The sequence below is a fragment of the Scyliorhinus canicula genome, chromosome 19 (assembly GCF_902713615.1).
Source record: "Scyliorhinus canicula chromosome 19, sScyCan1.1, whole genome shotgun sequence".
In the NCBI taxonomy this organism is placed as follows: domain Eukaryota; kingdom Metazoa; phylum Chordata; class Chondrichthyes; order Carcharhiniformes; family Scyliorhinidae; genus Scyliorhinus; species Scyliorhinus canicula.
Genome location: NC_052164.1, coordinates 105,360,173 through 105,503,409, shown reverse-complemented (window position 1 = coordinate 105,503,409; position 143,237 = coordinate 105,360,173). Strand labels below are relative to the sequence as shown.

Here is a 143,237-nt window from a genome sequence, read left to right as displayed (position 1 = left end):
ACCTTCCAGGTGATGTGATTTTATAATCATATTATGGTTAGTGAAATATACTGCTTTGGGTTGAATTAAATCCAAGAGGTTTTAGATCTGTGTTCATTGAGTTTGACATTTTTTCACTTTTTTTGTGTTCAGCTGGCAATGCCAACACTTTAAATTCCCTCAGCCTAGTGGAGGGAGGTGATGTTCCCTCAGCCTGGTGGAGGGAGAGGTGATGTCCCCTCAGCCTGGTGTAGAGGTCTGGATGTACAGGTCCACAGGTCACTGAGGGGCAACATAGGTGGAGAAGGTAGTCAAGAATGTATACGGCATGCTTGCCTTCATTGGCTGGGGCATTGAGTATAAGAATTGGCAAGTCATGTTGCAGCTGTATAGAACCTTAGTTAGGCCACACTTGGAGTATAGTGTTCAATTCTGGTCGCCGCACTACCAGAAGGATGTGGAGGCTTTAGAGAGGGTGCAGAAGAGATTTACCAGGATGTTGCCTGGTATGGAGGGCATTAGCTATGAGGAGCGGTTGAATAAACTTGGTTTGTTCTCACTGGAATGACGGAGGTTGTGGGGCGACCTGATAGAGGTCTACAAAATTATCAGGGCATAGACAGGGTGGATAGTCAGAGGCTTTTCCCCAGGGTAGAGGGGTCAATTACTAGGGGGCATAGGTTTAAGGTGCGAGGGGCGAGGTTTAGAGGAGATATACGAGGCAAGTTTTTTACACAGAGGGTAGTGGGTGCCTGGAACTCGCTGCCGGAGGAGGTGGTGGAAGCAGGGACGATAGTGACATTTAAGGGGCATCTTGACAAAGGATGGGAATAGAGGGATACGGACCCCGGAAGTGCAGAAGGTTTTAGTTTAGACGGGCAGCATGGTTGGCGCAGGCTTGGAGGGCCGAAGGGCCTGGTCCTGTGCTGTACTTTTCTTTGTTCTTTTGTGTAGTGCGGGGTGTTCTGCCCGATTATCTGTTTGGAAATGGACATTAGGAAAGGTCACTCTGTCACCATTTCAAATCCAAATACCTCAGCCATAAAGAAACAAAAACCCGCATTTATTTATCACCTTTCACAAACTCAGGTTGACCTGAGGTGCTTGTCAGTCACCAACCTTATTTGCCATACTTGGGTGGAATTGTAACTGTGCCATGTCATTCTTGAAGGTGGAACAGGAAGTGGCCGCTACTTTCACTCTCTACCTTTCTGCTGGTTCCTATCTGATTACAATTAAAATTTAAAGTGCTGCCGATGTGCACGAGACACACGTGTGATCATCCGGTGGTAGAAGCCTCTCAGTGATGAAAGACCTGAACCTAAGGACCTGGCAGCAGTGCAGCAGCTACGGGCGAGCGAGAAAATAACTTCTTGTACAAACCGTGTGGTTTTCGATCACAGCCTCAACTTTGCTGCCCAACACCATTGCTATCAACTTAAGATTTATTGAGAACACAAAGGTGGCATAAATATCTTTCAAACTTAAATTCCACTGTAAATATTTCATACTACATTGATTTCACTTTGTTAATGTGTGCATTATTATTTGTTGAGCCGACCTTAGTCAGAGTGCTGGATGTACTGGCACAAGAATTAGGAACAGGCCATTCAGCCCCTCAAGTCTGCTCTGTCATGAAATACGATCATGACTGATTTGATTGTGCTCTCCATTTTCCTGTCTGCACTATGAATGCATTGATAATCACAGGGGACTGAGGGAGATTCTTTATTGGGGAAGAAATAAGGTTGTGTTTTTGCATTCATTGTGTATTATTGTTCATCTTGGTGACAAGTGCTGTACTCGCCATTCTGTGGAATACAGCTGAACTTACAGGCTTGGCTATCCCTCACTTGTAAAGGACAATGCACAACAGCACTCTCAGTGGGCAAGCCCTGTATAGACTCTGCCAGCCAACATGCTGAGATGGACCCACATGTCGACTATTCTTATCTTCATTGTCTCGTCCCATCAAACCCAACATGCCTGGTCTTCCCTCTTTCACTACCCCTTGCCCCCAGCCTTGGTCCCCCCTTCGATTCCTCTTCCACTCCGACCCCACACTCCCCCTCACCCCAACCTCCCCTCGCCACTGACTCACCATAGCTGGTCCAAGTCTCCATGCGAGCAGCCATTCTCCTGTTACCCTACCATGTGCCAGAGTTAGGGCAGCACGGTAGCATTGTGGATAGCATAATTGCTTCACAGCTCCAGGGTCCCAGGTTCGATTCTGGCTTGGGTCACTGTCTGTGCGGAGTCTGCACATCCTCCCCGTGTGTGCGTGGGTTTCCACCGGGTGCTCTGGTTTCCTCCCACAGTCCAAAGATGTGCAGGTTAGGTGGATTGGCCATGATAAATTGCCCTTAGTGTCCAAAATTGCCCTTAGTGTTGGGTGGGTTTACTGGGTTATGGGGATAGGGTGGAGGTGTTGACCTTGGGTAGGGTGCTCCTTCCAAGAGGCGGCGCAGACTCGATGGGCTGAATGGCCTCCTTCTGCACTGTAAATTATATGAATCTATGAGTTCAACAATGAAAACTGCTCTCAGACACTACACACAGCCTTGAGCAAATGGGAACCGGGCGCAATGAGACTCAGACACCCCTGACTTTATCTTGAAGTTAGGACATAATTAAAATAAATTTTGCACTAATGAATATTCAATGTTTTACAAGTAGGAAGCTGCAAAGGTTGCTGTGGGACCTGAACACCCCTGACTTTATCTGCGAATCTCAACCCGCCATTTGGAAATTGAAGTTTCGGCTCCCACTGACTTCAGTTACGCAGCACGTGTTTCTACTCTGTGGGCTCCATAAAATTGTGCCCTTTGTGTGTATACATAAACCGGTCCTTGTATTCCTCTTAGTGATTCCTGGACCATTCCTTTCCAATATGGTACAGCATCCTTCCCCAGTACTGCCCAACACCCACTGTGCACATCTTCTTCTTCTTTTCTACTTCTAAATACCGATGTCCGCACCATCCCATCCCGTCAGCCAATTTAGCTCAAACCCTTCCCAATACAACAGTGAACTGCCTGAGGACATTGTTAGGTGCAATTCAGCCCTTCTGAATAGGTGCCAGAACTGGTCCCAATGCCCCAAACATTTGAATTCCTCCCTCCTGCACCATGCCTCAAACCACACATTGATCCTCCCTATCTTCCTATTTCTACTCTCACGAGTAGAGTACTACTGTGAAGGTGCTGCTTCTAACTTCTTCCTGGAAGACTTTTCAAAAAATAAGTTTAGTTTTTTTCCAATTAAGGGGCAATTTAGCGTGGCCAATCCACCTACCCTGCACATCTTTGGGTTGTGGGGGTGAAACCCATGCAAACACGGGGAGAATGTGCAAACTCCACACGGACAGTGACCCAGAGCCGGGATCGAACCTGGGACCGTGCTGCCCTGTTTAAACTATTAAATTAAATTAAATTAATGTCTTTAAATCTGCTCTGTGTCAATGCTCTCATTAATTGGCAGCACAGTAACACAAGTGACTAGCACTGTGGCTTCACAGCATCAGGGTCCCAGGTTCGATTCCCCGCTGGGTCACTGTCTGTGCGGAGTCTGCACATTCTCCCCGTGTCTGTGTGGGTTTCCACCGGGTACTCCGGTTTCCTCCCACAGTCCAAAGATGTGCAAGTTAGGTGGATTGGCCATGATAAATTGCCCTTAGTGTCCCAAAAGGTTAGAGGGGTTATTGGGTTACGGGGATAGGTGGAAGTGAGGGCTTAAGTGGGTCGGTGCAGACTCGATGGGCCGAATGGCCTCCTTCTGCACTGTATGTTCTATGTTCTAAAGTTAAACTATCAACTTTCCCTGGTTGAAATAATTAATTTTACAGCTGCTGGTTTGGATGAATGGCATACTGCTAAGTAAAAAATAGAAACATTTCAATAACTAATCACTTAGTTGTTCTCTTTTGACATCACACTTTGTTTGTGAAAAGTCCGTTCTGAACATTACCCCACTTCCCCACCTAATCCCCCAAACAGCCCCCATATCCTCCCACTCACTCTCGGCGTGACTCTTTTATCGTCTCCACAGGTTTCACCGTGCACACACTCAGAGGGTGAAGAGAGGGTGCTGGGGAGGGAGGGGAAGAGAGATTAGGACATGAGGAACATGATGAGAGAAGAGTGAGGCAGAGAGATGTGGGATAAACAACCACACAAGCACCAATCTATTCCAGAAACAAATAGAACCATAAATCAGAGGCACAGCAATCAGTGAAGACAGACTGTGTCAGAGCAATGCAGAAACAGCAAGAGATGATGAGACAAAGAAAGATTTTCAACATTTTTCAGAATGCTATGTGTAAATTGGTGACTGAACATGGAACATGGTCCATTGACTCTCTCAGTCCGGGGCCGGGCTCGAGAATCATGAGACCGGCGTGAATTGTGAATTGCACCACGTCCCCTGACACCGGCACGCGAGTCTCCGCTCTGCGGAGAATTGGTGGCATTGGTGCTGGCGAGGTTGGTGCGGCGCTGGTCGCGGACCGCTCTACGTGGCCTCCCCCCCCCCCCCCCTCAAATTCTTGGCCCGAAAAACGCCGAATCCCGCTGGGGGGGCGGCCTGTTGGGGGGGTCCCGACCACAGGGGGTGGGGTGGGGGCCTCCGATGTGGCCTGGCCCTCAGTCAGGGCCCTCCAATCGGCGGGCCAGTGTCTCTGGCTCCTTTCTTCCGCGCCGGCCCCTGTAGTCGTGCTATGGTGCATCGGGGCCAGCAAGGAGAAAGGAGCCACTGCGCATGTGCGTGTTGGCGCCAGTGCCACTGCGCATGCGCGGATCCCGCGGCGCCCAATTCACGGCAGGATCAGCAGCTGGAGCGGCGTGGGTCACTCCACTGCCCTGCTGGCCCCCTGTAGGGGCCACACTTCGTTATCCTGAGGCCGTGTTGACGCCGTCCAGAAACGTGACGGCGTTTCCGACGGCGTCAACATTTTGCCACAGGATCACAGAATCCCGCCCATTATTGGTACACAGTGTGCACATGACTGATCAACCAGCAACTAAGGCTGATAGCAAGAAGGGGAGGGGTCACAGGGAAGTAGGGGGGAGTTGGGGTGAGAATGCTGTGTACGTGGAACTTGGAAACTGTGGCAGAGATATAGTGATTTGTGTAGAAATAGTGAAACTCTAATGAAAACATTTTCGGAAATAATATTGGCACTTATCTATTAACACAATGCTGAGGTTCTTAACCTATGACCTTTCCTCTGATTCAAGGCAACAAAGAGAGAAAAGAAAAGTCAAAATGAAGATTCCAGTCCTTGCTTTGACCGTTCTTGTCTTCAGCGCGATGCTTGCTGGTAAGTGGCAAACACTTTATAGTTAAACAATTCAAACTATGACATTTTTTCTGAAGGTACAAACTTGCTCCAAAGGAAAGTGAGTCAAGAATTGGGAATTAAATATTGCTCACTATTTATGCCGAGTGACATTCCTGTAACTCCCGATGTTCAAATTAATGACAAAATTCCTTTGACACTGTCCCCATCAAACACTCCCAGGACAGGTACAGCACGGGGTTAGATACAGAGTAAAGCTCCCTCTACACTGTCCCCATCAAACACGCCCAGGACAGGTACAGCACAGCGTTAGATACAGAGTAAAGCTCCCTCTACACTGTCCCCATCAAACACTCCCAGGACAGGTACAGCACGGGGTTAGATACAGAGTAAAGCTCCCTCTACACTGTCCCTATCATACACTCCCAGTACAGGGACAGAACGGGGTTAGATACAGAGTAAAGCTCCCTCTACACTGTCCCCATCAAACATTTCCAGGACAGGTACAGCACGGGATTAGATACAGAGTAAAGCTCCCTCTACACTGTCCCCATCAAACACTCCCAGGACAGGTACAGCACGGGGTTAGATACAGAGTAAAGCTCCCTCTACACTGTCCCCATCAAACACTCCCAGGATAGGTACAGCACGGGGTTAGATACAGAGTAAAGCTCCCTCTACACTGTCCCCATCAAACACTCCCAGGACAGGTACAGCACGGGGTTAGATACAGAGTAAAGCTCCCTCTACACTGTCCCCATCAAACACTCCCAGGACAGGTACAGCACGGGGTTAGATACAGAGTAAAGCTCCCTCTATACTGTCCCCATCAAACACTCCCAGGACAGGTACAGCACGGGGTTAGATACAGGGTAAAGCTCCCTCTACACTGTCCCCATCAAACACTCCCAGGACAGTTACAGCACGGGGTTAGATACAGAGTAAAGCTCCCTCTACACTGTCCCCATCAAACACTCCCAGGACAGGTCCAGCACGGGGTTAGGTACAGAGTAAAGCTCCCTCTACACTGTCCCCATCAAACACTCCCAGGACAGGTACAGCACGGGGTTAGATACAGAGTAAAGCTCCCTCTACACTGTCTCCATCAAACACTCCCAGGACAGGTACAGCACGGGGTTAGATACAGAGTAAAGCTCCCTCTACACTGTCCCCATCAAGCACTCCCAGGACAGACCAGCACGGGTTAGATACAGAGTAAAGCTCCATCTACACTGTTCCCATCAAACACTCCCAGGACAGGTACTGCTGAAGTTGGATGGATCGCCACCATCTTAACTTCATCCAGTGCAATGATGTGTGGGAGGGTTAAACATGTCCAATTCCTTTCCCTGATCTTGTTCTGGCGACATTTCATCGTCATTCATTTTGTATTTGGTGAGGTTCCTGCTGTAGGCTAATTTAATGCGGTGTTGCTGCATCCAGCTCCCAAATACTGTCAGTCACCACACCTCCCAATTCTTCCCTCGCATTAAAATTCTGGATCCATCACACTCGAGGGTGCTAAATCGCCACGGTGCCATATCTCTCCCACCCCAGGGTGCCATATCTCTCCCACCCCAGGTGATGCACCATCGATTGCACGCGAGGCGAGTGATTTACCAATGTCAGGCTTTAATTAACTAGAACACAGCCTGGCGATCGTCTACAGTGGAAAGGAATGATCGTCAGGCTTCTGAGCATTTATACCTCGTTGATAGAGGCGTGGTTAACTCAGCCTCTCGGCCAATCGGTCGAGAGGCACATGACCGACCAGGGCCAATGGTAAGCCGACGTTCTGGCCCAATGGCAGACGAGTATGCAGATCATATCATCACACCAGGGTGCCATATCCATCTCATACCGCTTCGCACTCTCCACAATTCTATTCCAGCCCAAGTTAAAGCTGTTTCCTACATAACAATGAAATAATTGACTGGGACAAATAGTTCACTGAATTCGGGCTGGATTATTGCGTTTATGAACCGTTGTGTCTTTGTAAAGTCTCAGCCAATCTTGGGCTCAATTTTACAGCATCTGAAGCAAGGCCCCAGGAAGGTGTCGAGACTTCAACTGAACCGGCACAAAGTTATTCAGACATGATTGTACGACGTGGGCAAGAGATTCTGGACAACATCAGTCAGTTGAGTGTAATTCAGAAGACCAAGTGAGTAGCTGCAACATTCCATTTGATGCCGCGCTGCCGGTGATGCCGCGCTGCCCGTGATGCCGCGCTGCCCGTGATGCCGCGCTGCCCGTGATGCCGCGCTGCCCGTGATGCCGCGCTGCCGGTGATGCCGCGCTGCCGGTGATGCCGCGCTGCCGGTGATGCCGCGCTGCCCGTGATGCCGCGCTGCCCGTGATGCCGCGCTGCCCGTGATGCCGCGCTGCCCGTGATGCCGCGCTGCCGGTGATGCCGCGCTGCCGGTGATGCCGCGCTGCCCGTGATGCCGCGCTGCCCGTGATGCCGCGCTGCCCGTGATGCCGCGCTGCCCGTGATGCCGCGCTGCCCGTGATGCCGCGCTGCCCGTGATGCCGCGCTGCCCGTGATGCCGCGCTGCCCGTGATGCCGCGCTGCCCGTGATGCCGCGCTGCCCGTGATGCCGCGCTGCCCGTGATGCCGCGCTGCCGGTGATGCCGCGTTGCCCGTGATGCCGCGCTGCCCGTGATGCCGCGCTGCCGGTGATGCCGCGCTGCCCGTGATGCTGCGCTGCCCGTGATGCCGCGCTGCCCATTACTGTTCCCCAAACCTCGCGGCACAAATGTTATTCAAAGTTCAGGCAGCAAGAAACAGAAATCTTCCTTTGTACAGCTTCTTCCCGACTGCCATCAGGCTTTTCAATGGACCTACCTCGTATTAAGTTTTTTTAAAATTTAGGATACCCAATTATTATTCTTTTCCCCCCCAAGTAATGGGTAATTTAGCAAGGCCAATCCGCCTGACCTGCGCATCTTTGATTTGTGGGGGTGAAACCGACGCAGACACGGGGAAAATGTGGAAACTCCAGATGGACGGTGACCCGGGGCCGGGATCGAACCCGGGTCCTCAGCACCGTAGTCCCAGTGCTAACCACTGCGCCTTGTGCCGTCCTCTACCTCGTATTAATTTGATCTTTTCTCTACACCTTGCTATAACTGTAACATTATACTCTGCAGACTCTCCTTCCTTCCCTATGTACGGTATGCGTTGTTTGTACAGTGTGCAAGAAACAATGCTTTTCACTGGATACTGATACATGTGACAATAATTAATCAAATCAAACACATTTGAAAATTCTGTGCTTACCTACTAATAGGTAGAAATAGATAGATTTTGAATAGAGTTCCATCCACGATTCTCAAACAAACAGTCCCAGGACAGGTACAGCACGGGGTTAGATACAGAGTAAAGCTCCCTCTACACTGTCCCCATCAAACACTCCCAGGACAGGTACAGCACGGGGTTAGATACAGAGTAAAGCTCCCTCTACACTGTCCCCATCAAACACTCCCAGGACAGGTACAGCACGGGGTTAGATACAGAGTAAAGCTCCCTCTACACTGTCCCCATCAAACACTCCCAGGACAGGTACAGCACGGGGTTAGATACAGAGTAAAGCTCCCTCTACACTGTCCCCATCAAACACTCCCAGGACAGGTACAGCACGGGGTTAGATACAGAGTAAAGCTCCCTCTACACTGTCCCCATCAAACACTCCCAGGACATGTACAGCACGGGGTTAGATACAGAGTAAAGCTCCCTCTACACTGTCCCCATCAAACACTCCCAGGACAGGTACAGCACGGGGTTAGATACAGACTAAAGCTCCCTCTACACTGTCCCCATCAAACACTCCCAGGATAGGTACAGCACGGGGTTAGATACAGAGTAAAGCTCCCTCTACACTGTCCCCATCAAACACTCCCAGGACAGGTACAGCACGGGGTTAGATACAGAGTAAAGCTCCCTCTACACTGTCCCCATCAAACACTCCCAGGACAGGTACAGCACGGGGTTAGATACAGAGTAAAGCTCCCTCTACACTGTCCCCATCAAACACTCCCAGGACAGGTACAGCACGGGGTTAGATACAGAGTAAAGCTCCCTCTACACTGTCCCCATCAAACACCCCCAGGACAGGTACAGCACGGGGTTAGATACAGAGTAAAGCTCCCTCTACACTGTCCCTATCAAACACTCCCAGGACAGGGACAGAACGGGGTTAGATACAGAGTAAAGCTCCCTCTACACTGTCCCCATCAAACACCCCCAGGACAGGTACAGCACGGGGTTAGATACAGAGTAAAGCTCCCTCTACACTGTCCCCATCAAACACTCCCAGGCCAGGGACAGCACAGGGTTAGATACAGAGTAAAGCTCCCTCTATATTTGTACATTGTAATAATAACTGCCTCTTACTTTTCAGAGTTCTGGTGACCGACGGCCTAAGTATGGTGCCTGACCTCCTCAAGAATCTTCAGCAGCAGCTGTCTGGCGCCTTCCAACCTTCAGAGGGACAATAAAATAAGTGATTCCGTTATTTGTGTTTCTTGTGACGTTTGATTCAAGCGAAAGAAAAAAATAAATGAATTTCCCTTGATTTGAGGATTTGAAATCTGTCTTCATTTTGCAAAACCTCTCTCAGCTAAATGAATTCAGGACAGGGACAGCACGGGGTGAGATATAGAGTTGCCCATTCTACCTACAAAACAAGAACAAAGAAAATTACAGCACAGGAACAGGCCCTTCGGCCCTCCCAGCCTGCGCCGATCCAGATCCTTTATCTAAACCTGTCTCCTATTTTCCAAGGATCTACTTCCCTCTGTTCCCCACCCGTTCATATACCTGTCTAGATGCCTCTTAAATGATGCTATCGTGCCCACCTCTACCATCTCCGCTGGCAAAGCGTTCCAGGCACCCACCACCCTCTGCGTAAAAAACTTTCCACGCACATCTCCCTTAAACTTTCCCCCTCTCACCTTGAAATCGTGACCCCCATGTAACTGACACCCCCACTCTTGGGAAAAGCTTGTTGCTATCCACCCTGTCCATACCTCTCATAATTTTGTAGACCTCAATCAGGTCTCCCCTCAACCTCCTTCTTTCCAATGAAAACAATCCTAATTTACTCAACCTTTCTTCATAGCTAGCACCCTCCATACCAGGCAACATCCTGGTGAACCTCCTCTCCACCCTCTCTAAAGCATCCACATCCTTCTGGTAATGTGGCGACCAGAACTGCACGCAGTATTCCAAATGTGGCCTAACCAAAGTCATATACAACTGTAACATGACCTGCCGACTCTTGTACTCAATACCCCGTCCAATGAAGGCAAGCATGCTGTATGCCTTTTTGACCACTCTATCAACCTACGTTGCCACCTTCAGGGTACAATGGACCTGAACTCCCAGATCTCTCTGTACATCAATTTTCCCCAGGACCCTTCCATTGACCATATAGTCCGCTCTTGAATTTGATCTTCGAAAATGCATCACCTCGCATTTGCCTGGATTGAACTCCATCTGCCATTTCTCTGCTCAACTCTCCAATCTATCTATATTTTGTTGTATTCTCTGACAGTCCTCCTCGCTATCTGCAACTCCACCAATCTTAGTATCATCTGCAAACTTGCTAATCAGACCACCTATATCTTCCTCCAGATTATTTATGTATATCACAAACAATAGTGGTCCGAGCACGGATCCCTGGGGAACACCACTAGTCACCCTTCTCCATTTTGAGACACTCCCTTCCACCACTACTCTCTGTCTCCTGTTGCCCAGCCAGTTCTTTATCCATCTAGCTAGTACACCCTGAACCCCATACGACTTCACTTTTGCCATCAACCTGCCATGGGAAACCTTATCAAACGCCTTACTAAAGTCCATGTATATGACATCTACAGCCCTTCCCTCATCAATTAACTTTGTCACTTCCTCAAAGAATTCTATTAGGTTTGTAAGACAGGTTCCCTGCACAAAACCATGCTGCCTATCACTGATAAGTCTATTTTCTGCCAGATGTGAATAGATCCTTTCCCTCAGTATCTTCTCCAACAGTTTGCCTACCACTGACATCAAGCTCACAGGTCTGTAATTCCCTGGATTTTCCCTGTTACCCTTCTTAAACAAAGGGACAACATTAGCAATTCTCCAGTCCTCCGGGACCTCACCCGTGCTCAAGGATGCTGCAAAGATGTCTGTTAAAGCCCCAGCTATTTCAACCCTCGCTTCCCTCAGTAACCTGGGATAGATACCATCCGGTCCTGGGGACCTGTCCACCTTAATGTCTTTTAGAATACCCAAAACTTCCCCTTTCCATATGACAACTTGACCTAGAGTATTTAAACATCCATCCCTAGCCTCAACATCTGTCTTGTCCCTCTCCTTTGTGAATACCGATGCAAAGTACTCATTAAGAATCTCACCCATTTCCTCTGAGTCCACACATAAATTCCCTCTCTTGTCTTTGAGTGGGCCAATCCTTTCCCTAGTTACCCTCTTGCTCCTTACATACGAATAAAAGGCTTTGGGATTTTCCTTAACCCTGTTAGCCAAAGGTATTTCATGACCCCTTTTAGCCCTTTTTATTGCGCGTTTGAGATTCGTCCTACTTTCCCGATATTCTTCCAAAGCTTCATCAGTTTTGAGTCGCCTTGATCTTACATATGCTTCCTTTTTCATCTTAGCTAGTCTCACAATTTCACCCGTCATCCATGGTTCCCTAATCTTGCCATTTCTATCTTTCATTTTCACAGGAACATGTCTGTCCTGCACTCTAATCAACCTTTCCTTAAAAGACTCCCACATTTCAAATGTGGATTTACCCTTAAACAGCTGCTCCCAATCCACATTCCCTAGCTCCTGCCGAATTTTGGTATACTCTGCCTTTCCCCAATTTAGCACTCTTCCTTTCGGACCCCTCTTGTCCTTGTCCATGTCCATGAGTATTCTAAAACTTACGGAATTGTGATCGCTATTCCCAAATTAATCACCGACTGAAACATCAACCACCTGGCCGGGATCATTCCCCAATACCAGGTCCCTTCCCGAGTTGGACTATTTACATACTGCTCTAAAAAACTCTCCTAGATGCTCCTTACAAACTCTGCTCCATCTACGCCTCCAACACTACACGAATCCCATTCGATGTTGGGGAAGTTAAAATCTCCCATCACAACAACCCTATTGTTCCTACATTTTTCTATAATCTGTCTGCATATTTGTACCTCTACTTCATGCTCACTTTTGGGAGGCCTGTAGTAAAGTCCCAACAATGTTACTGCACCCTTCCTATTTCTTACCTCTACCCATATTGCCTCAGTGCTCGAATCCTCCTTAGTACCCTCCTTAATCACAGCTGTGATATCATCTCTGACGAGTAATGCAACTCCTCCACCCTGTTGCACGTTTTACTTGAGTGTAATTCGCGTTTATTGGAGTGTATTAACACGCCTCCGTTTAAAGGCCGTGTGCTTAACACTGCTAGGCTCTGAATGTGTATTGTCAGCTCGGGAGTCGCCAGGTGTCGTATAAACACCTCACAAATATTCCAAGGTCAGGTTCAAAGTAATAAAACTATACACCGATTAGTAAGTTCCAAACGATTAGTATTTATTATTACAAATATAATAAATACACATGCACACGCTAAGGGACTAAGCTACAACTAAACTAAGCGATCAGAATACTTTTTTTTTTTTAATAAATTTAGATTACCCAATTATTTTTTCTATTAAGGGGCAATTTAGCGTGGCCAATCCACCTACTCTGCACATTTTTGGGTTGTGGGGGCGAAACCCACGCAGACACGGGGAGAATGTACAAACTCCACACGGACAGTGACCCAGAGCCGGGATCGAACCTGGGACCTCAGCGCCGTGAGGCGGTTGTGCTAACCACTAGGCCACCGTGCTGCCCGCGATCAGAATACTTAACTAAACAGGAACAGGCAAGGTCAGGGAGCGAAGCCTTCGTTTCGATCTTGGTCTGTAACCTTCAGAGAGTGTGCTGGTCGCTGGGGGTCTAGTGGGGCTGGTTCGCGTAGCGAGCGTCGTATTGTCACTTACGGTTCGGCGGCTGGTGCTCAACGGCTGGAGTCAGGATACAAGTCGAAGTTCTGGGTCGAAGTCAAAGCCGGAGCACGAAAACAACAGACAGGACCATGTGTGGGGGTCTATCTTTATAGGGCCCCAATGTCCGTGCCTTTTTTGGGGCGGGCTTTCACCTTCAGGTATCGATTGGATCAGATCCTAATCGATATCTTTTGAATTCCCCCAATGTGAGGGTCTCTCCTCGATGGAGGGGGCGGTCTCTATGGTGGATACTTCTGGTGCCGCTCTGTCTGGACATCCACTTAAAGTATCTATTCAAACCCAAATGTTGCCATTGTGTGTGCCCAGATCTGGATTGCCTCATTAATATGCAAAGCGTTTTGCTATTAACACCTTTGGTTTGAGATCTTCCACCTGGCCAGAAACTAGTTTTGCTGCTTGCAAAATGCTAATCAGTCTTTGCAGACTGTCTGTCTTGGCTAAACTGCTTTTTCCCTGCAGTCTTAGCAGTTCTCCATCTTGTTAGCCCAGTGTCCATCTTAGGTGGCTACAACCCCTTCTACCTCCCTCTCTATCCCTCCTGAAGCATCTATACCCTGGGATATTTAGTTGCCAGTCCTGCCCTTCCCTCAACCAAGTCTCAGTAATACCAATAACATCATATTCCCAGGTACTGATCCAAGCCCCAAGTTGATCTGCCTTATCTGCTACACTTCTCGCATTAAAACAAATGCACCTCAGACCACCTGTCCCTTTGCGTTCATCATCTCTTCCCTGTCTACTCTTCCCCTTAGTCACATGGAGTCTATTATCTCATACCTTACCGGCTTTAGTTGCTACTTTTTTACTGACCTCTAACTTCCTAATCTGGTTCCCATCCCCTTGCCACATTAGTTTAAAACCTCCCCAACAGTGTTAGCAAAAGCATCCCCGTGGACATTGGTTCCAGTCCTGCCCAGATGTAGACCATCCGGTTTGTAATGGTCCCACCGCCCCCAGAACCGGTTCCAATGTCCCAAACATCTGAACCCCTCCCTCCTGCACCATCTCTCAAGCCACGTATTCATACTGACTATTCTTGAATTTCTACTCTGACTGTCCCGTGGCACGGGTAGCAATCCTGAGATTACTACCTTTGAGGTCCTACCTTTTAACTTATCTCCTAACTCTCTAAATTCCGATTGTAGGACCTCATCCTTTTTTTAACCTATATCGTTGGTGCCTATATGCACCACGACAACTGGCTGTTCACCCTCCCCCTTTAGTATGTCCTGCAGCTGATCTGAGACATCCCTGACCTGAACACCCGGGAGGCAACATACCATTCGGGAGTCTTGTTTTCGACCACAGCAACGCCTGTCTACTCCCCTTACAATTGAATCCCCTATGACTATAGCCCTGCCAGTCTTTTTCCCGTCCTTCTGTGCAGCAGAGCCAGCCACGGTGCCATGAGCCTGGCTAATACTGCCTTCCCCTGGTGAGTAATCTCCCCCAACAGTATCCAAAACGGTATACCTGTTTTGGAGGGAGATGACCGCAGGGGATACCTGCACTGCCTTCCTGCTCTTTCTCTGCCTTTTGGTCACCCATTCCCTGTCTCCCTCACCAATCCTAATCTGTGGTGTGACCAACTCACTGAACGTGCTATCCACGACCTCCTCAGCATCGCGGATGCTCCAAAGTGAGTCCACCCGCAGCTCCAGAGCCGTCATGCGGTCAAACAGGAGCTGCAGCTGGACACACTTCCCGCACGTGAAGGAGTCAGGGACATCGGCCTCGTCCCAAACTCCCACATTGAGCACGAGGTACATAACACGGGTCTGGGATCTCCTGCCATTTTTACCCTTTACCTTAACTGACTACAGATATAATATCAAATAATTAATAAGTGAAAGGAATAAAGATTTTACTTACCAATCACAATACTTACCAACACACGAAGAGTTACATTTTTCCTAGCTGCTGCTAATTGGAGCACTTTCCTTACCAGCCAATCAGATCTCGGCTTTGCTGTGATGTCGCTCTTCCAGGTAAGTTTTTAAAGTTTTAAAGCGGTAAACTTACCTTCCCAAAGACCCCTCACCACTGCTCCCGCCGAGAATCTGATGCCCGCTGCTCCTTTTCAACACAGTCTTTTTTTTTGGTTAGAGGAGGAGGGCGGGTGGGAGACACTACACGTGTAGTGTCTCGGGTTTAGCCGCTGCCCAAATATATCAATTCACACACCTTCCCAGCACGCAATTCGGCTCCTCTCACTCACTGCAAACTGCAAGTTAAGTTTTTTTAAAAGTAGGGAATCTTACCTGGAGGATAATGATTCGCTGCTTGGAAAGTGTGGCCACTAAGAGAGTGGATTGGGCAGTACTGCTGCTTACCTGGTGTGACAAGTCATTAAAATTGTAATGAGTGAATGTGGATTAAAGTCTGGTTGATTGCTGGAGTATAACTACTCACATGTCATTTTTGATGCATATCCAATTGAGTAAAAAACACTGAGAGCAACAAAGAACAAAGAAAATTACAGCACAGAAACAGGCTCTTCAGCCATCCAGATCCTTTATCTAAACCTGTTGCCTATTTTCCAAGGATCTACTTCCCTCTGTTCCCCGCCCGTTCATATATCTGTCCAGATGCATCTTAAATGATGCTATCGTGCCCGCCTCTACCACCTCCGCTGGCAAAGCATTCCAGGCACCCACCACCCTCTGCGTAAAAAACTTTCCACGCACATCTCCCTTAAACTTTTCCCCTCTCACCTTGAAATTGTGACCCCTTGTAATTGACACCTCCACTCTTGGGAATAGCTTGTTGCTGTCCACCCTGTCCATACCTCTCATAATTTTGTAGACCTCAATCAGGTCTCCCCCCAACCTCCGGCTTTCCAACGAAAACAATCCTAAACTACTCAATCTTTCTTCATAGCTAGCACCCTCCATACCAGGCAACATCCTGGTGAACCTCCTTTGCATCCTCTCTAAAGCATCCACATCCTTCTGGTAATGTGGCGACCAGAACTGCACGCAGTATTCCAAATGCAGCATTGGAGGAGTTTAATCAGAATTTCTAACTCAGTTCACTGGAGACAGAGCTTTTCGGCTATGACAGAACAAGAGGCCCAGATAGGCTGCTGGGTTAAAGAACTGGCCAGGGTCATGTCAAACCACAGTGCAGAAGAAACCCAGTTTTCCTGGGTCTGGGAATTACGAAGAGAAAGTCAGTAATCTTTTTGACAAGGGCCGAGTTATTGGTTTGAAGACTGCCTCTGACCCAGTGAAGCCATCACCCTGCCACCCAGCATTTCAATGTGAATGGCACCGGAGTGGAGACAGTACTCATGCACATCAATCTTGCAGCAAGTCTGGATACTGATCCTCCTGGGGCAGCACAGTGGCACAGTGGTTAGTGCTGCTGCCCCACGATGCCGAGGACCCAGGTTTGATACCGGCCCTGGGTCGCTGTACGTGTGGAGATTGCACATTCTCCCCGTGTTGTTCGCGTGGGTTTCACATACACAACCCAAAGATGTGCAGGCTCGGTGGATTGGCCACGCTAAATTGCCCCTTAACTGGAAAAAATGATTGGGTCCTCTAAATTTATTTTAAAAATAGAATAGATATCCTACTTGATTTTCCATCCCAGTGACGCCGAGGTTTTAGAGTCAGAACTATCTGCAGTCTAAAACAGAACCAGGATCCACTATCTGCTCATACTGCCACTGTCTCTGCGATCTCAGCAACTAAACTTCAGATAACAAATCGATTCTGTCAAAACTTTACCAAACACTTTCCAAAGCCCATGAACGTAACATTAACCACACTTCCCACATCAAACCTGTTACTTCACCAAAGAAATTTGAACATAGAACATAGAACGATACAGCGCAGTACAGGCCCTTCGGCCCTCAATGTTGCACCGACATGGAAAAAAAACTAACCTACACTATGCCCTTATCATCCATATGCTTATCCAATAAACTTTTAAATGCCCTCAATGTTGGCGAGTTCACTGCTGTTGCAGGTAGGGCATTCCACGGCCTCACCACTCTTTGCGTAAAAAACCCACCTCTGACCTCTGTCCTATATCTATTACCCCTCAATTTAAGGCTATGTCCCCTCGTGCTAGCCACCTCCATCCGTGGGAGAAGGCTCTCGCTGTCCACCCTATCTAACCCTCTGATCATTTTGTATGCCTCTATTAAGTCACCTCTTAACCTTCTTCTCTCTAACGAAAACAACCTCAAGTCCATCAGCCTTTCCTCATAAGATTTTCCCTCCATACCAGGCAACATCCTGGTAAATCTCCTCTGCACCCGTTCCAAAGCTTCCACGTCCTTCCTATAATGAGGCGACCAGAACTGTACGCAATACTCCAAATGCGGCCGTACTAGAGTTTTGTACAACTGCAACATGACCTCATGGCTCCGGAACTCAATCCCTCTACCAATAAAGGCCAACACACCATAGGCCTTCTTCACAACCCTATCAACCTGGGTGGCAACTTTCAGGGATCTATGTACATGGACACCGAGATCCCTCTGCTCATCCACACTACCAAGAATTTTACCATTAGCCAAATATTCCGCTTTCCTGTTATTCATTCCAAAGTGAATCACCTCACACTTCTCCACATTAAACTCCATTTGCCACCTCTCAGCCCAGCTCTGCAGCTTATCTATGTCCCTCTGTAACCTGCAACATCCTTCCGCACTGTCTACAACTCCACCGACTTTAGTGTCGTCTGCAAATTTACTCACCCATCCTTCTGCGCCCTCCTCTAGGTCATTTATAAAAATGACAAACAGCAACGGCCCCAGTACAGATCCTTGTGGTACGCCACTCGTAACTGAACTCCATTCTGAACTTTTCCCATCAACTACCACTCTCTGTCTTCTTTCAACTAGCCAATTTCTGATCCACATCTCTAAATCACCCTCAATCCCCAGCCTCCGTATTTTCTGCAATAGCCGACCATGGGGAACCTTATCAAACGCTTTACTGAAATCCATATACACCACATCAACTGCTCTACCCTCGTCTACCTGTTCAGTCACCTTCTCAAAGAACTCGATAAGGTTTGTGAGGCATGACCTACCCTTCACAAAACCATGCTGACTATCCCTAATCATATTATTCCTATCTAGATGATTATAAATCGTATCTTTTATAATCCTCTCCAAGACTTTACCCACCACAGACGTTAGGCTCACCGACCTATAGTTACCGGGGTTATCTCTACTCCCCTTCTTGAACAAAGGGACCACATTTGCTATCCTCCAGTCCTCTGGCACTATTCCTGTAGACAATGATGACCTAAAAATCAAAGCCAAAGGCTCAGCAATCTCTTCCCTGGCTTCCCAGAGAATCCTAGGATAAATCCCATCAGGCCCCGGGGACTTATCTATTTTCACCTTGTCCTGAATTGCCATTACTTCTTCCCTACGCACCTCAATGCCATCTATTCCAATAGCCTGGGTCTCAGCATTCTCCTCCACAATATTATCTTTTTCCTGAGTGAATACTGACGAAAAGTATTCATTTAGTATCTCGCTTATCTCCTCAGCCTCCACACACAACTTCCCACCACTGTCCTTGACTGACCCTACTCTTACCCTAGTCATTCTTTTATTCCTGACATACCTATAGAAAGCTTTTGGGTTTTCCTTGATCCTACCTGCCAAAGACTTCTCATGTCCCCTCCTTGCTCGTCTTAGCTCTCTCTTTAGATCCTTCCTCGCTTCCTTGTAACTATCAAGCGCCCCAACTGAAACTTCACGCCTCATCTTCACATAGGCCTCCTTCTTCCTCTTAACAAGAGATTCCACTTCTTTGGTAAACCACGGTTCCCTCGCTCGACCCCTTCCTCCCTGCCTGACTGGTACGTACTTATCAAGAACATGCAATAGCTGTTCCTTGAACAAGCTCCACATATCCAGTGTGCCCAACCCTTGCAGCCTACTTCTCCAGCCTACACATCCTAAGTCATGTCTAATGGCATCATAATTGCCCTTCCCCCAGCTATAACTCTTGCCCTGCGGGGTATACTTATCCCTTTCCATCACTAACGTAAAGGTCACCGAATTGTGGTCACTGTTTCCAAAGTGCTCACCTACCTCCAGATCTAACACCTGGCCTGGTTCATTACCCAAAACCAAATCCAATGTGGCCTCGCCTCTTGTTGGCCTGTCAACATATTGTGTCAGGAAACCCTCCTGCACACATTGTACAAAGAATGACCCATCTAATGTACTCGAACTATATCTTTTCCAGTCAATATTTGGAAAGTTAAAGTCTCCCATAACAACTACCCTGTTACTTTCGCTCTTTTCCAGAATCATCTTCGCCATCCTTTCCTCTACATCCCTAGAACTATTAGGTGGCCTATAGAAAACTCCCAACAGGGTGACCTCTCCTTTTCTGTTTCTAACCTCAGACCATACTACCTCGGAAGAAGGGTCCCCATCTAGCATCCTTTCCGCCACCGTAATACTGTCCTTGACTAGCAGCGCCACACCTCCCCCTCTTTTGCCCCCTTCTCTGAGCTTACTAAAACACCTAAACCCCGGAACCTGCAACAACCATTCCTGTCCCTGCTCTATCCATGTCTCTGAAATGGCCACAACATCGAAGTCCCAGGTACCAACCCATGCTGCCAGTTCCCCTACCTTATTTCGTATACTCCTGGCATTGAAGTAGACACACTTCAAACCACCTACCTGAACACTGGCACCCTCCTGCGAAGTCAAATCTGTGCTCCTGACCTCTATACTCTCAATCTCCCGTACCCCAAAACTACAATCCAGGTTCCCATGCCCCTGCTGAATTAGTTTAAACCCCCCCAAAGAGCACTAACAAATCTCCCCCCCAGGATATTGGTGCCCCTCAGGTTCAGATGTAGACCATCCTGTCTATAGAGGTCCAACCTTCCCCAGAAAGAGCCCCAGTTATCCAGAAATCTGAATCCCTCCCGCCTGCACCATCCCTGTAGCCACGTGTTTAATTGCTCTCTCTCCCTATTCCTCATCTCACTATCAAGTGGCACGGGCAACAACCCAGAGATAACAACTCCGTTTGTTCTCGCTCTGAGCTTTCATCCTAGCTCCCTAAAGGCCTGCCTGACATCCTTGTCCCCTTTCCTACCTATGTCGTTAGTGCCAATGTGGACTACGACTTGGGGCTGCTCCCCCTCCCCCTTAAGGACCCGGAAAACACGATCCGAGACATCACGTACCCTTGCACCTGGGAGGCAACATACCAAACGCGAGTCTCTCTCGCTCCCACAAAATCTCCTATCTGTGCCCCTGACCATTGAGTCCCCAATTACTAATGTTCTACTCCTTTCCCCCCTTCCCTTCTGAGCAACAGGCACAGACTCCGTACCAGAGGCCCGTACCCCATGGCTTACCCCTGGTAAGTCCCCTCCCCCACAAGTATCCAAAACGGTATACTTGTTACTCAGGGGAACGACCGCAGGGGGTCCCTGCACTGACTGCTTCTTCCCAGTCCCTCTTACAGTTACCCATCTATCTCCAGTCTTTGGTGTAACTACTTCCCTGAAGCTCCTATCTATGACCCCCTCTGCCTCCCGAATGATCCGAAGTTCATCCAGCTCAAGCTCCAGGTCCCTAACACGGTTTTTGAGGAGCTGGAGTTGGGTGCACTTCCCACAGATGAAATCAGCAGGGACACTGAGGGCGTCCCTCACCTCAAACATTCTGCAGGAGGAGCATTGTACTGCCTTCCCTGACATCACCTCTAGATTTAAAAAAAAAAACAAGAAAAAGAAAAAGAAAGGAAGAGCTTACCTGATATTCCCTCAAATCCTGCTGCCGCTGAAAGGTAAGCAAATTTAAAGGCACTCACTCACCTTCACGACAGGCCCCTGCTCCCGCTTCCCAACCACCGTGGTTTTTTTTTTTGGTTAGAGGAGGAGGTAGGGTGAGAAACACTGACGAAGTGTTTCGGGTTTAACTGTCACTTGACAACAGCCCTTCCACAAACCACCTTCAAATTAGGCTGACTGCACTGCACGTATGCAAATTTCCCCAGAACAGCTGATCAGTAGCTCTGCTCTGCTGCCCTCTGCTGGATGCTTGCCTTCACTCAAACTCCTTGGGTCTCCTTCGCAGGTTCACCTTCAAATTAGGCTGACTGCACTGCACGTATGCAAATTTCCCCAGAACAGCTGATCAGTAGCTCTGCTCTGCTGCCCTCTGCTCAATATAGTCAAACAAGGTTTGCATTGAACAAATCGTTGCCGGGATTTAAATTAAATAATTCACATTTTTCCCTGTACCAAAGATTTTTGCTCAATACTGTCTCTTGGAAATTTTCTCTCTCACAGTATTACTGTAACACAGCCTCTCTCACAGTATTACTGTAACACAGCCTCTCTCACAGTATTACGGCAACACAGCCTCTCTCACAGTATTACTGTAACACAGCCTCTCTCACAGTATTACTGCAGCACAGCCTCTCTCACAGTATTACTGTAACACAGTCTCTCTCACAGTATTACTGTAACACAGTCTCTCTCACAGTATTACTGTAACACAGCCTCTCTCACAGTATTACTGTAACACAGCCTCTCTCACAGTATTACGGCAACACAGCCTCTCTCACAGTATTACTGTAACACAGCCTCTCTCACAGTATTACCGTAACAGCCTCTCACAGTATTACTGCAACACAGTCTCTCTCACAGTATTACTGTAACACAGTCTCTCTCACAGTATTACTGTAACACAGCCTCTCTCAGTATTACTGTAACACAGCCTCGCTCACAGTATTACAGTAACACAGCCTCTCTCACAGTATTACTGCAGCACAGCCTCTCTCACAGTATTACTGTAACACAGCCTCTCTCACAGTATTACTGTAACACAGCCTCTCTCACAGTATTACTGTAACACAGCCTCTCTCACAGTATTACTGTAACACAGTCTCTCTCACAGTATTACTGTAACACAGCCTCTCTCACAGTATTACTGTAACACAGCCTCTCTCACAGTATTACTGTAACACAGCCTCTCTCACAGTTTACTGTAACACAGCCTCTCTCACAGTATTACTGTAACACAGCCTCTCTCACAGTATTACTGTAACACAGTCTCTCTCACAGTATTACTGTAACACAGCCTCTCTCACAGTATTACTGCAACACAGCCTCTCTCACAGTATTACTGTAACACAGCCTCTCTCACAGTATTACTGTAACACAGCCTCTCTCACAGTATTATTGTAACACAGCCTCTCTCACAGTATTACTGTAACACAGCCTCTCTCACAGTATTACTGTAACACAGCCTCTCTCACAGTATTACTGTAACAGCCTCTCTCACAGTATTACTGTAACACAGTCTCTCTCACAGTATTACTCTAACACAGCCTCTCTCACAGTATTACGGCAAAACAGCCTCTCTCACAGTATTACTGTAACACAGCCTCTCTCACAGTATTACGGCAAAACAGCCTCTCTCACAGTATTATTGTAACACAGCCTCTCTCACAGTATTACTGTAACACAGCCTCTCTCACAATCTTACTGTAACACAGCCTCTCTCACAGTATTACTGTAACACAGCCTCTCACAGTATTACTGTAACACAGCCTCTCTCTCACAGTATTACTCTAACACAGCCTCTCTCACAGTATTACGGCAACACAGCCTCTCTCTCACAGTATTACTCTAACACAGCCTCTCTCACAGTATTACTGTAACACAGTCTCTCTCACAGTATTACGGCAACACAGCCTCTCTCACAGTATTACAGTAACACAGCCTCTCTCACAGTATTACTGTAACACAGCCTCTCTCACAGTATTACTGTAACACAGCCTCTCACAGTATTACTGTAACACAGCCTCTCACAGTATTACTGTAACACAGCCTCTCTCACAGTATTACCGTAACACAGCCTCTCTCACAGTATTACTGTAACACAGTCTCTCTCACAGTATTACTGTAACACAGCCTCTCTCACAGTATTACTGTAACACAGCCTCTCTCACAGTATTACTGTAACACAGCCTCTCTCACAGTATTACGGCAAAACAGCCTCTCTCACAGTGTTACTGTAACACAGCCTCTCTCACAGTATTACAGTAACACAGTCTCTCTCACAGTATTACGGCAAAACAGCCTCTCTCACAGTGTTACTGTAACACAGTCTCTCTCGCAGTATTACTGTAACACAGCCTCTCTCACAGTATTACAGTAACACAGTCTCTCTCACGGTATTACTGTAACACAGCCTCTCTCACAGTATTACGGCAACACAGCCTCTCTCACAGTATTACTGTAACACAGCCTCTCTCACAGTATTATTGTAACACAGCCTCTCTCACGGTATTACTGTAACACAGCCTCTTTCACAGTATTACTGTAACACAGCCTCTCTCACAGTATTACTGTAACACAGCCTCTCTCACAGTATTACAGTACAGTAAGAAGTCTTACAACACCAGGTTAAAGTCCAACAGGTTTGTTTCAAACACGAGCTTTCGGAGCACGGCTCCTTCTTCAGGTGAATGGAAAGGCTTGTTCCAGAAATGTTTATATAGACACAGTCAGAGATGCCCCGGAATGCGAGCACCTGCAGGCAATCAAATCATCAAAGATGCAGAGAGAGAGGTAACTCCAGGTTAAAGAGGTGTGAATTGTCCCAAGCCAGTTCAGTCGGTAGGCCTCTGCAAGTCCAGGCTTGTTGGTGGGGGCCGAATGTAATGCGACATGAATCCCAGATCCCGGTTGAGTCCGCATTCATGCGTGCGGAACTTAGCTATAAGTTTTTGCTCAGCAATTTTGCGTTGTCGCGTCTCCTGAAGGCCTCCTTGTAGAATGCTGACCCGGAGATCAGAGGCTGAATGTCCTTGACTGCTGAAGTGTTCCCCAACTGGAAGGGAACAGTCCTGCCTGTTGATAGTCGCACGATGCCCGTTTATTCGTTGTCGCAGTGTCTGCATGGTCTCGCCAATGTACCACGCTTCGGGACATCCTTTCCTGCAGCGTATGAGGTAGACTACAGTATTACAGTAACACAGTCTCTCTCACGGTATTACTGTAACACAGCCTCTTTCACAGTATTACTGTAACACAGCCTCTCTCACAGTATTAGTGTAACACAGTCTCTCTCACAGTATTACTGCAACACGGCCTCTCTCACAGTATTACTGTAACACAGCCTCTCTCACAGTATTACTGTAACACAGCCTCTCTCACAGTATTACTGTAACAGCCTCGCTCACAGTATTACAGTAACACAGCCTCTCTCACAGTATTACTGTAACACAGCCTCTCTCACAGTATTACTGTAACACGGCCTCTCTCACAGTATTACTGTAACACAGCCTCTCTCACAGTATTACTGTAACACAGCCTCTCTCAGTATTACTGTAACACAGTCTCTCTCACGGTATTACTGTAACACAGCCTCTCACACAGTATTACTGTGACACAGTCTCTCTCACAGTATTACTGTAACACAGCCTCGCTCACAGTATTACAGTAACACAGCCTCTCTCACAGTATTACTGCAGCACAGCCTCTCTCACAGTATTACTGTAACACGGCCTCTCTCACAGTATTACTGTAACAGCCTCTCTCACAGTATTACTGTAACACAGCCTCTCTCACAGTATTACTGTAACAACCTCTCTCACAGTATTACTGTAACACGGCCTCTCTCACAGTATTACAGTAACACAGCCTCTCTCACAGTATTACTGCAGCACAGCCTCTCTCACAGTATTATTGTAACACAGCCTCTCTCACAGTATTACTGTAACACAGCCTCTCTCACAGTATTACTGTAACACAGCCTCTCTCACAGTATTACTCTAACACAGCCTCTCTCACAGTATTACGGCAACACAGCCTCTCTCTCACAGTATTACTCTAACACAGCCTCTCTCACAGTATTACGGCAAAACAGCCTCTCTCACAGTATTACTGTAACACAGCCTCTCACAGTATTACTGTAACACAGCCTCTCTCACAGTATTACGGCAACACAGCCTCTCTCACAGTATTACTGTAACACAGCCTCTCTCACAGTATTACTGTAACACAGCCTCTCTCACAGTATTACTGTAACACAGTCTCTCTCACAGTATTACGGCAACACAGCCTCTCTCACAGTATTACTGTAACACAGCCTCTCTCACAGTATTACTGTAACACAGCCTCTCTCACAGTATTACTGTAACACAGTCTCTCTCACAGTATTACGGCAACACAGCCTCTCTCACAGTATTACTGTAACACAGCCTCTCTCACAGTATTATTGTAACACAGCCTCTCTCACAGTATTACTGTAACACAGCCTCTCTCACAGTATTACTGTAACACAGTCTCTCTCACAGTGTTACTGTAACACAGCCTCTCTCACAGTATTACTGTAACACAGCCTCTCTCACAGTATTACTGTAACACAGTCTCTCTCACAGTATTACTGCACACAGCCTCTCTCACAGTATTATTGTAACACAGCCTCTCTCACAGTATTACTGTAACACAGCCTCTCTCACAGTATTACTGTAACACAGCCTCTCTCACAGTATTACTGTAACACAGTCTCTCTCACAGTATTACTGTAACACAGCCTCTCTCACAGTATTACTGCAACACAGCCTCTCTCACAGTATTACTGCACACAGCCTCTCTCACAGTATTACTGTAACACAGCCTCTCTCACAGTATTACTGTAACACAGTCTCTCTCACAGTATTACTGTAACACAGCCTCTCTCACAGCATTACTGTAACACAGCCTCTCTCACAGTATTACTGTAACACAGTCTCTCTCACAGTATTACTGTAACACAGCCTCTCTCACAGTATTAGTGTAACACAGCCTCTCTCACAGTATTACTGTAACACAGTCTCTCTCACAGTATTACTGTAACACAGCCTCTCTCACAGTATTAGTGTAACACAGCCCCTCTCACAGTATTACTGCAACACAGCCTCTCTCACAGTATTACTGCAACACAGCCTCTCTCACAGTATTACTGTAACACAGTCTCTCTCACAGTATTACTGTAACACAGCCTCTCTCACAGTATTACTGTAACACAGCCTCTCTCACAGTATTAGTACAGCACAGCCTCTCTCACAGTATTACTGCAATACAGCCTCTCTCACAGTATTACTGTAACACAGCCTCTCTCACAGTATTACTGTAACACAGCCTCTCTCACAGTATTACTGCAATACAGCCTCTCTCACAGTATTACTGTAACACAGCCTCTCTCACAGTATTACTGCAACACAGCCTCTCTCACAGTATTACTGTAACACAGCCTCTCTCACAGTATTACTGTAACACAGCCTCTCTCACAGTATTAGTACAGCACAGCCTCTCTCACAGTATTACTGCAATACAGCCTCTCTCACAGTATTACTGTAACACAGCCTCTCTCACAGTATTACTGTAACACAGCCTCTCTCACAGTATTACTGTAACACAGCCTCTCTCACAGTATTACTGTAACACAGTCTCTCTCACAGTATTACGGCAACACAGCCTCTCTCACAGTATTACTGTAACACAGTCTCTCTCACAGTATTACAGTATCACAGCCTCTCTCACAGTATTACTGTAACACAGTCTCTCTCACAGTATTACGGCAACACAGCCTCTCTCACAGTATTACCGTAACACAGCCTCTCTCACAGTATTACTGTAACACAGCCTCTCTCACAGTATTACTGTAACACAGCCTCTCTCACAGTATTACTGCAATACAGCCTCTCTCACAGTATTACTGTAACACAGCCTCTCTCACAGTATTACTCTAACACAGACTCTCTCACAGTATTACGGCAACACAGCCTCTCTCACAGTATTACGGCAACACAGCGCTCTCTCACAGTATTACGGCAACACAGCCTCTCTCACAGTATTACTGTAACACAGCCTCTCTCACAGTATTACTGCAACACAGCCTCTCTCACAGTATTACGGCAACACAGCCTCTCTCACAGTATTACTGTAACACAGTCTCTCTCACAGTATTACTGTATCACAGCCTCTCTCACAGTATTACTGCAACACAGCCTCTCTCACAGTATTACGGCAACACAGCCTCTCTCACAGTATTACTGTAACACAGCCTCTCTCACAGTATTACTGTAACACAGCCTCTCTCACAGTATTACTCTAACACAGCCTCTCTCACAGTATTACTGTAACACAGCCTCTCTCACAGTATTACGGCAACACAGCCTCTCTCACAGTATTACGGCAACACAGCCTCTCTCACAGTATTACTGTAACACAGCCTCTCTCACAGTATCACTGCAGCACAGCCTCTCTCACAGTATTACGGCAACACAGCCTCTCTCACAGTATTACTGTAACACAGCCTCTCTCACAGTATTACTGTAACACAGCCTCTCTCACAGTATTACAGGAACACAGCCTCTCTCACAGTATTACGGCAACACAGCCTCTCTCACAGTATTACTGTAACACAGTCTCTCTCACAGTATTACTGTAACACAGCCTCTCTCACAGTATTACTGTAACACAGCCTCTCTCACAGTATTACAGTAACACAGCCTCTCTCACAGTATTACGGCAACACAGCCTCTCTCACAGTATTACTGTAACACAGCCTCTCTCACAGTATTACTGTAACACAGCCTCTCTCACAGTATTACTGCAGCACAGCCTCTCTCACAGTATTACGGCAACACAGCCTCTCTCACAGTATTACGGCAACACAGCCTCTCCTACATTATGAAAAAAATGAAAATGAAAATTGCTTATTTTCACGAGAGGCTTCAATGAAGTTACTGTGAAAAGCTCCTAGTCGCCACATTCCGGCACCTGTTCGGGGAGGCTGGTGCGGGAATTGAACCGTGCTGTTGGCCTGCCTTGGTCTGCTTTAAAAGCCATCGATTTAGCCCAGTGTGCTAAACCAGCCCCTATTATTACTGCTGTACAGCCTCTCTTCAGTATTACACTGAAGGACATGACTGGATTAATTGGTCAAATCGCTGAAGTTGGAGTTGAACTATGATATTTGTACTCCGAGGACATTGGGAACCATGGCTGACATCTGAAGCCGATGGCGGGCTGAGGTGAGGGTGCAGATGGCCGATGTTATGGTCGTAGAACTGAACTCAATAAGTATTTATCCAGTTTACATTCTATCGTCAAAGACAACTTAGAATTGGCCAGCACCCCGTAAACCATCAGCAATCACATAACAACTTTATCCCCATTAAATGAACTACATCAAAAAGTAAATTTCCTGGAAGGATCACGAAGCAACTTGAGTTCCATTCTCATAGTCTTCAAATTAGTTCGATTAGATTCCAGTCGGTAACTCACTCCCGGGTATCTGTTATTCTATATATAAACCACCCTGAACCCCTCGATTAGATTCCAGTCTGTAACTCACTCCCGGGTATCTGTTATTCTATATATAAACCACCCTGAACCCCTCGATTAGATTCCAGTCTGTAACTCACTCCCGGGTATCTGTTATTCTATATATAAACCATCCCGAACCCCTCGATTAGATTCCAGCCTGTAACTCACTCCCGGGTATCTGTTATTCTATATATAAACCACCCTGAACCCCTCGATTAGATTCCAGTCTGTAACTCACTCCCGGGTATCTGTTATTCTATATGTAAACCACCCTGAACCCCTCGATTAAATTCCAGTCTGTAACTCACTCCCGGGTATCTGTTATTCTATATATAAACCACCCTGAACCCCTCGATTAGATTCCAGTCTGTAACTCACTCCCGGGTATCTGTTATTCTATATATAAACCACCCTGAACCCCTCGATTAGATTCCAGTCTGTAACTCACTCCCGGATATCTGTTATTCTATATATAAACCACCATGAACCCCTCGATTATATTCCAGTCTGTAACTCACTCCCGGGTATCTGTTATTCTATATATAAACCACCCTGAACCCCTCGATTAGATTCCAGTCTGTAACTCACTCCCGGGTATCTGTTATTCTATATATAAACCACCCTGAACCCCTCGATTAAATTCCAGTCTGTAACTCACTCCCGGGTATCTGTTATTCTATATATAAACCACCCTGATCCCCTCGATTAGATTCCAGTCTGTAACTCACTCCCGGGTATCTGTTATTCTATATATAAACCACCCTGAACCCCTCGATTAGATTCCAGTCTGTAACTCACTCCCGGGTATCTGTTATTCAAATATAAACCACCCTGAACCCCTCGATTAGATTCCAGTCTGTAACTCACTCCCGGATATCTGTTATTCTATATATAAACCACCATGAACCCCTCGATTAGATTCCAGTCTGTAACTCACTCCCGGGTATCTGTTATTCTATATATAAACCACCCCGAACCCCTCGATTAGATTCCAGTCTGTAACTCACTCCCGGGTATCTGTTATTCTATATATAAACCACCCCGAACCTCTCGATTAGATTCCAGTCTGTAACCCACTCCCGGGTATCTGTTATTCTATATATAAACCACCCCGAACCCCTCGATTAGATTCCAGTCTGTAACTCACTCCCGGGTATCTGTTATTCTATATATAAACCATCCCGAACCCCTCGATTAGATTCCAGTCTGTAACTCACTCCCGGGTATCTGTTATTCTATATATAAACCATCCCGAACCCCTCGATTAGATTCCAGTCTGTAACTCACTCCCGGGTAACTGTTATTCTATATATAAACCATCCCGAACCCCTCGATTAGATTCCAGTCTGTAACTCACTCCCGGGAATCTGTTATTCTATATATAAACCACCCCGAACCCCTCGATTAGATTCCAGTCTGTAACTCACTCCCGGGTATCTGTTATTCTATATATAAACCACCCCAAACCCCTCGATTAGATTCCAGTCTGTAACTCACTCCCGGGTATCTGTTATTCTATATATAAACCATCTGCATTGTTTTTGACTGTTTCTTAGAAGTTCAGGTGAATGGGTCCAGATCTTCGCACTATCTGTCAAGACAAATCAAAGCCCTGGGGCGGAATTCTCCGCTCCTCACGTGGCGTGGGAGAATCGTGGGAGGGCCTCCCGACATTTCTTACGCCCCCCCTGGCGCCCCCGTGATTCTCCCCCCCCCCCTTCTCGGAAAAATCGGCGTTCGCCGTTTTTCACGGCGATTCTCTGAGCCCGATGGGCCGAGCGGCCGGCCCTTCACGCCCGTTTCACCACGGCAGCAACCACACCTGGTTGCTGCATTCGTGAAACGGGCGCCGGATGCTCGTTTGGGGCATCTAGGTGCCCGATTGGGACAGGAGCACCGCGACTGTGCTCCGGAGGGGACGGGCCCGCGATCGGTGCCCACCGATCGTCGGGCCAGCATCCAAAACGGACGCACTCTTTCCCCTCCGCCCCCCGGCAAGATAAAGCCGCCAGGTCTTGCCAGGCGGCGGTGGAGAAAGACGGCACCGCGGGTTCGCGTCGTCTGCGCACTGATGTCATCCGCGAAGCGCCGTTCGGGCGTCATTTCCGGTGGCCGAGGTAGCGGCCGGCAATGACGGGGGCCCGCCCCTAGCCCCCCGGGAGGGGGTGAATTAGGTGCGGGGAGCGGGCCCCGAGGCCGTCGTGAACATCGGCCGAGTTCACGACGGCCTCCACGATTTTGGCCACCAGCAGAGAATTCCGCCCCATGTTTAAATTGCTGATTCAAGATGTTGAACTTGAACATTCATAATATTCTAAAACAGATCTTTCAGAGTTCTTCTAAACATTTGAAATCCGTTTGAAACCTTGGAAGGTGTGGTCAGGAAATCTTTAACCTTTCAGGAAAGAATGTCGGTGATTTCTGATACCATTGTCATTGTGAAACACTTCACTGACTGACACTTCAGGACCACAGATCTTTGAAGGTAGCAACACAAGTGGACAAGGTGGTCAAGAAAGCATATGGAATGTTTGCCTTCATTGGAAGGGACATCGAGTATAAAAACTGGCAAGTCATGGTACAGTTGTACAGACCCTTGGGAAGGCCGCACTTGGAATATTGCGCACAATTCTGGTCACCTCACTAATTGAAGGATGTGGAGGCTTTGGAGAGGGTGCAGAGGAGGTTTGCCAGGATATTGCCTGGTCTGGAGGATTTTAGCTGTGCTGAGAGGCTGGATAGACTCGGACTGTTTTCATTAGAAAGACGGAGGTTGACTTCTGGTGGCGGCGATGTCCGAGTGAGCCGCACATTCGGCGGGCTCTCACTCCGGCGGGCGTTTAGGGGCTGATTCCCCACGATAGCGGGACCACGGGCCTGAAGGAAGGCGGCAGCGAAAGTGCTGAGGAGCGGGCTGCGGCACATGGAACAGCGGGAGTCCAGTAGGCAGAAGAAAAGAGAGAAAAAGGGACAGAGACAAGGAGCTGAAGAAACTTACCTGGAACCTAAGATGGCGGACACACGGACCCTGGACTCAGCAATCCAGCAGGCGCTGGATAACATGCACCAGGTAATGAAGTCCAGTTTTGACGCGCTGAAGCGGGACAGCTTGGACCCAATCCAGAAAGCGGTGGATCAGCTGAACCAGAGGCTGGATGCGCAAGATGTTAAAGTTAAGGAGCTGGGAGAGGCGGTGGAGGAGCAGGCGGATGCGCAAACGGTTGCGGCGCTAGAAGTTGACGGGCTGAAGGAGTGGCAGAGAAGACTGCTAGACAGAGTGGAGGAGCTGGAGAATAGAGCCCGCAGGAACAACCTGAGGATAGTCGGCCTCCCGGAGGGGGCGGAGGGAGCTGATGCTGCAGCGTTTGTAGCAGACCTATTGATGCAGCTGATGGGGGCCGAAGCCTTTCCGCGACCGCCGGAGCTGGAGGGGGCATACAGAGTGCAGGCGAGGCAGGGGCGGCCGGGCGGACCCCCCCCCCCCCCCGCCCGATGGTGATTAAGTTCCACAGGTTCGTGGACAAGGAGCGGGTGCTGCGGTGGGGAAAGAGTGCCAGGAGCAGCACGTGGAACAACGGTGTCCTCCGCATTTACCAGGACCTAAGCCAGGAGGTGGCTCGGCGGCGAGCAGCCTTTAAGAATGTCAAGGAGGTGCTGTTCAAGAAGCACGTGAAGTTTGGTCTGCTGTTCCCGGCTCATTTATGGGTCACGCACCAGGGTCAACACCACTACTTCTCCGAGCCTGAAGAAGCGATGGACTTTGCGAGGGATCAGGGGCTGGTCCCAAAAAGAGGCCCCACGGACGCGAATTTGGGCCCGAGGACTACCGTAGGAAGGTACGCCGAATGGGCCTGGACTGCTGTTCAACGGTTTGCTGGGTCAAAGGTGCCAAGCGGAACATTTGGGACTCTTTGTTCATGGACATTGGTTTGGGGTTTTTTTTTTCTCTTATGTTTTTGTTTTTTCCTCTTTTTTCTGTTTTTTCCTTTTGTGGTGAATGTAACTTGGTAATTCACACTGTATCTTTGTAAGCGCAGTAGCGTTATCCGACCACTAGGGGGAGTAGCTCTAGGAATGCTCAGGAGTTTGTACAGGGCTCCACCCTTGGCTCCGCCCACGACTCCTCCCCCTTGTGCTGCTGTATAAATACCCTTGTCCAGAGTCAGCCTGCAGTTCACCTAGAGTTCAACGGGTAACAGGCTGGCTCTGTAGTAAGTAGATTAAAACCACTGTTCATATCTGAAAGCACGTGTCTGGTGAATTGATGGTTCCATCACCTTTTTGGGCGGATTTGTACTTTTTGTGCAGCTCGCGGAGGACACTGGAGCCGGCACGGTAACGAAGGGGGGCCAGTCAGCAAGGGGGGCCAAGGACGTGGGTTGGGGTTTTTTTTTTTGTTTTGTTGATGTCCATGCCTTCCTGTGCCAGTGAGTTTTCTCCAGTGGGTTGGAGAGGGGGATGGGGCGCCGGGGAGGAGGACGGGGAAACAATGGGTATGAGACAGGAAGGCGCCAGAGGGTTGAGTCACCGGGTTAGCAGATTTGCTAGTCAAGGGAGTCAGGTGGGGGGGGGGGGGGAGATCACAGCCAGTGGATGGCAGGGGTGGAGGTATCGGGGGATGTTGTTAGGGGGGGTGGGTTGTTCTGCTGACGTGGGAGGGACTTGAAATAGGCACTGGAGAGGTCGAGGGTGGAGGCAGCCAACAGGCGGGCCAGGAATGGCGCGACGCACACGCCGAGGGCCAGCCTGAGAAAGGCTATGGCTGACCAGCATGGTGGGGGGGGGGGGGGGGGGAGTTGTGCCCCCCGACCAGGCTGATCACCTGGAACGTCAGGGGACTGAATGGGCCGGTTAAGAGGGCGCGGGTGTTCGCGCACTTGTGGGCTCTGAGGGCGGACGTAATTATGTTGCTGGAGACACATCTGAAAGTTTCTGACCAGACCAGGCTAAGGAAGGGGTGGATTAGCCTGATCTCCCACTCGGACTTGGACTCGAAGTCCAGGGGGGTGGCAATCATGATCAACAAGCGCGTGCAATTTGAGGCGGAGGGCATAGCCGCCGACAGGGGGGGCAGATACCTGATGGTATGGGGCAGACTGGAGGGGAGAAGAGTGGTGCTGGTGGATATATATGCCCTGAACTGGGATGATGTGGACTTCATTAAAAGAGTGCTGGGGAAGATCCCAGACCTGGACTCTCGCAGGCTAATAATGGGGGGGGGACTTTAACATGGTCCTTGACCCGGCTTTGGATCGGTCGTGTCCCAGAACGGGTAGACTCTCAGCAATGGCAAGGGAGCTGAAAGGGTTTATGGAGCAAATGGGGGCAGTGGACCCCTGGAGAGCCAGACAGCCGACGGGAAGGGGCTACTCGTTTTACTCGCACGTCCATAAAGTATATTCTAGGATAGATTTCTTCGTACTAAGCAGGGATTGTATAGGGGAGGTAAAGAACACGGAATACTCAGCAATTACTATCGCAGACCATGCCCCGCACTGGGTGGACCTGCAGATCGGGGGGGGGGGGGGGGGGGGGGGGGGCGAACTACCAACGCCCGCAATGGAGGCTAGATGTGGGACTGCTGTCGGAGGAGGGGATCTGTGAGAGGCTTCGGAGGTGTATGCAAAATTACCTGCAGGTGAATGACATGGGGGAGGTCTCAGCGGCGACCCTGTGGTAGGCGCTAAAGGCAGTAGTGCGGGGGGGAGCTGATTTCAATTGGGGCCCACAGAGCCAAGGCAGACCGGGCAGAGATGGATAGATTGGTCAGGGAAATGGGTCGGATAGATGAAGAGCACGCGGAGTCCCCGGGGGAGGTTTTACTCAGGGAGAGGCAGAGACTACAGGCGGAACTGGGGGCACTATCCATGAGCAGGGCCGTGGAACAGCTTAGGAAGGCGAGGGGCGTGTGTACGAGCATGGGGAAAAGGCTAGCAGACTGTTAGCGCAGCAACTCAGGAGGAGGGAGGCGGCCAGGGAAATAGGTAGAGTGAGGGACGAGGTGGGGCGCAAAGTGGAGAACCCGGCAGGATTGAATAAGGCATTCCGGGACTTCTATCGCAAGCTGTATACTTTGGAGCCGCCGGAAGAACCGGAGGAGATGAAAATGTTTCTGGACGGGTTAACCTTCCCAACAGTAGGTGGGGGGGGCGAGTGGATGAGCTGGGGGCCCCGATTAGAGTAGAGGAGGTATTGGGGGGCCTTAAGGCTATGCAGTCGGGGAAAGCCCCGGGGCCGGATGGATACCCAGTAGAGTTTTATAGGAAGTTCTCTGAGCTGGTGGGCCCGGTCTTGGCGAGGGTTTTCAATGAGGCAAGGGACAGAGGGACCCTGCCGCCGACAATGTCGCAAGCCACTATATCACTGATATTGAAGCGGGGTAAAGACCCGGAGGTGTGCGGGTCCTACAGGCCAATCTCCCTGATTAATGTTGACGCCAAGCTCCTGGCAAAGGTACTGGCGGGTAGAATGGAGGACTGTGTACCGTAGGTGATTGGGGAGGACCAGACTGGGTTCGTGAAAGTTAGGCAGCTGGCGGCCAACCTGAGAAGATTACTTAATGTGATAATGATGCCCCCGGCGGGCAGGGAGGTGGAGGTAGTGGTAGCGATGGACGCCGAGAAGGCCTTTGACCGGGTGGAGTGGGACTATCTATGGGAGGTGCTCGGACGATTTGGGTTCGGGGAGGGACTGGTGAATTGGATCAAATTATTATATCAGGCCCCCAAGGCCAGCGTCAGGACTAACAGAGAAGTGTCGGAGTACTTTAGGCTGTACCGAGGGACCAGACAGGGCTGCCCAATCTCCCCGCTGCTGTTTGTGCTGGCCATAGAGCCGCTGGCGATTGCGCTGAGAGCCGCAGAGGGATGGAAGGGGATGGTGAGGGGCGGGGTAGAACATAGGGTCTCTCTTTACGCAGACGACCTGCTCCTGTACGTGTCGGACCCAGTGGCCGGGATGGGAAGTATACTGGGAATGTTGAGGAAGTTCGGCCAGTTTTCAGGATACAAATTAAATACGGCCAAGAGTGAAATGTTTGTGGTACAGGCAAGGGGCCAGGAGAACAGATTGAGAGGGCTACCGTTTAGGCTGGTTGAGGAAAATTTCCGGTATTTGGGAATCCAGGTGGCACGAGACTGGGGCAGGCTGCACAAGTTAAATTTGGCCAGAGTGGTGGAGCAAATGAAGGGAGAGTTTCGGAGATGGGATGCACTCCCGCTGTCGCTGGCAGGGAGGGTGCAGACTGTAAAGATGACAATCCTCCCTAGATTTCTGTTTGTTTTTCAGTGCCTCCCGATCTTTGTCCCACAGTCCTTCTTCAAAAGAGTTAACGGGCTGATCATGAGCTTTGTCTGGGTGGGAAAATCCCCGCGGGTGAAGAAGGCGATGCTGGAGAGGAATCGCAGCGAGGGAGGGCTGGCTTTGCCGAGTCTGATTAATTATTACTGGGCAGCCAACATCGCTATGATAAGGAAGTGGATGGTGGGTACGGGGTCTACCTGGGAGTGGGTGGAGGTGGCTTCGTGCAGGGGCTCCAGCTTGGCAGCCCTGGTCACGGCTCCTCTACCACTGCCGCCGGCCAGGTACTCCACCAGCCCGGTAGTGGTGGCGACCCTGCGGATATGGGGCCAGTGGAGGAAGCATGTAGGGGAGATGGGGGCGTCGGTTTGGGCGCCAATCTGCGACAACCATCGGTTTGCCCCCGAGAGTATGGGTGGGGGGTTTCGAGCATGGCGGCGGCCGGGGGTGGGAAGGGTGGGCGATATGTTCCTGGAAGGGAGCTTTGCGAGTTTGAGGAGCTTGGAGGAGAAATTTGGGCTGGTAAGGGGAAATGATTTTAGGTACCTACAGTTGCGGGACTTTGTTCGTAGACAGGTCCCATCTTTCCCACGCCTCCCGCCAATGGGGATCCAAGACAGAATAGTCTCTAGGGGGGAAGAAGGGGAGGGTAGAGTCTCTGATATTTATGAGGTGCTCATGACAGAGGAAGGGTCCCAGACGGACAAACTGAAACTTAAATGGGAGGAGGAGCTAGGCGGAGAAATGGAGGATGGGCTGTGGGCAGAGGCCCTGAGTAGGGTAAATTCGACCGCGACATGTGTGAGGCTCGGGTTGATTCAATTTAAGGTCGTTCACCGGGCCCATATGACGGTGGCTCGGATGAGCAAATTCTTTGGTAGAGGACAAATGCGCTAGATGCGTGGGAGGACCAGCGAACCACGTTCACATATTTTGGGCATGCCCTGAGCTGAGGGGGTACTGGGAGGGATTTGCGGGTGTCATGTCCCAGGTGCTAAAAACAAGGGTGGTGATGGGTCCAGGGGTGGCAATTTTTGGGGTTTCGGAAGACCCGGGAGTCCAGGGGGAGAAAGAGGCCGATGTTTTGGCCTTTGCTTCCCTGATAGCCCGGCGACGAATACTATTGGAGTGGATGGACTCAAAGCCCCCGAAGACTGAGTTGTGGCTTGCGGACATGTCGAGTTTCCTGGGTATGGAAAAAATTAAGTTCGCCTTGAGGGGATCTAGACATAGAACAGTACAGCACAGAACAGGCCCTCCGGCCCTCGATGTTGTGCCGAGCAATGATCACCCTACCTAAACCCACGTAACCCGTATACCCGTAACCCAACAATCCCCCCATTAACCTTACACTACGGGCAATTTAGCATGGCCAATCCACCTAACCCGCACATCTTTGGACTGTGGGAGGAAACCGGAGCACCCGGAGGAAACCCACGCACACACGGGGAGGATGTGCAGACTCCACACAGACAGTGACCCAGCCGGGAATCGAACCTGGGACCCTGGAGCTGTGAAGCATTGATGCTAACCACCATGCTACCGTGAGGCCCATAATCTGTACAGGGGTTCGCCCGGAGGTGGTAACCATTTATTGACTTCTTTGCGGGAGAGTGAGCGTCAGCAGGGGGTGGGGTAGCGTAGAGTAGAGTAGGAGGGATAAAATGGCGGGTAGTACCAGTGGGAGAGGAGCGGGCTTGTGCAGTATGTTACGATTGAAGTATTGAATGTTCGTGGATGTTTGCACATTTTTGCCTTTTTTGCTTTCTTTCTGTTGATGTCTGTAACTGTTTACAAAGCCTGTTTATTAAAAAAATACTGTTTATTAAAAAAAAAGACGGAGGTTGAGGGGTGACCTGATAAAGGTCTACAAGATTATGAGGGGCATGGAGAGTGGATGGGCAGGCACTCTTTCCCAGGGTGGAGGGGTCAGTCACCAGGGGGCATAGGTTTAAGGTCCATGGGGCAAAGTTTAGAGGAGATGTGCGAAGCAGGTTTATTTTACGCAGAGGGTGGTGAGTGCCTGGAACACGTTGCCAGGGGAGGTTGTGGAAGCAGATACATTAACCACGTTCAAAAGGCATCTTGACAAACACATGGATAGGACGGGTATAGAGGGACACGGCACAAGGAAGGGCTGAGGGTTTTGGCCGAGGGTGGCTTCATGACCGGTACAGGCTTGCAGGGCCGAAGGGCCTGTTCCTGTGCTGTATTGTTCTTTGTTCTGTAAGATGAAAGAAAAAGGATGCCAAAAAACTTTATGGAGCTCCCAAGTCTTTTGAGAAGTGGACACTTGCAGAAATGAAATTGACAGCATAGTGAGGGAATCCTGTGTTGAGCTTGTATCTTAAAATGAATTTCAGAACCCTGTACAGGTTTACTGTTCTGAACCCATGGCATCAGGAGAACAGGAAAACCTGCCAAAACCCTGCCAACATTCCCGTACCAGCCTCCCCGGACAGGCTCCGGAATGTGGCGACTAGGGGCTTTTCCCGGTAACTTCACTGAAGCCTACTCGTGACAATAAGCGATTTTCATTTCACTTCGCCTCCAGATTACGATATCACTGTGGAATAGCAGCTGTTCACAGATGTAACACTTTAATTCAGAAATTACCTTTCGGAAAGGGATTGAGATGTTGAAAGAAAGGAAAACCAATGCCTTAACTGAAAAGACAATCTGGAGTTTAAAACGCCTACAAGCAAATCAGCCGGACATCAGTCACTCCGATATCCCCGGCCTCAGTCACTCCGATATCCCCGGCCTCAGTCACTCCGATATCCCCGGCCTCAGTCACTCCGATATCTCCGGCCTCAGTCACTCCGATATCCCCGGCCTCAGTCACTCCGATATCCCCGGCCTCAGTCACTCCGATATCCCCGGCCTCAGTCACTCCGATATCCCCGGCCTCAGTCACTCCGATATCCCCGGCCTCAGTCACTCCGATATCCCCGGCCTCAGTCACTCCGCCCCGGCCTCAGTCACTCCGATATCCCCGGCCTCAGTCACTCCGATATCCCCGGCCTCAGTCACTCCGATATCCCCGGCCTCAGTCACTCCGATATCCCCGGCCTCAGTCACTCCGATATCCCCGGCCTCAGTCACTCCGATATCCCCGGCCTCAGTCACTCCGATATCCCCGGCCTCAGTCACTGATATCCCCGGCCTCAGTCACTCTGATATCCCCGGCCTCAGTCACTCCGATATCCCCGGCCTCAGTCACTCCGATATCCCCGGCCTCAGTCACTCCGATATCCCCGGCCTCAGTCACTCCGATATCCCCGGCCTCAGTCACTCCGATATCCCCGGCCTCAGTCACTCCGATATCCCCGGCCTCAGTCACTCCGATATCCCCGGCCTCAGTCACTGATATCCCCGGCCTCAGTCACTGATATCCCCGGCCTCAGTCACTCCGATATCCCCGGCCTCAGTCACTCCGATATCCCCGGCCTCAGTCACTCCGATATCCCCGGCCTCAGTCACTCCGATATCCCCGGCCTCAGTCACTCCGATATCCCCGGCCTCAGTCACTCCGATATCCCCGGCCTCAGTCACTCCGATATCCCCGGCCTCAGTCACTCCGATATCCCCGGCCTCAGTCACTCCGATATCCCCGGCCTCAATCACTCCGATATCCCCGGCCTCAGTCACTCCGATATCCCCGGCCTCAGTCACTCCGATATCCCCGGCCTCAGTCACTCCGATATCCCCGGCCTCAGTCACTCCGATATCCCCGGCCTCAGTCACTCCGATATCCCCGGCCTCAGTCACTCCGATATCCCCGGCCTCAGTCACTCCGATATCCCCAGCCTCAGTCACTCCGATATCCCCGGCCTCAGTCACTCCGATATCCCCGGCCTCAGTCACTCCGATATCCCCGGCCTCAGTCACTCCGATATCCCCGGCCTCAGTTACTCTGATATCCCCGGCCTCAGTCACTCCGATATCCCCGGCCTCAGTCACTCCGATATCCCCGGCCTCAGTCACTCCGATATCCCCGGCCTCAGTCACTCCGATATCCCCGGCCTCAGTCACTGATATAAGAACATAAGAACATAAGAACTAGGAGCAAGAGTAGGCCATCTGGCCCCTCGAGCCTGCTCCGCCATTCAATTAGATCATGGCTGATCTTTTGTGGACTCAGCTCCACTTTCCGGCCCGAACACCATAACCCTTAATCCCTTTATTCTTCAAAAAACTATCTATCTTTACCTTAAAAACATGTAATGAAGGAGCCTCAACTGCTTCACTGGGCAAGGAATTCCATAGATTCACAACCCTTTGGGTGAAGAAGTTCCTCCTAAACTCAGTCCTAAATCTACTTCCCCTTATTTTGAGGCTATGCCCCCTAGTTCTGCTGTCACCCGCCAGTGGAAACAACCTGCCCGCATCTATCCTATCTATTCCCTTCATAATTTTAAATGTTTCTATAAGATCCCCCCTCATCCTTCTAAATTCCACCGAGTACAGTCCCAGTCTACTCAACCTCTCCTCATAATCCAACCCCTTCAGCTCTGGGATTAACCTAGTGAATCTCCTCTGCACACCCTCCAGCGCCAGCACGTCCTTTCTCAAGTAAGGAGACCAAAACTGAACACAATACTCCAGGTGTGGCCGCACTAACACCTTATACAATTGCAACATAACCTCCCTAGTCTTAAACTCCATCCCTCTAGCAATGAAGGACAAAATTCCATTTGCCTTCTTAATCACCTGTTGCACCTGTAAACCAACCTTCTGTGACTCATGCACTAGCACACCCATCTGCCAGACCCTAGTCCATTTACTTAACCTATCCAAATCCCTCTGCAGACTTCCAGTATCCTCTGCACTTTTCGCTTTACCACTCATCTTAGTGTCATCTGCAAACTTGGACACATTGCCCTTGGTCCCCAACTCCAAATCATCAATGTAAATTGTGAACAATTGTGGGCCCAACACGGATCCCTGAGGGACACCACTAGCTACTGATTGCCAACCAGAGAAACACCCATTTATCCCAACTCTTTGCTTTCTATTAATTAACCAATCCTCTATCCATGCTACTACTTTACCCTTAATGCCATGCATCTTTATCTTATGCAGCAACCTTTTGTGTGGCACCTTGTCAAAGGCTTTCTGGAAATCCAGATATACCACATCCATCGGCTCCCCGTTATCTACTGCACTGGTAATGTCCTCAAAAAATACCACTAAATTAGTTAAGCATGACCTGCCTTTAACGAACCCATGCTGCGTCTGCCCAATGGGACAATTTCTATCCAGATGCCTCGCAATTTCTTCCTTGATGATAGATTCCAGCATCTTCCCTATTACCGAAGTCAAACTCACTGGCCTATAATTTCCTGCTTTCTGCCTACCTCCTTTTTTAAACAGTGGCGTCACGTTTGCTAATTTCCAATCCACCGGGACCACCCCAGAGTCTAGTGAATTTCGGTAAATTATCACTAGTGCATCTGCAATTTCCCTAGCCATCTCTTTTAGCACTCTGGGATGCATTCCATCAGGGCCAGGAGACTTGTCTCCCTTTAGCCCCATTAGCTTGCCCATCACTACCTCCTTAGTGATAACAATCCTCTCAAGGTCCTCACCTGTCATAGCCTCATTTCTATCAGATATCCCTGGCCTCAGTCACTCCGATATCCCCGGCCTCAGTCACTCAGATATCCCTGGCCTCAGTCACTCCGATATCCCCGGCCTCAGTCACTCCGATATCCCCGGCCTCAGTCACTCCGATATCCCCGGCCTCAGTCACTCCGATATCCCCGGCCTCAGTCACTCCGATATCCCCGGCCTCAGTCACTGATATCCCCGGCCTCAGTTACTCTGATATCCCCGGCCTCAGTCACTCCGATATCCCCGGCCTCAGTCACTCCGATATCCCCGGCCTCAGTCACTCCGATATCCCCGGCCTCAGTCACTCCGATATCCCCGGCCTCAGTCACTCCGATATCTCCGGCCTCAGTCACTCCGATATCCCCGGCCTCAGTCACTCCGATATCCCCGGCCTCAGTCACTCCGATATCCCCGGCCTCAGTCACTCCGATATCCCCGGCCTCAGTCACTCCGATATCCCCGGCCTCAATCACTCCGATATCCCCGGCCTCAGTCACTCCGATATCCCCGGCCTCAGTCACTGATATCCCCGGCCTCAGTCACTCCGATATCCCCGGCCTCAGTCACTCCGATATCCCCGGCCTCAGTCACTCCGATATCCCCGGCCTCAGTCACTCCGATATCCCCGGCCTCAGTCACTGATATCCCCGGCCTCAGTCACTCCGATATCCCCGGCCTCAGTCACTCCGATATCCCCGGCCTCAGTCACTCCGATATCCCCGGCCTCAGTCACTCCGATATCCCCGGCCTCAGTCACTCCGATATCCCCGGCCTCAGTCACTCCGATATCCCCGGCCTCAGTCACTCCGATATCCCCGGCCTCAGTCACTCCGATATCCCCGGCCTCAGTCACTGATATCCCCGGCCTCAGTTACTCTGATATCCCCGGCCTCAGTCACTCCGATATCCCCGGCCTCAGTCACTCCGATATCCCCGGCCTCAGTCACTCCGATATCCCCGGCCTCAGTCACTCCGATATCCCCGGCCTCAGTCACTCCGATATCTCCGGCCTCAGTCACTCCGATATCCCCGGCCTCAGTCACTCCGATATCCCCGGCCTCAGTCACTCCGATATCCCCGGCCTCAGTCACTCCGATATCCCCGGCCTCAGTCACTCCGATATCCCCGGCCTCAATCACTCCGATATCCCCGGCCTCAGTCACTCCGATATCCCCGGCCTCAGTCACTGATATCCCCGGCCTCAGTCACTCCGATATCCCCGGCCTCAGTCACTCCGATATCCCCGGCCTCAGTCACTCCGATATCCCCGGCCTCAGTCACTCCGATATCCCCGGCCTCAGTCACTCCGATATCCCCGGCCTCAGTCACTCCGATATCCCCGGCCTCAGTCACTGATATCCCCGGCCTCAGTCACTCCGATATCCCCGGCCTCAGTCACTCCGATATCCCCGGCCTCAGTCACTCCGATATCCCCGGCCTCAGTCACTCCGATATCCCCGGCCTCAGTCACTGATATCCCCGGCCTCAGTCACTCCGATATCCCCGGCCTCAGTCACTCCGATATCCCCGGCCTCAGTCACTCCGATATCCCCGGCCTCAGTCACTCCGATATCCCCGGCCTCAGTCACTGATATCCCCGGCCTCAGTCACTCCGATATCCCCGGCCTCAGTCACTCCGATATCCCCGGCCTCAGTCACTCCGATATCCCCGGCCTCAGTCACTCCGATATCCCCGGCCTCAGTCACTGATATCCCCGGCCTCAGTCACTCCGATATCCCCGGCCTCAGTCACTCCGATATCCCCGGCCTCAGTCACTCCGATATCTCCGGCCTCAGTCACTCCGATATCCCCGGCCTCAGTCACTCCGATATCCCCGGCCTCAGTCACTCCGATATCCCCGGCCTCAGTCACTCCGATATCCCCGGCCTCAGTCACTCCGATATCCCCGGCCTCAATCACTCCGATATCCCCGGCCTCAGTCACTGATATCCCCGGCCTCAGTCACTCCGATATCCCCGGCCTCAGTCACTCCGATATCCCCGGCCTCAGTCACTCCGATATCCCCGGCCTCAGTCACTGATATCCCCGGCCTCAGTCACTCCGATATCCCCGGCCTCAGTCACTCCGATATCCCCGGCCTCAGTCACTCCGATATCCCCGGCCTCAGTCACTCCGATATCCCCGGCCTCAGTCACTCCGATATCCCCGGCCTCAGTTACTCTGATATCCACAATCCCAGTCACTCAAAACCGCTAATCCACAATTAAATTTGTTTGCTCCATTTGTCGCTCATACTGGAAGAGGTCAGCCAAGTCTTCATCCATGTATTCACTCATCTCCATCAAGATGACATCCAGCACCTGCAGGAGAGAGAAAACTGTCACTGTTAATTCAACCAGATCTACCCAGCTGTGGACGTATGGGGCGAGACTTGCATTTTACCGTGAATACCTCATCTCTCCATCATTCCGCTTGGAATTCTGAATGATTCCTTAAATGAAGGAAAGGAAGTGGGAAGAATCAGATAGACGGGGACTGCCAGTAGATACTAGCCTTCCAGCTAGCAGTGCCCAAGTAGGATAAATATATCTGCATGCTATTTCTTAATGTCCAATTATTAGGGCATTTTAAGTAATTTATATTTAGGTTTTAGAAAGAAAATATAGCTTGAAGTAAATTCATTTGGTGTTTCTAAATTTTAAAAGGTTAGTGACTTCAGGTTGTTTCAGATACCTGCATGATAATGAGAGTTTATGCGTAAAAGCAAATAAAGTTTAAAGAAATACCAGGCTGTTGCTTAGCAATCAGGGTCCATCCAAGATAGAAAGAACTTTGAAGTTATTTGTATGCGACTGCCAGAAGAAGCTGGACATGGGACAAGGGACCTGCAGAGGGCAGATCACCCAAAAGAACAAAAGAAAGTGACAGAAAGCAGGATGTCGGGACAAAAGTATGTTTCAGGAACACAGTTAAATGAGAGGAACAAAGAACAAGAAGTTGAACAAGGTTGTTTTTGGTGAAGTCAAGTAAATAATAGGGAAGGAGCCCTGAGTTACAGAGGTATCAGATTTAAATTCTGCAAGATGAGAAGTCAGGGGCGGGATTCTCCCCTACCCGGCGGGGTGGGGGGGTCCCGGCTAAGCGGAGTGGTGCCAACCACTCCGGCATCGGGCCTCCCCAAAGGTGCGGAATTCTCCTTTGAGCAGCCTTTGACGCCCGCCGCTGGCCGAAAGGCCTTCGCCGGTTCACGCATGACATCACCACCCGTGCATGCGCGCTGGTGTAGGCCGTGGCGGCGGCGGAAGAGAAAGAGTGCCCCCACGCCACTGGCCCGATCGCGGGCCTGGCCACCGTGGGGCACACCCCGGGGTCCGATCGTCCTGCGCCCCCCCCCCCCCCCCCTCCCCCCGGACCCCGGGGGCCCGCTCGCGCTGTCGATCCCGCCACCACCAGAGGTGGTTGAAACCACGGCGGCGGAAGAGGCCCGTCAGCGGCGGGACTTCGGCCCATCGCGGGCCGGAGAATCGCCGCAGGGGGCTCGCCGCGGCGTGGCGCGATTCCCGCCCCCGCCAATTCCCGGGTGGCGGAGAATTTCTGCCACGGCGGGGACGGGATTTTCGGCGGCCCCGGGCGATTCTCCGACCCTGCGTGGGGTCGGAGAATTTCGCCCCAGATATCTGAAGTGATCAAACATTTGATGACATCTTAATAAAGCCTGTGAAGCAGTGGTGCTCTGGTGGTGTGGCCGGCTACCTGAGAGATCGCATGGCAGATTGAATGCACACGGTGATCCTGGCCCGAGGAATACTGAAAGGAGAGGTTGAAATCCTGGATATAGAATCTTGGTGAAGGCATCAAAGAGAAAGTGTATTTTGGGAGAAGAATCCAGAGTGTGTCCTTTGAGAGTGGAGCTTGAAAATCCTTGTGGGAAAGTTAGATTCCAGTGACACCAGTTGACTCAGTGTGACAAGCACCTGGGGATTTGATGAGAAATCCACAGATATTGTTTAGTGTGTCATCGGTTTCATAATGCAATGTATCTGACCACAACTCACCTATTGGTTTACATGGACTGTGTACTTACTGAGAACATTGACAGAGAAGATGTTGTACTTTGTGTTATCCTCACAAATCTGTATGTGTCTGGGATTATATAGCTGGGATGAGTGTATTATAGTTGCTCTTTTATTGTTTAACAGTTGAAAATAAATTGGCCGTCCTGTGACTCTATTCATCCACATCACTAAACAAAAATTAAAATTAAAATCTATTGAGTCAATCTGGGATCTGACTGTCCAGCAGTCACACCAGATGGGATTGTAAAACTATGTAACTATGTTTTATGTTAATCAGTTAATTCTTAATGGACACGCAGCACAAAATGTCTTCCTTTTTTCATTCATTCATGGGATGCAGGCATTGTCCAACCCGAATTGTTCATGAATGAAATGGTTAAGAGTGAACCACGTTGCAGTAGATCTGGAGTAAGAGACCTGACCAGGTAAGGACAGCAGGTTTCACTCCCAAAAACACACTGGTGAAACAATGGTTTTTGGGCATCCTTTTAATTATAGATTTTTCTTGCATTCAAATTTCATCAGGGCAGCACGGTGTCACAGTGGTTAGCACTGCTGCCTCACAGCGCCGAGGACCCGGGTTCGATTCCGGCCACGGGTCGCTGTCCGTGTGGAGTTTGCACATTCTTCCCGTGCCTGCGTAAGTCTCAACCCCACAACTCAAAGATGTGCTGGGTAGGTGAGTTGGCCACACTAAATTACCCCTTAATAGGAAAAACAATAATTGGGTTTTCTAAATTAAAAAAAAATAAAATAATTTGAATTTCATGACCTGTTGTGGCAGGATTTGGACCCGAACATTTTGAGATTACGAGTCAGTGACAATCCCACGACGCCAGCACCGTAACATCATATCTCAATCTCACTTAAAAGGACAGTCAAAATGATATTCAAATTGATACAGACCTTGGGCAGTATGAGCTGTACTTCGGCTAGGCGTTGAACTGGATTGATGGAACAAACCAGAGGGAGCTTTACTCTGTATCTAACCCCATGCTGTACCTGCCCTGGGAGTGTTTGATGGGGATAGTGTAGAGGGAGCTTTACTCTGTATCTAACCCCGTGCTGTACCTGTCCTGGGAGTGTTTGATGGGGACAGTGTAGAGGAAGCTTTACTCTGTATCTAACCCCGTGCTGTACCTGTCCTGGGAGTGTTTGATGGGGACAGTGTAGAGGGAGCTTTACTCTGTATCTAACCCCGTGCAGTACCTGTCCTGGGAGTGTTTGATGGGGACAGTGTAGAGGGAGCTTTACTGTGTATCTAACCCCGTGCTGTACCTGCCCTGGGAGTGTTTGATGGGGACAGTGTAGAGGGAGCTTTACTCTGTATCTAACCCCGTGCTGTACCTGTCCTGGGAATGTTTGATGGGGACAGTGTAGAGGGAGCTGTACTCTGTATCTAACCCCGTGCTGTACCTGTCCTGGAAGTGTTTGATGGGGACAGTGTAGAGGGAGCTTTACTCTGTATCTAACCCCGTGCTGTACCTGCCCTGGGAGTGTTTGATGGGAACAGTGTAGAGGGAGCTTTACTCTGTATCTAACCCCGTGCAGTACCTGTCCTGGGAGTGTTTGATGGGGACAGTGTAGAGGGAGCTTTACTCTGTATCTAACCCCGTGCTGTACCTGTCCTGGGAGTGTTTGATGGGAACCGTGCAGTGAAATCTTTTTGTTGGATGTTGCGATGCAAGCACTTGAAATTGCAAGGTCTTAAAATCGCTCACTTGGGAAATGCAGAAGTCACAGATGTAAAAAATGAATTACGGAGAGAAAAACACCGTCTTAGAATCACAGAGACCCTACAGTGCAGGAGGAGGCTATTCGACACATTGAGTTTGCACTGACCCTCTGAAACAGCACCGACCTATGCCCATGCCCCCACCCTATCCCCGTAACTCCACCTAACCTTTTGGACAATAAGGGTCAAAACACCTAACCTGCACATCTTTGGACTGTGGGAGGCACCCGGAGGAAACCCACGCAGACACGGGGAGGACGTGCAGACTTCACACAGTGACCCAAGCCGGGAATCGAACCTGGGACACTGGCACTGATGCAGTAGTGCTAACCACTCTGCTGCCCCTTGCAGTCAGCCTGGAGGCAGGAGAGCCAAACAGGAAATAATGGGAATTAATAGTATGAAATTTGCACTCACCACGTTGGTAAAAGCCTTGGTGTGGTAATCCCTCAGAGCCACATTTTCAACAGTTAAATTGTTGTGTTTTGTAATGTTAAGGTATTGCCCCAACAGGACATCGAGCATCCAACCTACAAAAGGAAATGTTGAGTATGTTTGGAGTTAGAAATTGGCACTGAAATGAATCAAACATTCATCGCAAACGTCCTTGAGAATCCACCTGGTATCAGTTGTGGATCAGTGAGTTGCAGTCTCATTTCTCCGTCAGTGTGCTGTAGGTTCAACTTCCACATCAACACAGTCACAAGGGAGCCACGGGTTGTGGGGATGGTTGGAAAGTGGAATTAAGGCCACTGTCGTGATTGTATTGAACGGTAGCAGGCTCGAGAGACCAAATGATCTGCTCCTATTTCTCATGTAGTCCTGAGCCAACGCCAAATGCAGTTAGAACACACAGAATCACCCAACTGCAGAAATGGAATTCACCCCTAATTTTAAAGACAAGGGGCTGGATTCTCCAATTCTGGGGCAATTTTGAACACTAAGTTGTGTTTATTTTGAACACTAAGTTGCACAAGCATACACAGACTCTGTCCCAATCTGCATTTGTTTCAATGGAATCACCCCCATTTCTTTCAGATTCTCTCTTCCTTTTCACTCACTGAAACATTTGAATCGCACCAGTCTTCTTGGGATTTTGCAAAAGTTGCTTAATTGGCAGCTTGAAGATCGGCTAAGGGAGGTTTGATGAACTCATGGATTTTCCTCCTCCTCCTTTCTTGGGTAACCATTGACTTTGTGTGTGTGTGTGACGAGAAGCAAGTCCTGTGCTGAGCAAACTGTACACGTTGCTCAGTGCATGGATACACAGAGTAGAATGACTCACTGTCTAATAGCCTGTCCATCTCAATCTTTTCAGAGAATGCTCTCCCTTGGCTTCCTATAATCTTCACCAGCTTCTCCAGGAGGAACATGTCAATCAGTCGCTTGCTGGCATATGTCCTGACCTGCATGAAAATATATGTTAATTATTAGGCTCCAAAGTGCTTGTGTTATTAATTACTGTAAACTACTAATGGACCTTGATCTCACAATTTGACAGATCCCACCAACTCCTTTGTAGAGATTGTCCTTCCCCAGCCAAAGCCAATTACAATTCAACAACACCTTTCCAGTTTCTTCAGGCTGTACCGAACAGAGTTCAAATGCTCGCTATCAATAAACCACAGGTCATATTCACATAACCTGAGGAGGGCCCAACTGGATGTTGGCCTGGACCCCTGAAGATTTTCAGAGTAATTCTTGTATTCCTCCATCCCGTTAGCTCAGTTGGCTGGGGGGCTGGTTTGTGTTGCAGAGAAAAACCAACAGCACAGGTTCAATTCCCGTGCCGGATGGGTTGATCATGAAAAACCCGCCTTCTCAAACTTACCCCTCGCCTGAGGTGTGGCGATATTCAGGTTAAATGACCAGCAGTCAGCTCTCCCCCCCTCAAAGGGAAAACAGCCTGAGTTCATTTGGGACTATGGCAACTTTACAATTATCAACGGACCCTCAGCATTGGCAACCATTGGAAGGGAGACCCTCAGCATTGGCAGCCATTGGAAGGGAGACCCCCAGCATTGGCAGCCATTGGAAGGGAGACCCTCAGCATTGGCAGCCATTGGAAGGGAGACCCCCAGCATTGGCAGCCATTGGAAGGGAGACCCTCAGCATTGGCAGCCATTGGAAGGCAGACCCTCAGCATTGGCAGCCATTGGAAGGGAGACCCCCAACATTGGCAGCCATTGGAAGGGAGACCCTCAGCATTGGCAGCCATTGGAAGGGAGACCCCCAGCATTGGCAGCCATTGGAAGGGAGACCCTCAGCATTGGCAGCCATTGGAAGGCAGACCCTCAGCATTGGCAGCCATTGGAAGAGAGTTCTCCAGATTTGCAGTGTGCCTTTCAGAAAAAGAGATGAAAGGGCTGAAATCACCTCACCCCCTACTGACCGGGCGCCATCGACTGCTGCGGCCACTGTCTAATAGCAGCACCCCTGACAATCATCCACTAATGGCATAGGAACCCAAACAGTTTATTTAAAATAGATCCTCCAGCACTGACCCCACAAATACTGGACGGAATTCTCCCACAAAGTAACCAAAACTGTCATTTCAGCCGTGAAAACGAATGTGACTGCGATCTTCCCGTACTTTTTTTTTTGGAGGCACGCACGTTTTGCACTGGCTGGTACTGAGGGGCGGGGCCTAAACACAGCAGCAGCTCCAGTGCCAACCTGGCCATGACCCCAACCAGCCAGGGGCTAGTATGGCTTCTAAGCCCCCTGGCATGGCCATCAAGCTGTTGGAATTAGAGGAGGGGGGGGGGGGGGGGGGGGGGGGGGTAACACGGTGCTGTGCTCGGTAAGGATTAATGAGGTCTTCAAGGACTTTTATGGCAAACTGTACGAGTCAGAGCCCCCCGGGGGGGAGGGGGAGGAGGGGAGGGGATGAGGCAGTTCCTGGACTAACTTAGGTTTCCACAGGTGGAGGAGGGACGAGTAGAGGGATTGGGGGCCCCAATCGAGATGGAGGAACTTTTTAAGGGTCTAGAGGGTATGCAGACGGGCAAGGCTTCGGGTCTGGATGGGTATCCTGTAGAGTTTTATAGGAAATTCTCGGAGCTGCTGGGTCCGCTGCTGTTGAGGACTTTCAATGAGGCTAAGGAAAAGGGAGCCCTTCTCCCGACGATGTTGCAGACTCTGATCTTGTTGCAATGTGGCTCCTATAGGCCGATTTTGCTCCTTAATGTGGATGCAAAGCTGTTGGCCAAGGTTTTGGCCAAGAGGATTGAGGACTGTGTCCCGAGAGTGATCAATGAGGATCAGACGGGGTTTGTGAAGGGCAGACAGTTGAATACGAATGTGCGGAGGCTCCTGAATGTGATTATGATGCCCTCGGACGGGGGGGATGTAGAAGTGGTGGCGGCAATGGACACGGAAAAAGCCTTTGATCGGGTGGAGTGAGAGTACCTGTGGGAAGTGTGAGGCAGATTTGGGTTTGGAGAGGAATTTATAGGGTGGGTTAAATTGTTGTATCGGGCCCCGGTAGCGAGTGTGTCGACGAACCGGCTGTGGTCAGGGTACTTTAGGCTACATCGAGGAACGAGGCAGGGGTGCCCCCTGCTGTTTGCCCTGGAAATTGCGCCGCTGGCCATGGCGTTGAGGGAGTCCAGAAACTGGAGGGGGCTGGTTGGGGGGGAGCATCGTGTTTCACTGTATGCAGATGACCTGCTCCTGTATATTGCAGATCCAGTGGAGGGGCTGGGGGAGGTCATGCAGATTCTTCGGGATTTTGGAGACTTTTCGGGGTATAAGCTGAATGTTGGGAAAAGTGAGCTTTTTGTGATACAGGCGAGGGGCCAGGAAAAGAGACTGGGACAGCTCCCGCTTAAGATGGTGGAGAGTAGCTTTCGCTACTTGGGCTTACAGGTGGATAAGAGCTGGGATGCCCTGCACAAGCTCAAGCTGGCAAACTTTTGCAGCTATTACTGGGCAGCGATTTTATCCATGATTCGGAAATGGGTAGTGGAGGGAGAGGGCGGCGTGGAAACAGAGTCTTGTAAAGATACTAGCTTGGGGGCACTAATAACGGCACCGATGCCGCGGTATACCACGAGCCCAATGGTGGTGGCGACATTGAGGATCTGGGGGCAGTGGAGATGGCACAGGGGGGAGATAGAGGCTTCAGTCTAGGCCCAGATATGGAATAATCACAGGTTCGTTCCCGGTAGAATAGACAGGGGGGGCGGGAGGGGGGGGGGGGGGGGGGGGGGGGGGGTTCCTAAGTTGACACAGGGCGGGTATCAAAACATAAGAACATAAGAACTAGGAGCAGGAGTCGGCCATCTGGCCCCTCGAGCCTGTTCCGCCATTCACTGAGATCATGGCTGATCTTTTGTGGGCTCAGCTCCACTTTCCGGCCCGAACACCATGGGCGCAATTGTCCGCACTCACGACGGTGCGGAGAATAGCGGGGTTCGTAAATTTTTACGGCCACGCTAGTCCGACGCCCTCCCGCTATTCTCCCCCCCCCCCACGCCCGACTCCCGATACGAATCGCTGCCGCCGTTTTTTTTACGGCGAGCAGCGATTCTCAGCTGGCCGATGGGCCGAGTTCCAAGCCCTTTACGGCCGTTTTTACGAACGGCAAACACACCTGGTCTGGCCGTTCGTAAAAACGGCCGTAAAGTCCCGACCTTGCCAACCATGGCACCGATTGGCACGGCAGTACCACGGCCGTGCCAAGGGTGCCATGGGCCCGCGATCGGTGGGCACCGATCACGGGCAGCGGGTCCGATTCCCGCGCACTCTTTGTCCTTCCGCCGCCCCGCTGTATCACTTCGCGGGGCGGCTGAGGGGCATCCCGGCCCGCGCATGCGCGGGTTTCGCGCAAATGCGCGATGACGTCATCCGCGCATGCACGGGTTGGAGTTTTCCAATCCGCGCATGCGCGGCTGACGTCATGTGACGCGTCAGCCGGCGCAAACTCTGGCAAGCGGGCTTAACGAATTTCGTTAAGCCCGCGATGCCGGAGTTCACGGCCGCGGCATACTAGCCCCGACCGGGGACCAGAATCGGTTCCCGGTCGGGGAGGGGGAAGCTGGCGTCAAACCCGCCCGGATTTGACGCCAGCCTTACGATTTCTCCCTGTCTGGGAGAATCGCGCCCCTAAACCCTTAATCCCTTTATTCTTCAAAAAACTATCTATGTTTACTTAAAAACATTTAATGAGGGAGCCTCAACTGCTTCACTGGGCAAGGAATTCCATAGATTCACAACCCTTTGGGTGAAGAAGGTCCTCCTAAACTCAGTCCTAAATCTACTTCCCCTTATTTTGAGGCTATGCCCCCTAGTTCTGCTTTCACCCGCCAGTGGAAACAACCTGCCCGCATCTATCCTATCTATTCCCTTCATAATTTTACATGTGTCTATAAGATCCACCCTCATCCTTCTAAATTCCAACGAGTACAGTCCCAGTCTACTCAACCTCTCCTCGTAATCCAACCCTTTCAGCTCTGGGATTAACCTAGTGAATCTCCTCTGCACACCCTCCAGCGCCAGTACGTCCTTTCTCAAGTAAGGAGACCAAAACTGAACACAATACTCCAGGTGTGGCCTCACTAACACCTTATACAATTGCAACATAACCTCCCTAGTCTTAAACTCCATCCCTCTAGCAATGAAGGACAAAATTCCATTCGCCTTCTTAATCACCTGTTGCACCTGTAAACCAACTTTTTGCGACTCATGCACTAGCACACCCAGGTCTCTCTGCACAGCAGCATGTTTTAATATTTTATCATTTAAATAATAATCCCTTTTGCTGTTATTCCTACCAAAATGGATAACCTCACATTTGTCAACATTGTATTCCATCTGCCAGACCCTAGCCCATTCACTTAAACTATTCAAATCCCTCTGCAGACTTCCAGTATCCTCTGCACTTTTCGCTTTACCACTCATCTTAGTGTCATCTGCAAACTTGGACACATTGCCCTTGGTCCCCAACTCCAAATCATCTATGTAAATTGTGAACAATTGCGGGCCCAACACTGATCCCTGAGGGACACCACTAGCTACTGATTGCCAACCAGAGAAACACCCATTAATCCCCATTCTTTGTTTTCTATTAATTAACCAATCCTCTATCCATGCAACATCTTTATCTTATGCAGCAACCTTTTGTGTGGCACCTTGCCAAAGGCTTTCTGGAAATCCAGACATACCACATCCATTGGCTCCCCGTTATCTACTGCACTGGTAATGTCCTCAAAAAATTCCACTAAATTAGTTAGGCACGACCTGCCCTTTATGAACCCATGCTGCGTCTGCCCAATGAGACAATTTCTATCCAGGTGCCTCGCTATTTCTTCCTTGATGATAGATTCCAGCATCTTTCCTATTACCGAAGTCAAACTCACTGGCCTATAATTTCCTGCTTTCTGCCTACCTCCTTTTTTAAACAGTGGTGTCACGGTTGCTAATTTCCAATCCACCGGGATCACCCCAGAGTCTAGTGAATTTCGGTAAATTATCACTAGTGCATTTGCAATTTCCCTAGCCATCTCTTTTAGCACTCTGGGATGCATTCCATCAGGGCCAGGAGACTTGTCTCCCTTTAGCCCCATTAGCTTGCCCATCACTACCTCCTTAGTGATAACAATCCTCTCAAGGTCCTCACCTGTCATAGCCTCATTTCTATCAGTCACGATGGGGGACTTGTTCATTGATGGGACTTTTGCTAGTCTGGGGGCGCTGGAGGAGAAATTTGGGCTCCCCCAGGGGAACACCTTTAGGTACCTGCAGGTCCGAGCTTTCGTGAGGAAGCAGGTGGGGGAATTTCCGCTGCTACCGGCCCGGAGGATACAGGACAGGGTGGTCTCGGGCTTGTGGGGAGGGGACGGAAAGGTATCGGACATATACCAGGAGCTGCAGGAAGCGGAGGAGGCCTCGGTGGAGGAACTGAAGGGCAAGTGGGAGGAGGAGCTGGGTGAGGAGCTGGATGAGGGCCTGTGGGCTGTCGCCCTGGGCAGGGTCAATTCCTCCTCATCTTGTGCCAGGCTTAGCCTGGTTCAGTTTAAGGTGGTGCACCGGGCTCATATGACTATGACGAGAATGAGTAAGTTCTTTGGGGTGGAGGACAGGTGTGTGAGGTGTTCAGGGAGCCCAGCAAACCATGTCCATATGTTTTGGGCATGCCCGGCACTGACAGGATTTTGGAGAGGCTTTGTAAAGGCTATGTCCAAGGTCTTGGACACTCAGGTAAAGCCGAGCTAGGGGACAGCGATATTTGGGGTGTCAGAAGATCCGGGAGTGCAGGAGCCGAAAGAGGCCGAAGTCTTGGCCTTTGCCTCCTTGGCAGCCCAGAGACGGCTCTTGTTAATGTGGAGGGACGCGAAGCCCCCAAGTGTGGAGACCTGGGTCAGTGACATGGCGGGATTTCTCAGGTTAGAGAGGATATTGTTTGCCTTGCGAGGGTCTTTGCAGGGGTTCTCCAGACAGTGGCAACCGTTCCTTGACTTTCTCGCGGAACGTTAAGTGGAGGTCAGCAGCAGCAACAAACCAGAGGGGGGTTGGGGGGGGGGGCTTGGGCGGTGGATGGATTTCATTTGTAAAGGGCAAATACCCCACCTTATTTGTTAAAGGGTTAAACTGTTAAATGGTTAAGTTGTTTTCTGTTTTATTGTTATGTTTTATTTTTGTTGTTTTACTTTTTGTAATGGCTTGTAAAAATTATTGAAAAATTTTGAATAAAACCAAATAAAAATAAAGTCTTGTCTCGGTTTGTGGAGACCAGTAAGGATTCCCACCAGCCCCCCATCACGCTGGCGAGTGGGAACATTGGGAAGATTTTGCATATTTAAATCCATTTAAATGGATCAAGTTCATGCCCTCGTTGAGTGTGAACCTGGTGATGTCTTCTGGGAGAGTCCTGGGACATGGTGAAGTGTTTGGCACTCTGGTTTCTGGGCCCCCCCAGCATTTTCCTGACATTGTGGGATTTGCAGTGGACACAATGCAGCCGGAAAATCGCCCCCACTGGCTGAGTCAACACTGCGAGTAACCATGGCCGTTACACTGTGATTATAAACCTGCTGATTTTTGGGTTCAGTTCATCTCTAATTCTCCATTGCTTTGCTCCGATTTCTTGCTTCCCATTCTTTCTGTTTCCTTCCTCACTCCTGGTCATTCCTGGTCAGTATCAAATAATTTCAATACTTATCCTCTCTTCTCATCTCTTTATTTTCCTCCTAATTCCACCCTATTCCATAGAATTTACAGTGCAGAAAGAGGCCATTCAGCCCATCGAGTCTGCACCGGCCCTTGGAAAGATCATCCTACCTAAGCTCACAAGTCCACCCTATCTCCACCTATCCTTTTTGGATACTAAAGGGGCAATTTATCATGACCAATCCACCTAACCTGCACATCTTTGGACTGTGGGAGGAAACCGGAGCACCCGGAGGAAACCCACACAGACATAAGGAGAATGTGCAGACTCCGCAGACAGTGACCCAAGCCGGAATTGAACCTGGGACCCTGGAGCTGTGAAGCAACAGTGCTACCCACTGTGCCACCGTGCTGCTCTTCTAAAGGAACAGTCTGATTCTGCCTCACTGACAACAAATGGTCAGGGAGCTGGACTCCTTACAGCCTCCTGAACTCAATACTGGGTTCAATTATTTCAGACCATAATCTCGGCATGTGTTTTCTCTGTTTCTTTCCTTGTGCCATTAGCATCCGTATTTGCATTGCACTTTCATCCCCTTTATCGTTTAAACTCCCCGGTCTATCATTGTACCAAAGGCCTTCCCTTTTGTCCCATCTTCACCCCTGGCTTTTCTCTGATTCTGTACTTGCTTAAAGCTGGTGAGGCTTTTAACTTTTGCCAGTTCTGACCAAAGGTCAAAAACATTAAAAGTTAACCATATTTCTCTCGCCACAGGTATTGCCTAATGCTCACAGTGCCTCAGCTATAATGGCTATTCTTCACACGAGCCTGAAAGGAATGAACAATTATTTGACCACAGTGAGGCCCAGATTTACCCTGACAACCATACACACATGTGCATCTTTGCCAACAAGAGTCAATGGAGGGGAATACTGTGACAAATTATACCAAACAAACTGGTGAACTGCTGACTATAACTGTGTAGTCCAGTGCTAAAGCAGGCTGACTGCGGGCCACAATCAGAGTAGCAGTACACTGGGTGGGATTCTCTCAGCCCGCGCCGGGCCAGAGAATCCCCGAGACCTGCGCGAATTGCGCCATGCCACCCTGACACCGGCCCGTGATTCTCCAGAGCGGAGAATTGGTGCCGGCGTGGTTGGCGTGGTGCCGGTCAGAGGCTGCTCTACGCTGCTGGCCCAATTCTCAGCCCAGGATGGGCTAAGCGGCCGTCGTAAATAAGCCGAGTCCCGCTGGCGCCGTCCACACTTGCTCTTAGCCGGTGGGAAGTCGGCGTGGAAGGGTCAGGGGGGCGGCCCGTGGGGTGGGTCCGACCCCGGGGGAGGCCTCCGATGTTGCCTGGCCACTGATCAGCGGGCCGACCTCTCTGGCTGGGGGCCTCCTTTCTTCCGCGCTGGCCCCTGGAGCCCTGCACCATGTTGCGTCGGGGCCGGCGTGTTGAAGGAAGCCACTGCGCATGTGCGCGTTGGCGCCGGTGCCACTGCGCAGGCACGGATCCCGCGGCGCCAAGTTCACGCCAGGATCAGCAGCTGGAGCGGCGTGAATCGCTCCAGTGCCGTGCTGGCCCTCTGTAGGGGCCAGAATTGCTGATCCTGAGGCCATGTTGATGCTGTCGAGACACACAACGGCGTTTCCGACAGCGTCAACACTTAGCCTCAGGATCACAGAACCCCGCCCTCTGTATAACGTTTTTATAAATACTTTTACATTAGTCATTTCAATGTGATACAAACAATCATTGTGATCAACTGACAATTCTCTGGTTTCTCACTTACCGCCTGCTGCTGCTGTTCATATATCTCAGTGTCGTAATCAGTCAGAAGTAACATTGCAACATTCCTCATTTCCTCATCCACTACCTCTGTCAGCATTTCTTCCTGTAGGATTTCCTCTAGCAAGGCCTCACTTACAGCTTCTTTCACCTGTCAGGTTAAAAACACAATTATAAACTCTTCGGAACACCCCAGAACAGATTTACACAGTGAACAAGGAATCAAGCTACTCAGAAATGGAGTCACAGTGTTTCAAAGAGCTTCAATACGATGATATACTGTGAAGTGCAGTGGCTATTATTCTGTAGGAAGACTCTGCAGCCATTCTGCATTAGCGACATCTCACGCGCTGCAATGTATGAACAGTCAGTTCTACTGTTTCTGAGAATTTTGGGTGGAGGAAGGAGGCTGAGGAGAATTCCTCCTCCTGCAAACAGTGCCAGGAAATGTTTAAGTATCAGCCTTGGTAACCTTCTCACCATTGAAGCAGAGGTGACTGACTCGAGCGCCACTCTGGAGACATGAGCATGTACACCACTAAAATATACATATACCAAATATCAGGGGGCACAATTCTCCGCACTCACGACGGTGCGGAGAATAGCGGGGTTTGTAAGTTTTTACGGCCACGCTAGTCTGACGCCCTCCCGCTATTCTCCCCCCCCCCCCCCACGCCCGACACGAATCGCTGCCGCCGTTTTTTTTACGGCGAGCAGCGATTCTCAGCTGGCCGATGGGCTGAAGTCCAAGCCCTTTACGGCCGTTTTTACGAACGGCAAACACACCTGGTCTGGCCGTTCGTAAAAACGGCCGTAAAGTCCCAATTTTGAAAACCATGGCACCGATTGGCACGGCCGTGCCAAGGGTGCCATGGGCCCGCGATCGGTGGGCACCGATCGCGGGCAGCGGGTCCGATTCCCGCGCACTCTTTGTCCTTCCGCCGCCCCGCTGTATCACTTCGCGGGGCGGCTGAGGGGCATCCCAGCCCGCGCATGCGCGGGTTTCGCGCAAATGCGCGATGTCATCCGCGCATGCGCGGGTTGGAGTCTTCCAATCCGCGCATGCGCGGCTGACGTCATGTGACGCATCAGCCGGCGCAAACTCTGGCAAGCGGGCTTAACGAAATTCGTTAAGCCCGCGATGCCGGAGTTTATGACCGCGGCATACTAGCCCCGACCGGGGACCAGAATCGGTTCCCGGTCGGGGAGGGGGAGGCTGGCGTCAAACCCGCCCGGATTTGACGCCAGCCTTACGATTTCTCCCTGTCTGGGAGAATCGCGCCCAGGGTCTTTCAAAGTGCGAGTCGCGAGTCGCGACCCACAGGTGTCGGGAGGGCGGCGGAGCGATCGGTCACGGCGTTCCCGGGATTGTCCCGATTGTGGGACAAGTGCCCAATGGCCACGACTGACATTTAAATTGAGAATGGCGGCCACTACCAGCTTTTAAATACGAATGAAATAGGTTGTGTGCAGTCTTCCAACCATAAGCAGCAGCAGCGGGCAAGTCATGTGCCCTGCATGTACACGTGACATCAAGCGCCATGTACATACGTGCTTTTAGTGTCAAATCACAGAGAGCTTCTTCCATTTTCTACCTGCTGGCAAGCGGCAAGGCTGTGAAAGGTGGATTATTAACGGCCAGAGACACAAATAGGCAGAGTACCTACTGGCCAGGTTCTCACTCCTGAATCTGCTGGAGAGCATCGCGGGAGAGATTGAGGCAGGACAAGGCAGTGCTAGTGTTAGCTCTGTACAGAGCTCCAGGGCCTCTGGTGAACAGCCTGCAGAGGAGAAACTTAACTCAGGAACAAAACAGAGATGATTTATTCAGGTGAAAGAGAAAATGCTGGAAAATCTCAGCATGTCTGGCAGCATCTGTAGGGAGCTACTCAGAAATGGAGTCATGGTGTTTCGAGTCCGATGACTCTTTGTCAAAGCTTTGACAAAGAGTCATCGGACTCGAAACGTTAGTTCTTTTCTCTCCCTACAGATGCTGACAGACTTGCTGAGATTTTCCAGCATTTTCTATTTTGTTTCAGATTCCAGCATCCGCAATAATTTGCTTTTATCCAGTGATTTATTGAGGTATGGTTTGTCAGATGTGCCAATGCTGATAAAGATGTAGAGCCTGTGTGTTATACGCAGGGAAGTATTTGCAAAGGAGAGGCAATTTCAGATTTTGAAAGTGAAGTGGTGGGTGAAAAATTATTTTTGTGGTTGAGTCCCCAGAGTCAGTTATTAATTTACAGCTGATTCCAAATGAAAAGCCTAAGCTGCTGTAGCTGACCTGTGACACACAATAAAAAACACAGCAAAAGCCCATGAGACTGTCAGCATTCTGGAGTAGCATCTCCCAGGAGTATCCAGTGTTGAGTAAAATAAGTATTTTGTTGCTATAGCCCTTCCCAAAGATATGCTTGAATTGGACATTCTGAATTCTCCTTCTCTATACCCGGGCGTCGGTAGCGACTAGGAGATTTTCACAGTAACTTCATTGCAGTGATAATATAAGCCTACTTGTGACACTAATAAAGATTATTATTATTCATGGCGACCTACATGTACAAAGTTGGATTTTCCGTTCCCACAGAGATGAAGACGGCACAAAGGAACTGGCTGAACTCTACACCTGATTTGCGCATTGCTCGTTCTTGCTTTGAACTTGATTGGAATGAGATTGTGAGAATCAAGCAGGCTCCCCTTTCACATTAAAGGGAAGAAAACGTGATGTGTATCGCTAAGGTCAGTCAGCGTAGGTCGCGGTTGGCAAGGTTTGCCGTAGTGTGCGGAATTTTACCAGAATTTGGCAAAGTGTCAGTCTCAGACTAAAACTAGTGTGTAGTTCTCCACTTGCACAGACCATTTTTCTCTCCGGATCTCGAACCGTGACATAAAGTTGGTGAGGCATGGATATTTAGTGAGGGGGATCATGTGGTGGGGACGCCCATTAATTCTCAAAGTGATTAAAATCTATTTAAATGAGGTTCCCACCGACGAGGGTAGAGGAAAATCGTGAAAACGTGTTCTCTCCGGAGAGAATTGTTTTTCCCAATTCTATCCATTTTTTTGGCCTGTGTCGCCCTTCTCTCTGCCGGTGATTGCGGCTGAAAATCGCACCCAGTAAGTATATATGGTGCAATATTGATGGGGTGCTGCATTGCTGGTGGAGCCATACTTTAGATGGGACGTTAATGGAGGCAATCCCATGACATTATGTGAAAAACAACAGGGAGTTCTGGCCAATATTGCTCTCTCATGCATAAACGTCTCATTGTTTGTGAAACCATGCTATACTGTGCAAATTGGCTGCTGCATTTCTCGCTATTGGAACAACGACTGCACTTCATTAGCTCAAAAGTGTTTTGGGATATATAACTGTCGAGCAATTGTTCATATATAATTGCAAATTTTTCTTTGAACAGGCTCATGAACCATGGATTTATGCTTAATGAAGCTGATCCTCGGATAATGCTCAAAGTTTGCTGCTACCTTTAACATGCACACTGAATGTGTATGGGGGAAATATCCCGGGTATCATTGTGACAGTGTCGTACAAGCGAGACCAAACTCACTTATTCAACATGTTGCTTGGCTGTCAATGATTCTTACACACCATCATTCAGGACAAATCAAGGTATCATTGTGTGAAGAATTACAATTTAAACAGGAAATGCAATAATCTCTAACAATGTTATTCAGTGACACCCACAAGCTGTGCCACCATTGGCTCAATCGTCTCCGCCATTACTTCTGTCAGAGATTCGGTGATGGCTGCGGTGGTCAGGTGATTGCTGACCAGCTCCTCAACAACCGTTCGGATCAATCCCAAGGTCAGCTCACTGACTATCTCCTCCAGGAGTGTGTCTAGTACTGACACAGCTGGTTGCTGCTTCAATACATCCAGTTTAACTATCTGTCTGAAAGATACAAATAGAAGCACGAGATAATAAGAGATGAATGGTCACGTGAGGGATTTGTCGATCCAGAGAGATTTATATCAGCTATAATGTGAGGGGAACAGTATTCAAGGAGACGTCCCAAGGCAGTTTGGCTTATTTAAACAGCTTTGCCAGCATTGACCACTCACTGAAAATAAAGAGAATTATCCACCAAACCTGTAGCAGTAAGTCATGGCCAATGTTCCACAGGAGTCTGTGTGTCCCACAGCTCAGCACGTCACAAAAGGAAATATGAGATGATCAAATGCTTGGCCAAAGAGGTAGGTTTTAAGCAGCATTTTAAAGGAGGGAAGTGAGATAGGGAGTTATAGAGATTTAGGGAGGGAAATCCAGAGCTTTGGGCCGAGACACTTGAAGACATGGCTGCCAGTGGTGGAGCAATTAAAATCGATGATGTTCAAGAGCCCAGAATTGGGGAATCACAGATCTCTCAGAGGATTATAAAACTGAAGGTTAGAAAAAAATGGAGAGCAGCAAGGACAGGAAAGGATTTGGAAACAACGGGCGGCACATTGGCACAGTGGTTAGCACTGCTGCCTCATGGCGCCGAGGACCCGGGCTCGATCCCGGCTCTGGGTCACTGTCCGTGTGGAGTTTGCACATTCTCCCCGTGTCTGCGTGGGTCTCACCCCCACAAACCCAATGATGTTCAGCGTAGGTGGATTGGCCACGCTAAATTGCCCCTTAATTTGGAAAAAAAATGAATTGTGTGCTCTAAATTTATATTTTTAAAAAGGATCTGGAAACAATGATGGGAATTTCAAAATCTAAGCGTTTTACCAATGCCTGAGCAGACTCACTTCAGGAGGGGCTGGTTTAGCTCAGTTGGCTAGACAGCTGGTTCGTGATGCAGAACAAGGCTAACAGCGGGGTGCAATTCCCCTATAGGCGGAGGTTAGTCATGAGGATCCCGCCATCTCAACCTAGCCCCTCGCCTGAGGTGTGGTGATCCTCTGGTTAAATCACCACCAGTCAGCTCTCCCACTCTGAGGGGAAGGCAGCCTAAGGTCACCTGGGACTACAGTGACTTTACTTTAAGACTCACTTCACACATGTGCAGAATCAATAGTTTAGGCACAGCCCACCCAGAGTCTAATGAATTCTGGCTCCAGAGGAGCGTGGAGATCCTGGAAGAGGAAGCCTCACTTCAATTTGCTCTGGATTCAGGCAGAGTTCCCGACTCTGGAATTATATTCTACATGGAAATCTTGTAATTTCACCAGTTTGCTGGCAAGCATTCGCGTTGTGAGAGTTTACAGATTAAAGTTGGGATAGTTTGAGGTGTCAACTCAGCAATAGAACTCTCTTCTGAGTCAATAGAGTGTGGATTCTAGTCCCACTGGAGATTCCACCCAGGCTGAAGCTTCAATGCAGTGCTGATGGCTCCTGTATTGTCACTGGTGCTGGCTTTCAGCTAAGGTGTTCAAAGTTAACATCTCGTCTCCATCTAACTTGGTTGTAAGATGCCAAGACGCGGCTTGGTGTCCTGATTAATGTTTAGTGCGCAATCGACAACGCTGAAACAGGTAATCTGCCCATTATCTTATTTAGGTGTTTGTGGGGCCTTCCTATGCTCAGGTATGTTTCCTACCTTACAAAAAGGTTATTTCAATGGCAGTGAGGTGCTCCGGGCTATCCTGAGGTCACGAACGGCACTAAGTAACTGCAATTATTTCTTCTTTTCATTATACTTACTGTAGGTGACTCTTGCTGTAGAAATTCTTCTCTGTTGGTAAATACAAAGGATGCTGAAAAAGAAAATACATTTAATTCCAAACAGCAGTTTTTTACATTACCCAGTGTTGTGAAACACACACACACACAATTTCCAGCTTTTGTTTTGCTAGGCTTGAGATGGTTTTCTCCGACGAGGTTGTCTACCTTCTCTGCAGAGTCAGCATCATTTCAACGTCACAGTAAAGATGCACCTGGCACTCACTGCTTTCACAACACTTCAGCACGAGCAGGAGAGAGAGAAACTGTTAGTTCTCCTTCCAAGGTGTTATGGGCCAGGGTTTAGAAACTCCAAAGTGTATTATGGAGTTCACCTGACCTACAACCTTTATGCTGAATTTGGCTGGGTTGAGCACAAGAGCCTTCAGGTGTGATTCATCGGTCTTCCCAGACACTTTAATCAAAGCAAGCTTCATTCTAAGAACTTAGTTAATATATATATATATAGACACAGCAAGATTTTTTAATCAATTACAAACATAAAGACACCCAGCTACAGTAATCTATGTATAACACTTAATGAATCCTCCCTTAACTGTTCCAATTCGAAAACAAAATCACATCAACCAAAACCCCTTTTCAAGGGCGTGGCCCAGCACTCTGCATTCTCACTTGAATAAGACTGTTTTTTTCCTGAGATTCTGACCCCATCTCACCAGCAGGTTTAAACCCTTCTGCAAAGCAAACTATATCTTTTAAGTTACCAAAATAGCAGGTAGCTATAATCAATGGGTTTTTAACTGGAACAGATATTTAAAATACAAATAGAAAGAGACAGGCCAAAACACTTCTGTTCCCTGTCTGAGTCCATAGCAGCCAAAACTGAAAGCGAAAGTAAAACTCACAGCCACAGCTCAGCTCCACCCACACAATGACATCACTGAAGCCATGTGATAAGACAAAAACCTTTCTTAAAGGGACACTCCCTTGACAAAAACACTTCTGCCACGTTCTCTCAGAAAGCGTCATACAAGGGCCCAGCGCCCCAAATGGAGGTTGGACGGTGCCTTACTAGCTGACAAGGCCTTCAGCGAAAGGATAGCGCGGGCCATAGCGGAGTACACTGAGATCAACCAAAACGGGGAGGTCTCACCCTCCACGTTCTGGGAAGCGCTTAAGGCCGTACTAAGAGGGGAAATCATAGCCTACAAAGCGCAAAGAGATAGGGAGGAAAGGGTGGCTAGGCAGAAGCTGGTCGACTCCATACTGGAGGTAGACCATAAATACTCCGAGGCCCCGACCGTAGAACTCCTGGCGGAGAGGAAAGAATTACAAAGGAACTTTGACCTGCTCTCCACCAGGAAAGCAGTACACCAACTCCGCCAGGCACGCGGGGCCCTATACGAACACGGAGACAAAGCCAGCCGCCTGTTGGCCCACCAGCTGAGAAAGCAGGCAGCCAGCAGAGAAATTGCGCAAATCAGAGATACCAGAGGCACGTTGGAAACAGAACCAGAGAGGATTAACAAAACCTTCAAGGCCTTCTACCAAGAGCTGTACACCTCAGAGCCCCCAACGGGGAAGGCTGGGATGAACCGGTTTCTTGACGGACTGGACATACCAGTTGTGGGAGAGGGCAGAAAACGGGATCTGGAAGCACCACTAGCACTGGGAGAGATCATGGACAGCATTAGCTCCATGCAGGCGGGGAAGGCGCCGGGACCGGACGGATTCCCGGCGGACTTCTACAAAAAATTTGCGACAGCGCTGGCCCCGCACCTGCGGGAGATGTTCACAGACTCGCTAGCTAGGGGCACATTGCCACCCACGTTAGCACAGGCCTCAATCTCGCTGATACCTAAGAAAGACAAAGACCCAACGGAATGTGGGTCATACAGACCCATATCTCTGCTGAATGCAGACGCCAAAATACTGGCCAAAATCCTAGCCAAGAGGCTAGAAGACTGTGTACCTGAGGTGGTCACAGAGGACCAGACGGGCTTTGTCAAAGGTAGACAGCTTACCGCGAACATCAGGCGCCTGCTGAACGTGATAATGACCCCCTCCGGGGAGAGAACACAAGAGGTGATCGTCTCCCTGGACGCAGAAAAGGCCTTCGACAGAGTCGAGTGGAAATACCTCATAGAGGTACTGGAGCGGTTCGGGCTTGGAACAGGGTTCACCGCTTGGGTAAAGCTCCTGTACAACGCACCCATGGCGAGTGTACAGACCAACAATACCAACTCCCAATACTTCCAGCTGCACAGGGGCACCAGACAAGGATGCCCACTGTCCCCGCTGCTGTTCGCACTAGCAATTGAACCGCTAGCAATCGCGCTCAGGGCAGCAAAAAATTGGAGGGGGATCCGAAGGGGAGGTAGAGAGCACAGAGTCTCACTCTATGCGGATGATCTGCTCCTCTATATCTCGGACCCACAAAGCAGCATGGACGGAATCATCGCGCTCCTGAAAGAGTTTGGAGCCTTCTCGGGCTACAAACTCAACATGAGCAAAAGTGAGATCTTCCCAGTACACCCGCAAGGGGGGGGGGGGGCAGCACTAAAGGGGCTGCCGTTCAATCAAGCCCGACATAAATTCCGCTACCTGGGGATCCAATAGCCCATGACTGGAAAGGGATCCACAAATGGAACCTCACCAGCCTGACGGAGGAAGTTAAAAAGGACCTGCAAAGATGGAACACACTCCCGCTCTCCCTCGCGGGGAGAGTTCAGACGATCAAAATGAACGTACTGCCCAGGTTCCTCTTCCTGTTTAGATCCATTCCGATCTACATCCCCAAGGCCTTTTTCAAAGCGCTGGACAAACTCATCATGGCGTTCGTATGGGGGGGTAAAAATGCTAGGATCCCAAAGAAGGTCTTACAAAAAACAAAAACCAGGGGAGGGCTAGCCCTCCCGAATCTACAATTCTACCACTGGGCAGCAACAGCCGAGCGAGTAAGGGGATGGATCCAGGAGCCAGAGGCTGAGTGGGTGCGTGCGGAGGAGGCCTCCTGCATGGGAACCTCCCTCCGGGCCCTCGCCACGGCAGCACTCCCATCCCCACCCAAAAAACACTCCAGCAGCCCAGTGGTGACAGCCACCCTCCAATCCTGGAACCAACTGCGGCAGCAACTTGGCCTGACCAAAATGTCGAACAGGGCTCCCATCTGCAACAACCATAGGTTCACACCAGCACTGACTGACGCCACCTTCAAAAGGTGGAGGCAGGACGGGGGGACACTGACAGTCAGGGACCTATACACGGACGACAGGATCGCAACACTGGACGAACTGACAGAGAAGTTTCAGCTAGCTGGGGGGAACGAGCTACGGTACCTGCAGCTCAAAAACTTCCTACGAAAGGAGACAAGGACGTACCCACAACCGCCACGACAGACACTACTGGAAGACCTACTGGACGCAAGTATCCTAGAGAAAGGGAACTGTAGTGACATGTATGACCGACTGGTAGATAGGGACGACACCGTACTGGACGCAACAAGAAGGAAATGGGAGGACGACCTGGGGATGGAGATAGGGTGGGGACTCTGGAGCGAAGCACTGCATAGGGTCAACTCCACCTCCACGTGCGCAAGGCTCAGCCTGACGCAACTAAAAGTGGTACATAGAGCCCACTTAACAAGAACCCGTATGAGTAGGTTCTTCCCGGAGGTGGAAGACAGATGTGAACGGTGCCAAAGAGGCCCGGCCAACCACGCCCACATGTTCTGGTCTTGCCCCAGACTCGTGGAGTACTGGACAGCCTTCTTCGAGGTTATGTCCAAAGTGGTGGGAGTGAGGGTGGAGCCATGCCCGATAGTGGCGGTCTTCGGGGTTTCAGAACAGCCAGATCTATTCCTGGGGAGGAGGGCGGACGCCCTTGCCTTTGCCTCCCTGATCGCCCGCCGTAGAATCCTGTTTGGCTGGCGGTCAGCAGCACCGCCCAGAGCTGCGGACTGGCTGTCCGACCTCTCGGAATCTCTCCAAATGGAGAAAATCAAATTTGCCATCCGAGGGTCGGACGACGGCTTCCACAGAACGTGGGAGCCATTCATGCAACTGTTCCGGGACCTATTTGTGGCCAATGTACAAGAGGAAGAATAGTCGGGGGAAGGTAGCGGGAGGGGCTACAGGTTCGGTACGGGGGTTCGATGGCTAGCTAAGGCCCAAAACCAAACTAAATAAACATGTTGGGGGGGGGGGGGGGGCGGGCGCAGTTACTACTACGAAGATGCTTACCTGTAAATATGTATGTTAATTTTTGCGTGTTTGTTTGTTGTTTTTTTTTTTTTTTTTTTTTTTTTGTTCTTTTTCTCTCCTAACAATTTGTAATTTGTTCAATATAAAATATGAAAACTGAATAAAAACATTTATAAAAAAAAGAAAGCGTCATACAGGAACCAATCACTGATCATTGAAAGGCAGAACACTGTCCCTGACCGCCCCATCAGTTGCGATCTTAGGCTGGGTTAGGGGGGGGGGGGGGGGGGGGGGGGACACTCACATGCCTCACCCACCACTAGGACATTCAGCCAGGACATTCTGGCATCTCGAAAGATGGCAGGATAACCCTGGAAGCCTCCCCGAGGTCTATAAACATCAGTTGCAAGGCTGCTGGACGTGTGGTCCAAGGACACGACCAGGTAAGCTGCCAGAAACAGCAGTATGCATGCCACCCAAGCTGGAAGCCAAAGCCACCTCAGGCCCATGCCGTGCATGTTTATCAGCCCCTAGAGGACAAAATGATGCAGCTAAGGTCTCCCGATAAAGATAACACACTTGATCAATGGCCATTCCCTAGAAATGGAGGTGGATACCAGAGTTGCTGTCTCCATCATTGGGGAACAGACATTCCGGTGTCTCTGGATGGGCATCTTCCCCAAGGCTGGTGAGACACCAGGGCCAGGTTGGCCACACATAAAGGGGAACCGTTGAAGATTATGGGGACTGCCATGACCCTGGTTACCTATGGGCAGCAGGTGGCCTGACTCCTGCTCATCGTTGTACGAGGACCGGACCCAGCCTCTTGGGCAGAGATTGGCTCCAGAGGATCCGTCCGGACTGGCTACAAACGTTTAAACTACGAAACAGTGGACTGTACAAGGTCATCAGCAAATATCCCAAGGTATTCCAAGAAGGCCTTGGTAGAATAAAGGGAGCAAGGACAAAGATTTATGTGTACCCTAAAGCCCTACCCAAATATTTCACAAAGCATGGCCAGTCCCATGTTTTAGTTACCAAAGCAGAGATCAAACTGGAGAGGTTAGGGACCAGTGCAGTTCACAAAGTGGGCTGCACCAGTAGGCCCCGTCCTCAAGCCTGACAAGTTGGTCTGCCTTTGCGGGGACTATAAATTAATGGTTAATAAAGCCTCACGTTTAGATTGGTGCATCGAAGATCTATTTGCCAAACTAGAAGGGGGTCACACCTTCACCAACCTAGATATGAGCCATGCCTACCTCCAGCTAGAACTAGACGAGCCATCCCGGATTTAGGTGACGATTAACACCCAATATGAATATACACGCCTGTCGTTTGGTGTCTCGTCGCCAAGTGCCATTTTTCAACGTGTGATGGAGAACATTCTCCAAGGGCTACCTAAGGTGGCAGTATACTTAGACAACATGCTAATCACAGGAGTCACAGAAAAACGGCACCTAGCAAACATAGTTGAGGTTTTGAGATGATTTTCTGACACAGGTATCTATCTCAAACAAGAAAAATGTATGTCCAGGCGATGTGACCTACCTACCTGGGGTACCAAGTCGATAAGAAATGCCTACACGCGGGCAGCACGGTGGCCTAGTGGTTAGCACAACCGCCTCACGGCGCTGAGGTCCCAGGTTCGATCCCGGCTCTGGGTCACTGTCCGTGTGGAGTTTGCACATTCTCCCCGTGTCTGCGTGGGTTTCGCCCCCACAACCCAAAAATGTGCAAAGTAGGTGGATTGGCCACGCTAAATTGCCCCTTAATTGGAAAAAATAATTGGGTACTCTAAATCTATTAAAAAAAAGAAATGCCTACACGCCGTGGAGGATAAAGTTAAGGCCATCAAAGAGGCACCAAATTTGTGACAGAATTAAAATCTTTACTCAAACTTATAAACCAGAGGTGATGGTGGCAGACACTGCAGAATGAAGCCTTCATGAAGGTTGTGCAGCAGTTACTATTATCAAACATCCTGGCTCATTGCGACCAAAAGAAAGAATTACTATGAACATGTGATATCTCTCCATCTGGAGTAGGGGCAGAGTTTCCCATCGATGGGGCGATGGTATAGAGAGATCTATAACATATACATCCAGAACCTTGGCAGACACAGGAAAACGTTGTTCTCAGATTGAAAAGGAAGGATTGGCTGCTGGGCCTTCTCAAAAACGATTAAACGATTCCCTCACCCATGTCGGCGCCTAATCCACACGGGGTATTACATCTCCAGGTTAAAGTCCAACATGTTTGTTTCAAACACTAGCTTTCGGAGTACTGCTCCTTCCTCAGATTCACCTGTGTTTGAAACAAACATTTTGGACTTTAACCTGGTGTTGTAAGACTTCTTACTGTGCTCACCCAGTCCAACGCCGACGTCTCCACATCACATGGTATTACACAAAGGACCCCCCGGGGTAGCCAAGATGAAAATGCTCGGGAGGAGCTACGTCTGGTGGCCTGGCCCCAATGCAGACATAGAGAATCTGATGAAGCAGTGCTCCTTGTAACAGGAGAACCAGAAGCTCCCACCTTCGGCCTCTTTGAGCCCGTGGGAATGGCCAGGAAGACCCTGGGTACGGCGCACGTGGACTTTGCTGGCCCGTTCTGGGATCGATTGTGGTCGACACCCATTCAAAATGATTAGAAGTACATTGCATGTCCGCACGACTTCTCCGGTAAAATTTCTGCACCCACGGCATACCAGAGATCCTCATATCCAATGATGACACCCCTTTATCAGTGGAAAATTTCAGACATTCATGAAGTTTAACGGTATTAAACACATCCAAATGGCACGGTACCATCCATCATCTAATCAGTTGAAACATTCAAAACAGGAATGAAGAAACAGCCTGCTGGTTCCCTGGATAGGAAATTGGCCGGGTTCCACTTTGATTATAGACCCATGCCGCACACAATGACGGAAGTCACACCAGCGGAATTGTTAATGAGACGACGTCTGCCCGCCAGAAGACCCAAAAGGACGATCAGAACAGGAGATGTTTTCCATGTGCGAAACTTTGGAGATGGCTCCCAATGGATCCCAGGAGTCCTGATGGAAAAGACTGGCCCAGTTTCTTACAAGGTCAAATGCTAAGGGAAGGCCGTGAAAAATCACACTACCTGGGAAGCAGGGAATCCACTCGAGTGGAAACAATTTCAGCAGAGACTACATCCATGACGCCTATTGCGACTACCTCCAGCAAGAGGACTCAAGCCTATGAGGCACCTGAGAGTCGTTCCCCCTGACGAAGAAGACTTGGAGTTCAAAATGGAGACTCTGGAAATTGATCCTTTGCCGAAGGTGAACACCAAAGACGAGCTTCCATCTGTGGCCCATCGATGCTCAACAAGGAAGCGACGATCCTCAGTCCATTTCACCCCCCCTCCCAATCCGGCTCCATGTGCTGCCGAATCAAGGTCTTGTGCCAAGCGTCAAAAGAAGCCACATCGCCGCGGGAGTAGCGGGGATGTTTTGGACATGAAGGGAGAGGGATGTGATAAACCACAAGAGGTCCACGGGGCAATCGCTAATTGTCCTTTCTATAGCTAACTGAAACCTTATGATGCTATGACCACTGTTCCCTAAATGTAACCCGACTGACACTTGAACCAACTCCCAGAAACAGATCCAGTAATTCTTCCATGCTTGTTGGGCTAGAAACATAGTAATCTAGAAAGTGAATGGACAAAATTGTGGCAGATGGATTTTAATGTAAGCAACTGTGAGGCTATCCAGTTTGGACTAAAAAAGGACAGAGCAGGGTACTTTCTAAATGGAAACGGTTCAGAGATTTGGGGGTTCAGGTGCATTGATCCTTAAAATGCCACAAATAAGTGCAGAAAATAATCAAAAAGGCAAAAGGAATTATGGCTTTTTTCTAGAGGATTGGAGTATAAAGACACAGGGGTTATGCTGCAGCCATACAGAACCCTGGTTAGGACCCCATTTGGAGTCACTAGGAGCAGTTCTGGGCATCACAGTTCAGTAATGACATATTGGCTTTGGAGCGAGTTCAACGTAGGATTACAAAAATGATACCTGGACTACAGGAATTAAGTTACAAGGAGAGGTTACACAAATTAGGTCTGTTTTCACTAGAATTTAGAAGGTTAAGGGGTGCTTTGATCGTATTCAAGACATTAACAGGGAAAGACAGGGTAGATAAAGATTATTAACACTGGTTGGAAATTCTAAAACTAGGGGACATAGTCTAAACATTATGGCCAGACCGTTCAGGAGAGATGTTGGGAAGAACTTCTTCACTCAAAGGGTGGTAGAGGTTTGGAATTCTCTCCCACACACAGCAGCTGAAGCTGGAACAGTTGTTAATGTTAAATCTGAGGTAGTTACATTTTTGTTAATCAAAGATATTGAGGGATATGGGCCAAAGGCAGGTATATGGAGTTAGGTCACAGATCAGCCATGATCTCATTGAATGGCAGGACAGGCTCGAGGGGCTGAATGGCCTCCTTCTGTTCCTATGTAACGTAAAACTCACGACCACAGGGGTGAGGTGAAAAGCACAGAGTAAGCTAGATAAACATACAGGATAGAACGGAATAAACGGTCCATGTGGAGCATAAACACCAGCATGGAGCCATTGAGCAAATTGGTCAGTTATTGAGCTGTAAATTCTCTGCATGTTATACAAATTATTAGATGACAAACATCCCTTTACCTGGATTGTGCAGTGTTATTAAAGTAGAGATACACAGTACCTTTGTAGAGGAATCTGACATCACTTCCATCAAGATATCAGGCACCAACTCATCTCGAAGCACCTCTAAAATGAACAAGTCCAGAAAGTTCCAGGCAAATGATTTGTTTTCCCTGAAGAAACTGCATGCTGCAAATTCCTGTCAGCAGATCAGATGGAATAAAATCACACGTCAGCGCTGTGTTCAGGGTGAGCTAATGTAGCAATATCTCTCTGCACTGCCTGAGTGCGCTGTGGTGAACTCCCCCAGTTTAACACTTCACTGTGGGTAAGGAGAGAATACATGGGAGTGATTCCATTCCCAGGAAGCTCCACCCCAGCAAACAGACCAGGAGACATTGGTAACAAGCCTGAGGCACAATTTTTATCTACCAGCCAAGTGGATGCCCCAGGAAGTCAAAGAGCGATATGAAGGAACAAATACACATTCCTGAAGTAGCATTTTGCACATCCACAATGCAGGGAGTTTCCAACGCCATCCATGTCTGGGGAACAGGACATAGTGGCACTCAGAGGAGTCCGGCATCCCACCTAACATCTGTCTAACTCTCAGCTGCTCTCTGAAGAACTGTGGGCTGGATTCTTCGCTGGCGGATTCTCCATTACACCGACAGTGCACCCACGCCCGGGGATTTCCCGACAGCATGGAAACCCCATTGGCCGGCAAAAGGGGGGGGGGGGGGGGGGGGGGGTGGAGAATTTTTGAATTGGGTGGGGGGGGAGGGGGGGGGTGATGGATTGGAGTGCACCTCATCCTGTTTTCCTCCTTCTGAGATCAGCAACTCAGCATTGACTTGGGATAATAATCCTTCACTCTCTTACCCGCTGAAGCCCTGGGCTATGGCTCCGGGTCCCTGATGGCCTCTTCTCATTGCCTCCGTGGTCTTGTTGTCTAACCGAGGCACTGTTCTGAAAACAAGTACAATCAGACTAGTTCAAATCGTCCTGTACTTCCATATTAATTAGAAACAGTTAAGACAATTAAACTAATCTTGTTTTTTTGTGCTGCTGGTTAAGGGAGGAATGTTTATGGAACACTGGGAGTCTTTCCTCTGCCTCTTCAGGTAATACCATAAGGACAGCGCCCCTCTCTGCTACTCTGGAGTTTGAATTAACAAGCTTCAGATCCAGAAAATGTTCAATTGAGCCAATTGTCCTTAAAATTCCAGGTTGTTTGGGGTTACACGTTCCTTCTCCAAACCCATGCCCAGGAATAAACCTTGTTTGACTGTTGGGAACAATTTCCAAAAACAAATTAATCTCTGGGCCGCTGCTGCAAATTTGAAAGATTTCCAGGAATTGACAGAGCTGCCCCTCAGGAGGGTTCGGTGAATTCACTCGTTCTGTGCTTCATTGGGGGACAGGCTCAAAGGTGTGCAGTTCAAACCCACAATCAGCCATGATCATATTGAGTTGGAGAGCCAGGCCCGATGGGCCTATGGTCTGCTCCTGCTCCTATATTTACTGCTTCCTTTGATCACGGCTCCTGAAGAAAGTATAAAATCGGTAAAAAGCCATAAACAATAAGTAGCTGCATTGGCCGAATGTGTTACAAATTACAGTCAGTACTGCCCTTGCACAAATACATAATGCACCCATGCTAAATTTCTTTCTGCACTATCTTAATGCAAGTGTTAAACTTTATGGGAAGTACTGGTTATGATTGTATCAGACATAATAGAACAGATATCAGCTGTGGCTCTGTGGTAACGCTCTCACTACACGATCAGAAGGTTGTGGGTTCAAGTCTCATTCTAGAGAGTGTTGTTCTGAGGGAGCAATGCTATCAGAAGTGTCATCTGTCAGGTGTGATGTTAAACTGAGACCCTGTCAGGAGGATATAAACAACCCCCCTGCAATATTCGAAGAAGAACTGGGGAATTCTGCTGCTGTGCACATCCCCATCAACATCACAAAAGCAGATTTTCCAAACGCTGCCCTATGGGGGATTGTTGTGAGCAGATTGGTTGCTGTGTTTCCTACAACACAACAGGGACTACACGTTTTACACATTATTGGCTGGAAAGCACTTTCAGACATTCTCAAGCTGTGAAGGGCACGACAGAAATACAAGATCTCTCTTTAACTCTTAAGCATTTGAACATGAATTGTGCTGACTGTAATATCTCCTACTCCCTGGCAGCATGGTGTTGCAGTGGCTAGCACTGCTGTCCCATGGTGCTGAGGACCCCGGTTCGATCCTGGGTCACTGTCTGTGTGGAGTTTGCACATTCTCCCTGTGTCTGCGTGGGTCTCACCCCCACAACCCAAAGATGTGCAGGGTAGGTGGATTGGCCACGCTAAATAGCCCCTTCATTGAAATATTTTTTTAAAAAGAAACAATATCTCCAAAATGCAAGCTGAGATTATTGGCTGTCAGAACGTGAGGCTGACAGGAATTCTGATTGTCCACAGTGCCCACGAGCAAAGGAATAGGAAAGCTGACAACCATTCCTGCTGACTGGGGGTGTGTGGAGTTGGAGAACTTTTGGGAGGCAATGTTTAGGAACTATCGAGGATTGTGATGAAGCTGGACCCTATGGTGGCGATTGGGTGTTGGAGGTGCCGGAGCTGCTGGAGGGGGAGGTAGGCGGATGTCATGGCTTTCTCTGATTGCCCGGCAACGGATATTTTCGAGTTGATGATCAGCCACGCCGCCAGGGGGGGTCAGCCACGCCGCCGGGGCGTCAGCCACTCCGCCGGGGGTCAGCCACTGGGGGGGTCAGCCACGCCGCCGGGGGGTCAGCCACGCCGCCGGGGCGTCAGCCACGCCTGCGGGGGGGTCAGGCATGCCGCCGGGGGGGGTCAGCCATGCCGCCAGGGGGTCAGCCGCCGGTGGGGGGGGGGAGGCTGCGTAAATTGGGCAAATGTACAAACTGTACTCTGTTGGATGTTAAAGTTCTGTTATTATGTTGAACATGTTCGGATAAGCTCCTGATCACTATCCAGCTGGGGAGTTTGAGTGCCAGGAGAAAAGCTGAACACACTCAGCTCTGTGCCATCCATACTTGATTAGCATGTACTTGGTGCCACCTACAGAGGAGAATAGCCATTTCGGGGCATTGAAGAGGACTCCGCACTGTGTAACTGTACCCCAGCAAAATCAAAACGCTCCAACAAAGAAAAGGAGACTTTGAAAAGAAGAACCATCTTTCTGAGAAAATAACAATCAACAAAAATCTCATCATTAATCACATAAACATAAATCTCAAACACCCTCCTCTGACAGAATCTTACCGGCAGTAGACGACCTGAGCAGAGAATCATGGCAGAGTCCCGGATGTCGGAATATTCTGGTTGACTGGCGGGTTGTTGAGAACTGCAGATCACTGACTTCCTCAGAGTCCCTTTTCTGTTCAAAGAGAGGATTCATGGAAAACAAATCACAGGGATCGCATTGAATTGTATCACCAAAATACTGCCATGCCATGAGTCATCATCCAGTATTACTTCAATAACAATATACGCATTACATGATCTTTTTAAACCAAGATGTGGAGATGCCGGTGTTGGACTGGGGTGAGCACAGTAGGAAGTCTTACAACACCAGGTTAAAGTCCAACAGGTTTGATTCAAACACGAGCTTTCGGAGCGCAGCTCCTTCCTCTTTAAAACCAAGTGTGGATCTCACTTACCTGCCATTGGCCTTTTCACTGGACAGCGGAGGGACAACTACCCAAGGACCCCGTCTCAGATCAACCGAGGGTCTGTGAGAAACTCCATTAGGTGTCGTCAACAGCCTAGGAGAGCAAGTTAGTGCAGAGGAGGAAATGATCACCCAGCTAATTCCAGGAATACAACAAAGTATATTTAACATCATACAAAGCGGTCGACTTCCGGTTGCGGCTATGTGGAGCAAGCCGCACGTTCGGCAGCTCCCGCCAGGATCGGACTTTTGGGCTCTTTTAAGGGCCCCCAGCGGTACTTGCTCGATGGTTCCCGACGTGGGAAGGTGTCTGCAGCGGATCCCCAGGAGCCTATGGTGGTGACCAGGAGTGGGGACAGCAAAATAGCGGTGGCAGCGCCTAAGGAAAAGCGGGGGAAGAAATCCAAGATGGCGGCCGGCGGAGGCCTCGAGGAATGTAAGCAGTGGGCGCAGGAGCAGCAGGAGACTCTCCAGGGCTGTTCTCGGGAGCTCCAAACGGAGCTGCTAGACTCGCTAAAGGCGAGTACGGACAAGCTGCTGGCGACGCAGGCACCCCAGGGGGTGGAGATCCGTGAGCTCCGACAACAAGCCTCCGACAGAGAGGATGAGGCCGTGGCCCTCGCGGTGAAGGTGGAGGTGCATGAGGCGCTCCACAAGAAGTGGCAGGAGCGGCTCGAGGAGATGGAGAACCGGTCGATGGGGAAGAATTTGCGGATCTTGGGCCTCACGGAGGGGCTAGAGGGGTCAGACCTGGGGGCCTATGTGGTCGTTTTGCTGAACTCGCTGATGGGAGCTGGGTCCTTCCAGGGGCCTCTGGAGTTGGAGGGGGCCCACAGAATACTGGCCAGGAGGCCCAAGCCAAATGAGCCGCCACAGGCGGTGCTGGTGCCGTTCCACTGGTTCGTTGACCGAGAGTGCGTGCTTAGGTGGGCCAAAAAGGAGCGGAGCAGCAGGTGGGAGAACACGTAGTGCGGATCTACCAGGACTAGAGTGCGGAGGTGGCTAAGTGAAGGGTCGGGTACAACCGGACGAAGGCGGTGCTCCACAGAAAGAGTGTGAAGTTTGGCATGTTACAGCCGGCGCGTCTGTGGGTTACGTATAAGGACCGGCACTTTTACTTTGAGTCCCCGGAGGAGGCGTGGACCTTTGTGCAGGCCGAGAAGTTGGACTCTGACTGAGGGTCGGGGGTTTGTAAATAACTGTTAACTTGTGGTGGGAAGGGTTTCTGTTTTGTGCTGTTTTAAGCTGGTTGTGTGGTGTTTCTAGGGTGGGTGGGGTGCGGTCTGTTTTACGTGGGTGGGGTCGGGCAGGGGGAAAGCGCGGGCTTTTCTTCTGTTTCCCGCGCTGAGGGTGGATGGGGGCGGGGTCAGAGCTGAGAAGCACGGGCCTTTTTTCCCGCGCAAGAGCGGGAGGAGGAGGAGGAGGGTCTGTTGATGAGTCTGGGGGAGGAGAAGTAGCCCCACGTTGGGAGGAGTCGGAGGTGTGGCGGGAGCTGCCGGGGTCAGCAGGGCTCACGGGAGTGCTATGGAGGGAGTAGCGCGGCTGGGAGGGGTCCTAGCCTGGGGGTGGGGGGGGGGTACCGGGTTGCTGCTGAAATGGCCAGGAAGGAGCTGGAGTATGCAGGGGGGCCGGGATGGGGGTTTGCCGCCGTGGGGTGCGGGCCGAGCAGGGGGGGCTGGCCTGGGGCAGGCAGGGGATGGGTTATGGCTAGTTGGCAGGGGAGGAGGTCAGGGAGCCCTCTGGTCCGGCTGATAACTTGGAATGTGAGGGGGCTGAATGGGCCAGTCAAACGGGCCCGGGTGTTTACGCACCTGAAGGGGCTGAAGGCGGACGTGGCCATGCTCCAGGAGACACACCTAAAGGTGGCGGACCAGGTTAGACTGAGGAAGGGTTGGGTGGGCCAAGTATTTCATTCAGGGCTGGATGCAAAGAATCGGGGGGGGTGGCGATCCTGGTGGGAAAAAGGGTGTCGTTTGAGGTGTCAAAGGTGGTGGCTGACAGTGGCGGGAGGTATGTGATGGTGAGCGGCAAGCTGCAGGGGGAGCGGGTGGTGCTGGTGAATGTCTATGCCCCGAACTGGGACGATGCGGGTTTCATGCGGCGCATGCTGGGCCGCATTCCGGATCTGGAGACGGGGGGCCTGATATTGGGAGGGGACTTTAATACAGTGATGGATCCCCCATTGGATCGATTCATGTCCAGGATGGGTAGGAGACCTGCGGCGGCTACGGTGTTGAGGGGGTTTATGGATCAGATGGGAGGGGTGGATCCTTGGAGGTTTGCGAGGCCGAGGGCCAGGGACTATTCATTTTTCTCCCACATGCACAAAGCCTATTCCCGGATCGATTTTTTTGTTCTGAGTAGGGGGCTGATTTCGAGGGTGGAGGATGCCGAGTATTCGGCCATAGTCATTTCGGATCATGCCCCACACTGGGTGGACCTTGGGTTGGGGGAGGAGAGGGACCAGCACCCACTCTAGCGCTTGGAGATTGGACTGTTGGCGGATGAGAAGGTGAGCGGGCGGGTTCAGGGGTGTATCCAGAGGTCCGGGTGGGGACGGTTTGGGAGGCATTGAAGGCGGTGATTAGAGGGGAGTTGATTTCCATCCGAGCCCATAGGGAGAGGGGAGAGCAAAGAGAGAGGGAGAGGTTGGTGAGGGAGGTGGTGAGGGTAGACAGGAGATACGCGGAGGCTCCGGAGGAGGGATTGTTGAGGGAGCGGCGTAGCCTTCAGGCCAAGTTTGACTTGTTGACCACCGGAAAGGCGGAAGCGCAGTGGGGGAAAGCACAGGGAGCGGTGTACGAATATGGGGAGAAGGCGAGTAGGATGCTGGCACGTCAGCTCCATAAGCGGGACGCGGCCAGGGAGATTGGTGGAGTGAAGGACAGGGGAGGGAATGTGGTGCGAAGGTGGGCAGACATCAATGGGGTCTTCAGGGACTTTTATGGGGAATTGTACCAGTCAGAACCTCCGGTGGAGGGGGGGGGGAATGGGGCGTTTCTTGGACCGGCTGAGATTCCCGAAGGTGGAGAAGGGGCAGGTGGAGGGACTGGGGCGCCGATTGAGCTGGAGGAGCTGGTCACTGGGATAGGGAGCATGCAGTCGGGGAAGGCGCCGGATGGGTTCCCGGTTGAATTCTATAAAATGTATGTAGACCTGTTGGGCCCCCTGTTGGTCCGAACCTTTAATGAGGCAAAAGAGGGGCGGACTTTACCCCCGACTATGTCACGGGCGCTGATTTCCTTGATCCTCAAACGGGACAAGGACCCCCTGCAGTGTGGATCGTCTAGGCCGATCTCGCTGTTAAACGTGGATGCCAAGCTGTTGGCGAAGATCTTGGCCACAAGGATTGAGGACTGTGTGCCGTGGGTCATCCACAAGGACCAGACTGGGTTTGTAAAGGGAAGGCAGTTGAACACCAATATACGTAGGCTTCTGAATGTTATAATGATGCCGGTGGTAGAAGGGGAGGCGGAGATAGTGGTAGCATTAGATGCGGAGAAGGCCTTTGATAGGGTTGAGTGGGGGTACTAGTGGGAGGTGCTGGAGAGGTTTGGGTTTGGGGAGGGGTTTGTCAGTTGGGTGAGGCTGTTATATGAGGCCCCGATGGCGAGCGTAGCCACGAATAGGAGGAAGTCGGAGTACTTTTGGTTGTACAGGGGGACGAGGCAAGGGTCCCCCTTGCTCTTTGCGTTGGCAATTGAACCCCTGGCCATGGCGTTGAGGGAGTCGAGGAATTGGAGAGGTCTGGTGCGGGGTGGGGAGGAACACCGAGTGTCATTATATGCGGATGACTTGTTGCTGTATGTGGCGGACCCAGTGGGGGGAATGCCGGAGGTGATGGAGATTCTTAGGGAATTTGGGGGCTTTTCTGGGTACAAGCTCAGCCTGGGTAAGAGTGAGCTGTTCGTCGTGCACCCGGGGGATCAAGAGGAGGGGATTGGTAGGCTCCCATTGAAAAGGGCAGGGAGGAGCTTTTGGTACCTGGGAGTCCAGGTGGCTAGGAGCTGGGGGGCCCTTCACAAACTTAACCTCACTAGGCTGGTGGAGCAAATGGAGGAAGAGTTTAAAAGATGGGACATGTCGCTGGCGGACAGGATGCAGTCAGTCAAGATGACGGTGCTCCCAAGGTTTTTGTTCCTGTTCCAGTGCCTCCCCATCCTTATCCCGAAGGCCTTTTTTAGGAGGGTCAACAGGAGTATTACAGGATTTATATGGGTGCATGGGACTCCGAGGGTGAGAAGGGTGTTTTTGGAGCGGGGCAGGGATAGGGGGGGGGCTGGCGTTGCCCAACCTCTGTGGGTACTATTGGGCGGCCAACACAGCGATGGTGCGTAAATAGGTGATGGAGGGGGAGGGGGCAGCATGGAAGAGGATGGAGATGGCGTCCTGTGTGGGCACGAGCCTGGAGGCGCTGGTGATGGCGCCGTTGCCGCTCCCTGCAACGAGGTATACCACGAGCCCGGTAGTGGCGGCTACCCTCAAAATTTGGGGGCAATGGAGATGGCATGGGGGGAGGTGGGGGGCTCGATGGAGGCCCCGATACGGGGGAACCACCGGTTTGTACCAGGGAGCATCGATGGCGGGTTTCTGGGCTGGCACAGGGTAGGTATTAGGAGGTTGAGGGACCTGTTTGTGGATGGGAGGTTCGCGAGCCTGGGTGAGTTAGAGGGGAAGTTTGGGCTCCCCCCGGGGAACATGTTTAGGTACATGCAGGTTAGGGCGTTTTCCAGGCGGCAGGTGGAGGGGTTCCCTCTGCTGCCCCCACGTGGAGTACGGGACAGGGTGCTCTCGGGGGTGTGGGTTTGAGGGGGGTGGATTTCGGACGTGTACCGCGTCATGCAGGAGGTGGATGAGGCCTCGGTGGAGGAGCTGAAGGGTAAATGGGAAGAGGAGCTGGGTGAGGAGATTGAGGAGGGGACGTGGGCGGATGCCCTGGAAAGAGTGAATTCCTCCTCTTCCTGTGCGAGCCTTAGCCTCATACAGTTCAAGGTGCTACATAGGGCCCACATGACTGGGACGAGGATGAGTAGGTTTTTCGGGGGCGAATTCAGGTGTGCTAGGTGCTCGGGGAGCCCAGCGAACCACGCCCATATGTTTTGGGCATGCGCAGCGCTGGGGGAATTTTGGAAGGGGGTAGCAAGGACGGTGTCGAGGGTGGTAGGATCCAGGGTCAAGCCAGGCTGGGAACTCGCTATCTTTGGGGTTGCAGTGGAGCCGGGAGTGCAGGAGGCGAAAGAGGCCGGTGTTCTGGCCTTTGCGTCCCTAGTAGCCCGGCGGAGGATTTTGCTTCAATGGAAGGATGCAAGGCCCCCAAGTGTGGCGGCCTGGGTCAATGATATGGCGGGGTTTATCAAATTGGAGAGGGTGAAATTTGCCCTGAGGGGGGGTCAGTACAGGGGTTCTTTAGGCGGTGGCAGCCTTTCCTTGACTTCCTGGCAGAACGGTAGGGAAATAGGCCGGCAGCAGCAGCAACCCGGAGGGGGGATGTTTCGGGGGAGGGGAGGAGTGTGTAAATGTGTATAGGTGTTTATTGAATATGCTCGGTGTTTATATATTTCTTCTTTTGGTAGCTATTGGGGGGGGGGGGGAAGGTTTGGGGGTTAATAAGTTTTTCTTTTGTTGTTGTTAATACTGTTTTCTTATTGTTATTTTCTGTTTTTGATATTTTTTGGAAATTCCAATAAAATTTTTTTTTTTTTTAAAACATCATACAAAGCAAAATGGGGAGGGGGCAAGGGCTGAGGATGGGCAGGAATGTACGGAGAGGGAGAGATGGACATGGTGGGACTGTTTAAGCACCATTTCTGAACATCATGAGAATGGCAAAGCTGAAAACAGCTCCGGATCTCATATTTTCTTCATTCTTTGTGACGGTCGAGTGTTTAGATTTCCTTAAATTTAAGCTTATGATCAGCATATGTCGTGAACAGCAAGCTGCATTTTGCAATATGATTGGAAGAACGATTGAATAAGTTTGGCACACAATCCTTTGATTTTAGAAGACTGAGGTTTCTTTTTAACTTGAGCTGTTTAAAATGATAAAAAATTTTTGATAGGGTAAATAGAAAGGAACAATGTCCTCAGCTGGGGCAAGTTCAGAACAAAAGGGCCATATATTCCTGACCCATCGACCACAATCAGTAAGGATAAACAACAACACCTCCTCCATGATAGTCCTCAATACTGGGGCCCCGCAAGGCTGTGTACTTAGCCCCCTACTATATTCCCTATATGCACATTGTGGCTCCAACTCCATCTACAAGTTTGCTCATGGTATGACTGTAGTGGGTTGGATCTCGAACAACGATGAGTCAGAGTACAGGAGGGAGATAGAGAACCTAGTGGAGTGGCGTAACAACAACAATCTCTCCCTCAATGTCAGCAAAACTAAAGAGCTGGTCATTGACTTCACTCCTGTCAGCATCAACGGGGCCGAGGAGAAGATGGTTGACAGCTTAAAATTCCTAGGTGTGCACATCACCAACGATCTGTCCTGATCCACCCACGTCGGCGCTACCACCATGAGAGCACAACAGCGCCTATACTTCCTCAAGAAACTAAGGAAATTCGGCGTGTCCACATTGACTCTTACCAACTTTTACAGATGCATCATAGAAAGCATCCTATCTGACTGCATCAGAGCCTGGTATGGCAACTGCTCGGCCCAAGACCGCAAGAAACTTCAGAGAGTCATGGACACAGCCCACTCCATCACACAAACCTGCCTCCCATCCATTAACTCTGTCTATACCTCCCGCTGCCTTGGGAAAGCGGGCATATTATCACACAAAGGGTTGTGGATTCTGGAACTCTCTCCCCCAAAAGGCTGAGAATTCTGTGTGGGTGTTCAACTGAAATCTTCAAGGCTGAGATTGACAGATTTTTGTTGGGTGAGGCTATTAAAGAATTATGGAGAGAAGGTAGGTATTTAGAATTAGCTTACAGATCAGCCCTATTTTAATCGAATAAGGGATCAGACCTCGGGTAACTTACTCTGTCCCAGGAAAGCTTGGAAACCATCTTACCTGGGTAGATGAGATGGGGAATGCACCTTCTGCCTGTTATGCTGGGGGGTTGAATGGACACGTGAAGGAGCGTCTCTGGCCACAAGGTCATCCCATCCTGCCCGGGAAACAAAACCTAGCTGCTGTCGAACACGATTTAAACTGTAGAGAAACACACAGTGCAATCAGAGTCTGTCACAGGATCCCTGCCGAACGAATCTGAACTCAGCTAGCAGCCCTCTCATCTAACAGAAGGTCACGGGTTTGAGCCCCAATCCAAAATCTTGAGCACAAAATCTGGTCCAACATTCCCAGTGGTGTACTGATGCAGTGCTGCACTGCTGGCTGGGATGTAAAACCCTCTCATATTTACGGGGCTCGCTACACACACATTGGCTCTGCAACAGTCAAACTTTAAAAAAAACCTGGTTTGTCTCAAAGTGCTTTGTGACATATGCCATTAAACGTACAAACCCTTCATTCTAACAGGTAGGAAGCAGGTGAGTTGCCACAAACACCAATAATTTGAACAAAAATGCAATGAGAAAGAAAAGTCAATGTTAAGATCTAAAGCACCAGAATATTTTAAAAGATCTGAAAATGTTCCAGATCCAACATTGCTCTCCAAGGGACAGCACGATAGCATAATGGTTAGTACAGTTGCTTCACAGCTCCAGGGTTGCAGGTTTGATTCCCAGCTGGGCCACTGTCTGCGTGTGTTTCCTCCGGGTGCTCCGGTTTCCTCCCACAGTCCAAAGATATGCGGGTTAAGTGGATTGGCGATGCTAAATTGCCCTTAGTGTCCAAAACATGTTAAGTGGGGGTTACTGGGTACGGGGATAGGGTAGATACTTGGGCATCAGTGGAGTGCTCTTTGTAAGGGCCGGTGCAGACTCGAAGGGCCGAATGGCCTCCTTCTGTACTGTAAATTCTATGATTCTATAAGACTTCACAAATTATTCGCAAACTGCAGTAGTCCAGGGAAACAGAACCGCAATAACAGAGAGGGCTACAGGACCGATCACTCCAGTCCTCTCTCCTCTCTCCAAAATACAAGTAGCAGGTGAATAAAGAACCATTCTCAGATGGTTTCCTCCTATGATTCTTGCCCTGAATATGATGACGTGCGGATCTCTTTTCTCTTGCTGTAACTAGGTGTTGAGTCTGTGTTAGTTCAAAGTTAAGTTGTAAGATAGAAGAGCAGTATTGACATAAAGTTTAGGAATGTACAAACTCCTTCAGGTATTACGATCCCAGAACAGACTGCAACAGTGGTGACTCGGATACTGAAACCTCAATAATTTAGTGTACTTTGTAAGACTGTGCGGAAAGAATACTTCGCTCCAGGAATAATTGGATGAATAGGGATTTGGTATTTTTAAAACAAAACTTTATTATTCATACAATATTAAACTCTTTAACATCACACCCAAAAATAGCTTATAATTACCCCTTAAACAGTACTCAAGACAGTAAAAATAATACTCTTTAAGTACTATCTCTACTCCCAATTAAACAAGAAAAAAACATATAGCTCCCAATCCCTTCTACATCCAATGACAGAGTTATACTTGCTTTCCAGAGCAGATTTGACTCCTGTTAGAACCCCTGCAGACTCTTGCTGGATGTCTTCAAAAAGCTGTTTCAACTGGTTTGTCCTCAGACAAGTCTGAACTGCTTTAAATACTAATATTATTTTTTAAACTATCCTACTGTGAAAGAAAAAGACCTTACTTGCGATCTTAAAGGATTGCCATATCAGAACTCCACTCAAAAAGCTTTCTCAAAAGGTCTGAATGTCTTAGCTCCACCCAGCACTGACAGCATCTCCCCAGGCTGAAAGCACTTTAACTCCCAGGAGCTCCCCTAATCAAACAACAGTGCATTAGCCCTGGCTTTTACGATGGTCAATTTAATCTTTGGCTCCTGAACGTTTTCTAGTCTTGCAAAACAAGATTTTAAAAACATGACTATTGCAGTCAAACACGCTCTAACCCAGCCTTTTAATTCTTAAATTGCCAAATGTTTATCATCTAATATATCAAAAATCCTGCATTCGTCACACAGGAAAGGGCACATTTGCCATCAGCTGCATCAGGGGTGAAAGTGAAGCATTTTGGAAAGAAAGGACAAATGACAGGGATCAAATTGACATTGTCCCTAAGGCAGTATCAGGTCCAGTCAGATGTTTGCAGCATGAAAACAGGCCCTTCGGCCCAGCTTGTTCATGCCGCCCAGTTTCTATCACTAAGCTAGTCCCACTTGCCCACATTTGGCCCATATTCCTCTATACCCACCCTGCCCATGTAACTCTGTTTTTTAAAGGACTAAATTGTACCCGCCTCTACCACTGCCTCTGGCAGCCCATTCCAGATGCTCACCATCCTCGGTCTGAAAATATTTCCCCCCTGGTGTCTTTTGTATTGCTCCCCTCTCACCTTGAAATGAAAATGAAAATGAAAATTGCTTATTGTCACAAGTAGGCTTCAAATGAAGTTACTGTGAAAAGCCCCTAGTCGCCACATTCCGGCGCCTGTTCGGGAAGGCTGGTACGGGAATTGAACCGTGCTGCTGGCCTGCCTTGGTCTGCTTTAAAAGCCAGTGATTTAGCCCAGTGTGCTAAACCAGTTCTAGACTCCTCTACCTTTGGGAAAAGATGTTGACTATCTAACTTATCCAGGTTCATCATTATTTTATAAACCTCTCTAAGATCACCCCTAAGCCTCCTACGGTCCAGGGAAAAAAGTCTCAGCCTATCCAGCCTCTCCTTATAACTCAGACCATCAAGTCCTGGTAGCATCCTCGTAAATCCCTTCTGCCCTCTTTCTAGTTTAACAATATCCTTCCTATAATAGGGTCTCCAGAACTGAACACAGTATTCCATGTGTGGCCTTACCAATGTCTTGTACAACTTCAACAAGACATCCCAACTCTTGTATTCAATATTCTGACCAATAAAACCCAGCATGCTGAATGCCTTCTTCACCACCCTGTCCACCTGCCACTCCACCTTCAAGCAGCTATGAACCTGTACCCCGAGATCTCTTTGTTCTGTAACTCTCCCCAACTCCCTACCATTAACTGAGTAGGTCCTGCCCCGATTCGATCTACCAAAATGCATCAGCTCACATTTATCCAAATTAAACTCCATCTGCCATTCATCGGCCCACTGGCCCAATTGGCCAAGATCCTGTTACAATTTTAAAAAAATATATTTTTATTCTCCTCCTTTTTCACGTTTTCTCCCGAATTTACACCCACCAACAATAAACAATAATCAGCAACAAATATGTTAATCCCCATAACAACACCAACAATCCCATCCTCCCACCAACCCCCAAACATCAGCCCGCATGTTTACATAAACAAATGACAAAAGGAATCAGGAATTACCCATAGTCATCCTTAATATACACAGCCCCCCTCCCATCAACCCACCCACCCCCCCCAACCAATGTTCGATGTTATCCAGTTCTTGAAAGTGCATAATGAATAATGCCCATGAATTGTAGAACCTCTCCGAGCTTCCCCTCAGTTCAAACTTAACCTTCTCAAGAGTCAAGTATTCCAACAGGTCCCCCCGCCATGCCAGGGCACAGGGTGGAGAGGCCGCTCTCCATCCCAGCAGGATCCGCCTTCGGGCGATCAATGAGGCGAAGGCTACAACATCTGCCTCCGCACCCGTTTCCAACCCCGGCTGGTCCGACACCCTGAATATGGCCCCCCTGGGGACCCGGGTCCAGTTTCACGTGCACCACCTTGGAAATTACCCTAAAAACCTCCTTCCAGTAATCCTCTAGCTTTGGACAGGACCAAAGCGTATGAACGTGATTCGCGCGCACCCCCCCCCCCCCCAACGCTCACACACATCTTCTACTCCTTCAAAGAAATCGGCTCATCCTCGCCCTTGTAAAGTGGGCTCTATACACCACCTTCAGCTGTATCAGCCCCAACCTCGCACACGAGGTGGAGGCATTCACTCTCCGGAGCACCTTACACCAGAACCCCTCCTCCATATCCTCTCCCAACTCTTCCTCCCACTTTGCTTTGATCCCTTCCAGTGGTGCCTTCTCCTCTTCCAAAATAGCTCCGTACACCGCTGACACTACCCCCTCCTCCAGTTCCCTTGTCGTCAACACCTCCTCCAGCAACATAGAGGCCGGCTCCTCTGGGAAGCTCTGTATCTCCTTCCTGGCAAAATCTCGAACCTGCATGTATCTAAACATTTCTCCCTGCTCCAGCCCATACTTCACATCCAGCTCTCTCAATCCTGTAAATCGACCCCTAAGAAACAAATCTTTTAGCGTCTTAATCCCCTTCTCTTCGCATTTCTGAAAACTTCCGTCCCACCTCCCTGGCTCAAATCTGTGGTTCCCCCGAATTGACATTTCCCTTAACCCTGCCCCAACCTGAAGTGTTGGCGAAACTGCCTCCAAATTCTCAATGAAGCTATTATTACCGGACTCCCTGAGTACTTTCCCGGGGCTATCGGGAGCGGGGCCGTTTCTGGTGCTTTCAATCCCGACTCCCTGCACAAACTCTCCTCCATTCTGACCTATTGGGAATCAACCTCTCTGACCCAGCTCCGTATCTTCTCCACATTCGCCGCCCAGTAGTAATACATCAGGTTCGGGAGACCCAAACCCCCTGCCTGCCTTCCCCTCTGTAGTAGCACCTTCCTCACTCTGGCCACCTTCCCTCCCCGCTCCCCGCTCCCTGCCGTCCGGCATGCTTGGCCGCCCGGTCTGGGGTCCCCGCTGCTCCCGCTTCGATCCTTGCCACTCCACTCAACCACTTCTAGTCCAGCTGCCCATACCCCGGAGAGGAAGCCTCTTCCCTATCGTCTCCTCCACCGATTCAGGCTGCCAGGTCCCGAAAAAGTCAGTTGCAAAAGGTCCGTTTGCCCATCGCGGGCGGGAGCGATCCGACCTGCGACCTGCCTCCTCGAGGGCGCCACCCGACATCCCCAGCACTGATCCCTGAGGCACACCGCTGGTCATAGTAGTGATGGGAGTCTGTGACGTAGTGGTATTGTCACTGGACAAGTAAACCAGAGATCCTGGGCAATGCCTTGGAAACACAGGTTCAAATCCTGCCACTGCAGATGATGAGCTTTGAATTCAATTTATAAAAATCTGGAATTAAAAGTCGCATGACGACTATGAAACCATTGCTGTAAAAATGCACCTGGAAGGAAATCTGCTGTCCTTACCTGGCCTACATTTGACTCCAGACCCACAGCAATGTGGTTGACTCTTCACTGCCCCCCCACCGAGGGCAATTACGGGTGGGAAATGAATGCTGACACATCCCATAAATACATTTTTAACATGTACAGATGGCCTCAACAACATCCAGGGTGATGGTAGAAAAGCTCCGGTGCTCGTTCTGCACCCATGGGATCACTGACGTTCTGATAACGGATAATGGGACACCCTTCATTAGTGAAGAGTTTGCCACATAAATGGAATGGTGTCCGGCATATTAGAACCGGCCAGTACCATCCCTCATCCAACGGCCTGGCGGCAAGGCCGCACCAGACTTTCTAAAGGCCTCGACCCAGGGACCATGCTGGGAGGATGAACCACACCAGGCCCTGCTTTGAGCTGGCTTCTATGATAGTCCTTAACGCGCTCCAGCTGGGTGGGCTCTGTGCTCCAGCTGGGTGGGCTGTGTGCTCCAGCTGGGTGGGCTGTGTGCTCCAGCTGGGTGGGCTGTGTGCTCCAGCTGGGTGGACTCTGTGCTCCAGCTGGGTGGGCTCTGTGCTCCAGCTGGGTGGGCTCTGCATTCCAGCTGGGTGGGCTCTGTGCTCCAGCTGGGTGGGCTCTGCATTCCAGCTGGGTGGACTGTGTGCTCCAGCTGGGTGGGCTGTGTGCTCCAGCTGGGTGGACTCTGTGCTCCAGCTGGGTGGACTGTGTGCTCCAGCTGGGTGGGCTCTGTGCTCCAGCTGGGTGGGCTGTGTGCTCCAGCTGGGTGGGCTGTGTGCTCCAGCTGGGTGGGCTGTGTGCTCCAGCTGGGTGGGCTCTGTGCTCCAGCTGGGTGGGCTGTGTGCTCCAGCTGGGTGGGCTCTGTGCTCCAGCTGGGTGGGCTGTGTGCTCCAGCTGGGTGGGCTGTGTGCTCCAGCTGGGTGGGCTGTGTGCTCCAGCTGGGTGGACTCTGTGCTCCAGCTGGGTGGGCTCTGCATTCCAGCTGGGTGGGCTGTGTGCTCCAGCTGGGTGGACTGTGTGCTCCAGCTGGGTGGGCTCTGTGCTCCAGCTGGGTGGGCTCTGAGCTCCAGCTGGGTGGGCTGTGTGCTCCAGCTGGGTGGGCTGTGTGCTCCAGCTGGGTGGACTCTGTGCTCCAGCTGGGTGGGCTCTGCATTCCAGCTGGGTGGGCTCTGCATTCCAGCTGGGTGGGCTGTGTGCTCCAGCTGGGTGGACTCTGAGCTCCAGCTGGGTGGGCTCTGAGCTCCAGCTGGGTGGGCTCTGCGCTCCAGCTGGGTGGGCTCTGAGCTCCAGCTGGGTGGGCTGTGTGCTCCAGCTGGGTGGGCTCTGAGCTCCAGCTGGGTGGGCTCTGCGCTCCAGCTGGGTGGGCTGTGCGCTCCAGCTGGGTGGGCTGTGTGCTCCAGCTGGGTGGGCTGTGTGCTCCAGCTGGGTGGGCTGTGTGCTCCAGCTGGGTGGGCTGTGTGCTCCAGCTGGGTGGGCTGTGTGCTCCAGCTGGGTGGGCTGTGTGCTCCAGCTGGGTGGGCTGTGTGCTCCAGCTGGGTGGATTGTGTGCTCCAGCTGGGTGGGCTGTGTGCTCCAGCTGGGTGGGCTGTGTGCTCCAGCTGGGTGGGCTGTGTGCTCCAGCTGGGTGGGCTGTGTGCTCCAGCTGGGTGGGCTGTGTGCTCCAGCTGGGTGGGCTCTGCCCTCCAGCTGGGTGGACTGTGTGCTCCAGCTGGGTGGACTGTGTGCTCCAGCTGGGTGGACTGTGTGCTCCAGCTGAGTGGGCTGTGTGCTCCAGCTGGGTGGGCTGTGTGCTCCAGCTGGGTGGGCTCTGCATTCCAGCTGGGTGGGCTGTGTGCTCCAGCTGGGTGGACTCTGTGCTCCAGCTGGGTGGGCTCTGCATTCCAGCTGGGTGGGCTGTGTGCTCCAGCTGGGTGGGCTGTGTGCTCCAGCTGGGTGGGCTGTGTGCTCCAGCTGGGTGGACTGTGTGCTCCAGCTGGGTGGACTGTGTGCTCCAGCTGAGTGGGCTGTGTGCTCCAGCTGGGTGGGCTGTGTGCTCCAGCTGAGTGGGCTCTGCATTCCAGCTGGGTGGGCTCTGCATTCCAGCTGGGTGGGCTCTGCGCTCCAGCTGGGTGGGCTCCGCTTTGCCCTAGACTGTGCTTCCACTTTCAGCGGCTCTGGCTTAGACGGTGTGTATCAGTTCATTGACTGCCATTTCTAGCCAACCTCCGAAGTGTTATTGCTGGGACCTCGATCCCGGACACGATCTCGTCCGTAGGCACGGGCACTTCATGTCCATTTCTGAGCCAAGGTCATCCTCCTCCTGCTGGACTGTGCGTGGGATATAAACAGTTGGGACCCCACACGGTGGGGTGGTTCCTGGCACAGAGGAGGTGTCAATGCTGCTGGTTGAACACTGTGAAATGCGGTTTTTGCTTCTTCCATTGGTCCAAATGCCCTGAATCGTAACGTTGTACGAGGCCGATCCAGTTCTCTACAGCATGACACCTGGGAGTCAAAGCTGTGTGTTTGGGTGAAACTGCCAGGCTGACGTCATCAAGTCATGGTGCCACTCCTGTGCCTCCTGCTGCACCTCCACTGTCCTGCCAGGTTTCGGGAAAGTGAGACTCAACCGGGTTCTAAGCCTTTGGACCGTCAACATCTCTGCAGGGGCAATTCCATCATCACATGTGTCATTGTGGAGTAGTTACAAAGGAACCACACAGTCGCGTGCCCATGGAACGCTTGTTTGTTTTTTTATGCCCCTTTTGAAAGTCTGGTGCGGCCTTCCCGCCAGGCCGTTCGATGAGGAATGGCACTCGCCCGGGGTCTCCGAGGCGAAGGGGATGAATCCCAAAGCCTCCTGTACTTGGGAGTCTGCACATTAGAGTGAGACTAGTAGCCTCACTGTAACATGCAGATTTGCTAAAACGTGATCTGTCCACAATGGGCGGGATTCACATTGCAAAGACCCGCGAGATCATATTGGATCTTGTGAGGTGCGGTGAGCCAGGTAGATCCCGGGTTTGGGGTCCACCAGCTTTTATCGGCCACGCTGTCACAGCGAGCTGCGTATACAGTGCAGCGTGGCCATTAACTTAAACTCACTTCAATGCAGCTGACACACAGGCAAAGCTCCTGGTCACAATAATCGGCTGTAATTAGATTAGATAGATTAGAAATACATTTACAGCAGAGCGTCACCCTGTCCTGTGAGGGGGGTTGAGGAAGTGGAGGGTGGATACGAGTCCTCACAACGCAGTTCAGTTTCACACATGCACTGATCAAATTCAGAAGCATTGCTGCAGTAAACATTTGTACTATTTGTAATGACACCTAAATGTTATAGTGAATTACTTCTTATGCTCCAAGAATTAACTCAGAAAGTTCTGAAAACACTCAGCCGGTCCGGCAGCATCTGTGTAGAGAGAAACAGCTCATGGGGTGATTTCCCCTCCACGTTACGCCTGGTGCACTTCCCGTTATTCCCGGAGAGTAGCAGGAGAGCCCTAAACCGGGATCATGCCTGGCACAGAACGGTGCACTGGACGGAATCCAGTTCATGACCTCAATATGTGTGAACCAGATTTGCATATTTAAATGAGTATCTAAACACATTTCAATCTGTAATTCCGGGTATTTGCCAGGGGGTTGGGACAGGTTGGCACTGCCAGGGTGCCAAGGGGCACTGCCAGGGTGCCAAGGGGCACTGCCAAGGGGCATTGCCAAGGCACATGGTGCCTAAGAGGGGCATGGCATAAAAAAGGGGGTAATTGAGGGCCGGGGGCTGAAAAGGGGAACATTCCACCCAAAATGACAGTCATTTTTTGGGAGAATTCTGCCCAATGCCTTGAATCAACTTGAAATAAAGATCTGAAGTCAGATTTGACTCAAAACATTAATGCTGTTTCTCTCTTCACAGCTGCTGTCACACCTGCTGAGATTTCCAGGACAATGTTGCTTTAACTTCAGGTTTCCAACATCAGTTTTTTGTTCGTATTTTTGCATTTTCTGTACCTCTCCTGTAGATCACTCCAGGTTTTCTCAACTCTATAAGATGCCATGAGGCATAATTTCAAACCCTAGTAAAAACAAAAACCAGAATTAAAAATTGACCATACAACAAAGATTCTTGCTCAGCCCTGGTTTCCTTGAGAAAGTGTTGATGAAGCTTCTTCCTGAAGTATTGGGATGAAGGGTGATTTAGCACAGTGGGCTAAGACAGCTGACTTATAATGCAGAACAAGACCAACAGCGCGGGTCCAATTCCTGTACTGGCCTCCCCGAACAGGCGCCGAAATGTGGTGACTAGGGACTTTTCACAGTAACTTCATTTACTTGTGACAATAAGCTATTATAATGAAGGTACTCCAACCTTAGTTTAGGAGCAATGTTTCCTTTCAAATTTAGTTGTGTGTGGAAAGTATTTTCAGTGCAAGGGCCCTTTAACTTTAGTTGCATGACCAAACACACCGTATTCATCATGGAATAAGCCATGTCCAGGCTGCTGTGCAATCACGCCTTTGAGCAATTTAGCAGGAAGATTGCCAGAGTATTGCCCTCCAGAATATCGTCCTCCCCCCTCTTCATCAATTACATTCTGCCCCCTGACATGTGCAAGGGTTATGGGCACGGGGTCGAGTTCCACAATGTTGCTGATGTCTCAATGCTGAAATACAGGAGCTGCCAGCTCCACCAGCAAGCATCAGCCCCCTCCACAAACCCAGTGCCCCAACCCCACTCCCAGTGCCCCAACCCCCTCCCCCCCACTCCCAGTGCCCCTCCCCCCACTCCCATTGCCCCTCCCCCACTCCCAGTGCCCCTCCCCCCCACTCCCAGTGCCCCTCCCCCCCACTCCCAGTGCCCCTCACCCCACTCCCATTGCCCCTCCCCCCACTCCCACTGCCCCTCCCCCACTCCCAGTGCCCCTCCCCCCACTCCCATTGCCCCTCCCCCCACTCCCACTGCCCCTCCCCCACTCCCAGTGCCCCTCCCCCCACTCCCATTGCCCCTCCCCCACTCCCACTGCCCCTCCCCCACTCCCAGTGCCCCTCCCCCCACTCCCATTGCCCCTCCCCCACTCCCAGTGCCCCTCCCACCACTCCCATTGCCCCTCCCCCACTCACATTGCCCGCCCCTCCCACTCCCAGTGCCCCTCCCCCTCTCCCAGTGCCCCTCCCCCCGCTCCCAGTGCCCCTCCCCCCACTCCCAGTGCCCCTCCCCCCACTCCCAGTGCCCCTCCCCCCCACTCCCAGTGCCCCTCCCCCCCACTCCCAGTGCCCCTCCCCCCACTCCCAGTGCCCCTCCCCCGCTCCCAGTGCCCCTCCCCCGCTCCCAGTGCCCCTCCCCCCACTCCCATTGCCCCTCCCCCCCACTCCCATTGCCCCTCCCACCAACTCCCAGAGCCCCTCCCCCCCACTCCCAGTGCCCCATCCCCCCCACTCCCAGTGCCCCTCCCCCCCACACCCAGCGCCCCTCCCCCCACTCACAGTGGCCCCAACTCCCATTGCCCCTCCCCCACTCCCATTGCCCCTCCCCCCAACTCCCAGTGCCCCTCCCCCCAACTCCCAGTGCCCCTCCCCTCCCAACTCCCAGTGCCCCTCCCACCCCAACTCCCAGTGCCCCTCCCCCCCAACTCCCAGTGCCCCTCCCCCCACACCCAGCGCCCCTCCCCCCACTCAGTGCCCCCCCAACTCCCATTGCCCCTCCCCCACTCCCATTGCCCCTCCCCCACTCCCATTGCCCCTCCCAACTCCCAGTGCTCTCCCCCCCAACTCCCAGTGCCCCTCCCCCCCCAACTCCCAGTGCCCCTCCCCCCCCAACTCCCAGTGCCCCTCCCCCCCAACTCCCAGTGCCCCTCCCCCCCCACTCCCAGTGCCCCTCCCCCCCCACTCCCAGTGCCCCTCCCCCCCAACTCCCAGTGCCCCCCCCAACTCCCAGTGCCCCCCCCCCACTCCAGGTGCTCCTCCCCCCAACTCCCAGTGCCCCCCAACTCCCAGTGCCCCCCCCCCCCAACTCCCAGTGCCCCTCCCCCAACTCCCAGCGCCCCTCCCCCCCAACTCCCAGCGCCCCTCCCCCCCAACTCCCAGCGCCCCTCCCCCCCAACTCCCAGCACCCCTCCCCCAACTCCCATTGCCCCCCCCACTCCAGTGCCCCTCCCCCCCACTCCCAGTGCCCCTCCCCCCCAACTCCCAGTGCCCCTCCCCCCACACCCAGCGCCCCTCCCCCCACTCAGTGCCCCCCCAACTCCCATTGCCCCTCCCCCACTCCCATTGCCCCTCCCCCACTCCCATTGCCCCTCCCAACTCCCAGTGCTCTCCCCCCCAACTCCCAGTGCCCCCCCCCCCCCAACTCCCAGTGCCCCTCCCCCCCCAACTCCCAGTGCCCCTCCCCCCCAACTCCCAGTGCCCCTCCCCCCCCACTCCCAGTGCCCCTCCCCCCCCACTCCCAGTGCCCCTCCCCCCCAACTCCCAGTGCCCCCCCCAACTCCCAGTGCCCCCCCCCCCACTCCAGGTGCTCCTCCCCCCAACTCCCAGTGCCCCCCAACTCCCAGTGCCCCTCCCCCCCAACTCCCAGTGCCCCTCCCCCAACTCCCAGCGCCCCTCCCCCCCAACTCCCAGCGCCCCTCCCCCCCAACTCCCAGCGCCCCTCCCCCCCAACTCCCAGCACCCCTCCCCCAACTCCCATTGCCCCCCCCGCTCCAGTGCCCCTCCCCCCCACTCCCAGTGCCCCTCCCCCCCACTCCCAGTGCCCCTCCCCCCCACTCCCAGTGCCCCTCCCCCCCCAACTCCCAGTGCCCCTCCCCCCCAACTCCCAGTGCCCCTCCCCCCCAACTCCCAGTGCCCCTCCCCCCCAACTCCCAGTGCCCCTCCCCGCCAACTCCCAGTGCCCCTCCCCCCAACTCCCAGTGCCCCTCCCCCCAACTCCCAGTGCCCCTCCCCCCCAACTCCCAGTGCCCCTCCCCCCCCACTCCCAGTGCCCCTCCCCCCCACTCCCAGTGCCCCCCCCCACTCCAGGTGCCCCTCCCCCCAACTCCCAGTGCCCCCCAACTCCCAGTGCCCCTCCCCCCCAACTCCCAGTGCCCCTCCCCAACTCCCAGTGCCCCTCCCCCCAACTCCCAGCGCCCCTCCCCCCCAACTCCCAGCGCCCCTCCCCCCAACTCCCATTGCCCCTCCCCCCACTCCCATTGCCCCCCCCACTCCCATTGCCCCCCCACTCCAGTGCCCCTCCCCCCACTCCCAGTGCCCCTCCCCCCCACTCCCAGCGCCCCTCCCCCCCACTCCCAGCGCCCCTCCCCCCCACTCCCAGCGCCCCTCCCCCCCACTCCCAGCGCCCCTCCCCCCCACTCCCAGCGCCCCTCCCCCCCCCTCCCAGCGCCCCTCCCCCCCACTCCCAGCGCCCCTCCCCCCCCACTCCCAGCGCCCCTCCCCCCCCACTCCCAGTGCCCCTCCCCCCCCACTCCCAGTGCCCCTCCCCCCCCCACTCCCAGTGCCCCTCCCCCCCCCCACTCCCAGTGCCCCTCCCCCCCCCCACTCCCAGTGCCCCTCCCCCTCCCGGGCTCCGCGCTGCCCCTCAATCACATTTTCTTGTTGTTTGCCTCCCGGTTTCCGTCCGTCCTCCGGGTGGGCGGGCCGGAAGTGGAGGGGCGGGGCCGGAAGTGGAGGGGCGGGGCCAAAGGTTGACTGACTATCTGGCCCCGCCCCTCGGCGGCGCATGCGCGGCCCGCCTGCCGCAGGGCCCTCTGGGAAGATGGCGGCCCCCGGATCAGACCGATAGCAGAGAGAGCGGCCCCTCCGTTCCCGCTCGGAGGCCTTCCCGCAGCAACATGTCTGGACAGCGGGTAAGAGAGACAGAGCGCGGCAACAACCCCCCCCCCCCCAAACCCCCACCCCCCCCCCCCAAACCCCCACCCCCCCCAAAACCCCCACCCCCCAACCCCCCCACCCCCCCCCAACCACCCCCACCCCCCCCAACCCCCCCACCCCCCCTCAACCCCCCCACCCCCCCTCAACCCCCCCACCCCCCCTCAACCCCCCCACCCCCCCCAAAACCCTCACCCCCCACCCCCCCCAAACCCCCACCCCCCCCTCAACCCCTCCCCCCCTCAACCCCCCCACCCCCCCCTCAACCCCCCCACCCCCCCCTCAACCCCCCCACCCCCCCCTCAACCCCCCCCCCTCAACCCCCCCACCCCCCCCTCAACCCCCCCACCCCCCCTCAACCCCCCCTCAACCCCCCACCCCCCCCCTCAACCCCCCCACCCCCCCTCAACCCCCCCCTCAACCCCCCCACCCCCCCTCAATCCCCCCACCCCCCCTCAACCCCCCCACCCCCCCTCAACCCCCCCACCCCCCCTCAACCCCTCAACCCCCCCACCCCCCCTCAACCCCCCCACCCCCCCTCAACCCCCCCACCCCCCCTCAACCCCCCCCCACCCCCCCTCAACCCCCCCACCCCCCCTCAACCCCCCCACCCCACCCCCAAAACCCACACCCCCCCACCCCCCCCTCAACCCCTCCCCCCCTCAACCCCCCCCCCCCCCCTCAACCCCCCCACCCCCCCTCAACCCCCCCACCCCCCTCAACCCCTCAACACCCCACCCCCCCTCAACCCCCCCACCCCCCCTCAACCCCCCCCACCCCCCTCAACCCCCCCCCCACCCCCCCTCAACCCCCCCCACCCTCAACCCCCCCCACCCCCCCCTCAACCCCCAACCCCCCTCACCCCTCCCAAATGCCCTCTTACCCTCCACCAAACCCCCTCCCCCCCCCCCCCCCCCCGTTATGGTCCCAGCACCGACCCCTTTCCATCCACTCTCTGCCAGTCAGCCAATCCTCTATCCATGCCAGGATCGTACCTTGAACACCATCGGCTCTTAACCTATTTAACAGCCTTCTATGTGGCACCGTGTCAAAGACCTTCTGGAAATCTAAATAAATCACGTCCACTAGTTCTCCTTTGTCTAACTTCCTTGTTACTTCCTCAAAATAACAGATTTGTCAGACACGACCTCCCTTTGACATAGCCGTGTTGACTCAGTCCTATTTCATCATGCACTATCATGAACTCCGTGATATCATCTTTAATAATGGATTCTAAAATCTTACCAATGACCCAAAGTCAGGCTAACTGGCCTATAATTTCCTGTCTTCCTCCCTCCATTCCGTGAGGCAGCAGTGCTAACCCACTGCTTCATAGCGCTGCCCTTATTATCCTGCATTCCCACCTCCTTAAATTTTGATTTTTAAATTTTCCATACAACTGAACACTTGCCCCCTCCATTTAGTTTAAAGCCCCTCATACCTCTGACCCTGAAATACCACCACCCCCTCCCCCTGGCCCCAACCCCCTGGCCCCCACTCCCGGACCCCCTAATCCTGACCCCCAACCCCTCCATATCCTGACTTTCTAACCCCAACCCCCTCACCCGATTTCCCCCCTCTATCCCCGACCCCCCCCCGTCTATCCCCGACCCCCCCCGTCTATCCCCGACCCCCCCCGTCTATCCCCGACCCCCCCCGTCTATCCCCGACCCCCCCCGTCTATCCCCGACCCCCCCCCCCCCGTCTATCCCCGACCCCCCCCGTCTATCCCCGACTCCCCCCCGTCTATCCCCGACTCCCCCCCGTCTATCCCCGACTCCCCCCCGTCTATCCCCGACTCCCCCCCGTCTATCCCCGACCCCCCCCCGTCTATCCCCGACCCCCCCCCGTCTATCCCCGACCCCCCCCCGTCTATCCCCGACCCCCCCCGTCTATCCCCGACCCCCCCCGTCTTTCCCAGACCCCCCCCCCCCGTCTATCCCCGACCCCCCCCGTCTTTCCCAGACCCCCCCCCCCCGTCTATCCCCGACCCCCCCCCCCCCGTCTATCCCCGACCCCCCCGTCTATCCCCGGCCCCCCCCCCCCCCCCCCGTCTATCCCCGGCCCCCCCCCCCCCGTCTATCCCCGCCCCCCCCCCGTCTATCCCCGACCCCCCCCCCGTCTATCCCCGACCCCCCCCCCCGTCTATCCCCGACCCCCCCCCCGTCTATCCCCGACCCCCCCCGTCTATCCCCGACCCCCCCCCGTCTATCCCCGACCCCCCCCGTCTATCCCCGACCCCCCCGTCTATCCCCGACCCCCCCGTCTATCCCCGACCCCCCCGTCTATCCCCGACCCCCCCGTCTATCCCCGACCCCCCCGTCTATCCCCGACCCCCCCGTCTATCCCCGACCCCCCCCGTCTATCCCCGACCCCCCCCGTCTATCCCCGACCCCCCCGTCTATCCCCGACCCCCCCCCGTCTATCCCCGACCCCCCCCGTCTATCCCCGACCCCCCCCCCGTCTATCCCTGACCCCCCCCCCGTCAATCCCCGACCCCCCCCCCGTCTATCCCCGACCCCCCCCCGTCTATCCCCGACCCCCCCCCCGTCTATCCCCGACCCCCCCCCCGTCTATCCCCGACCCCCCCCCGTCTATCCCCGACCCCCCCCCCAATCTATCCCGACCCCCCCCGTCTATCCCCGACCCCCCCCCGTCTATCCCCGACCCCCCCCGTCTATCCCCGACCCCCCCGTCTATCCCCGACCCCCCCCCCCGTCTATCCCGACCCCCCCCTCTATCCCCGACCCCCCCCTCTATCCCCGACCCCCCCCCTCTATCCCCGACCCCCCCTCTATCCCCGACCCCCCCTCTATCCCCGACCCCCCCTCTATCCCCGACCCCCCCCTCTATCCCCGACCCCCCCTCTATCCCCGACCCCCCCTCTATCCCCGACCCCCCCTCTATCCCCGACCCCCCCACTATCCCCGACCCCCCCTCTATCCCCGACCCCCCCTCTATCCCCGACCCCCCCTCTATCCCCGACCCCCCCTCTATCCCCGACCCCCCCTCTATCCCCGACCCCCCCTCTATCCCCGACCCCCCCTCTATCCCCGACCCCCCCTCTATCCCCGACCCCCCCTCTATCCCCGACCCCCCCACTATCCCCGACCCCCCCACTATCCCCGACCCCCCCTCTCTCCCCGACCCCCCCTCTCTCCCCGACCCACTCCCTCTCTCCCCGACCCACTCCCTCTCTCCCCGACCCACTCCCTCTCTCCCCGACCCCCCCCCTCTCTCCCCGACCCCCCCCCTCTCTCCCCGACCCCCCCCCTCTCTCCCCGACCCCCCCCCTCTCTCCCCGACCCCTCCCCTCTATCCCCGACCCCCCCCTCTATCCCCGACCCCCCCCCCTCTATCCCCGACCCCCCCCCTCTATCCCCGACCCCCCCCCTCTATCCCCGACCCCCCCCCTCTATCCCCGACCCCCCCCCTCTATCCCCGACCCCCCTCCCCTCTATCCCCGACCCCCCTCTATCCCCGACCCCCCCCCCCCCTCCCCTCTATCCCCGACCCCCCTCTATCCCCGACCCCCCCCCCCCCCCCCCCCCCCCCCCCCCCCCCCCCGGCAATTAATGCCTCTTTCCAGGTCGCCCAAAGTCGTTGCCCGGCGTGTGTGAGGTTGGGGGGGTCTGGGAGTGTGGGTTGGGGCTGTGGGGGGGGGGGGGGGGGCACTCGCTTGACTCACTCGACTCACTCGACTCACTCTGTGCTCAGCTTTAGAATGGCAGAGTTAAACACACCCTCTTCCCCCATTCCTATCTCCTTTAGCTGCAGCTCTGCTATTGTCACCCCGTCAGGTTGACTGCCTCGTACCTTGTTATCTTTTGAACCACATTGCAGTTGAAAATGGTTTACGTCACAATGTGAGGGTGGTGGAGGAGGCATAAGAATAAATGCATGAGGTTTTTCTCCACATTCTGAAAGTTGGTCCCTCGGTGCACAGTTTGGGGAAAGAAAGGATTTCACGATGTTGGCGAACGATTGGGTGAGCTTTGTAGCAGGAACGGAATAGTGTGTGTATTTATCATTTGGAGGTTGGAACTGTGTTGAACAGAATGTAAGCAGCTTGTATTTAATCTGTGATGCTGCTGCAGTTTTTGTCACATTCTGTTTCATATTTTCTGCACTAAAAATTTGCAGATAATTGTTATAAACAAATATTGAATATTCAAGGGAGATTCACAATTAATTTTACTACCAAGGCAGCATAAGCTAATTTCACAAAGTCGTTGATGCACATCTTTGAAAGAATGAGTTTAGGTTCAATGGGCGGATGGTGAGGGGTACAAGTATTTAGTTGTTTGCAAGTAGACACTGATAAAAAGGGCAGTAATATTGAGTTTTATAAATAGACATATACAGTAGCAGACTGAACAGAGGATGAAAAGATAGTAAAAGCTACTGTTGAAACCATAGGGAACAGAACAAATGTGCATTTATACTCTGTCCTGTTTCGGTACCAAATAATAGAAAGAATATGAAAGTCCCAGAGAATCTACAACACAGACCCAGGGAATTATACCAAGGATGGAAATAATAAGTTATCTCTATTGGAGCAGAGAGGCTGAAAGAGAAATTTTGTTAGGGAAAAATTATTTTGCCTGGCTGGAGATGATTCAGCAATGAGTTAGAAGCAGTTTGAACCTCGTGAGGCAATAATTTGGGAGTAATCCCCATCTTGCAGAGAGAAGCAGTGTAAAGTTCTTTGCTGCAGGAACTGGCTGAAGCAACTTTTAATAAGATAAGCATTTGAAAGAGGAAAATGGGAGGCTAAAAGCAGAGAGAGCTGCACAATGGGAGAGTTTGTCATGGTGAATGGCCGCCGCCCATGCTGCAAATGGTCTTGAGATATAACCAGTGGGTTAGTTTTGGATTTGGTTATTTTATAGTCAAATATTACCGACAATTTGTACACAGTTAGATGTCACAGCTGGAAATTGGGATGAATATGCCGTTGATGTGATCTGAGTGAAAGGATGAATATTGGGCAGAATGAGAGGAAAATCTCTCTCCCCTTCTCCATATGGGTGTGTGATCTTAAATTTGTTGCCGAGCAAGGAGAGTCTCTGTTTAATGTTTGATCTGAAAGACCTTTGGTGGTGATTTCAGTAACTCAACATTACGTTAAGGCTCCAGCGTGGGTAGTGTGCTTCAGTCTGTCGGTGGTGGGGGGGGCTCTGGCTCATAGCAGAGAGTGCTAACCATTTCAAACTGTCACTCAGCAATTTCAGGAAAAGTCAGGAAAGAACTTTGCACAGGGATAAATAGCTAGAGTGACTCTGGGCAGTGTAGTTAGTTGCTCAAGCAATAGTGTGATACTGTCGATGGTGAGGAAGCAACGTGTTTCTATGGAAGATGAGCTAGGTGGTGTACACGTGGTATCTCTCGACTCCACTAATCTTGGAGAGGCATTTACTGCATTGACAATTTCCTGGTAGAAAGTCAGTAAAGATAATCTGTACAACAGGGAGAATGGTGGTTTTAGCTACACAGATTGGTAACATGATCATACCCTGTATCACATATCAGCTTGATGATAACTTACTGCAATGTTGCAAGATTTTTGAATATGAATTTTACTCCAAAGACTGACTTGGCTTTGTTACAAATGTGAGTGGGATCTTGTCCTCTGGAACCTCATTGCATTTAGCCCCAATATTAAACAGCGGAATCGCCGAGGAGTTGAAATAATATGTGGAGAATTAAACAAAATATTGAGATTGTTGTTCTGAATATTTAAGCTGGTCAGTGTGGAACAGCACAGGACACAAGATATGGGCTGGTTTAGCACACTGGGCTAAATCGCTGGCTTTTAAAGCCAACCAAGCAGGCCAGCAGCATGGTTCGATTCCCGTACCAGCCTCCCCAACAGGCGCCGGAATGTGGTGACTAGGGGCTTTTCACAGTAACTTCATTGAAGCCTACTCGTGACAATAAGCAATTTTAATTTCATTCATTTTTCATTCATTTTCTCCATATGGAAAAGGGGAGAGAAATTGACCTCTAATCGCAGGCATATCACCGCTACAAACGTACAATTCCTCCAGCACAAATATTTTCATTTTGAAGTTGACTGAATTCTGTGTAACCTGTGACCTGACATTGTGTGTTGTCAAATTACTTCCCAAATGAATCCAACATTTAGAAATGCATTTGAGTTCCACATTCAGTTTGATCAGCGCCTGTCCTTCAATGTTGATGTTTTTGATATTGTGTGGCCGCTCTATAATGATCCACATTGTACCTGCACACTCTTCAATGCACACCCGTAGGTATTGAATCATTTTGGTTGTCGGTAAGTTTGTCATTTCTGAAACATCCCTTCTAGAACTCTGCTGCTCATGGTGAGAATTCTTCTAGAATCATCCGAGTTGGAACAAGAAAGAGTCAGGTAAGTTGCTAACTTCTTGTTTCTGAAAGATTCCCAGCAATCTGAATCTATATCTGTATTGAATTCTGCATCGTGCTGTTTTTTGTGGGGGGACAAAAATCAAAATCCTTTGATTTCCTCAAAGGTTAAGACATCATTTCTATACTGGAACATGTTTGTATGGATGGAGCACTGTACCTTCAGGCAATTCCTGTGTGCAGCATAATAGCTTAAACTCGTGGGATGGCTTTGTAATCACCATGAGCAGTAGCTAGGGTGTGAAGGTGATGGGTTTTCCCGCCGTCTCTTATCCACATCGGCAGAATTGTGCCAGTTTGAAGCTGAGTCACTGCAGAGGGAATTGTGGGGGAGGAGCTTGCATTATTAAACTAAAGGCAGGGGCAGGTGGACTGTCCAGATAAGTACTTTTGTTCGGAGAATTCTCCAGATGACTTCACAATAATCGTCAAGATTCCACTGAAATACTAGTAAGCGTTTCAGCTCAGCAAAAATATGTATAGCTGTACAACAGCCGCTTAAACCTTTCTCAGTCTAGCATTAGATATGCATTTCTCTCTCTCAGACCAAGCATGCAGGTGCAGCAAGTAGTTAAGAAGGCAAATGGTATGTTGGACTTCATTGCAAGAGGATCAAGGATCTGTTGCTGTGGCTGTACAGGGTACACCTGGAGTACTGTGTTCAGTTTTGGTCTCCTTGCCAAAGAAAGGATAAACTTGTCATTGAGGGAGAGCAGCGAAGGTTCACCAGACTGATTACCGGGATGGCAGGATGGTCGTGTGAGGAGAGATTGGCTTGACGGGGCCTGTATTCACTGGAGTTTAGAAGAGTGAGAGGGAATCTCATTGAAATATATAAAATTCAGACAGGGTTGGACAGACTGCTATGGGCTGCACGGTAGCACAGTGGTTAGCACTGTTGTTTCGCAGTGCCGGAATCCCAGGTTCGATTCCCGGCTTGGGTCACTGTCTGTGCGGAGCCTGCACGTTCTCCCCTGTCTGCGTGGGTTTCCTCCGGGTGCTCTGGTTTCCTCCCACACGTCCTGAAAGACGTGCTGTTAGGTGAATTGGACATTCTGAATTCTCCCTCTGTGACCCGAACAGGCGCCGGAATGTGGCGACTAGGGGATTTTCACAGTAACTTCATTGCAGTGTTAGTGTAAGCCTATTTGTGACAATAATAAAGGTTATATTGTAAAACAGGGATGATGTTTCCTCAGTCTGGGGAGTAGGGGGGGTTAGAACAAGGGGTCATAATCTCAGGATATGTGGTGGCCATTTAGGACTGAGATGAGGAGACATTTCTTCACTCAGCGTGATAAACCTGTGAAGCTCTCCACCACAGAAAGCTGTGCAGACCAAATCACTGAATATATTTAAGGAAGAAATAGATGGATTTCCAGACACAATTGTTACAGCGCAGGAAGAGGCCATTCGGTCCATTCTGTCTCTACCGGCTCTCCAAATGGGCAGCATGACTTAGCGCCGTTCCCCTGCCTTTTCCCCATAACCCTGCACATTGTTTCTGTTCAAATGATCATCCAAAGGGCAGCACGGTTGCGCAGTGGTTAGCACTGTGGCTTCAGGGCGCCGAGGTCCCAGGTTCGATCCCCGCCCTGAGTCACTGTCCGTGTGGGGTTTACACATTCTCCCCGTGTTTGGCCACGCTAAATTACCCCTTAATTGGAAAAAAAGGAATTGTGTACTCGCTAGTTGCTTGAGAAGGTGGGACAGTTTTATTTTGCTGTGACCTGACTTGTTGTTGGTTGTATCTCGTGTACAGGAGTGAGCTCTGATTTCTCTGTTAGTGCGTTCAATGTGTGAAATCTGATCAATCTTGTTTCATGTCTCACAGCTTGCTCGAACTCAGACTGACTCTGTGACAGACATGCTGAAAGAGCATTATCCAACTGCACAATTTGAAATCGGTAAGTGCGGGGTGCTTGTGGAGTTGGGGGTGAATTGAATTATCAGCCACATGTGGAGAGAATACACATCACAGCAATTCTGGTGTGAAATGGAGACGGAACGGTGAAGGACGATCAGAGATACTAACATTGCAGAAGAGACAGGTGGTCTTATTGGGGTATTTAGGAAATAGATAAGCAATAGATAATAGATCCCGTACCAGCCTCCCCGGACAGGCGCCGGAATGTGGCGACTAGGGGCTTTTCACAGTAACTTCATTGAAGCCTACTCGTGACAATAAGCGATTTTCATTTCATTTTCAATGAGCCCAAAGCATAAACATAACAGTAAACATTGGAACGGAGTAAATCATTTAGTAACCCCCGCCCCCAGCCTGTTCCTCCATCCGATCAGAGTTAATCTGCTCCATCAACTCACCTTTGCTCGGTATCCTTCATATTCTTGCTTTACTCAAATCTATTGGTACCAGCCAGATTTCCACCAGGTGTGAAAATGTGTTCCCGAATGTCACTTCTGAAGGGCTTAGTTTTGATTTTAAGATGGTTCCCCTTATTCTGGGCGCCCCCAGCAGAAGAAATGATTTGTCTCTATCGACTTTATCATTTGAGTTACTTCAATTAGATCATCTGTTAAGCTTCAAAATTCAAAAGAATACAAACCAGGTTCACGCAGCATGTCCTCAAGTCCATCCGTTCAGTACAGGTATCAGATGTGGGAATATTTGTGGTTCCCTCTCCAAAGCCAGAGTTTCAGGACAGAGGGATATGGATTTGAGCTTGGATGATTAAAGGGAAGTGGACAGATAAGACATATCCTACCTCACAGGATGGTAAATGTGCAGCGTCGCCACCCCCAGGGGAGCAATGCAAGTGGAGGATGTTATGAAATGTAAGAGGTTACTGGATGGCGTTTTGACAGATTGGGCTACTGGAGAACACGGTTAAAACCGGATCGGGGTGGTCCGATGGACACAAGTGGACATTCCTGGTCCTGGACAGCTGACTACAGGAATGGGAAGGAAAGCTGGATGGCCCTGATTGCCTGGAGTTTCCTTCCCTCGTCACAAGTCACAAAGGAATTAACAATGTTTTCTGAAATTTGCTAAAGTTCGGCTGTCTTTTGTCCTTTGTGTGTGGGGGGGAGAGAAAGAGGGTTGTGCGGAGAGGGGAAGAGGGTTGTGTGGGGTGGGGGGGAGGGTTGTGCGGGGTGGAGGGTTGTGCGGGGTGGGGGGGAGGGTTGTGCGGGGTGGGGGAGAGGGTTGTGCGGGGTGGGGGAGAGGGGGAGGGTTGTGCGGGGAGGGGGAGGGTTGTGCGGGGAGGGGGAGGGGTGTGCGGGGGGAGAGAAAGAGGGTTGTGCGGAGAGGGGAAGAGGGTTGTGCGGAGAGGGGGAGGGTTGTGCGGGGTGGGGGGGAGGGTTGTGCGGGGTGGGGGAGAGGGGGAGGGTTGTGCGGGGTGGGGGGGAGGGTTGTGCGGGGTGGGGGAGAGGGGGAGGGTTGTGCGGGGAGGGTTGTGTGGGGAGGGGGAGGGTTGTGCGGGGTGGGGGAGAGGGGGAGGGTTGTGCGGGGGTGGGGGAGAGGGTTGTGCGGGGTGGGGGAGAGGGTTGTGCGGGGTGGGGGAGAGGGGGAGGGTTGTGCGGGGTGGGGGAGAGGGTTGTGCGGGGTGGGGGAGAGGGGGAGGGTTGTGCGGGGTGGGGGAGAGGGTTGTGCGGGGTGGGGGAGAGGGGGAGGGTTGTGCGGGGAGGGGGAGGGTTGTGCGGGGTGGGGGAGAGGGGGAGGGTTGTGCGGGGTGGGGGAGAGGGTTGTGCGGGGTGGGGGAGAGGGGGAGGGTTGTGCGGGGTGGGGAGAGGGTTGTGCGGGGTAGGGGAGAGGGGGTGGGTTGTGCGGGGAGGGGGAGAGTTGTGGGGGAGAGGGGGAGGGTTGTGCGGGGAGGGGGAGAGGGGGAGGGTTGTGGGGGAGAGGGGGAGGGTTGTGGGGAGAGGGGGAGGGTTGTGGGGGAGAGGGGGAGGGTTGTGCGGAGAGGGGGAGGGTTGTGCGGAGAGGGGGAGGGTTGTGCGGAGAGGGGGAGGGTTGTGCGGAGAGGGGGAGGGTTGTGCGGAGAGGGGGAGGGTTGTGCGGAGAGGGGGAGGGTTGCGCGGAGAGGGGGAGGGTTTGCGCGGAGAGGGGGAGGGTTGTGCGGAGAGGGGGAGGGTTGTGCGGAGAGGGGGAGGGTTGTGCGGAGAGGGGGAGGGTTGTGCGGAGAGGGGGAGGGTTGTGCGGAGAGGGGGAGGGTTGTGCGGAGAGGGGGAGGGTTGTGCGGAGAGGGGGAGGGTTGTGCGGGGAGGGGGAGGGTTGTGCGGAGAGGGGGAGGGTTGTGCGGAGAGGGGGAGGGTTGTGCGGAGAGGGGGAGGGTTGTGCGGAGAGGGGGAGGGTTGTGCGGGGAAGGGGGGGTTGTGCGGGGAGGGGGAGGGTTGTGGGGGGAGGGGGAGGGTTGTGGGGAGAGGGGGAGGGTTGTGGGGAGAGGGGAGGGTTGTGGGGGAAGGGGGGGTTGTGCGGGGAGGGGGAGGGTTGTGGGGGAGAGGGGGAGGGTTGTGCGGAGAGGGGGAGGGTTGTGCGGAGAGGGGGAGGGTTGTGCGGGGAAGGGGGGGTTGTGCGGGGAGGGTTGTGCGGGGAGAGGGAGAGGATTGTGGGGGAGAGGGGGAGGGGTAGGGTTGTGCGGGGGGAGGGTTGTGGGTGGTGGGGGAGAGGGGGAGGGTTGTGCGGGGAGGGGGAGGGTTGTGCGGGGTGGGGGAGAGGGGGAGGGTTGTGCGGGGGGAGGGGGAGGGTTGTGGGTGGTGGGGGAGAGGGGGAGGGTTGTGCGGGGTGGGGGAGGGTTGTGCGGGGTGGGGGAGGGTTGTGCGGGGTGGGGGAGAGGGGGAGGGTTTTGGGAGAGGGGTAGGGTTGTGGGGGAGAGGGGGAGGGTTGTGCGGGTTGGGTGGTGGGTTGTGCGGGGTGGGTGGCTGGAGGACTACCCAGTGTGGTTTGGGGTTTGTGGGCTGGTGGTGGGGGTTTGGGGAGGGTGGGGGTCTTGGAGTGGTTTGGCCAGTGGCCACAGAGTATGACATTGTGTATCTGAAGAGAGAGAGTGGACGTGGTTCTCCGTTCTGTTTGCAGCTACTACATATACCAATATAGTGCCCACCCCAAGATTAATGCTGTCTTCTATCTTCACAGTTGCCATGACAACCACCGGGGACAAAATTCTGGATACAGCTCTCTCAAAGGTACCCCTTGTTTTCTCTCTTAGTTTGCCATTTTCTACATTGCTTTACAAGTACTGTACAATAGTCCAAGTCACAGAAATGCCCTTGCATAAAACCTTTAAATGGGACCATGTAGTGGGAGCTTTACTCTGTATCTAACCCCGTGCCGTACCTGTCCTGGGAGTGTTTGATGGGGACAGTGTAGAGGGAGCGTTACTCTGTATCTAACCCCGTGCTGTACCTGTCCTGGGAGTGTTTGATGGGGACAGTGTAGAGGGAGCGTTACTCTGTATCTAACCCCGTGCTGTACCTGTCCTGGGAGTGTTTGATGGGGACAGTGTTGAGGGAGCTTTACTCTGTATCTAACCCCGTGCTGTACCTGTCCTGGGAGTGTTTGATGGGGACAGTGTAGAGGGAGCGTTACTCTGTATCTAACCCCGTGCTGTACCTGTCCTGGGAGTGTTTGATGGGGACAGTGCAGAGGGAGCTTTACTCTGTATCTAACCCCGTGCTGTACCTGTCCTGGGTGTGTTTGATGGGGACAGTGTAGAGGGAGCTTTACTCTGTATCTAACCCCGTGCTGTACCTGTCCTGGGAGTGTTTGATGGGGACAGTGTAGAGGGAGCTTTACTCTGTATCTAACCCCGTGCTGTACCTGTCCTGGGAGTGTTTGATAGGGACAGTGTAGAGGGAGCTTTACTCTGTATCTAAGTGCTGTAGCTAGAGTAAGAATGTTTGACAGAGATACACTCTTTTACTTTCTTCATAACCCAGCAAAATGTAAGAAGTACAATATTTTGCAATTAGCTCATTGTCATATTGGTAACAAAAAAATACAAATTTATTTTTATTTTTAAAGAATGTTGTTTCCCTCTACGCCATTCTACTGCTGCTTACAGTAGCTGCTGATAATAGTGGGCTGGTTTAGCTCAGGTGGCTGGACAGCTGGTTCGTGATGCAGAGCAAGGCTAACAGCGCAGGCTTGATTCCCCGTACCGGCTGAGGTTCATGAAGGCCCCTCCTTCTCAACCTTGCCCCTCGCCTGAGGTGTGGTGACCCTCAGGTTAAACCACCACGAGTCAGCTCTCCCCACTCAAAGGGCAAAGCAGCCTGTGGTCATCTGGGGCTATGGCAACTTTACTTTTACTTACTGGAGATAGAATGCTTATTGGGACTATTGTGGTCTCTCCCAACAGTTTGTGTTGCTGTATGCAGCATATGTCACTGTTGTATAATGGATATGGGGAGTCTGTGTGTGGAAATACTTGCAGCAGGTTGAATGCAGTGACATTATTGAACCCTGGTGTTAATTTCTGTCTTTATTAGATTGGAGAGAAAAGTCTGTTCACAAAGGAGCTGGAAACCGCATTGGAGAAACATGAGTATGGCTTCTTCATGTCTGTTTGCCTGTCCTTCACTTAACGCTGCCAACTGGTACTTGCAAATCCTTTTTATTTTATTATTACCCAATTATTTTTTTCCAATTAAGGGGCAGTTTAGTGTGGCCAAACCACCTACCCTGCATATCCTTTTGGTTGAGGGGGTGAAACACAGGCAGACACGGGGAGAATGTGTAAACTCCACACAGACACTGACCCGGGGCCAGGATCAAACCCGGGTCCTCGGCACCGTGAGGCAGCAGTGCTAACTACTGCGCCACCGTGATGCCGCAAATCATTTTGAAACTCATTTCCCTTCACCATTATTTAATATGATTGTCAGCAATTCAGACAGCGTCCAGCGGGGATCCCGGGCAGCGTCGGGCGGGGCTCCGGGGCAGCGTCGGGCGGGGCTCCGGGGCAGCGTCGGGCGGGGCTCCGGGGCAGCATCGGGCGGGGCTCCGGGGCAGCGTCGGGCGGGGCTCCGGGGCAGCGTCGGGCGGGGCTCCCGGGCAGCGTCGGGCGGGGCTCCGGGGCAGCGTCGGGCGGGGCTCCGGGGGCAGCGTCGGGCGGGGCTCCGGGGCAGCGTCGGGCGGGGCTCCGGGCAGCGTCGGGCGGGGCTCCGGGCCGTCGGGCGGGGCTCCGGGCAGCGTCGGGCGGGGCTCCGGGGCAGCGTCGGGCGGGGCTCCGGGGCAGCGTCGGGCGGGGCTCCGGGGCAGCGTCGGGCGGGGCTCCGGGGCAGCGTCGGGCGGGGCTCCGGGGCAGCGTCGGGCGGGGCGCGGGGGCAGCGTCGGGCGGGGCTCCGGGGCAGCGTCGGGCGGGGCTCCGGGGCAGCGACGGGCGGGCTCCGGGGCAGCGTCGGGCGGGGCTCCGGGGCAGCGTCGGGCGGGGCTCCGGGGCAGCGTCGGGCGGGGCTCCGGGGCAGCGTCGGGCGGGGCTCCGGGGCAGCGTCGGGCGGGGCTCCGGGGCAGCGTCGGGCGGGGCTCCGGGGCAGCGTCGGGCGGGGCTCCGGGGCAGCGTCGGGCGGGGCTCCCGGGCAGCGTCGGGCGGGGCTCCCGGGCAGCGTCGGGCGGGGCTCCCGGGCAGCGTCGGGCGGGGCTCCCGGGCAGCGTCGGGCGGGGCTCCCGGGCAGCGTCGGGCGGGGCTCCGGGGCAGCGTCGGGCGGGGCTCCGGGGCAGCGTCGGGCGGGGCTCCGGGGCAGCGTCGGGCGGGGCTCCGGGGCAGCGTCGGGCGGGGCTCCGGGGCAGCGTCGGGCGGGGCTCCGGGGCAGCGTCGGGCGGGGCTCCGGGGCAGCGTCGGGCGGGGCTCCGGGGCAGCGTCGGGCGGGGCTCCGGGGCAGCATCGGGCGGGGCTCCGGGGGCAGCGTCGGGCGGGGCTCCGGGGCAGCGTCGGGCGGGGCTCCGGGGCAGCGTCGGGCGGGGCTCCCGGGCAGCGTCGGGCGGGGCTCCCGGGCAGCGTCGGGCGGGGCTCCCGGGCAGCGTCGGGCGGGGCTCCCGGGCAGCGTCGGGCGGGGCTCCCGGGCAGCGTCGGGCGGGGCTCCCGGGCAGCGTCGGGCGGGACTGTGCTAAACAACTGGCTTGTGATGCAGAACAATGCCAGCAGTGCGGGTTCAATTCCCATACCGACCTCCCAAACAGGTGCCGGAATGTGGCGACTAGGGGCTTTTCACAGTAATTTCATTGAAGTCTACTTGTGACAATGAGCTATTATTATCGGGGCTGATTTAGCACAGTGCGCTAAAAATTAAATTGAAGGCAGCACCTCCCCCAATGGACTACAGCCGTTCTACAGTTTAACTCGTCACCATTTTCTCAAACCCCCCCCCCTCAGTGCTGCTCTGGAATGTCCGCCTGGATTATGCATTCGAGTGTTCAGAGTGGGAGGGAAGATAACTCCTAGTTTACCTCCCATCATTCTTTTTCAACCTTGGTGTGTTACCCTATTAGCCTGGGAAAAGGATTGCATTCTTTGTTGGGAATGTCATTCATTCTGTCATGTTATCTTCTCTACTAACACCTCGCCTGCTCTTTTGATGCAGAGTTGACCTGGTAGTTCACTCTCTGAAGGACCTGCCAACTACACTCCCCCCAGGATTTACAATTGGAGCCATCTGCAAGTGAGTGTTATCAGGTTAAAAATCTTCATCTTTCGGTACAATTAAAATTATTCAATGCAGCCAGCACCCAAATTCCGGTTTGGCTTTACTCTGTATCTAACCCCGAGCTGTACCTGTCCTGGGAGTGTTTGATGGGGACAGTGTAGAGGGAGCTTTACTCTGTATCTAACCCCGTGCTGTACCTGTCCTGGGGGTGTTTGATGGGGACAGTGTAGAGGGAGCTTTACTCTGTATCTAACCCTGTGCTGTACCTGTCCTGGGAGTGTTTGGTGGGGACATTGTGGAGGGAACCTTATTCTGTATCTGTGTGTGGAGGATACATGACCTCTAGTTTATACGTTTGCTGTAATGATGCAAAAGCAGTTTGGGCATCTTTACAACATAGAACATAGAACGATACAGCGCAGTACAGGCCCTTCGGCCCTCGATGTTGCACCGACATGGAAAAAAACTAAAGGCCATCTAACCTGCACTATGCCCTTATCATCCATATGCTTATCCAATAAATTTTTTAATGCCCTCAACGTTGGCGAGTTCACTACTGTTGCAGGTAGGGCATTCCACGGCCTCACCACTCTTTGCGTAATAAAACCACCTCTGACCTCTGTCCTATATCTATTACCCCTCAATTTAAGGCTATGTCCCCTCGTGCTAGCCACCTCCATCCGCGGGAGAAGGCTCTCGCTGTCCGCCCTATCTAACCCTCTGATCATTTTGTATGCCTCTATTAAGTCACCTCTTAACCTTCTCTCTAACGAAAACAACCTCAAGTCCATCAGCCTTTCCTCATAAGATTTTCCCTCCATACCAGGCAACATCCTGGTAAATCTCCTCTGCACCCGTTCCAAAGCTTCCACGTCCTTCCTATAATGAGGCGACCAGAACTGTACCCAATACTCCAAATGCGGCCGTACTAGAGTTTTGTACAAATGCAACATGACCTCATGGCTCCGGAACTCAATCCCTCTACCAATAAAGGCCAACACACCATAGGCCTTCTTCACAACCCTATCAACCTGGGTGGCAACTTTCAGGGATCAACATTTAATAATTGCCCACTCCCCCTTCACAATTCTATGTGGACGTGTTCCCATTTGCTGCCCCTCTCCCAAACCTGATTGGGAATGTTCCCCAAGTAGTACAATTACTGATTTCATTGCATGTAAACAGCAGGCTATATTCAGAGGTGAGCTCTGAATTATAATCACAGTTGTCTTGTTACAGACGTGAAATTCCCTTTGATGCTGTTGTTCTGCACCCGAGTCATGCTGGAAAATCCCTGGAAACACTACCAGAGAGGAGGTAAGGCATTGGTACAGCTACTTGCTTTCATCTGTAGAGAGATGGTGCTGTCAGAATGAAATGTTGGAGTGTTAATTTCTTTTAAATCCAGGAAGGTGTTTTTTTCTGCAGTATTCTCACCTGTTTCTCATCCTTTTCCAGTGTAGTGGGAACGAGTTCCTTGCGCCGAGCGGCACAGTTGAGAAGGAGATTTCCTCACCTGGAGTTCAAGGATATTGTATCCTTTTATTGTCCTCAAAGCCACTCACGCAGGTGTGATCAGAGAAAGCAATAGTCCCTGCGTCAGATTTCTGAAAACTCAGCATAGCCCTCTTCCTCTGTCCTATCCACATGCACTTTACATTTTTATTTTTCAAATGACAAGGTTAGGTTATTGAGGATATATATATTTTTTTTAAATAATTTTTATTCAAATTTTCACATTTTCACAAAAAAGAAAACAATAACAGAAAATTCTAAGAACAAAAAAAAACAGAACCCCCCCACCTCCGCCGTAAATACAAAAGAGAAACAATACATTAACGCCCGTCGTTGGCAAAAAACAGATATTCAACCAAAAACAAAGAGAAACCCCCTCCCCTTTAGTTTCCTTTTGCAAACACCTAAACTATTTGCATCATTAATTTCTCGTTATTTCCCTATTGAATTCTCTCAGAAACAGAAGCTTTCTCTCTCTGTCTCTCAGGAGCTTTCTCTCTCTGCTGTCCTGTTTACAAGACCAATGCCAGGTTAATAGGATGACAGTGCTCAGCACTGCTCCCTCACAGCTCCCGGTGCACGGGTTCAATTCTAGCCTTGGGTGACTGTGGCGATTCTCCCTGTCTCTGCATGGATTTCCTCCGGGTGCTCCGTTTCCTCCCACAATCCAAAGATCTGCAGGTTAGGTGGATTGGCCATGCTAAGTTGCCCGTTAGTGTCTAATAGGTTAGGTGGAGTTACTGCGTTACAGCGATAGGGTGGGGGTGTGGGCCTAGGTAGGGTGCTCTTTTAGAGGGTCGGTGCTGTCTCGATGGGCCAAATGGCCTCCTTTTGCACTCGGAATTCTATGAATGGGCAGGTGACTTATTTGGCAAGGATGGAAGATTACGTTTGTATTCTCTAGAATTTAGAAGATAAGAGGTATTTGATTAAATCTTAAAGATCATGAGGGGTATTGACAGGGTGGATGTGACAGGATGTTTCCTCTTGTGGGAGAATCTAGAATTTGGGGTCGCTTATTTAAGACGGAGATGAGAATTTTATTCTGAGGGTCGTGAATCTCAGGAACTCTGCTTCCACAGCCTTTTGGGGAAGAGAGTCTTTGAATATTCTTTTTTTTTGTTTTGTTTTTTATAGATTTAGAGTACCCAATTCATTTTTTCCAATTAAGGGGCAATTTTGCGTGGCCAATCCACCTACCCTGCACATCTTTGGGTTGTGGGGGTGAAACCCACAAAAACACGGGGAGAATGTGCAAACTCCACACGGACAGTGACCCAGAGCCGGGATCGGACCTCGGCACCGTGAGGCAGCAGTGCTAACCACTGTGCCGCCCCCTCTTTGAATATTCTTAAGGAAGAGCAAGATAGATTCTTGATTAACAAGGGGGTGAAAGGTTATCGGGGGTAGGCAGGCATGTGGGGTTGAAGTTGCAATTAGACCAGCCATGATCTTATCGAATGGAAGAGCAGGCTCGAGGGGCCGAGTGGCCATTTCTGCTCCTAGTTTGTATGTTCGTATGTCCCAACCCATTCACCATTCTCCGAAACACGCTTTCTCCATCTCCACTGACCCAACCCATTCACCATTCTCCGAAACACGCTTTCTCCATCTCCACTGACCCAACCCATTCACCATTTCAAAGAGCTCTATCCAGTCACTTCTAAGTCTTCGCTTTCCTTTTTTTTTTAAAGTAAGAAGTGTTACACCAGGTTAAAGTCCCAACAGGTTTGTTTCGAATCACTAGCTTTCGAAGCACTGCTCCTTCCTCGGGTGAATCACCTGACTGTGTGGGCGCGTCTCCACTGCATGCGCCAGGAAGTTAGGCTGGAGCGGCATGAATCACTCCAGCGCCCTGCTGGCACCCATTTCGAGCCGACGCGAAACACGACAGTGCGGACACTCTGTCCCGCGATTCTTACTGTGCTCACCCCAGTCCAATGCCGGCATCTCCACACCATGGCTACCTTTTAAAAAAAAATTAATTTAGTGTCCAATTCATTTTTTTCCCGTTAAGGGGCAATTTAGCGTGGCCAATCCACCTAACCACATCTTTGGGTTGTGGGGGCGAGTCACACACAGTCACTCAGAGCCAGGATTGAACCTGGGACCTCGGCGCCGTGAGGTAGCAGTGCTAACCACTGCATCACCGTGCTACTCTAATTTTCTTGAATGTTGACCATGTTTAGAGTGGGTCCCAGTTGATATATTAGTAATAATGTGGAGATGGTCCTGAGAATAAATACGACTGTGTTCCTGTTTAATACCACAGCCAAGGAAAGTTGTTTCTTGAAGCAAATGTTCTATCTTTTGTGGCTGATAATGCTAGCTGGTGTTTGTTAAAGGTGATGAATTGTGAAAGCTTGGGGGCGCGATTCTCCCAGCCCCGCGCCTAGCCGGAGAATTGCCGCAACCACGCCACGCCGACCTGACGGCGAGGTGCGGAGAATTGGCGGGATTTGCGGCGGCACGTTTGGCCTCCGATGGGGTCTGGCCTGTGATCGGGGCCCACAAGTCGGCAGGCCAGCCTCTTCTCCCCCCTCCCCACCCCCCGGGCCTACTTTGTTGTGCGTCCGGCCCCAGAACATCCACACCATGTTGTGTTGGGTCTGGAGCATTCAGTAAGGCCACTGCGCGGGTCAGCGGGTCGCCACTGCGCGGGTCAGCGTGTCGCCACTGCGCGTGCGCGGGTCAGCGTGTTGCCACTGCGCGTGCGCGGGTCAGCGGGTCGCCACTGCGCGTGCGCGGGTCAGCGTGTCGCCACTGCGCGGGTCAGCGGGTCGCCACTGCGCGTGCGCGGGTCAGCGTGTCGCCACTGCGCGTGCGCAGGTCGGCGTGTTGCCACTGCGCGTGCGCGGGTCAGCGGGTCAGCGGGTCGCCACTGCGCGGGTCAGCGTGTCGCCACTGCGTGTGCGCGGGTCAGCGTGTCGCCACTGCGCGTGCGCGGGTCAGCGTGTCGCCACTGCGCGTGCGCGGGTCAGCGTGTCGCCACTGCGCGTGCGCGGGTCAGCGTGTCGCCACTGCGCGGGTCAGCGTGTCGCCACTGCGCGTGCGCGGGTCAGCGTGTTGCCACTGCGCGGGTCAGCGTGTCGCCACTGCGCGTGCGCGGGTCAGCGGGTTGCCACTGCGCGGGTCAGCGTGTCGCCACTGCGCGTGCGCGGGTCAGCGGGTCGCCACTGCGCGGGTCAGCGTGTCGCCACTGCGCGTGCGCGGGTCAGCGGGTCGCCACTGCGCGGGTCAGCGTGTCGCCACTGCGCGTGCGCGGGTCAGCGTGTCGCCACTGCGCGGGTCAGCGTGTCGCCACTGCGCGGGGTCAGCGTGTCGCCACTGCGCGGGTCAGCGTGTCGCCACTGCGCGGGTCAGCGTGTCGCCACTGCGCGGGTCAGCGTGTCGCCACTGCGCGGGTCAGCGTGTCGCCACTGCGCGGGTCAGCGTGTCGCCACTGCGCGTGCGCGGGTCAGCGTGTCGCCACTGCGCGTGCGCGGGTCAGCGTGTCGCCACTGCGCGGGTCAGCGTGTCGCCACTGCGCGTGCGCGGGTCAGCGTGTCGCCACTGCGCGGGTCAGCGGGTCGCCACTGCGCGGGTCAGCGGGTCGCCACTGCGCGGGTCAGCGGGTCGCCACTGCGCGTGCGTGGGTCAGAGTGTCGCCACTGCGCGTGCGCGGGTCAGCGTGTCGCCACTGCGCGTGCGCGGGTCAGCGTGTCGCCACTGCGCGTGCGCCAGGAAGTTAGGCTGGAGCAGCGTGAACCGCTCCAGCGCCCTGGGGACAGAATCGCTACTGCCCGCGCCAGTTTTGCGCCGGAGCACGACGGCGCGGACACTCTGTCCCGCGATCAGAGAATCGCGCCCGGGGTTTGAAGCGAGGTTGTGCTGGCATTTGTGTTGCTGATTGGACTGTGTCAGGAGGACGACCCCAATATAATTGTATTTTATTACTGGTCCCCATCTGTTTCTTTAACAATTTTAATCACAGCGAGGCAATTTGAACACGAGGCTAAAGAAACTTGATGAGAAAGGTGATTACAGTGCTATTGTATTGGCTGCAGCTGGCCTGCGAAGAATGGGATGGGAGAATCGAATCAGTCAGGTATGGCTTTTAATAACCTGCATTTTGTAACCTCAGAAAGCCTGATAAAGCTGCTGGTAATCATCGAGCTTGATTTGTTAATAAAAGCAAAATAATGTTGATGAGAAACGGTAGGTGCGGTAAATACTCAGCAGGTCTGGCAGCTTCAGTGGAGAGAGAAACAGAAATAGCATATTATTCTTTGGATATGTTAACTTCTTTCCAGCTTCTCGGGCCAGTGGCTTTATCTGTAGCATCGTGGATAGTATTCACTCTAATGCACAAGTCCATCTCCTCTGGAGCCAGGGTATCTCCCCAGTCTGAAGCACACTAAGAGGAAGTACAAGTTTATAAACAGTAACCAAGCATCACTTCATCACAGGCAAGGGGTGCATGCTACTAAACTGTAAATTCAGATGGATCTGCTGAGATTCTGCGTGCAGACACATTGAGGCCTGATCCAGAATCTCAATAGAGCAGTGAAATCATTCAGGAAACTGCGAGATGCTTCCAATGGGTGAATTACAAGGTTTAGTTCTGGTTTGGGTTCTTGAATGGAGTCACCCTAATGAGCAGCCAATTCTTTCCACACAGACCTATGCTGTGTAAGGAGAGCTTCCTCAGAATGTTAGCCTTTCTAATTCTTGACAGTTGGAGGTCTGGTTCTGATTCTGGAGCAATGCTTGCAGTGTGCAGAGATATTGCTGAGCTGTTTCTGTTATTAGTGTTTCATTTTCTGTTTAGTGGGATACTGACAAATGAGATACTGTTAAATTGCTCCTTTGGCACAAAACTGCAATAATCTCTTTTTCTTGCAGATTCTAGAGCCTGAAGATTGTATGTATGCTGTGGGCCAGGTAAAGTAAATTCTACCACACTGCTGCACAATTGGTGATTGAAGATGATGGTTATGTCCCATAACACACGCCCCGCAGCCATGACACAAACTCCCATCATCTACCTGTACACATCATGGCGGGTAATTCGAGTCTAGAGTCCAGAATGCTGGATTATACACAGCAACTTAACCTGTACCTGGGAAGAGAAAAACCAGGCTGTTAGTCATTCCTGGGATGTTGCTGTTGTCGGTAAAACCAGATCATTGCTCATCCCTTTTTTAAAATAAATTTAGAGTACCCAATTATTTTTTCCAATTAAGGGGCAATTTAGCGTGGCCAATCCACCTATCTCTAGTTGGAGTCCAACTTTTCAGCCTGCACAAAGGCCCACGCTTCCTCCGGGGACTCAAAGTAGTGATGCCGGCCCTTGTAGGTGACCCGCAGGCGGCAGCATGCCGAACTTCACCTGCTTTCCGTGGAGCACCGCCTTCGTCCAGTTGAACCCGGCTCTCCGCTTAGCCACCTCCGCACTCCAGTCCTGGTAGATCCTCACTACCGAATTCTCCCACTTGCTACTCCTCACCTTCTTGGCCCATCGCAGCACACACTCCCGGTCACTGAACCGATGGAACCGCACCAGCACCGCCCGCGGGGGTTCATTCACCTTAGGCCGCCTGGCCAGGACTCTGTGGGCCCCCTCCAGCTCCAGGGGCAAATGGAAGGATCCCTGCCCCCACCAGCGAGTTCAGCATCACGGCCACATAGGCCGGCAGGTCCGACCCCTCCAGCCCCTCCTCGAGGCCCAGGATCCGCAGGTTCTTCCTCCGTGACCGAAGCTCCATCTCCTCGAACCGATCTTGCCACTTTTTATGAAGCGCCCCGTGTATCTCCACCTTCCCCACGAGGGCCGAAACCTCCTCCTCGCGCTCAGAGGCCTGCTGCTGCAACTCAAGTATCGCTGCACCCTGGGTTGTCTGGGTCTCCAGCAGCTTACTAGTCGTCACCTTCACGGATTTCAACAACTCCCCTTTCAGCTCCGTGAAATAGCGCAGAAGGGCCGCCTGCTGCTCCTCAGCCCACTGCCTCCACTCCTCAGGGGCTCCACCGGCCGCCATTTTGTCCACCTTCCCCCGCTTTTCCAGGGGAGCTGCTGCCGTTTTTCTCCTCGCCCCACTCCGAGTCCGCACCATAAATCCCGGGGGGTTTTGCTCCAGACCCCTTTATCCACCGAGAATCGTCGAATCAGCGCCGTTTGGGGCCCTCAAAAGAGCCCACAAGTCCTATTAAAGCGGGAGCTGCCGAACGTGCGGCTTAGCTCCGCATAGCCGCAATCGGAAGTCCCTGATTCTCTTATTGTTGAGTGTCTAATTTCTATGGTTCTACAGTAGTCCCCCGTTATAACGCGGGTGTTGGGGTCCAAGACAGCCACCCGCGTTGCATCCGAGCCGCGGATATCCACGATGGGGGTTTTAAATTTATTTTAAAATCTATGCTAGCGCTTCCCATTGTGAGTCTACGGGGGGCGGGGGGAGAGGTCAGACCCCCGTAGACTCACAATGGGAAGCGCTAGCATAGATTTTTAAATAAATTTAAAACCCCCATCGTGGATCTAATTAAAACAAGCTCTCTGATTGCCACAGAATGAGGCTGGGAGTTATTCCAGAGGGAAATCCACAGAAACTTACCAGGAACTCTGGTGGGTTTCACCAAACTGGAGGAAAGGATTGCCTTTCAAAAATATGTTCTGACCGCCACCGGTTTAAAGAACCTGTCTGCTGTGCAGGAGTGAGGCAGCTGTAGCTCTGCACTATCCACTTCCGGACGCTGTGTGAGCGGCTCCTCTCTCACTGAATCTCCCTCCAATCAGCCGGCAGTGTCAACTTCAGCGGCCGGCTCACTTTGATCCGGAGAGGGAAGCTGACAGTTGGGGTCCATAAGCCCCCCCGCCGTATATCGCCGTATATTGCGGAGCGCGGTATAACGGGGGACTACTGTATTGTGGTGGATATTACAGATGTGAAATCTATTTGCCTGGATTGTGTATGTGCAGTTTTAATACTTGTTTAATGTGTTGCTATTTGGTTTCAGGGTGCCCTGGGTGTAGAAGTGAGAGTGAATGACACTACTGTACTGGACATGGTATCTACTCTGAACGACACAGGAACAGTCCTGCGCTGCATTGCTGAGCGTGCCTTCATGAAGCACCTGGTACAATTAAAAATCAATTCATCAATAATTTCCTGCAAATGAGCAGCTTCCAGCTTTGGAACCTGCCAAGTTGGGCTGTACGTTTAGCTGTCGATAGGGCTGTTAGTGGTGATTGGATATCAAATCATAAAATGCTCAAAACTTTCTGGAAGTCGGTCAACACCTGAAAGAGAGACCGACTAACATAATAAAAACAACATGCTAAAAATCAGCAGGTCTGGCAGCATCGGTGCAGGAAAAATTAAAGTTTACGTTTCAAGTCCACATGACTTCACAACTGATGAGAAGTAGAAATGTTGTTGGTTTTCTGCTGTTGCTAAAAGAAGGGAGGAGCGGGTGGTGAAGATCAAGGAGAAATGGGAAGCGGAGTTGGGAATGGAGATCAATTGGGGAGTATGGAGTGAGGCACTGCAAAGGCTAAACGGGACCTCCTCTTGTGCAAGGATGAGCCTGATACAGTTTAAGGTGGTGCACAGGGTCATATGACTCGGGCCAGAATGAGTGGGTTCTTTCGGGGGGTAGCAGATGAGTGTGGGCGAGGGCCAGCGAACCCCATGTTTTGGGGTTGTGAAAAATTGGGAAGGTTCTGGGCGGGAGTGTTCACGGTCTTAGCCAGGATAATGGAGGAGGGAGTGGACCCAGACCCTTTGGTCACAGTCTGAGGATACGGGGTAGACCATTTAGGACTGATGAGGAGAAATCTCTTCACTCAGAGAGTGGTCGTCCTGTGGAATTCGTTCCCACAGGAAGTGGTTGAGTCCAAAACATTGTATTGTTTCAAGAAGCACTGAGGGCGAAGAGGATCAGAGGATACGGGGAAAGCTGTTGAGTTGGATGATCAGCCATGATCATGATGAATGGTGGAACAGACTCGAAAGGCTGAATGCGTTACGAGCAGTGAATACAATAGACTAGATTGAAAGAAGCGAAAGTAAATCACTGCTTCACCTGGAAGAAGTGTCCTGATGCTTTGATAAACCTGACTGGAGGTTGGTGGGATGGACAGTGAGGACAAGGGAAATCCTATTCTGGTTCTGGGAAGTAGTGCAAGTTAACATATCACAGCCCTTGCACCAAAATGCTAACCTCTCTGTATTTGCAGCGTTTGGCAGTATTTGTTGTTGGGCTGAGCAGAAGGTAAATCGTTCTTGTTTAATCCTCTGACTCTCGATACCATAGCTGTGTGCTCACCATGGGGGCAGACCAGCTGTTGCAGCCTGTGAACTGCTTTCAGTAGCGGTTTGTGATGACTGAGTGACATTTCAGAGTTAAGCACATTGGTGTTGGCCTGGAGTTGTCTGATAGACCAGGGAGTAAGTCAGGGTGGCAGGATTCCTTCCGAAAGGACATGAGGAAACCAATTGGGATTTTACAACAATGCAGCAGCTTCACGCTCACTCTCACTGCCTGCTTTCTCTTCCAGATTTTGAAAACTATTTACGTTCTCATGCTGTCTCAATGGGATTTGAACCTCTGTCCTTTGTACTCAGAGCAGTAACAGAACCATGATGCTTGTTCCCCGACCCTGATGAGGTGGCCATTGGGTGGAGGGAGGTGGCTGGTGTATTAGTTAACACACACCGTCTATTCACATTGTAGTGAGTCACTGCAGACCGGCTGATTTCCCCACTGCCCTTGCACCCTGTGCTGTGAGACTGCTTCCAGACATCAGCTAAAGCTACAGGCTTGGATTGAAGCTGGAAACTTTCGGCTGGTTCAGCGTTTTTGTGTTTGTTCTCACTTTAGATGATTATTGTAATGAGCACTTAAAATGCCACAGCAGACAAAGCTACGGCCAAGTGCTGGAAATGGGATTCGAACAGATAGGTGCTTGATGGGCAGGGTAGACTTGATGGGCCAAAGGGGCATTTTCTGTTGTAAAACTCTGACTCCCACTCGATGATTGGTCTAATCTCCATTCTGTTATGGCTGAGAGGTGGGACGTTACAATAAAACCAATCGACTTCACGGACTGTCTTCCGTGTTTTCTAGGAGGGAGGCTGCAGTGTGCCAGTTGCTGTTCACAGTGTCATTAAGGAAAATCAGGTAATGCTGCTTTTGATGTTATCACTGGCCTCTCTGCATTTTTGTTTCTTCACATTTACATGTTAATTTTCTGAATCTTTCACTTGTAGCTATACCTCACAGGAGCCGTGTTCAGTCTCGATGGATCTGACAGCTTGAAAGATACTATGCAAACAAGTGTATCGACTCAAACCCAGGTACATCCACAATCCAGGTGGACATGGGCCAATTTCCATCGAAAATCAGATTCTCTTCTCATTTATCTTGTTGCTAGAGACTTGCTGGGTACAAAACCTGCTGTGTTTCCTCATTCCAACAGAATACAACACAGTGGTTAGCACAGTTGCTTCACAGCTCCAAGGACCCGGGTTCAATTCCAGCCTCGGGTGACTGTCTGTGCAGAGTCTGCACTTTCTCCCCGTGTCTGCGTGGGTTTCCTCCAGGTTCTCACAGTCCAAAGATGTGCAGGCTAGGTGGAATGGCCATGTTAAATTGCCCTTAGTGTCCAAAACATTAGGCGGGTTTACTGGGTTACGGGGCTGAGGTGGAGGTGTGGGCTTAAGTAGGCTGCTATTTCCATGGCTGGTGCAGGCTTGATGGGCCGAATGGCCTCCTTCTGCACTGTAAATTCTATGATTCTATAAGTACTTGGGTAGTGGAAAAACTCGATCGCAAGAGAGAGTGGTCCTGAGGTCACGGTCGACACTACGGAAATGAAGATTTTTCTTTGACATCACAGTGCCCACTATTTCAAACCTCAAGGCTGCCAGGTGGCCATTGCATTCCCTGAATGAAGCAACAAGGCTGCCAGGTGGCCATTGCATTCCCTGAATGAAGCAACAAGGCTGCCAGGTGGCCATTGCATTCCCTGAATGAAGCAACAAGGCTGCCAGGTGGCCATTGCATTCCCTGAATGAAGCAACAAGGCTGCCAGGTGGCCATTGCATTCCCTGAATGAAGCAACAAGGCTGCCAGGTGGCCATTGCATTCCCTGAATGAAGCAACAAGGCTGCCAGGTGGCCATTACATTCCCTGAATGAAGCAACTAGGCTGCCAGGTGGCCATGCATTCCCTGAATGAAGCAACAAGGCTGCCAGGTGGCCATGCATTCCCTGAATGAAGCAACAAGGCTGCCAGGTGGCCATTGCATTCCCTGAATGAAGCAACAAGGCTGCCAGGTGGCCATGCATTCCCTGAATGAAGCAACAGACTGTCTTTGAGTTCACTGATCTCCGCTGCAACTGCAAGAGGGGCAATAATGGAATGAGCCATTTGAAACCGGGAAATCTGAGGGGCCGGTCCCTGTCAATACATCAGATCTGATGTCACATTGCACCTTACCGTCAGTTATGTTAGTGAACTCAGCAATAATGGAGGAACGTTCTGTGGTGAAAACTGAGGCAGTGTTTGACTAATGTGCATTCTGAGGAATCCTTGTGTCCCACTGCAGCCTTCAGCTCATTTGTATTTCCCAGGTTAGGTACAGCAAGTGTTAGTTCCCACATAACGTGGCATTAATTATAATCAGACAATAAAGCTTAGATTGTACTACTTTGAAAAGGGGCTTTAACCCCTTATAAGGCACCCTGGCGCCCCGCTGTGGCACAGTGCCTCTGGCACCCCGCTGTGGCACAGTGCCTCTGGGATCCCGCTGTGACACGGCTGCCTCTGGGATCCCGCTGTGACACGGCTGCCTCTGGGATCCCGCTGTGACACAGCGTCTCTGGGGTCCCACTGTGACACGGCTGCCTCTGGGATCCCGCTGTGACACAGCGTCTCTGGGGTCCCACTGTGACACGGCTGCCTCTGGCGTCCCGCTGTGACACGGCTGCCTCTGGCGCCCCACTGTGACACAGTGCCTCTGGCGTCCCGCGGTGACACGGCCGTCTCTGGCGCCCCACTGTGACACGGCTGCCTCTGGTGTTCCCGCTGTGACACGGCTGCCTCTGGTGTTCCCGCGGTGGCACGGCTGCCTCTGGGATCCCGCTGTGACACGGCCGTCTCTGGCGCCCCACTGTGACACGGCCGTCTCTGGTGCCCCGCTGTGACACGGCCGTCTCTGGGGTCCCGCTGTGACACGGCTGCCTCTGGGATCCCGCTGTGACACGGCTGCCTCTGGCGTCCCGCTATCCCGCAGTGACCCAGCGCCTCTGGCGTCCCACTGTGACACGGCCGTCTCTGGGATCCCGCTGTGACACGGCCGTCTCTGGCGCCCCACTGTGACACGGCCGTCTCTGGCGCCCCACTGTGACACGGCCGTCTCTGGTGTTCCCACTGTGACACGGCCGCGGTGGCACGGCTGCCTCTGGCGCCCCGCTGTGACACAGCGCCTCTGGGGTCCCGAGGTGGCACGGCTGCCTCTGGGGTCCCGCTGTGACACAGCGTCTCTGGGATCCCGCTGTGACACGGCCGTCTCTGGGATCCCGCTGTGACCCAGCGTCTCTGGGGTCCCGAGGTGGCACGGCCGTCTCTGGGGTCCCGCTGTGACACAGCGTCTCTGGGGTCCCGCTGTGGCACGGCCGTCTCTGGGATCCCGCTGTGACACGGCCGTCTCTGGGATCCCGCTGTGACACGGCCGTCTCTGGGATCCCGCTGTGGCACGGCCGTCTCTGGGGTCCCGCTGTGACACGGCTGCCTCTGGCGCCCCGCTGTGGCACGGCCGTCTCTGGGATCCCGAGGTGGCACGGCCGTCTCTGGGATCCCGCTGTGGCACGGCCGTCTCTGGGGTCCCGAGGTGGCACGGCCGTCTCTGGGGTCCCGAGGTGGCACGGCCGTCTCTGGGATCCCGCTGTGGCACGGCCGTCTCTGGGGTCCCGAGGTGGCACGGCCGTCTCTGGGATCCCGCTGTGACCCAGCGTCTCTGGGGTCCCGAGGTGGCACGGCTGCCTCTGGGATCCCGCTGTGACACGGCCGTCTCTGGGGTCCCGCTGTGACACGGCCGTCTCTGGGATCCCGCTGTGACCCAGCGCCTCTGGGATCCCGCTGTGACCCAGCGCCTCTGGGATCCCGCTGTGACCCAGCGCCTCTGGGATCCCGCTGTGACCCAGCGCCTCTGGGATCCCGCTGTGACACAGCGCCTCTGGGGTCCCGCTGTGACACGACCGTCTCTGGGATCCCGCTGTGACCCAGCGTCTCTGGGGTCCCGCTGTGACACGACCGTCTCTGGGATCCCGCTGTGACACAGCGCCTCTGGGGTCCCGAGGTGGCACGACCGTCTCTGGGATCCCGCTGTGACCCAGCGCCTCTGGGATCCCGCTGTGACCCAGCGTCTCTGGGGTCCCGCTGTGACACGGCCGTCTCTGGGGTCCCGCTGTGACACAGCGCCTCTGGGGTCCCGAGGTGGCACGACCGTCTCTGGGGTCCCGCTGTGACACAGCGTCTCTGGGGTCCCGCTGTGGCACGGCCGTCTCTGGGATCCCGCTGTGACACAGCGTCTCTGGGGTCCCGCTGTGACACGACCGTCTCTGGGATCCCGCTGTGACACAGCGCCTCTGGGGTCCCGAGGTGGCACGACCGTCTCTGGGATCCCGCTGTGACCCAGCGCCTCTGGGATCCCGCTGTGACCCAGCGCCTCTGGGATCCCGCTGTGACCCAGCGTCTCTGGGGTCCCGCTGTGACACGGCCGTCTCTGGGATCCCGCTGTGACACAGCGCCTCTGGGGTCCCGAGGTGGCACGACCGTCTCTGGGGTCCCGCTGTGACACAGCGTCTCTGGGGTCCCGCTGTGGCACGGCCGTCTCTGGGATCCCGCTGTGACACAGCGTCTCTGGGGTCCCGCTGTGACACGACCGTCTCTGGGATCCCGCTGTGACACAGCGCCTCTGGGGTCCCGAGGTGGCACGACCGTCTCTGGGGTCCCGCTGTGGCACAGCGTCTCTGGGGTCCCGCTGTGACACAGCGTCTCTGGGGTCCCGCTGTGACACGGCCGTCTCTGGGATCCCGCTGTGACACGGCCGTCTCTGGGGTCCCGAGGTGGCACGGCCGTCTCTGGGGTCCCGCTGTGGCACGGCCGTCTCTGGGATCCCGCTGTGACCCAGCGTCTCTGGGGTCCCGCTGTGACACGGCCGTCTCTGGGGTCCCGAGGTGGCACGGCCGTCTCTGGGGTCCTGCTGTGACCCAGCGTCTCTGGGATCCCGCTGTGGCACGGCCGTCTCTGGGATCCCGCTGTGACACGGCCGTCTCTGGGGTCCCGAGGTGGCACGGCCGTCTCTGGGGTCCCGCTGTGGCACGGCCGTCTCTGGGGTCCCGCTGTGACACAGCGCCTCTGGGGTCCCGCTGTGACACGGCCGTCTCTGGGATCCCGCTGTGACACGGCCGTCTCTGGGGTCCCGCTGTGGCACGGCCGTCTCTGGGGTCCCGCTGTGGCACGGCCGTCTCTGGGATCCCGCTGTGACACGGCCGTCTCTGGGATCCCGCTGTGACACGGCCGTCTCTGGGGTCCCGCTGTGACACGGCCGTCTCTGGGGTCCCGCTGTGACACGGCCGTCTCTGGGATCCCGCTGTGACACGGCCGTCTCTGGCGCCCCGCTGTGACACGGCCGTCTCTGGGATCCCGCTGTGACACAGCCGTCTCTGGCGCCCCGCTGTGACACAGCGTCTCTGGGATCCCGCTGTGACACAGCGTCTCTGGGATCCCGCTGTGACACAGCGTCTCTGGGATCCCGCTGTGACACAGCGTCTCTGGGATCCCGCTGTGACACAGCGTCTCTGGGATCCCGCTGTGACACGGCCGCTGTGACATATTGACCTTTTTAGGTGATGTTGTTTGAAAGAGGAATATTGGTCAGGACACTTGAATAATTCATCTAAACAGATATCAGAAACTCAGTTTAACGTTTCACCATCAGCAGTTCCAGCCTGGCTTCTAGACTGATGTCCTGGAGTGACGCTCGAACCCACAACCCTTTGGTTCAGGAGAGTGTGTCACTGAGCCAGAATTGCCTTTAATTTGGGTTTAGCAATTTAATGTTCCTGCATTCTTATCCTGTGAACTTGCCCCCATTCATCACCTTCTTACAAATTTCATTCTAAAAATGTTTCAAACTTTGCAGAATAAAATTGGCGATGTCTGTCTTCCTCACAGGATGAAGATTGCAGTGATGATGTTCAGCATGTTGGGATCACAGCAAAGAAGATACTTCGCTCTTCCCAGACAGCAGCTGAAAAGTTAGGGATGCACTTGGCTAATCTACTAATTGGCAAAGGTGCCAAGGAAATCCTGACTGTTGCGAGGCAGCTGAATGATGCAAGATAATGCTCAGTTTTTATGCTGAAGATTGGTGAATATTATGTCGTTATTTAGGTGTTTATAATGTTACAAATGCACAGTAACCAAAGGTAACGGGCAATATCCCTATTGTGTGGCTTATACACCCCGTTTTGCTGAGTAAAACATTCTCTATTTTTCTTATCTGATATGTTTTTAAACTCCACGGTGTTGTTCCTCTGATTAACTTTATCAAACAGCTGATATCCTATGGCATTTGGAGATTGCTCCTGGATTTCTGGATGACCTGGTGCGATATCTGCATCTTCATGTCTCTGTGCTGAATACTGACTTTTTCCCCAGATAGCATCTTTGGTCTAAAACAACTTGAAGTTCTTATTTTTGATCTGTTAATTCGAATTGAAATCATGCTTTTAAAGAAAAACCTGTGATGTTTTATTTAATTGTTAGTACTGAACATAGAACATAGAACAGTACAGCACAGAACAGGCCCTTCGGCCCTCGATGTTGTGCCGAACAATGATCACCCCACTTAAACCCACGTAACCCGTATACACGTAACCCAACAATCCCCCCATTAACCTTACACTACGGGCAATTTAGCATGGCCAATCCACCTAACCCGCACATCTTTGGACTGTGGGAGGAAACCGGAGCACCCGGAGGAAACCCACGCACACACGGGGAGGACGTGCAGACTCCACACAGACAGTGACCCAGCCGGGAATCGAACCTGGGACCCTGGAGCTGTGAAGCATTGATGCTAACCACCATGCTACCGTGAGGCCTAATCGGCTGATTTTTCTTTTCTGAGCCAGCATGTTTTGGAATTGAGCTGTATCCCAGATTCTCTCACTGCGATATTCCTGTGTCATGTGCTCTCATCCACTGCAAATAGTATTTGAATGGGACCAATATAAACATGTTCTTTACCCACCGTAAACCCCCAGAAGAAGGGGAGTATCTACTGGCTTGACATCGATTCCTGTTACACCACGCTTACTGCTGTTTGAACTTTGCAGCAATGGGACCTTTAGTTGGAAATGTCACACAAGACAAAGATTCTTCTGTGCCTCTGTACAGATTTGAATATTTCCTGTAGTCTGGGTTCAGCTGACCTACAGGCTCTGCTTCTATTGCAAGGTGTTGTGCAAATGAGAGAGTTTTGTGAGACTCGGGCACGGTAATAGTGTGTGTGTGGGAGGCGAAGCAACTAATGTCTGTTTCTGTACACCCCCAAATGGCCGTGGCTGAGAAATTCTCCAAAGAAAGAGGCAATTTTTTTTAAATTAAAGGCTTTTATTTTGGGGAGTGAATTTACTAAATGTTTAAGACTGTAAACATATGTAAAGACTTGTCATGTCAGCAAACCCTTTTTCTGAAGATCATTCAATTTCAATTGATGTAGTGGTATACATTAGCTATTTTGCTGTGGATGACACCTCGCAGCTGAGCTTGATTTTTGTTCTCAAATCCATGGACTTGGACATCATAGCAGAGGCTGCAGATAGTGATCAGAAACCGTGGCTCATTTTCCCCTCCCTGGCCCCATATCCCCCCCTCCCTGGCCCCATATCCCCCACAGTCAAGAGGCAGTGAGGCTAATTACACTGGCCTGATATAGCCCTGACTAACATGCACAGGCCAAGGATAGAGACTGCAACATTCCTCATTCCCACACGGTATGCTGTATTGGCCCACTGAGATTTTGGGGACGCTGTATTCGATGCCAGCTGTGGATCGGGAGTAGCACTCGTGTCTGAGTCAGAATGTTGTGGGTTCAAATCCCACTCCAGAGACTTGAGCACAACATAGAACAGTACAGGCCCTTCAGCCCTCGATGTTGCGCCGGCCTGTGAAACCCCTCTAAAGTCACTCTACACTATTTCCTTATCGTCAAAGCCTAGACTGATGGTCCAATGCAATCCCGAGGTGGCCTGCACTGTTGGACATGCTGCCTTTCTGATGAAGTGAGGTCTTCTGCCCTCTTGGTGGATGTAAAACATCCCATGCAGCGATTTGAAAGAAGAGTTTGGGAGTAGTTCCAGCTCTCTTGGCCATTATCTATCTCTAAAGCAAGATGACAAAGCTGATAATGTAGTCACTCTCACATCGTGGGATCTGACTTTGTACATTGCAGCGGTGACTCATTAATGTATTTCATTGGCTGTGAACTGCTTTAGGTCTTTGAGATTGTGAAAGGCGCTGTACAAAATATTTTTTTATTTCTTGACTTTACTGTCAGTGTACAGCAGACAGTCACCAAACAGATTCTACTGAATCTTCTGTTGGCCTATCACTGGCGATACTGAGAAAATATACAAGCCAAAATCAAATCCTTAATGCTTCTGATTACGAAGCTTGCTGGATTCTATCAATTATATTCTTACAAATTATGGAGGGTTATTATTTTTTTAACAAGTTGCTTATCAGCAATCTCAAGTGGTTGGGACGCAAGTTACTTCTGACCATGCACTCAGGTTAACTCGGGTCAATGACACGGTCGGTGATATGGTCAGCTGCATCTGGAGGATTCCAGAATTTGGTTCACAAATCTTGTAACTATTTGAAAATCCAACATAATAAAGATGACATCTATATTGCTCAGTCAGTGTGTTAGAGAGAATTCACTGCCTGTGCAGCAATCACCCGTTTAGCAGCGATGCTGTATCTCAGTATCACGCTGAACAGAGATTTTATTTTTACTTCAACACGTTAAAAGTATGGAAAAAAAACTGGAGGCTTTTGAATCAAATTAAATGTTGTCCTGCTCTGATAAACTAGTCAGTTTAAAAACAAAAAAAACCCATGTCCACCTGTCACAAACCATTGTCTAGTTCCCCATTGGATCTCCTGTTCCCATTTCTTCACACTGATTGTGAGTAAAGGTTTTTACAGTACTTCCTAACAATACTTGAAGGACAGGTCAAATGGACGATTCTGAGCTACAGCAACCTTGAACTGAATAATAACCGGACCTGACTTTCTGTATCATTTGCTCCTGCAATCAATATCCTATGGGCTGGAACTTGCAATGGATTTTGAGCTGCAAGGTTGGCTCAGTTGAATCTGTGACAAAGACCCATACTCAGAATTTAGCAGCAATAATATTCTACACGCAGTCAGGAATAGCAGTGATGTGTACACAAATGCCCCTTTATTATCCATCAATTGTCTCATTTGCACTGGCAATAACCTTGTGTGTAGGATTGTGTGAGAAATCCTACACAAATGGACCTTCAGCCTTAAACAAAATAACACAAAGTGCTCTTTGAAGCTGAGGCAGCAATACTCATACACAGTCCTCCAGTTTCAGAACCCAAATCCCTCACCCTTAACCAGAGCTCCTAGAACACTTATGTAATGAAGTTTATTTAATTAAGAGAAGGATCTCTGAAAGTATTAAGAACATCTCTGATAATCTGGGACACTCTTACAACAAAGCAATAATGAATAATCAGGATTCCTTGCTGCTATGTCCTCCCATCATATTGACCATTGGATCTGGCATAGCAGGTTGTGGAGTATCTGTATTTGGTGTTCTGTCTCTTGCAGTAATGTCAGAATAAACAACACAAGTGATTTTTGAAGTTGTGTGTCTTTTCTGTATCCTCCCTTTTAAAGGCATAAGTGGGGTGGGGGGGTTGGTAAATTGAAAACCAATCTGCAGACATTTCAGTAATCAGGTGGCCTGTGTATATAACAGACTGAATGGATCAATAGTGGCAGATTGTATTCAAGTGTACATGCTAAGATTTTAAAGTTCTTAGCTTCAAATCCCTTCACCGCCTCAGTAACCGTGATGGTGAAGAATGGGGATGGACTTGGAGGGGAACTTCCAGGTACAAAGAAAATTACATCACAGGAACAGGCCCTTTGGCCCTCCCAGCCTGCGCCGATCCAGATTGTTTATCTAAACCGGTCACCTATTTTCCAAGGATCTACTTCTCTCTGTTCCCTGCCTGTTCATATATCATATGTCTAGATCAGGGGTGGGCAAACATTTCCATGCAAGGGCCACATTCAGAAATTCACAATTTTAAAGGGCCGCATAGTATATTAAGTAAAATAATTAATATTTAAAATAGCCAAAATAAAAGTTTTTTTTAAAAAAGCAATTAAATTAATATTTTAAAGTAGAAACTTCACATGAAACATGTTGTGCCGAGCAATGATCACCCTACTCAAGTCAACGTATCCACCCTATACCAGTAACCCAACAGCCCCCCCCCCCCCCCACCCCCACCCAACAATTAACCTTGATTTTTTTTTTAATGACTTGATCTTGGTGGGCCGCATAAAGACCTTTGGCGGGCCGCATGCGGCCCGTGGGCCATAGTTTGCCCACCCCTGGTCTAGATGAATCTTAAATGATGCTATCGTGCCCGCCTCTACCACCTCCACTGGCAAAGCGTTCCAGGCACCCACCACCCTCTGCGTAAAAAACTTCCCATGCACATCTCCCTTAAACTTTCCTCCTCTCACCATGAAATTATGACCCCTTGTAACTGACACCCCTACTCTTGGAAAAAGCTTGTTGCTATCCACCCTGTCCATACCTCCATTTTGTAGACCTCATCAGGTCCCCCTCAACCTCCGTCTTTCCAACGAAAACAATCCTAATCTACTCAAACCTTTCTTCATAGCTAGCACCCTCCATACCAGGCAACATCCTGGTGAACCTCCTCTGCATCCACATCCTTCTGGTAATGTGGCGACCAGAACTGCACGCAGTATTCCAAATGTAGCCTAACCAAAGTCATATACAACTGTAACATGACCTGCCGATTCTTGTACTCGATACCCCGTCCAATGAAGGCCAGTATGCTGTATGCTTTCTTGACCACTATCGACCTGCGTTGCCACCTTCAGGGTACAATGGACCTGAACTCCCAGATCTCTGTACATCAATTTTCCCCAGGACTCTTCCATTGACTGTATAATCTGCTCTTGAATTAGATCTTCCAAAATGCATCACCTCGCATTTGCCTGGATTGAACTCCATCTGCCATTTCTCTGCCCAACTCTCCAATCTGTTTATATTGCTGTATTCTCTGACAGTCCTCCTCGCTATCTGCAACTCCACCAATCTTAGTATCATCTTCAAACTTGCTAATCAGACCACCTATATCTTCCTCCAGATCATTTATGTACATCACAAACAACAGTGGTCCGAGCATGGATCCCTGTGGAACACCACTAGTCACCTTTCTCCATTTTGAGACACTCCCTTCCACCACTACTCTGTCTCCTGTTGCCCAGCCAGTTCTTTATCCATCTAGCTAGTACACCCTGAATCCCAGACTTCACTTTTTCTATCAAACGCCTTACTGAAGTCCATGTATATGACATCTACAGCCCTTCCCTCATCAATTAACTTTGTCACTTCCTCAAAGAATTCTATTAGGTTTGTAAGACATGACCTTCCCTGCACAAAACCATGCTGCCCATCACTGATAGGTCTAATGGGGAATAGATCCTATCCCTCAGTATCTTCTCCAACAGTTTGCCTGCCACTGACGTCAAGCTCACAGGTCTATAATTCCCTTGATTATCCCTGCTACCCTTCTTAAACAAAGGGACAACATTAGCAATTCTCCAGTCCTCTGGGACCTAACCCATGCTCAAGGATGCTGCAAAGATATCTGTTAAGGCCCCAGCTATTTCGTCCCTCGCTTCCCTGAGTAACCTGGGATAGATCCCATCCGGACCTGGGGACTTGTCCACCTTAATGCCTTTTAGAATACCCAAAACTTCCCCCTTCCTTATGCCAACTTGACCTAGAGTATTTAAACATCTGTCACGTCCCTCTCCTTGGTGAATACCGATGCAAAATACTCATTAAGAATCTCACCCATTTCCTCTGACTCCACGCATAAATTCCCTATTTTGTCTTTTGAGTGGGCCAATCCTTTCTCTAGTTACCCTAATGCTCCTTATATACGAATAAAAGGCTTTGGGATTTTCCTTAACCCTGTTGACCCCTTTTAGCCCTCTTTATTGCGCGTTTGAGATTTGTCCTCCTTTCCCGATATTCCTCCAAAGCTTCATCAGTTTTAAGTCGCCTAGATCTTATGTATGCTTCCTTTTTCATCTTAGCTAGTCTCACTATTCCACTCGTCATCCATGGTTCCCTAATCTTGCCATTTCTGTCCCTCATTTATCACAGGGACATGTCTGTCCTGCACTCATCAACCTTTCCTTAAAAAAGACTTCCGAATCCACATTCTCTAGCACCTGCCGAATTTTGTTATACTTGGCCTTTCCCCAATTCAGCACACTTCCTTTAGGACCACTCGTCTTTGTCCACAAGTATTCTAAAATTTAAGGAATTGTGATCGCTATTCCCATGTCTGCTCCCCTTCTAGATGGCAATGGGCTGGGAAGGTGGTGCAGCAAATCTTGTACATGTTGTCACTGAGTCCAGTGAGTGTGAGAGAGAGTCACAGTAGCAAATATTTGAACTGATACCTACCTGTACAGGCCCCCCCATCACATTCAGGGGCAGGGATTTGACAAGATTAGTAGCCAGTCCCACAGAAGTCAGAAACCCCAGGGGGCTCAATTCAAATTTCTAAACGGTGAAAGATGCCGATACAGCCATGGGATCAGCTACAGGCAGATTAAACATTAAAACGGGGGAAAAAACAACAAAAAAAAACTGCATTTAGGGTTTAATCAACCGATCAAGAAGCCAGCAAACAGTGTTGAGAGGCACTATCATTTAAATTTTAAAAAGTGGCTTTTTATTCAATATACATTTTCAAACATTTCCATTCTAGCCTTTAAAAAATTGTTTAAATGGCAAAATTAAACACCCACCTTCAATTATAATAAATTCTCTATAAGATATGTCAAACTCTTGTATATAAAATATTTCAGTTCCCACCTGACAGCAAGAACAGAAATTGTGCAAAACTGTGCAGTTTTGAGATTAAAATGCAGAGACATTGGGTCAGGAAACACAGACTAGTCAAACTGTCAGAAACATTCAGGAGCCATTAAAGCAGAGAGGAAGGGTCAAGACAGGAAAGGTGAAGCTTATATCATCGTTTGGTGTTCACCCAATGGTAACGGTCCAGCCGGGGAAATGTGACCAAGTTGGACACTCTGTAATTCTTCTGGAAGTGAAAGCTGTAATCAGGAAACCTCTTGCGAATCTTGGGCCATGCCGCTGCAGGGTGTGAGTAGTAATCATTACCCTGCAAAACAAAGAAGAAAATTACAGCACAGGAACAGGTCCTTTGGCCCTCCCAGCCTGCACATCCAGACACTTTATCTAAACCGGTCTCCTATTTTCCAAGGTCTGCTTCTCTCTGTTCCCCACCTGTTCATATATCTGTCCAGATGCATCTTAAATGATGCAATCGTGCCCGCCTCTATCACCTCCACTGGCAAAGCATTCCAGGCACCCACCACCCTCTGCGTAAAAAACTTTCCCCCTCACCTTGAAATAGTGACCCCTTGTAATTGACATCCCCACTCTTGGAAAAAGCTTGTTGCTATCCACCCTGTCCATGCCTCAAGTTTGTAGACAGCATGGAATTTTACTCGTGAATTTAGACCCATATCCAAAATCATTGAACAGATATAATCCTAGATCACCATGGGACTCGGTACCTACTCACGCTGCCCTCCACTCCTACCCATGAGGAATTTCCCACCCCTCTATGTGGTATCATGTCAGGCAGCATTAGCTTTATAAATCACATTAACTGTTGCTTTCATCCCATTTGACAATTTTTACTTTTTGAAAGAAACTGTTGCCCCAGGAGCTGTCATTGTCAAGGGGGAAGAGGCGAACAGATTCAATTCTGTGGCCATTATTTACTTAGTAAGGAGTTCCTCAGCCAGTCAAACAGGAGGAAATCTGACACTCCCAACTGGACATCATTCTCTTTGTTCAATATGAGCTCCAGGTCAATAAAGCAAATTACAATAGTCAACTGGTTTGTATTATGGTGATATCTGGGAAGTGTTGACCCCCACAGTCATGTGAAATAAGGAACTGTTGTATAATTCACTAGACTAAAGCACATCTGCGAGTGAGAAACATCTAAAAGTCTCAAATCCCTGGCTACTGACCAAGAGCTTTTCAGCTACATGAAAATTCAGTGTTTCTAAAGACCTTTTCGAACCCAAAGACATCGGCCCTGCATCAAGGAGATACTCAATTCAGCACCTTTTATTCAGATAGTGTCCCAATTAGTTTGATTTCTGCTGCTTTTAAATTTCGCCCATTACTTTCCCAGAATTCCCTCTGGCACCCAGCCCAAGGTACCTCTGCATTAAGGAGGACACAGATTGGCCGAGTTTAAAAATCAGAAGCTGGTTATTGAACTGACAGTTACGAGCTTTAACATTCAGATCAGAAAACTGCACGTTACTGCATTCTGGGGACAAGTGGACATCGGATTTCTCAAATTGCCCGATAATAATGATTGACACAACATACCTGGTAGATGCTCTTTGGATTATTCACTGTTGGGATGGTTTGGGGCTCCTCAACAGGGCTTCCTCTACCCTTGAAGTTAGTATAAGTTTCAAACTGGTATATACTGTTTGGGTTGTTCACAATTGGTATGGTGTTTGTTTTAAAGGTTTCCTCTTCCCCAGCCGGGTGAGCAGATTCAGTGTAGTTGGCAGAGTTGTTGCTGGGCTCCTTGTAACTCTCCTCATCAGAGGAGGTGCCAGAGTAATAATCAGAGGTAGCACGTTCTGCAGCACTGCTGATATATTTAAAGATTTCAGAGTCTGTGCTGTGAGACTCTAATCTGGCCACGATGAATGGCTCGTTCTTCTCACCACACCTACAGCAGTGACAAAAGTCAATGTCAGTGGACGGAGTTGTAACAATGAGCACAAAATATCTCCAAAACCCACCATGGATTGGTCATCTCATTGCCGGTCCAGAATCAGACAGCAGTGATGTTCAGTTTCCTCCTAGTCACCCCAAAATAAGGTTTTTAAATTTAGTTTTCATTTAGCTCAGCTCGATGGACCACCCCTGCCCACTCCTGGGTGGACCAACGAAAGTTAGCTCAGATTGAAGTTTAAATTAGTAATTTAATTAATGGAGGGAATGCACATCTTTGATGCTACCACTTACTGGCCACTAACACCTAGCTGAGCCTCCCCAGAGCAGAACCAAAATCTTTCGTTTGTTTAACATGAAGCCTCAATTCCCCAGTGATGTTCCACAATCTCACCTTTTGGTCAAGATGTGGAGATGCCGACTGGGGTGAGCACAGTAAGAAGTCTTACAACACCAGGTTAAAGTCCAACAGGTTTGATTCAAACACGAGCTTTCGGAGCGCAGCTCCTTCCTCAGGTGAATGGCGAGGTATACCTCGCCATTCACCTGAGGAAGGAGCTGCGCTCCGAAAGCTCGTGTTCGAATCAAACCTGTTGGACTTTAACCTGGTGTTGTAAGACTTCTTACTGTGCTCACCTTTTGGTGAAGTGTCTCCCAAATTCCAGTTCATCATACAACAGAATCTCTCAACATCCAAGTTTAAACATTCCACCTCAGCCCCAACACCAGTTTAGTCTTTCCTGATACAACACCAGAACAGAGTTAAAGGCATCAGTTGTTGGTTATCAAGGAACAAGAGAAGGTAATTCCCTCAGCACTGCAGTCCAATTAATCAAAGCAACGGTAGCAGTGGTTAGCACTGTTGCTTCACAGCACCAGGGTCCCAGGTTCGATTCCTGGCTTGGGTCACTGTCTGTGCGGAGTCTGCACGTTCTCCGTGTCTGCGTGGGTTTTCTCCGGGTGCTCCGGTTTCCTCCCAGAAGTCCCGAAAGACGTGCTGTTAGATGAATTGGACATTCTGAATTCTCCCTCCGTGTACCCGAACAGGCGCCGGAATGTGGCGACTAGGGGATTTTCACAGTAATTTCATTGCAGTGTTAATGCAAGCCTACTTGTGACACTAAAGATTATGATTTTTGCACAATATTTCCAACTCCCCCTGCCTGCTGGTTGGGTGATATAATAGAGGTATTAAATTCAGAAAGGTTTTGATAAGAGTGGATGGAGCGAGTGTAAAATAGAGTTCATCAGTACAAGATAATACATCCAATCAGGAATTCAGAAGAACTTTCACTGACAGTGGTTGAAGTGAGTAGTACATACAGGTGCATTGCAATAATAATCTTTGTCACAAGTCGGCTTACATTAACACTGCAATGAAGTTACTGTGAAAAGCCCCTAGTCACCACATCTTTCGGGACTTGTGGGAGGAAACCGGGAGCACCCAGAGGAAACCCACGCTGACACGGAGAACATGCAGACTCAGCACAGACAGACAGTGACCCAAGCCAGGAATCAAACCCGGGACCAAGGCACTGTGAAGCCACAAAGCTAACCACTGTGCTACCATGTTGCCCAGGAGACAGGCACATGAGGGAGGAGGAAAGAGGGGGTTACGGTGAGGCAAGATGGAGTAGATCAGAAACATGGACCTGCTCCACATATTATATCTGAAAGCTCCCAGACAGATCCTGCTCCACCACGCCACAGCAAGATTTGCCTACTGGAGCTGGAGGTAACAGGCACATTTTTCATTAAGGGGCCATTTGCAAACCCATAAAATAGAGTTTATGACCCATTTCTTCAATCTTCAGCTTTCTTGAAGAACTGTGCCTTGATTAATCTGCCTTTGCCCAGGACAGAGTTACCACATCCACAACACCAATAACTTTTTCTACTCCTTCATGTTTCTGGATATGTTTAATCTGGTCCGTTAAACAGCCATTCCTGATGCAACATGTGATATTATTTATCATTTGGATCAACAATTAACCTGGACAAAGGTCCAGGAATTTGGTTTTCAGTTTTGTTCAGGAATTACATAGTTGGAGCCAGCAGAGCACCAACAATCAGGAGCAAATATTAAACAGAATAATACTCCAATTTAATTCCCATGGATAGAAGTTAAAACCAAAGCAATCTTGGAGCACCAAGCAGCAGATACAAAATGAATCCTTACCTACACCACACTTCATATGGATCTACCCAGACGGTGAGTTCCTTTGGCAGTTCCAAAGATGAATAGTCAATATTGCTCTCAACACAGGCCTGGAACAAGACTGGGTCCAGAGGCTCATTCTTATTGACCCGAATACACCTGGGATGGGAAACATAGACTATTGAATTCAGGGAGTCTGCTTCAAGGTGAATTTAGTCATAGCACCTGGCTCCAATTATATCCCCAAATGGTGATAGGTGGTAATAAAGCCAATCGTTGCTGCAAATCAACTTTAATTTAGGGAGTCTGAGTAATTTGGATCAAAGCCAGTTAATTACACTTGTCCAAATAATCAAATCCACCTAAAGGTGATGCATTCTTCCATTTGAAGTTTAGTCACCAATTTTGTACAATTAAAATCACAGTGGGAGTTTAACTATTTGGGTCGTTTAATGCAGCTTCCAGAACAAAGATGAGCTGATTGGGAAACTGATGTTAGACAGAGATTCTCACGTAAATGTGTTCCATTGCTGCCTCAGCTCACTCCCTTCCCCTCAGTGACTAGCACAGACCCCAGTGATCCCGGTCTGCATCAGTGACTAGCACAGACCCCGGTCTGCATCAGTGACTAGCACAGACCCCAGTGATCCCGGTCTGCATCAGTGACTAGCACAGACCCCAGTGACCCCGGTCTGCATCAGTGACTAGCACAGACCCCAGTGATCCCGGTCTGCATCAGTGACTAGCACAGACCCCGGTCTGCATCAGTGACTAGCACAGACCCCAGTCTGCATCAGTGACTAGCACAGACCCCGGTCTGCATCAGTGACTAGCACAGACCCCAGTTTGTCTAGATTCACTCACAGGACACAGATCAATGATTTTAACATTTTCACAGAACCCTTACAAATGATGTAAACGTTTCCAGTCCCACCTGTAACCTTGTCCCTTTACTGGATCCTCCCAGTACCAGTGATTCTTGTATTTTTCAAACAAAATCTGGGTCAGTTTGTTCCCGAATTTTTCAACCTTCAGTCTGCTGAGGTTTTCATTCCTCCTCACCATCCGGGAGATAAAAACCACGGTGGCAGCAATTTCCTCTCTCATTGTTTCTCAAATCAGCTTCTGCAAAGTTCACCAATGTTAGATACCATTTCACAAGATCCCCCCTCTCCCACAAACACATTAGTGACCAGGAGCAACTAGAACAACCAAAACCAACCTCAATCCTCCAGCAGCTCAAACCCAGCCTCCTCCAACTACTCAATGTCCTTCAATTTAGTGAAACCTCAAACACCTGAGCTTGGGGGGGGGGGGGGGGGGGGGGGGGGGGGTAACAAGAACTATGTCCAATCACAAAGGAATCAGGTTTCACAACATTAATTAGACTGGAAACACTTATCAATTACTGACACACTCGAGGGAAGGGCATTTATACACAGCAGTGCATCATGGGATACTCTCCACTCCCACAGTTTCCCAATCATCTCCTAGAACAGAATTCACTGATCAATTTCTCCCGCTAATATGATGTTATTTCCCTCCAAGCTAATAGTATCCGTCTCCGGGCTACCAGGGAAGCAAAGGCCAGAATATCTGCCTCTTTCTCCTCCTGGATTCCCGGGTCTTCCGACACCCCGAAAATCGCCACCTCTGGATTCATTGCCACCCTTGTTTTTAACACCATGTACATGACATCTGCAAACCCCCGCCAAAATCCCCTAAGCTTTGGACATGCCCAGAACTTGTGGACATGGTTCGCTGGTCCTCCCGCACATTTTGCACACCTGTCTTCCACCCCAAAATTCACTGGGAAATTCAGCCCCCCCAAGAAGTGCCTCATCCCCTCCGGCGTATACATCCTACTGTATTAATCCCTAAACGCCTTATTCACCCCGGCTGAATCTCCAACCAGGTTCTCATCCCCGTCATTTTCTTTCCCTATCTCCCTGGCTGCCTCCCTCTTCCTAAGCTGCTGTACAGCATTGTGCTGGTCTTATCCCCATGCTCATAGATAGCCCCCCTCGCCTTTTTCAGCTGCTCCACTGCCCTCTCTGTGGTTAACAAGCCAAACTCTGCCTATAGCCTCCGCCGTTCCCTTAAAAGCCCTGCCTCTGGGGTCGCCGCAATCCTATCGATCTGTAGTATCTCCTTAACCAGTCGGTCCGTCTCTGCCCTGTCCACTTTCTCCCCATGGGCCCGTATTGAGATCAACTCCTCTCTCATCACCGCCTTCAGTGCTTCCCAGAACATCGCTGCTGAAATTTCCCGTGTCGTTGACCTGCAGGTAGTTCTGAATACATTTCGTTAGCCGCTCACACACCCCTTCGTCAGCCAAAAGTCCCACATCTAACCTCCAGCGCGGGCACTGATTACTATCCTGCAGGTCAACCCAGTGCGGAGCATGGACTGAGATTGTAATCGCCGAGTACTCCGTGTCCACCACCATAGCCATCAAGGCCCTGCTCAAAATAAAGATATTGCTCCGGGAGTACACTTTATGCACGTGTGAGTAGAAGGAGAACTTCTTCACCCTTGGTTTCCCAAATCTCCATGGATCCTCCCATCCCCCCCATCTGCTCCATGAACTCTCTGAGTTCCTTAGCCATTGCTGGCACCCTGCCTGTTTTCGAGCTTGACTGGTCCAAGCCAGGGTCAATAACTGTGTTGATGTCCCCTCCCATGACCAACCTGTGCGAGTCCAGGTCCGGTATCTTCCCCAGCATCCTCTTTATAAACTCCACATCATCCCAATTTGGCGCATACACATTTACTAATACCACTTGCACCCCCTCTAGCTTCCCACTGACCATAATGTACCAACCTCCCACATCCGAGACTATTCTACCCGCCTCAAACACCACCCGCTTATTGATCAGGATCGCGACATCTCTAGTCTTTGAGTTTAGACCCGAGTGAAAGACCTGACTGACCCAGCCTTTCCTCAGTCTAACCTGGTCCGTTACTCTAAGGTGCGTCTCCTGCAACATTATCACGTCCGCCTTCAGTCCCCTAAGATGCGCGAACACACATCTACAAGCCCCGCCCACATTGAATATGCCCCTCCCACATTGAATATGCCCCACCCACATTGAATATGCCCTCCCACATTGAATATGCCCCTCCCACATTGAATGTGCCCTGCCCACATTGAATATGCCCCACCCACATTGAATATGCCCCATCTACATTGAATGTGCCCCTCCCACATTGAATATGCCCTGCCCACATTGAATATGCCCCTCCCACATTGAATCTGCCCCTCCCACATTGAATATGCCCCGCTCACATTGAATATGCCTCACCCACATTGAATATGCCCCTCCTACATTGAATGTGCCCCTCCCACATTGAATGTGCCCCTCCCACATTGAATATGCCCCTCCCACATGACCTAACACCTTTAAAAAACAGGATGAAATGATTGGTGATGACCAGAATTATGAAGGTCAGTACTGACCAGTGCAATTGTCTGAATTTAGTTGTCCAGATATCGAGGCATTGAGCTTTCCTCCACTGCTCTGTCATTGGCTGCCTGCCCCAAACTCCCGCCCTCCTCTCTGTTTCTCTCTCTCGCTTTGAAGACTCCTTGAAACTCATCTCTTCTGCTCATTTATCCTTCTGTAGCTCGGTATCAAATTTTGTTTCTTAACTCTCTTGTGAAGTGTCCTGGGATGGTCTACCACTTTAAAGCTGCTATCTAAATGCAATCTGGTGTTGTTGACAGCAGTGAAAGTAAGTGAAGGCACAGTGGCTTCACTGATTTAGATTTTCTGAAGAGGTGGCACCCTTCACAGTGTTGGCCCAATCACAATGTGTTAACATTGACAGTTCACTGGAATTGATCAGAGAACAATCTGTCTGCTAACTCTGTCAATGTGGAGTTCATTAAACCCCTAAACACCATGAAATGGTTCATTACTGAGAGCAATTGTCAGACGAGGAGAGTCAAGAGGCTTTGGGGAAAGAATTTGAAGATGCGGCCTGTGTTCTGTGCTATTAGGGCCAAAGGTGGAGGCTGACTTGGGGCAGCTTTTGAAGATTGGAGATTTGGAACTTGTGACTGGGCTGCCCCTATTATTCCAGTCTTCAAGAAAGGGGGCTCCGAGAGATTTTGTGGCAACATTAAGGTCACCATAAATCCAGTGTTTTGAGCTGCACAGTTCCATGACGTCACAGCGAAGGTCCGTTACAGAACTGGCAGCAGGTCAACATTTCAGCAAAATTGACCTGAGCCAAACTGATTTACAAATGATTTTGGACAGGAAGTCACCAGAACTTCCGACAATTGTGATGCACAAGGGATGGGGATCGCTCCTGTACCAAAGATTACCTTTCGGTATCACATCAGCTCCAGCTTTGTTTCAAAGAGAGTCAAGTGTTATCTGGATGACATCCTAATCACTGGAAGAGATGAAGAAGAGCACCTTTGAAACTTGCCGGGGAGGTGATGATGTAGTGGTATTGCTGCTGGAGTATTGATCCAATGGCCAGATGTATTGCTGTTGGGACCCAGCTTCAAATCCCACCATGGCACACCGGGAAATTTGTTTTTTTATAAGTTTAGAATACCCAATTCATTTTTTCCAATTAAGGGGTAATTTAGCGTGGCCAATCCACCTACCCTGCACATCTTTGGGTTGTGGGGGTGAGACCCACACAGACATGGGGAGAATGTGCAAACTCCACACGGACAGTGACCCAGGGCCGGGATTGAACCCAGGTCCTCAGCGCTGCAGTCTCAGTGCTAACCACTACGCCGCCCTTGGAATTAAAAGTTTAATGATTACCATGAAGTCATTGTCGATTGTTATAAAATCCCATCCAATTCACTAATGTCCATCAGGGAAAAGAGTGAGAGAGGAGCCGGGTGTTTGAAAAGAGTGAGAGAGGAGCCGGGAGTTTGAAAAGAGTGAGGGAGGAGCCGGGAGTTTGAAAAGAGTGAGAGGAGAAGGATAAATATAAACGCTGGCTCAGTACGTGACCTACCAAAGCAGCTGATTGGTGAATAAGTCTTGGTGAGTATTTTCAATCTTTTAAACTAATTTATTGCTTGATACTAAGGTAGGGACTGAAAAAAAGAAGTATAGAACAGTACTGTATAATTATTATAGAAGTCTTTAGGAAGAAACAAGGCCCCTAGATAATGTAATTAAATTTTCAGAGAGTAACTAGCTTAATCAAGAAGGCCTTTGAGGGCAGCATGGTAGCATTGTGGATAGCACAATTGCTTCACAGCTCTAGGGTCCCAGGTTCGATTCTCGGCTTGGGTCACTGTCTGTGCGGAGTCTGCACATCCTCCCCGTGTGTGCGTGGGTTTCCTCCGGGTACTCCGGTTTCCTCCCACAGTCCAAAGGTATGCAGGTTAGGTGGATTGGCCATGATAAATTGCCCTTAGTGTTGGGTGGGGTTACTGGGTTATGGGGATAGGGTGGAGGTGTTGACCTCGGGTAAGGTGTTCTTTCCAAGAGCCAGTGCAGACTCGATGGGCCGAATGGCCTCCTTCTGCACTGTAAATTCTATGAAAAAACCAGGTCAGGAAAATGGAGGTAGAACATTAGCCAGTGATGCAAAAGATGTTGTGATAGACTTGGAATTATAGGAGAAGCAAAGTTTTAAAACTGAGGGAAAATGGTGAGTATAAAAAGTTTAAACGGTTTATACTTCAATGTAAGGAGTATTACGGACAGGGCGAATAAGCTAAGGGCACAGGTAGACACATGGCAGCAGGATGTCATTGCTTTAACAGAAACCTGGCTAAAGGAGGGGCGAAATTGGCAACTCAATATCCATGATTATAGAGTCTTCAGACACGATAGAGTGGGAGATTAAA

General features: G+C 51.2%; 3 protein-coding genes across 7 annotated transcripts; 1 reads left to right on the top strand and 2 right to left on the bottom strand.

Annotated features, from left to right (window-relative positions):
* Positions 1–43,723: 43,723 nt before the first annotated feature.
* LOC119954351 lies at positions 43,724–92,353 on the bottom strand. Of its 3 annotated transcripts, XM_038779525.1 has the most exons (13): positions 92,149–92,349; positions 91,693–91,757; positions 82,514–82,654; positions 75,475–75,579; positions 75,077–75,191; positions 72,662–72,748; positions 71,841–71,978; positions 62,929–62,981; positions 60,984–61,191; positions 57,279–57,425; positions 48,658–48,778; positions 47,790–47,902; positions 43,724–43,921 (listed from the first exon to the last, which is right to left on the bottom strand). In XM_038779525.1, the coding sequence occupies exons 1-13, from the start codon at positions 92,170–92,172 to the stop codon at positions 43,814–43,816; spliced, it is 1,425 nt and encodes a 474-aa protein (XP_038635453.1). In that variant the 5' UTR covers positions 92,173–92,349; the 3' UTR covers positions 43,724–43,813. The 3 variants fall into 3 exon arrangements, with proteins under 3 accessions (XP_038635453.1, XP_038635454.1, XP_038635455.1); XM_038779526.1 differs by lacking the exon at positions 75,475–75,579 and having other exon boundaries at positions 92,149–92,353; XM_038779527.1 differs by lacking the exon at positions 71,841–71,978 and having other exon boundaries at positions 92,149–92,352.
* A 3,011-nt stretch (positions 92,354–95,364) lies between these two features.
* Positions 95,365–126,855, top strand: hmbsb (hydroxymethylbilane synthase, b). Of its 2 annotated transcripts, none has more exons than XM_038778690.1 (14): positions 95,365–95,515; positions 101,869–101,931; positions 103,783–103,855; positions 107,044–107,093; positions 108,399–108,454; positions 110,490–110,567; positions 111,792–111,869; positions 112,011–112,086; positions 116,041–116,154; positions 116,952–116,990; positions 119,061–119,180; positions 121,173–121,226; positions 121,316–121,402; positions 126,288–126,855. In XM_038778690.1, exons 1-14 carry the CDS (start codon positions 95,501–95,503, stop codon positions 126,456–126,458), a joined length of 1,074 nt encoding a protein of 357 aa, XP_038634618.1. In that variant the 5' UTR covers positions 95,365–95,500; the 3' UTR covers positions 126,459–126,855. The 2 variants fall into 2 exon arrangements, with proteins under 2 accessions (XP_038634618.1, XP_038634617.1); XM_038778689.1 differs by lacking the exon at positions 95,365–95,515 and adding an exon at positions 99,404–99,525.
* A 6,322-nt stretch (positions 126,856–133,177) lies between these two features.
* Positions 133,178–138,719, bottom strand: btg4 (B-cell translocation gene 4). Of its 2 annotated transcripts, XM_038779449.1 has the most exons (5): positions 138,627–138,719; positions 138,339–138,529; positions 137,426–137,563; positions 134,887–135,241; positions 133,178–133,633 (listed from the first exon to the last, which is right to left on the bottom strand). In XM_038779449.1, exons 2-5 carry the CDS (start codon positions 138,509–138,511, stop codon positions 133,478–133,480), a joined length of 822 nt encoding a protein of 273 aa, XP_038635377.1. In that variant the 5' UTR covers positions 138,512–138,529; positions 138,627–138,719; the 3' UTR covers positions 133,178–133,477. The 2 variants fall into 2 exon arrangements, with proteins under 2 accessions (XP_038635377.1, XP_038635378.1); XM_038779450.1 differs by lacking the exon at positions 137,426–137,563.
* Positions 138,720–143,237: the final 4,518 nt, after the last annotated feature.

Coding starts and splice junctions, on each gene's coding strand:
- LOC119954351 (XM_038779525.1), bottom strand. CDS start 92,172: ATGGCTTATTCCATGATGAATACG. Junction 82,655..91,692: donor TGGAGTGATCTACAGGAGAG/GTACAGAAAATG, acceptor GTTTCTCTACAG/TTTAAATCGTGTTCGACAGC. Junction 47,903..48,657: donor GATGGACAGGCTATTAGACA/GTGAGTCATTCT, acceptor TTCCTTTTGTAG/GTTGGATGCTCGATGTCCTG.
- btg4 (XM_038779449.1), bottom strand. CDS start 138,511: ATGAGAGAGGAAATTGCTGCCACCGTGGTTTTTATCTCCCGGATGGTG. Junction 137,564..138,338: donor GTAAAGGGACAAGGTTACAG/GTGGGACTGGAA, acceptor TTCCCATCCCAG/GTGTATTCGGGTCAATAAGA. Junction 135,242..137,425: donor CCATATGAAGTGTGGTGTAG/GTAAGGATTCAT, acceptor TCACTGCTGTAG/GTGTGGTGAGAAGAACGAGC.
- hmbsb (XM_038778689.1), top strand. Junction 110,568..111,791: donor ACAATTGGAGCCATCTGCAA/GTGAGTGTTATC, acceptor GTCTTGTTACAG/ACGTGAAATTCCCTTTGATG. Junction 116,991..119,060: donor GTATGTATGCTGTGGGCCAG/GTAAAGTAAATT, acceptor ATTTGGTTTCAG/GGTGCCCTGGGTGTAGAAGT.